This window comes from Leucopleurus acutus (assembly GCF_964270905.1).
Source record: "Leucopleurus acutus genome assembly, chromosome: 20".
In the NCBI taxonomy this organism is placed as follows: domain Eukaryota; kingdom Metazoa; phylum Chordata; class Mammalia; order Artiodactyla; family Delphinidae; genus Leucopleurus; species Leucopleurus acutus.
This window is the reverse complement of record NC_139162.1, coordinates 13,280,229-13,403,401: the sequence shown is the minus strand read 5'-3', so window position 1 is coordinate 13,403,401 and position 123,173 is coordinate 13,280,229. Positions and strand designations below refer to the sequence as shown.

The 123,173-nt window shown below is 46.2% G+C and overlaps 5 protein-coding genes across 10 annotated transcripts; 3 read left to right on the top strand and 2 right to left on the bottom strand.

Annotated features, from left to right (window-relative positions):
• Nucleotides 1-8,575: 8,575 nt before the first annotated feature.
• ST3GAL2 (ST3 beta-galactoside alpha-2,3-sialyltransferase 2) lies at nucleotides 8,576-18,450 on the top strand. The gene is made up of 6 exons (XM_082862155.1): nucleotides 8,576-8,920; nucleotides 11,267-11,460; nucleotides 15,050-15,229; nucleotides 16,818-16,863; nucleotides 17,154-17,273; nucleotides 18,127-18,450. Exons 1-6 carry the CDS (start codon nucleotides 8,582-8,584, stop codon nucleotides 18,298-18,300), a joined length of 1,053 nt encoding a protein of 350 aa, XP_082718281.1. The 5' UTR covers nucleotides 8,576-8,581; the 3' UTR covers nucleotides 18,301-18,450.
• Nucleotides 18,451-32,007: 13,557 nt separating this feature from the next.
• DDX19A (DEAD-box helicase 19A) lies at nucleotides 32,008-56,439 on the bottom strand. Of its 2 annotated transcripts, XM_082863229.1 has the most exons (12): nucleotides 56,301-56,439; nucleotides 53,199-53,247; nucleotides 47,391-47,441; nucleotides 46,239-46,374; nucleotides 43,832-43,924; nucleotides 41,494-41,596; nucleotides 40,984-41,098; nucleotides 37,613-37,790; nucleotides 37,004-37,241; nucleotides 34,272-34,434; nucleotides 33,617-33,808; nucleotides 32,008-33,147 (listed from the first exon to the last, which is right to left on the bottom strand). In XM_082863229.1, exons 1-12 carry the CDS (start codon nucleotides 56,355-56,357, stop codon nucleotides 33,086-33,088), a joined length of 1,437 nt encoding a protein of 478 aa, XP_082719355.1. In that variant the 5' UTR covers nucleotides 56,358-56,439; the 3' UTR covers nucleotides 32,008-33,085. The 2 variants fall into 2 exon arrangements, with proteins under 2 accessions (XP_082719355.1, XP_082719356.1); XM_082863230.1 differs by lacking the exons at nucleotides 46,239-46,374; nucleotides 47,391-47,441; nucleotides 53,199-53,247; nucleotides 56,301-56,439 and adding an exon at nucleotides 45,883-45,937.
• A 9,875-nt stretch (nucleotides 56,440-66,314) lies between these two features.
• On the bottom strand, nucleotides 66,315-87,271 carry DDX19B (DEAD-box helicase 19B; the record flags this gene model as incomplete). Of its 2 annotated transcripts, none has more annotated exons than XM_082863367.1 (12): nucleotides 66,315-67,766; nucleotides 68,200-68,391; nucleotides 68,855-69,017; nucleotides 69,562-69,799; nucleotides 70,171-70,348; nucleotides 72,579-72,693; nucleotides 73,260-73,362; nucleotides 75,533-75,625; nucleotides 75,907-76,042; nucleotides 77,111-77,164; nucleotides 78,051-78,099; nucleotides 87,200-87,271. In XM_082863367.1, the coding sequence occupies 12 exons, from the start codon at nucleotides 87,269-87,271 to the stop codon at nucleotides 67,705-67,707; spliced, it is 1,455 nt and encodes a 484-aa protein (XP_082719493.1). In that variant the 3' UTR covers nucleotides 66,315-67,704. The 2 variants fall into 2 exon arrangements, with proteins under 2 accessions (XP_082719493.1, XP_082719494.1); XM_082863368.1 differs by lacking the exon at nucleotides 87,200-87,271 and adding an exon at nucleotides 84,890-85,022.
• Nucleotides 87,272-92,405: 5,134 nt separating this feature from the next.
• Nucleotides 92,406-114,037, top strand: AARS1 (alanyl-tRNA synthetase 1). Of its 4 annotated transcripts, none has more exons than XM_082863217.1 (21): nucleotides 92,406-92,463; nucleotides 96,144-96,308; nucleotides 99,157-99,345; nucleotides 99,668-99,813; nucleotides 101,986-102,177; nucleotides 102,687-102,831; nucleotides 103,179-103,324; nucleotides 103,972-104,080; nucleotides 104,235-104,385; nucleotides 105,099-105,223; nucleotides 105,659-105,803; nucleotides 106,640-106,818; nucleotides 107,509-107,622; nucleotides 108,709-108,915; nucleotides 109,422-109,606; nucleotides 110,837-110,945; nucleotides 111,616-111,729; nucleotides 112,279-112,398; nucleotides 112,522-112,608; nucleotides 113,015-113,128; nucleotides 113,536-114,037. In XM_082863217.1, the coding sequence occupies exons 2-21, from the start codon at nucleotides 96,165-96,167 to the stop codon at nucleotides 113,719-113,721; spliced, it is 2,907 nt and encodes a 968-aa protein (XP_082719343.1). In that variant the 5' UTR covers nucleotides 92,406-92,463; nucleotides 96,144-96,164; the 3' UTR covers nucleotides 113,722-114,037. The 4 variants fall into 4 exon arrangements, with proteins under 4 accessions (XP_082719343.1, XP_082719346.1, XP_082719345.1 ...); XM_082863220.1 differs by lacking the exon at nucleotides 92,406-92,463 and adding an exon at nucleotides 92,472-92,603; XM_082863219.1 differs by lacking the exon at nucleotides 92,406-92,463 and adding an exon at nucleotides 92,775-92,792.
• A 1,226-nt stretch (nucleotides 114,038-115,263) lies between these two features.
• Nucleotides 115,264-116,533, top strand: EXOSC6 (exosome component 6). The gene has a single exon (XM_082862590.1). It carries the CDS (start codon nucleotides 115,297-115,299, stop codon nucleotides 116,113-116,115), a length of 819 nt encoding a protein of 272 aa, XP_082718716.1. The 5' UTR covers nucleotides 115,264-115,296; the 3' UTR covers nucleotides 116,116-116,533.
• Nucleotides 116,534-123,173: the final 6,640 nt, after the last annotated feature.

The window sequence follows — 123,173 nt, the reverse complement described above, 5'->3', positions numbered from 1 at the left end:
TCTCTGCCTGCCAAGAAGATTGTGTTCAGCTGCGCTGCCTGAGGCTGTGCTATATCCTGTGCTTCATTAGGTTAATTTGATGGGTTGTCTCCTGGGAACTGACCAGAGACTGGTTCTAAAACCATGCTAGCCTCCAAAACCCAGTTCCATCCATTCTCCTTTGGGGCAAGCTTTGCTGCTCAATCCCATACGCCTGCTTTTCCTTTCTTCTACCTGCAGGCTGGCCAGGGCCTCCTTCGGTTTCCCTTGTTTCCTTGTATTAGCATAGTTGTTCAAGCATGCATCCCCTGATTGGTAGAAGGCTCTAGGGAAGACCATCCGTTCTCCAAGGCTGCCCCTGACCTTCTGGATTCTGCTCTCCAGTTCCTCTGTTCAGCCTCAGCATTTTGAGCTCGGCCAGCCATTCAGGGGGTATTTATTGTTAAGTGGTCTCACCAAATTTGCTAAATTTGTAACCACAAACCTCTCAGAAGACACTAGTATTGCCTTGCCTCCCACTAAATTTACCTCGTTACTCTCCTTCTCTCTTAGAGGACTGTTTCACATCTGATCTCTGTAAATCTCCAACCCCAGCAATAAAGATGCATCCCTCCCTGTGCCTGTGCCCATTCTCTGCTTCACCTTCTGCTAGGCAGGTCAACCCTTTCCGTGCGGGCACTGGCTCCCCCCACCCTCTGCCCCGTTCTTGCTGCTCAGGAACTCTGCTGCTGTTTCTTTTTTATTTATCTATTTATTTATTTTGGCTGCGTTGGGTCTTTGTTGCTGTGCTTTCTCTAGTTGTGGCTTTCTATAGTTGCGTCGAGCGGGGGCTGCTGTTCCTTGCGATGCACAGGCTTCTCATTGTGGTGGCTTCTCTTGTTGCAGAGCACGGGCTCTAGGCTCGTGGGCTTCAGTAGTTGCGGCACACGGGCTCAGTAGTTGTGGCTCGCGGGCTCTAGAGCGCAGGCTCAGTAGTTGAGGCGCACAGGCTTAGCTACTCCACGGCATGTGGGATCCTCCCGGACCAGGGCTCGAACCCGTGTCCCCTGCATTGGCAGGCGGATTCTTAACCACTGCGCCACCAGGGAAGTCCCAAGGACTCTGCTTCTTAATTATCCTTTTACCTGCAGCGTTAACTTCTCCCTCTACTGAACCATCCCCACCAGTATACAAACATTCTGTAATATATCTCCCATTCTATTTTATCTCATTCCCTTTATTTAGTAACACTTTTATTGAGATATAACTCACATACCATACGGTTCAGCCATTTCAAGTGTACAAGTGAGTTGGTTTTAGTCTAGTCACATGGTTATGCAATGAGACCACAAACAATTTTAGAACATTTCATCATCCCAGAAGGAAGCGCCATACCCATTCTCAGTCGCTCCCCATCTCCTCCAACCCCTAGCCCTAGGCAATCACTAACCTACTTTATGGATTTGCCTATTCTGGATATTTCATATAAATGGAATAACATCATATGTAGTCTTTTGTGTCTGGCTTCTTTCACTTAGCACCATGTTTTCAAGGTTCATCCATGTAGCACGTATCAGTGCTTCCTTTTTATGGCTGAATAAGATTCCATTTTATGGATATTTGACATTTTGTTTATTCATCAGTTGATGGAACTTTGAGTTCTTTCCACTTTGGAGCTGATATGAATAATGCTCCTATAATCGTTTGTGTACGTGTTTTTATGTGGATATATATTTTCCTTTCTCTTGGGTAGACCTAGGATTAGAATTGCTGAGTCATACGGTAACTCTTTGTTTAACCTTTTAACTGCCAGACTGTTTTCCAAAGTAGCTGCACCATTTCACATTCTCACCCGCAATGTATGAGAGTTACAGTTTCTCCATATCTTCACTAATAGTTGTTATTATCTGTCTTTTTGATTATAGCCATCCTAGTGAGCGGGATGTGGTGTCTGATTGTGGTTTTGATATGTATTTACCTGATAACTCATGGTGCTGAGCACCTTTTCACCTGCCTGTTGGCCACTTCTCATCCAGTCAGGTGTTCACCCCCTCCAAACCTCTGGATCAGCCATTGTGAAGGTTACTGCTGACAGCCTTCTCTTATCTATGCCAGGCCTTCCGTCAATAATTTCTTCTGGTCCTGTAGTTTTAAGAATGAACTGTGCTCTGATGACTCTCGGATGTATCCCTCCAGCTCTGACCTCATCCATGAGCTTCAGACATCTGTGTCCTGCTGCCTATTGCCATTTCCACCTGGACATTTAAAGGGCATCTCAAATTTAACCTGTTGTAAACAGAACTCTTGTTTTTTTTTTTCTTACCCAAACCCATTTCTTTCCTGACTTTTCTGTATGAAAGAATGGCACCCCACACACACACACCAGGTTGCTCGGGCCACAAGGCCCTGTGCCCCGGGTTCAGTCTTCCTCTCCTACCCACCACCCTCCATCTCACCCATCAGTTAAACCCTTCAGAATACATGCAGCTGCTTCTCACCACCTCCACTGCCTGGGATATTGAAGTAGCTTCTCTGTGGTCCCCTGCTAGTGTTACACAGCAGCCAGAGTAGTCCCTTAGCAAAAAATGTTTTAACCTAAAAAAAAAAAAATTAGAATTTATAATGAAATGCATCACACATTCAGAATAGTATATATCATATAAATTCCTTAAAGACTGGGCTTCCCTGGTGGCACAGTGGTTGAGAGTCCACCTGCCGATGCAGGGGACACGGGTTCGTGCCCCGGTCCGGGAAGATCCCACATGCCCCGGAGCGGCTGGGCCCGTGAGCTGTGGCCACTGAGCCTGCGCGTCCGGAGCCCGTGCTCCGCAACGGGAGAGGCCACAACAGTGACAGGCCCGCGTACCGCAAAAAAAAAAAAAAAAAAATCCTTAAAGAATAAAAATTTTAAATACTCTGTTTCTACTATCTGGATTAAGGAGTAATACATTCCCCAGTACTTCTGAAGCTCCTATAGACCCTTCCTCTTGTCTCATCTACCTTCTTCCCGTCCAGGGGAATTTCCTGGATTTTACAGTGTTTCCTTGATTTTATCTGTTGTTTTATCATCTATGTGTATAGAGGCCTTAAAACAATTTCTTGCTTAGCTTTGCATACTTTTGAACTTTTCATGAACTCATACTGTAAGTATTCATCCCTGACTTATCCTTTTTGTTCAACATAATAGTTTTTTGGTCATATTCATTCCTGTTTATGTCTGAAACTGGAGTTCATTCATTTTTACTGTATTACATGAATGGACCACAATTTATCCATCCTATTCTGATGGACATTTGAGTTTGCAGTTTTCAGCTATTACGCAGTGCTGCCTTGAGCATTCTCATATGTCTCTTGGTACACATGTTCACGTGTATCTGCTTGTAGAAATACTAGAGTTTACTACATACCCACCAGGATGCCTAAAATTAAAAAGATAGCAGATATCCAGGACATGGAACAAATGGCACTCTCCTATGTTACTGGTGGAAACATAAAATGCTACAGCCACTTTGGTCAACTATTTGATAATTTCTGGTAAAGTTAAGCATACTGGTGTATGTACCCTATGGTCCTGTAATTCCACTCCTAGGTATTTACCCCAGAGAAATGAGAGTATGTGCCCACAAGGTGAGTTGTACAGAAAGGTCAGGGCAGTTTTACTCATAACAACCAAAAACTAAAAACAACTCAACTGTCCAAACGTGGAAAAGAATAAACTACTGATACACACAACATGGACGAATCTCCAAAACATTGTGCTGAGCAAAAGAAGCCAGCCAGGCAGGAGTGTTTATATGAAGTTCAAGAACAAGTAAACCTAATCTATGGTGACCAGACTCAGCAAAGTAGTATAGCAGTGAACGATGACCGGGAAGGAGCACAAGGGAACTTCCGGGGTTGTGGGGTAGTGGTGGAAATGCTCTGTATTTTATACTGGGTGCTCACACACATGGGTAAACATGCATCACGCTCTACATTGAAAGACTTCTGCATCCTATTATATGTGAATTAAACCTCAATGAGAAAAACAGATTGTCCCAAGTAGCAGCACAATTTTGGGGGAAAATGAAACAGTGTATCCAACTAGTTGTCAGGGTTCAACTTAAGCTTTAAATCTGCTTAATAGGACAAGCAGGCTGAACTCACCAGCTTTATAATTCATTGATTCTAAATATTCAACCTTTGGCTGAGAAACCATTCATTCCCACCCAAACTAGGAGGACTACATTTTCTGAGGATGTCTTCTCACATGGGACATCACAAAATAAATTAGCTCAGGACAAATGGGGGAACTTTCTAATCTCTCATTGTGTCCCCAGTGTTCCATCTTCTTCTGTGAGAAAGGTGTTTTTTAATTTTTCTTTAAAAAGAAATACTGCTGGGATACACTTATGTCCATATTTTTTAAGTAAGCCAAATTAGCCTCCCAAGCATTGTACCAATTTATTTTCTCACCAATGGTGAGTGAGTGTTCTTGATACTCTGCATCCTCTCTAAACTCTTAGTACTGTTAGTTTTAAAAAATTTGCTCCAAGGGTCCATTTTAAAATCAGGTCATGACACATCCCTCCCCAAAACCCTCCCATCAGATTAATAATAAATCCTAATCCCTTCAAAGGCCTCTGTGTCCGGGCCCCTCGTGCCTACCTCTCCAACACCCTCCCCAGTTTTGCTGGCCTTCTTGCCATGCTTTGTTTTGTTTTTTTTTTTAATTAATTTATTTATTTTGGCTGCGTTGGGTCTTCATTGCTGCGTGCGGGCTTTCTCTAGTTGCAGCGAGCGGGAGCTACTCTTTGTTGTGGTGCGCAGGCTTTTCATTGCGGTGGCTTCTCTTGTTGCGGAGCATGGGCTCTAAGCGCGCAGGCTTCAGTAGTTGTGGCTCCCGGGCTCTAGAACACAGGCTCAGTAGTTGAGGCGCACGGGCTTAGTTGCTTCGCGGCATGTGTGATCTTCCCGGACCAGGGCTCGAACCCGTGTCCCCTGCATGGGCAGGCAGATTCTTAACCACTGCGCCACCAGGGAAGCCCCTCTTGCCATGTTTTTCACAGGTCAGGCTGTTTCCTCCTTGTGTACTCTGTTCCCTCTCACAGCACCTTGTAACTTCCCTGTCATGGCACTTTGTAATCCCCTGTGCCTTGCCTTTGTATTTGCCGCTAGACCAGAAACTCCATTAGGACAGGACGCATGTTTACTGTCCCACACTAGCGCCCCCAGCCCTGCGACGGCCCATTAAGTATCTGTCAAATGAATAAATAAGCCAGCACCAGCCAGGTGGCCCTGGAAGACTGGCCTGCTTCCCTCTGTGGGCACCAGAGATGGGAACTGATGCCCAAATGTGTGCCCTTCCCCCGACTCTTTTACATTGGGGTTTGCATGGGCTTAAAGTGAAAGATAGAGCAGCTGTGAAAGGGAGAAATGAGAATTAGGCATTGGCAACTGGAGGGCACAGGGAGTACCCCAGAGCAAATGACATGCATAAAAGCTCTTAACTAGGTGACTTCTGGGATTCGGGGTGCATGTCTGGGGCCTCTGACCGTTCTTGCTGCGTTCTGCCCTGTGCCCTCAGTTGCCTTCAGCACACGTTCCCAGAAGCAGCCCAGCCTTGGGATTTCCAGAGCAAAGGCTTTTGCCGGTGACCCTTGTTTGGGAAGACCCTCTCTGCTCTTCCCAAACACAGTGACGAAACTGGGGCTTTTCCTCCCCTGACAAGGCAGCCGGTTATGTCAGATGCCCCCTTTGTTGAGACTGCAAGGAGTTACCGTCTTCCCCAACGTGAGAGATGTTTCCTTCAGAGCCTCCTATGCTGGTTTCTGCCCAAGTCCGCCTTCGGGGGCCACAGTGGGCCACGCACCAGAAACCAGGTCTCCCCAGCCAGGCCCCTCGCAGCATCCCTTGCTCAGCCTGGAAAGTCACCACCTCCTGGGCTGCTTGCCTTATGGCTGGCTCTTCTCAGGTCACAGGATGCTGGGAGCAAGACCCTGCAAAACGGAGTTCTTTTCCTTAGATGTTGGTCATGGATATGAGCAAAGGGAGCCCTAGAAGAGACAGTGACCTGGCTTCTATTTACAGACAGCGCCACCAAAGGCTGTGCATGGAGTCCGGCATGCCAAAGGGTGCAGTAGAACCTTTGGAAGGAGCACACTGGACCAGTGCCACTGGGTCTGTGGGTTAGAGCTGGGAGCCCCGGTGAGGCCCGCGGACGAAGCTTCACTCTTGACCCTGGGAAGCCGGCTTCTGTGTCTCTTTGCCTCTTACCCTGGAGCCTCTGGGTAGTTGAAGGAACCCATGGGCTTCTTTCTACGCCCCGGCCAGTCACAGGCTTTGGAACTGGATAGACCTGGACTCAAATCTCAGCTACACTCAGGAGGTTGTGACTAGGCAAGTTCCTTCACGTCTGTGAGCATTGTTTCCCCACCCAGAATAATGTCTCCTTATTGGAACGTGTTAGTTCTGTTCCCTGATGGCTTTGTGGTTTGGCTTGGCCCCAGAAATTGGAGCTGCCATAAAGGGAGGGGGCGGCAGAGGTTCTTGAACATAGAGCCTGAGATGCCTACTGTGCAGCTGGTGGCAGCAGCCAGAGTTGCCGGAGGAGCTGGCTGGAGCTGGAGCTTTCCGAGCGCAGCTGTGAGGCCCAGGGGCCGGGTCAGAGCCAGGGCTGGCTGGACTTGGAGAGGAGCTGGTGGGGACACGCAGGCCTCTAGGATTAAGTGCTCCCCATGACATGGAGCCAGGGCCCGGGGGCTCCACTCTCAGCTTTGTCCCTGACTCTCACCCTGGCTCCCTAGCACATGGCATGGATTCAGGCTCCTTTCCTTAGGGTGGATCTCCAAAGCACCCTGCTGCCTCTTCTCCCTGCTCTTGCCCAGGGCAGCACAGGGTCTCAGGCTGTCAGTAGCCCATGGCATTTATTTGGTAACCTGCAGAGGAAGGCAACTGTCCAGAGGGCTGAGTGGTGGTGGTGCTGAGCGTCCTGACACGGTCAGGTTCTCTCCCTGACACCAGAGCTGGAAGGATTGTTAATGAATCAGCCAGCTAACCCAGGAATGCTTCATCTGTAGCCCACACTACAGAGGGGAGAGGGCAAATCCCAGGGCTCAGGTCAACCGCCCCCCTCACTTTGGCGGGGACTTCTCTACCTCTTCTCAGGGGTAGAGAACGCCCGGGCAGGGGCTCATATCTGCAGTCCCCTACGATCTTTTCTCTGGGCCATTTTCTCTTAAGTTTGCTGAAATTAACCTCATGTCACTGGAATAGGAACTTCCTAAACCTGGCTTTTCCAACGACTTGCCCTGTGGCTCTAGGGAAATCACTTTCTGTCCTTGTTTACCTTCTGACTGATGAGTGAGGGTGGCGGGCTAATCTTGTCTTTAGAGGCCCCAGTTAAGGAGAGCAGAGTGATGCTATCTGCAGTTAGAGGGAAGAGCCCTTTCTCTTGTCCACCCTTCAGTTAAGTGGGCATCTCCTCTACTGCCAGCTCTGTCCCCTCTGGGACTTGGGGGCAGGGCTGGGGGAGAGCACGTGTGCATGTGCGATCTGTCTGCACATTATTTTTCCTTTCTGCAATTTCAGAGTCATGCTGCGGCAGCCTGGCGCCTGACGAGTGAGGAGAACCTGCCAGGGGATTACTGCTAGCTCAAGGCAGGACAGAGGCCTCAGGGGAGCAGAGATGGGCAGAGCAGCCTCCAAGCCTGGGCCAGCAGCACCAAGACGGAGGCCTGGGCCCTGGCCTGGAGCTCGGCTCACACTCGCTCGGCTGACCCTGATGGCGTTCGAAGCAACACCCTGTTGAGAAGCGGCTGTTCCCAGGCCCCAGAGGACCTCAGAGCAGGAGCTGGAGTTTGACCACCCCAACACAACTGCAGTTGGGGCTGCGACCGTCGGGGGAAGGGGCTGGCGCCTCGGATGGGAAGTAGAAGGGCAGAACCTAACGCCAGGAGGATCTTGGTCTCTGAAGAGTTTTCTGGAACCCACGGAGCTTCCTGGGTTTCTTCTCTCTGGATTGGGGCTTGGTTCCCTCTCCTCCCCTGGCAGAGGGGTTGGACCCTGAGGGCCAACTGAGAGAGGGAAGACTCTTAAATGAAATTCAGGCTGCCTGAAGCCCACGTGCTCTCTGCTATGATTGGGGTTCAAGGGCTTCCCTGCTGCAGGGGACGAGGGGCCGCCTCGGCATCTGCTCATGAGCCACAAGGACCCCGAATGCTCCAGACTGGATCGTTTCAAGCCGCCAAAGAGGGGGACCCCCACAGCTGGCAGCCAGCAACCCCAAGGGACTAGAGAGCTGGGATGGACTGACCTCCCCCTTGCCAGGGCTCTGGGAGAAGCAGAGCCTCTGTGGCCCAGCTAGTGACGGAGAGACCCAATGAAGCCATAAGCAGGGCCAGGTGGCTCAGGGACAGGGGAGCCACTGCTGCCGACGTGCTTTCTCCTGACGCTGAGGGAGGGCGTAGTGTGGGACCTCTGCCCCTGTCCCCTCCCTGGCACTTGCCCATATGCCCTTTGCGTGTGGTGCCAGAACAAGCAGGCTACGCTGTGGCTGGCCCATCAGCGGGCTGGGAAAGGAGTGGCCACGGTGACACCTGCCTGACTGCCGGGCTGAGGCCCCAGCTCCCCAGGGCGCCGAACCATGAAGTGCTCCCTGCGGGTGTGGTTCCTCTCCGTGGCCTTCCTGCTGGTGTTCATCATGTCACTGCTGTTCACCTACTCCCACCACAGCATGGCCACCCTGCCCTACCTGGACTCGGGCGCCCTGGACGGGACCCACCGGGTGAAGCTGGTGCCCGGCTACACCGGCCTTCAGCGCCTCAGCAAGGAGGGGCCCGCCGGCAAGAGCTGTGCCTGTCGCCGCTGCATGGGCGATGCCGGCGCCTCTGAGTGGTTTGATAGCCACTTCAACAGCAACATTTCCCCGGTCTGGACCCGGGAGAACATGGACCTGCCCCCAGAGGTCCAGAGGTGGTGGATGGTGAGAAAGCTGTGGCCCTTCCTGCCTCCCCTTTGCTGCCGCCTCTCCGGTGGTCTGTCCTGCCATTTGGGAGTCACCCTTAGAGCCCCCTCTTGGATTGGGGCTGTCTATTTTCTGGCCCCCAGAGCCTTGACAAAGTGTGAGGTTCACTGGACCAGAGCCAGCTCCTAGGATCACAGATTGTGAAGGGGGAGCGAGCTTTGACCTGGAAGGAAAGAGAACTAATATTTTCTAGTGCCTGTAGAGGCCAAACATAGACCAGAGATGCCTTGCTGGGCCAGGGAGGTGAAATAGACAGGAGAAGCAGGTTCCCCAGGGAGAAGATGGGAGAAGTGAGCATGGCAACAGGAAGAAGGCCTGCCCTTTATAAAGGAGGCAGCGGCTCAGCTCCAGTGATTGTTGCTATGCAGGCAGTATCCTAATTTGTAAATGTTTGCTCAAAATAATTTGAAACACCATGCCACTCACTTGGTTCCTTCCAATTGCTGGAAAAGCCTTTCTTCTGGGTTGGGATAGGAAAGCATTAGCAACTCCTCTGGGGGCTAAGGGAGGTGAAGGGGAGGGGATGGGGGGACAGGTGTACCCAAGCCTCCCCATTCTTCCGGATCCTGTCACCTTGCTGCCGCTTTAGCTCCCTTCACCTTGTCCCTGTCATCTCTGGAGCGTCACTCCCTAGGCTTTGCCAGGGCCATCTGGTTGCCACACATGTCAGAGGTGGAGCAGCATCAGTACTTGACCCGGGGGGGCCTGCAGACTGCAGGCATTTCCTGCTGGGGGACTTGGGAGGCAGCTCATGGTCCCTGGTTTCCCCAGCTGGCACATGGGGAGGGTGATGACTCTCCCTTTTTCTCACAGTTAGGAGAGCTGTGAGGATGAGCTCCTGCAATCAGGCTTATCAGAGCAGCTCAGAGATCCTGCTTCCCAGCCCGGACTCTCAGAGTCCCTACGGATGGGGAGTCTACAGAGCAGGAGTCACCAGGAGCCACACACGCCCTTCGCATGTCAGACTGGAGCCCTTGAAGGGTCCTGCCCGTTGCTCATAGTCACACCCTTCATTTTACAGGGAAGATCGAGGTTCAGAGAGTGCCCTGAGCTTGCCTTGGTCATAGGTCTCAGTGGTGGCCACGAAGAGCCAGAACAGGCCTCTGGGCAGGGGTGGACCGAGAGGCAGGCCAGGCCCCCTGCTCACGGGGGTGGAACTCAGGGCTGTTTAAGCCCTGGAAGCCACCTCTCTGCTGCTTCCCACAGCCACCCTCTTTCGCTGTGAACTTAGAAATTCTTGTCTCAGGGCTAAGCTGCTTCTCCACACTGAGTTCATGTTCTTGTGCTCAGGGGCCCTTCCTGTGCTCAGAGAAGAGGCAGAGAAGCAGGCCCACCCATCCCCTCCATGCATTCTGTCCCCTGAGCAGCTCCTGCTTAGCCGCAAACCCACAGCGTTGCTGCTAGGACCACAGAACATTTTAAAGCCCTTACAGATGGTGGCCCAGGGGCCGAATCCAGCTCACCCAGTGTTCTTAAACTATTTGCATGAGTTACCATCATTTAGGACCTCTGTTTTTTCAGCTTCTCTTGAGAAGCCAGAAAATCTGGTCCTTCTGGGCTGACAATCCCACAAGGCGACAGCTGGTTGGAGCCACCCCTTTTCGATGGGAGCTCCTGTTGGCTGTAGGCCCCACCTGCCTCTTCACTCCTGCACGTTACCTGCCTGGCACTATAGGCGTTTAAGTGCTGCCCTGGCCTCATTTCATGGTCTTTTGCATCACTGGTGGTGGGAGGTGCAGGGGACCGGTTTCATTCCAGCTGTTCTGACTTTGAAAGAATATCTGTGCCTCTTTGCCTTTTCCCCAGGGCTCAGGGCTCCGGGTATCCTGTGGATCTTGCCTGGAGTTTCAGGCTGAGTCCCAGGGGCGCCACCTGCAGGCTGCTTGGGAATAAGCCCCTGAAGCTCCCCGGGGCTTTCCACATTAACTGCACCTCAAAATGACTATGAGACTAAGAGCTGCCCCGAGAGGACAGCAGAGCAGGGGCCTCTCTGCTTCGTGTCACAGGCCTGCAGACCCCTGGAGAAGGTGTTGAATAGCACCTTGACCCCCCGAGCCCAACCAGTACCTTAGAGCTACTCCCGAAAGCAGGGCCCTCCCTGGTCTGGTCTCAGTAGGGAAACTTCGCTATTGTTGAACAAGGTCCTTACTGCTCAGGGAGGATTTCCGCCCCGTGACAGCCCGGGGAGGAGGCCTGCGCCGGTTGGACACTGGAGGGTGAGGGCAGGGAGGGAGCAGGCGGGAGTCCCCTCCCCATCACACCCCTCCTGCTTTCTTCTCCCCTCCGCTCCCCTCCGCTCCCCAGATGTTGCAGCCTCAGTTCAAGTCACACAACACCAACGAGGTGCTGGAGAAGCTGTTCCAGATAGTACCAGGCGAGAACCCCTACCGTTTCCGGGACCCCCGCCGGTGCCGGCGCTGTGCTGTGGTGGGGAACTCGGGCAACCTGCGGGGCTCTGGCTACGGGCCGGATGTGGACGGGCACAACTTTATCATGAGGTAAGTCCCAGGGAGCTCAAGGCAGGACCCAGGACCGGCCTCCAGGAGGGGGCCCTGGCCTCCTTGGCCTTGTGCGGTCGCGCAGGAGCGGCCAGCTGCCAGGGGTGCTGTGACGGAGGCTCAAGTCTCTCGCTTGTGTTTGTCGGGGTGGATGAGGAGGCAGAACTGTCATTCTGAACTTTGCTTGAGGCCCGCGCTCAGCTTCCAGCTCTGAATGCCTCTGCGAAGAGCTGAAACTAGGCTCCTGGCTGATGTCTTGTGAAAACTCCCCCCAGAGGCCCTTTCACCTGCCTGGTCCCTTTTAGCAGTTGGGCCAGGAGTGTGGGCCCCAAAATAGTGTCTTGCTTAATAGCCACAGGTGATGCCTCTGGCAGACTCGCAGAGGAGGGGCGTCCTGGGCAGAAAAAGGAGCTGTCGGTGCCTGCTTTGGGCTCCCATCCCTTAACCTTTACCTCATAGCATTTCAATTGTGCAGGGGCTCATTCATTCTACAGACGTCTGTGCCCAGCGTTGAGGAACAGAGAAGGGCTGGGAGGGCACTCATTCCAGACGAAGACAGGAGCAGGGAGCCCGAGCGTGAGCAGGGACTAGAGGTAGATTTGTGACCCGGACATGGGCTGCTCATTCTGCTTCTGAACTTCCGTGTTTTCAGACTTATCTCCCTAGACTTGCGGCAGGAAATGCCACAGTGGGGATCCTTCCATCCCACTCCTTGGTGGAGGAAGAGCTCTAAGAGTAAAAATACTGAAAATGCCCAGTTTTCACTAAGCATCTCTTAGGATGAGCACTGCAGAAAGACCAGGTTTCCCAGGAGGCAGGGGGAAGGGCTTTGTCTTAGAAACTGTTGCTGTCTCCATAGCAACACCAAGGCAGCAATATGTCTCTGAGGCTTTTAACATTCCTTGCAGAACCTTTCTCATGTTGAGAATGGTTGGTGGGTGGGGGGAGAGGGGGATGCTAGGCCAAATCCAGGCATCCACAGCCACCAGCTGAGAAACACCATCCCCATTAAGGCTTCCTCTCCAACTGCTCTGTTCCTGCTCTGTTCCTCACAGACCCCAGGGCTGTCATGGCAGAGGCAGATCCAGACTGTGGCTTTGGTGACAATAGGACCAATACTGTGTGTGAAGCTGTAGCAGTCCCAGCAAACTGTTATTAATGAACGGGAAAAATACTTCTCATCCCCTCTAGGAGACAGTATTTCTGAACCCTAAAGACCAAGACATCAGAGGGGTACCCAGATGGTAGGCAGACTGGCAGTTCTAAAGAAATGGATTTGGGAGAAGAGAGGCAGGATCTTAATCCCTGTTCGGGGGCCAGAGCACAGTTGGTGCTGTAGGAAAGATTCTAGGCTTCTGCTTGAAGCAGACTGGAACTGAAATGGCTGAGAACACAGACTCACTCTCTAGTTCCAAATCAGGCCACTCCTGGTTTCCCAGCCCAAAGTACCCTCCAGTCCCTCAAGGGAAGGGAACCAGAGAGGCATGAGGTACAGCACAGCGACCAGTGGGGGGGGAGGGGGGAGGGGCAGGCATCCTGGACACACTGTCACCACATCATGCCATCAATGGGAGATGGGCAGGAGGGAGCCAGTAGGGGAACCCCTGTGACACAGGGCCCAGCTAGGGGGTGCTGGCCACTCTATGGACAGGGAACGTTCGAACGAGCGTAAAAAAGCTGGGAGAGCGTGTGGAGGAGACTTTGCTGCCTCTCTCCCAGATCCCTGTGTCCCCAGTGGAAGCCCAGGTTACAGTCACACGCCTAGATGGTATGATTCTGAATTGTGATCCACACAAGATAGGAATGTTCTCACAATGCGTCACAATAGAAAAGGCCAACAGGTTTTTGTTTAAAGCTGGATCACTTGTTTTTAAGATGCTCACCAAAAAAAGGGAGCTTTGATCCTGTGTTTCGCACCACTTGAAAGGAGTTAGAAGTTGTGTGTCACAGCCTGGGGGATGGGCAGGGGGGAGATTGCTCTGGGGTTCCAGGTTCTTCTAAGACAGCAGAGGAGAGACAGCCCCACATTGCACGTCAGCCCGGGACAGCTGAGGGTGGGCCTGTCAGAACGCGGGCATCCCTCTTGGCCTTGGAGTGGAAAGGGAGACAAGAACTTAAAGTGCAGGGACAGGGTGGCTGGGATGGGCAGAATTGAGCCATCTGCCCAGGGGCCGAAGGGGTGCTTCAGCTTCTTGTCTTGGTTCCATGTCTTCTAGGGAAGAGGACAGAACAGCCAGGTGAGCTGTAAGCTGTGAAAGGCTGTCTTTTCTTTTAAAAAAAAAAAAAATTATAAAAGTAATATGTGGGGCTTCCCTGGTGGTGCAGTGGTTGAGAGTCCACCTGCCGATGCAGGGGACACAGGTTCGTGCCCCGGTCCGGGAAGATCCCACATGCCGCAGAGTGGCTGGGCCGTGAGCCATGGCCACTGAGCCTGCATGTCCGGAGCCTGTGGCCTGCAACGGGAGAGGCCACAACAGTGAGAGACCCGCGTACCGCAAAAAAAAAAAAAGTAATATGTGCTTGTTATTGGGAAAAAAAAACCCAGAAATGTACGCACTAAAAAGTGAATTATCCAGGACTTCCCTGGTGGCACAGTGGTTAAGAATCCGCCTGCCCATGCAGAGGATACGGGTTCGAGCCCTAGTCTGGGAAGATCCCACATGCCACGGAGCAACTAAGCCCGTGAGCCACAACTACTGAGCCTGTGCTCTAGAGCCCACGAGCCACAACTACTGAGCCCACGTGCCACAACTACTGAAGCCCACGCACCTAGAGCCCGTGCTCCACAACAAGAGAAGCCACCGCAGTGAGAAGCCAGCGCACCGCAGCAAAGAGTAGCACCCGCTCACCGCAACTAGAGAAAGCCTGCACGTAGCAACAAAGACCCAATGCAGCTAAAAATAAAACATATATATTTTTTTAAAAGTGAATTATCCCATTCCCTAAGAGTAACCATTGTTAAAACTTTAATACTCTTCCAGATTTTTTTCTATTCTTATACAAAAGTTAGTTTTTATTCTTCCTCCCTTCCCTCCTTACTTCATTGCTTCCTTTCTTCCTTCCCTTCTCTCTCTCTCTCTGCCCCCTCCTTCTATCCTTTCTTTTTTTTTTCTTTCACAAAAAATAGAATCACACTATCTAATTTTCAGTTTTCCTTTTCTGTGTTGTAATTTCCTCTGACTGCACAGGTATTCAAAAGATATGTGTTAAAAGGAAAGAAGTGAGATTCCTCACGCCACTTGGTTTTTTTCACTCAATAGCTCTTGGACGTATTTCTTACCAGCACAGGTAAATCTACTTTTTTCATTCTGGTGACTACATGCTATCCTGTTACATGAATGTACCAAAATGTATTAACCAGTTCTCTATTGTTGAATTGGTTTTCCTTTTCACTATTGTAAATAATACTGCAGTGGATATCCTTTGCACACTTATGCAACCATTTTTATAGGATAAATTTTAAGAATGGAATTGCTGGATAAGTGCATACCTATTTACATGTTTGATGGCCAGCAACAAACTGTCCTCTAAAACTCTTGTACCAGTTTCCACAGTGGTGTCTTCTCACACCACCCTCTTGTCCCTGCAGGATGAATCAGGCGCCAACCGTGGGCTTTGAGCAGGATGTCGGCAGCCGAACCACCCACCATTTCATGTACCCTGAGAGTGCCAAGAACCTGCCCGCCAACGTCAGCTTCGTGCTGGTGCCCTTCAAAGCCCTGGACCTACTGTGGATCGCCAGCGCCCTGTCCACGGGGCAGATCCGATTGTGAGCTCCTCTGCTGGCTGGAAGTGGGATATGAGTGACAGGCCCACCTTGGGAGGAGTTGTCCAGGGAACGGATCTTAGAATTCCTTTAATTGAATATTTTGGCCAAGAGGGGCAGGTGAGGAGAGAAACAGTGGTAGGGAGGGCCCAAAACAGTGGTTAGCTGAGGCCATAGCTTGTTTTGGGTCACTCCCTGCATGGTGGCAGCCAGCACACTGGTGGTAGTAAGGTGGAGAAGGACACTTTTCCAGGTCTCCTTTCTAGGAGGTAGCTCCTACTGTGGGAGCTCTGCCTTCTGAGAACTTTCTTTGGAGGCAGTTGCCCAATCACAGCTGGGAACCTCAGGAAATTCAATTCACCAAGTAGTTTTTTTTTAACAGCTTTATTGAGATATAATTCACATACCATACAATTCACACATTGAAAATGTACAGTTCAGGGGCTTTTAGTATGTCTACAGAGTTGTGTAACCATCACCACAAGTAATTTTAGAATACATGCATGTTCTAAAGATGAAGATAACCTGAAGATACTCCTGTACCCCTTGGCCATCTCCCCCACTCCCTCCACCCCTCCTCCCTCCCAGCCCTAGGCAACCACTAATCTACTCTCTGTCTCACCAAGGTTTGTGTGTGTGTGTAAAAATGTATGCGTGTAACAAAATATACTATTTTAACCACACAGTTCATTAACATTAAGTATATTCACATGGCTGCGCAAACCTTACCACAGCCCATCTCCAGAACTTTTTCATCATCTCAAATGAAAACTCTGTACCCACTAAACAGTAACTCCTCATTCCCCCCTCCCCCAGCCTCTGATAACCACTATTCTTTCTGTTTCTGATTTGACTATTCTAGGTACTTCATACAAGTGGAATCGTATAGTGTTTGTCCTTTTGCGTCTGGCTTATTTCAGTAGCATAATGTTTTCAGGGTTCATTCACGTTGTAGCCTGTGTCAGGATTTCATCCCTTTTAAAGGCTGCATAGTATTCTAGTGTATGGATATACCAGATTGTTTATCCATTCATCTGTCAACGGACAACTGGATTGTTGCCACCTTTTGCCTGTTGTCACCACGTATTTTTTAAACACGGAAGTATAAGTTACAGTTTTCTGACTTTATCTTACGTTTGGGAGTCACAAGGGCTAAAATAAGTGCTGTAGAGTTTAAGTCCCATGAATACTCAGAAATGGGAGTGTAGGTTACAGGCACCATGGCTGACTAATAGGGAAGGAGGGATTTGTGCCAAATATGAGGAGAGTAGCAAGAGGGCTATTGTGGGCAGAGGTAAGAGTACAAACATGGTGGGTGTGAGATGATCACAGCAGAGCCTTGTGGGAAGAAAAGTTGGGGCTGGGTTATGGAAGGCCCCAGTGCTTGTCTAAAACATCCTTATTTCATCTTGAAGGACATAGGGAGCCACTGAAGGCTTCTGAGCAAGGAACTGCAGTGATGTGCTATGGGACAGCAGTCTGGAAGCAAGGGAGCCTGTCGTGAGGCTGTCATCACTTGGGCCTCAGTGGGAGAAAAGGCATCCCTGGGTCCATGGAGCCACCTCAGTTTTATTTTTCTTTCTGCTTTCAGCACCTATGCCCCAGTGAAGTCCTTCCTTCGAGTGGACAAAGAAAAGGTAAGTTTCCTCCTCCCCCTTCTTCATCCCCACCCCAGAGGAAACAGTGCAGACCTGACTTGTGCTGTGCCTGGTCTTGTGGTTCAGATACCCCCCAAACCCTTCTAGAACCTTCAGAGTGCCCATCTGCTGGTATGCCTGACCCCACACAGAGGCTGCAGGAACCAGAGAACCCTGATGAACAGGTCCACTGGCAAGCATGGAGGAACTGGCAGAAGCTGCTTAGAGCCTGGCCTGAGCCTCCAGGTCCCCAGAAGCCCTCACGTGCTCATTACACCTTCTCCTCTCAGGTCCAGATCTACAACCCAGCCTTCTTCAAGTACATCCACGACAGGTGGACAGAGCATCACGGGCGGTACCCTTCCACGGGGATGCTGGTACTCTTCTTTGCTCTGCATGTGTGTGATGAGGTGGGTAGTTGATAAAATAGCGGGACCCATAGATGAGAGGGAGTCCGCCCTTGTTGGGGCTTAGCAGTGCCTCAAGAGGAATGTGTTTTTGCAGGAAGAAACAAAGTGGCTTTCAGTCCCCCAATTTCTAGGTTGTAAGGTATAGATCTGCATTTCCCAGACTTAACTACTTTCATGATTTTACCAAATCTGAAATCATTTCATTGAAACGTTAAATTTATTTAAAAAGGAAATTGAATACTACTACCATAATTGATATTACTTGCCATAAACAATAAGCATAAACGTAAATGGAATGGAAATGACGTAGTTAAGTAGTTAAGTTTCAGCAGGATGGTGTCTCCCACAGCTGTGGGCCCCAGGCCTACTCTGTGTTAAAAATGGAGGTTAGTCATTAAAGGAGCCCATCTCTCTAGCAGGGGGAGCTACTGTGCCATACACGGTAGTGCTCATGCCCAGCACACCCACTTTTGCCAGTAAACTCTTCAGTGTATGGTACTGGGTACTTGACCAGCTTTCAATAAAAGTACTCCATTAAAAAAAAAAAAAGGTTAGCAAGGGTTGGAGAGCTGTCACAGACTAGCCCCAAACTGAGGTGTTCTTGATGTAATCAGAGGGTGGTTGGAAGGAGAACCGGAAGGGATCAGAAGTCTCCCTCTGGGACTGTGTCCTTAGCGTCAGGGCTGGGTGTCCCCGGTCTAACTGCGCGCTGTAAATTGATGAGCTGCCGGCCTCTGGCTGGGGTCGGCTCGTCGCGGCTCCCCTCTCCTTCCGCACCACGACCCGAGGCTCTTCCGCGCCCTCTGCTCCCTGGTCCCCGACTTGGGGTGACCCGCGCCGCCCTCCCCCGCAGGTGAACGTGTACGGGTTCGGGGCCGACAGCCGGGGCAACTGGCACCACTACTGGGAGAATAACCGGTACGCGGGCGAGTTCCGGAAGACAGGCGTGCATGACGCCGACTTCGAGGCCCACATCATCGACATGCTGGCCAAGGCCAGCAAGATCGAGGTCTACCGAGGGAACTGAGCCCGACCCAGCCGTGACTCTTTCGGCCCTACCGCGAAGCGCCGGCAAGCGCTCCAGCCGGGACTCAGAGTCAGCCCGGGGGTGGTGGCCTAAGCGCGGGCGCGGCGCTCTATTGGGCGTCAGCAGGCAATCGGGAGCGACGCCGCCGCAGTCTGGACCAATCATGCTTCAGTCTAGCGAGCGCCGGCTATCCTCCGTCAATCACGAGACTCTGGGCGCTGGCCGGGCCTAGCATCAATCAGCGCTGGCGACGGCCGGAGCCTCTGTTTCTCACAGCCAATCATGCGACTCAAGGAGAACTTCCGGCGCTGGGGCCCGTCTCCTCCAATCAATGGCCTTCGGAGGCGGGCCGGCGGCCGATCAATCCCCACTCCCGTATGCTTTTGGGTAGGATTTTATCGATATTTCACGCTTTCAAAGGAGCAGAAGTTTGTTCCGGCCCCGAGAAGTACTTTCCTCAGGCTCGGGCGGAGGCGGCTCAGTCGCCGGCCGGCCTGACCCCGCAGGGGGCGCGGAGGAGGAAACGGTGGGGAAGGTGAGGGACAGTAGCGGCCCGGCCTCCCCTTCCCGGTGGTCCCTCGTGGCGGAGGGGCGTTCGCGGAGGCTTTCGGGAGGTCGGCGGGTGGTCAGGTGGTTTCCGAGGAGCGCGTTTTTCCCCAGGGGAAAAGTTAGAGCCCTCCCAAACCGCTCTGGACCTCCGAGAGAACTAGACCTCACATTTCCTTTATCGGTCAGGCGCAGATGGGTGAGTGCAAACCCACCAAAGAAATGCGGTGAGAATCCAGAGGGTACGGGGGTCCCCTCCTCCTGCCTCCTCCCCTCCCGCCTTTGGCCACCCTATGGAATGGCCTTTCTGACCATGGCATTTAGTGTCTCACCAGAAAACTAGAATTGTTTTCACGTCTTGCTGGGGGCGGAATTCGCCTAGGGCTAAACTCTGGAACACAGGTGAAAGAATAGGGCAGGAAACAAGGAAGCCCCGTCACATCAGATGTAAGGTACACTTACGTGTACTCTTTGCCCCTGTTGTTCGCCCACAACCTTTTTTAAGTGTCTCTCCCTAGGTCCTGGGCCTCCTCCCCAGCCTACTTGTTGCTCTGGGAAAAAAAAAAAAATCAAAACTTGCCCTGTGATTGGGGCACTGCTGCTCCCCGCCCTTCCCCCTTTGTCTGGCTCTAGGGAAAGGGAGCAACACGTAGGAAAGAAGGCTGGAGATGCTTTGGGCTCATGATTTAGCTAACCTGAAGTTACTAGGGGTGGCTGACCAACAGATTCTTTGCGAATAGTAAGCTGGCCATGCAAATAGCTGGGGAGGAGTAGACTTGCCCCCTGCATGCCTCCTCCCCTGCCCACACATCCCTTCCCCCTTGCTCACCTGCTGCCTTTTCCCTCTAACCCACTATCCATTTCCAGCTCTAGAAGGGCTGCGAAGCTAACAACCAGAGGTTACAGCTGGACGCTACTTGCATGACTGAACCCAGCTTAAGTCCCTAGAGGAAGCTGCTGAGGGTGTTCTCACCTTTCAAGGTTGGGGAAGTGTAGGAGGCGTGAAAGGGCTTCTGTGAAGCTTCCAAACCACTAAAAGGATCCCCCTTCCCAACAGTGAGGAACACAAAAACCACCCTTTTTTCTTGGTGAGTTGATACCACCTGGTAGCCTCCTGGCCATTGGTGTAGTTCCTGCAGCTGGCTGGGGGAACAGTAGCCAGCAGGGGAGTGGGCACCCCTAAAAGTTAATATATTGAGAACTTAGATTGAGTCTGTCCTTTCCCAGTTCCAGAAGTAGGAGGAGTAAAGAATGTTTGTGGGTTAGGGGAGCCTTTAGTGGAACGCCTCTCTCACCACCTCCTGTTGTCATTTTAGAGAGTCAAGGTACCAGTTATTCTTGCCAGTCTCATCTCAGTGCTTCCTGAAGAGGCTCTTTTGAGTGTTTAAAAGATGAAAAAACAATGCAATATGCCAAACAGTATTGAGCAGAATAATTTATTTCTTTTCTGTTCGTTTTTCTTCTTTTGTTTGGATTTTGTTTTGTTTAAAACATTAATAAATCCCCATTCTGGAAGAGGTAGGTCCCAGCATCCGGCCCAGATCTTTTCTACAACAATTATTTAAACAAATGTTGTTTTATTTTCTTCCCTTTTTCTCTGAATTAAAAAGAGCAAAGAAACTATATAGTCGTTTGTTTGTTCTGAAATGTGTTTGCTGGTGAAAAGAAGGTGTATCTGTCAGTGGGAAGTTGTGACCACGTAATGGCTAAGACTGTTGTGGGTGGATGTGAAGAGGGGAGGGCACGACTCCCACCCTTTCCTTATACGTGAGGCTTCCCAACCCCCAACTGCCAGCTATGCCTTCTGGGAGGGTGGCCTTCACCACTGTCCTTCAGGGCCCCTGAGTCGATCAGCAGGGCAGACACTGTCCGCTGCAAGGCGCCAGCACAACATGCAGATCCAGCAGGCACCAGGATGGGGCTTTTCTCCCCTCCTTTTCCAGGTTCTGTGGAACTTCCCATGATGCCATAGGTGTGGGTTGGCAGGGAATTGGCAGAATGGTAGGAGCTGGTGCCACAGGGGTCTGCGGTAACTGCCTGTGCTGTTAACTGGGCTGTCTGGACCCACTCAAGCCTACCTCCATCATGCAACGGAATGCCACTGAATGTACAATTTTATAGTCTGGTGGATCAGATAATGTGGGCCTCAACGATGGATCTCTCTTAGAGTCTGTAGTCACTTGGTGTCCTGCAATCCAGTTTCTGTCAATGCTCAAGAGCAAGCCCAGAGTTGCTTTTCAAATGGAGAATACTTTTTGGTGGAGGAGGGCATAGGTCTTTTTCTAAAACCCTAGGACTCTGAGCTGTAATTCTCTTATTTGGAGTTGCCATAGGCTCCATATGACATCTCTCTTTGCCACAGACACTCTCCAATAGCATTTGGTTGGCTGAGTGATAAGGTCCAGCGTCCGGATGACGTACACATAGCCTGGGCTTCCGAGAATTGTTTCTTATCTGGGCCCCAGTCTTATGGGTTGTGGGTCACCACACTTTGTGGGACCAACACTTCAGATGTTGTACCTGTTACCTCCAGAATCAGGAGTCTCACCAAATCATGTGTCTTTTATTTTTTAATGTTGGCCAAGGACTGTGTTGTTTTGATTCAGCAAAGATATCACATCTGGAACCACAGGTTAGCATTGCCACTTGTTTACCTTTGCAATAAACTACTATCATTCTCCATGATTCAGATGGTGAGTGAATGAAATGAGGAAGAAGTCACCCACCCTTCCATAACTCAATTTGGATGGCAGCACCAATCTCTGCAAATCCTGCTGGAATGTGGTATTGAGTTTGACTTACCATGTTGGAGATAGTTCCAGGGACTTATATTAGGCCTATCCCATCATAATCACCTTCCCTCCACGGGTCTGGTTGCCAATATGGTGATTTTGCCAGGTAGTAAATATCTCTCTTTCCTTTTGGAACTAAGGAAATTACCTTAAAATGGGTCTGTGGTCTCATTGGACCCACCATTAAATGGACTTGGACCAGAGCTCCATCTATCATTAGCCATAGTAAGCTCCAACTCTCATAATAAGGTGGACTGCATTGGCATTTGGGTCTCAGAGCCAGTGTCTGATAACTCCTGATGGTCTGGGTATTTCCCTTTCCCCAGTGCACTGTCACTCCAGGAAATAGGTTCCTCGGGAAAAGCTTGGGGGAAGAGCCACACTACATACCTGCTACATCAGAGAATAGTTCCTCAAAGGACCCTGAGATCGCCTTGAAAAAGGCTCCAGGTGTGTGACCTGATTAGGTCTGGGAACTGGGTAAGAAGCCAAAAATTCCCGTCATTGTGACTCAGGTTTCTTCTCGGCACTCCTAGAATGTTCCTTCCCATACACATCAAGCAGTACCTTAGAGGGCTGCCCAGCATCTGTTTTACTTCTGGGGACCTTAATGGTCGATTAACTGTTGTCCCAAATGCTTATAGGTCAGAACTCTAATTGACAAACTGGGTTGTTGTGGTAAATGTGCCTCCCTGTGTCACGTAGGGAGGCACGGCTTTCTCGTCGTTGTCAGGCTGAGATCCATTCTTTTCTGACCCTCACATAACAGCCACCAGAATTCTTTAAAGATGGTGCCCCAATCACTACTACATTAAAAAAAATTTATTGAAGTATAGTTGATTTACAATATTGTGTTAATTTCTGCTATACAGCAAAGTGATTCAGTTATACATATATATTCTTTTTTTTTAATTAATTTTTTTTTTTTTTGGCTGCTTTTGGGTCTTTGTTGCTGTGCGTGGGCTTTCTGTAGTTGCAGTGAGCGAGGGCTACTCTTCATTGCAGTGCGCGGGCTTCTTGTTGCGGAGCGTGGGCTCTAGGCATGTGGGCTCAGTAGTTGTGGCACACAGGCTTAGTTGCTCCGCGGCATGTGGGATCTTCCCAGACCAGGGCTCGAACCTGTGTCCCCTGCATTGGCAGGTGGATTCTCAACCACTACGCCACCAGGGAAGCCCTACATATATATTCTTGTTCGTATTCTTTTCCATTACAATTTATCACAGGATATTGAATATAGTTCCCTGTAGTATACAGTAGGACCTTGTTGTTTATCCATTCTATACATATAATAGTTTGTATCTGCTAATCCCAAACTCCCAATCCTTCCTTTCTCCCACCCCACCTCCTCCTTGGCAACCACAAGTCTGTTCTCTACGTCTATGAGTCTGTTTCTGTTTCGTAGATATGTTCATTTGTGTCACATTGTAGATTCCACATATAAGTGATATCATACAGTATATGTCTTGCTCTTTCTGATTTACTTAACTTACTATGATAATCTCTAGTTGCATCCATGTTGCTGCAAATGGCATTATTTCATTCTTTTGCATGGCTAAGTAATATTCCACTGTATATATGTACCACATCTTCTTTATCCATTCATCTGTCGATGGACATTTAGGTTGTTTCCAGGTCTTGGCTATTGTAAATAGTGCTGCTCTGAAGCATAGGGGTACATGACTAATACATTTTTTTTAAAAAGACATTGTTTTGAAATGATGGGTTTTTTTAATTTTTGTTTTTTGGCTGCATTGGATCTTCGTTGCTGCGCGCGGGCTTTCTCTAGTTGTGGCAAGTGGGCGCTACTCTTCGTTGCAGTGCACAGCCTTCTCATTGCAGTGGCTTCTTGTTGCAGAGCATGGGCTCTAGAGCGTGCGGGCTTCAGTAGTTGCGACATGTGGGCTCAGCAGTTGCAGCATGCGGGCTCTAGAGTGCAGGCTCAGTAGTTGTGGCTCACGGGCTCTAGAGCACAGGCTTAGTAGTTGTGACGCACGGGCTTAGTTGGTCCACCACATGTGGGGTCCTCCCGGACCAGGGATTAAACCCGTGTACCCTGCAATGGCAGGTGGATTCTTAACCACTGAGCCACCAGGGAAGTCCCGACTAATACATTTTTTTAATATAAATTTATTTATCTTTGGCTGTGTTGGGTCTTTGCTGCTGCGCACGGTTTCTCTCCAGTTGCTGTGAGTGGGGGCAACTCTTCGTTGCAGTGCGTGGGCTTCTCATTGTGGTGGCTTCTCATTGCGGAGCATGGGCTCTTGGCGTGCGGGCTTCAGTAGTTGCGGCACGTGGGCTCAGTAGTTGTGGCTCACGGGCTCTAGAGCACAGGCTCAGTAGTTGTAGCACACGGGCTTAGTTGCTCCGCGGCATGTGGGATCTTCCCGGACCAGGTATTGAACCCGTGTCCCCTGCACTGGCAGGTGGATTCTCAACCACTGCGCCACCAGGGAAGCCCCTGACTAATACATTTTTAAATTAATTTTTAAAAACTATTTTTGGGGGCTTCCCTGGTGGCGCAGTGGTTGAGAGTCCGCCTGCCGATGCAGGGGACACGGGTTCGTGCCCCGGTCCAGGAAGATCCCGCATGCCGCGGAGCAGCTGGGCCCGTGAGCCATGGCCGCTGGGCCTGCGCGTCCGGAGCCTGTGCTGCGCAACGGGAGAAGCCACGGAAGTGAGAGGCCCGCGTACCGCAAAAAAAAAAAACAAAAAAACCCACAAAACTATTTTTGTTGTGGGATATAATGCATAAACAGAAAAGAGCATAAGAATAAATGTACAAAAATATATAGCTTCATGAATTATTATTTTTTAAAAGCTCCATAATGGACATTTATTTCATAAAGCAAAGATGGAATACTATATAATACATATAGATTATAGATTATAAATAGATAGAATTATATAATTCCTGTGGTAAAGGAAAAGCAATTTCCACTGCCATTTGGATATCAAAATGGACTGAAGAAAAAAGAGGTAATTGAACATGTTATATGGAAGAACTGGAAAAGCTAGAATTTTATTTTTCCAGCTTTATTGAGATACAATTGACATAGAAAGTTATATATGTATGTAAGGTATACTCATAGTGATTTTATGTGTGTGTATATTGCAAAATGATTACCACAATAAGATTAGTTAACACATCACATCATATAGTTAAAATATTTGTGTGTGATGAGAACTTTCAAAATCTACTTTCTTAGCAACTTTCAAACATACAGTAAAATATTGTTAACTATAATTACCATGCTGTACATTACATCCCCAGAGCTTATTTATCTTGTAACTAGAAGTTTATACCTTTGGACCACCTTAACCCGTTCCCCCACGCTGGCAAGCACCAATCTGCTCTGTTTCTGTGAATTTAGTTGTTTTAGGTTCCATGTAAAAGTGAGACTATACAGTATTTGTCTTTCTCCATCTGACTTATTTCAGTTAGCATAATGCCCTCAATGTCCATCCATGTTGTTGCAAAAGACAGGATTTCCTTTTTTATGGCTGAATAATATTCCACTGTGTATATATGCATGACATTTTCTTTATTCATTCATCTGTTGATGGACATTTAGATTAGATTAGATTAGATTAGATTCCATGTCTTGGCTATTGTAAATAATGCTGCAGTGAACATGGGGGTGCAGATGTCTCTTCAAGACAGTGATTTTATTCTTTTGGATGTGTACCCAGAAGTGGAATTGTTGGATCATATGGTAGTTCTGTATGCACATGCAAAAGAATGAAACGGGACCCCTATCTCACACCACTCAAAAAAATTAACTCCAAATGGATTAGACTTAAATGTAAAACCTGAAACCAAAATATATAAAGAACTCACATAACTCAATAGCAAAAAACCCAATCTGATTAAAAAATGGGCAGATATGAATAGACATTTCTCCAATGAAGACATACAGATGGTCAGCAGGTACATGAAAAGATATGCAACATCATTAATCATCAGGGAAATGCAAATCAAAGCCATAATGAGATATCACCACACTCCTGTTAGAGCAGCTGTTATCAGAAAGACAAGAGATAACAAGCGCTGGTGAAGATGTGGAACAAAGGGAACCCTTGTGCCCTGTTGGGGGAAATTGAAATTGATGCAGCCACTATGAAAAACAGTATGGCGGTTCCTTAATGAATTATTTTAAGATGAACACTCATGTAGCCACCACTCGGGTTGTGCAAGCACCCCAGAGGCCTCCCTGTTCCATCTTCCTTGCCAAGCGCAGCCCCCTTCCTTCCCCTGAAGGTGACCACCGCCCTGACATTCCATATTCACTTGAGTATTTCTGGATACTCAATTCTCTTTCATTAGTCTGATTACCTAGACCCAAGTCCGCATGGAAATTTGGTTTATAATAGAGATGGCCTCTCAAATCACTTAGGAAAAGATGGATATTTAAATAAATTTTATTGGAATAACTAGATAACCATCTGGAAAAAGATAAAATTAGATCCATAGCCTAAACCATTCACCAAAATGCCAAGTGAATCAGAGCTAAATGTTAAAAATAAAACCCTAAAAGTAGTAGTTCTTTGATATATTCAAACAGAATATTATCAGCTTTGTAGCTGGTTTTTGGATTGGAATTTTTTTCATGCTCTATATAGTTCCCTGTATTACTAAAAATTGGAGCTTTTTCATTCATTTTTCTGTGTGTTCCAAACATTTTGTTAAATTCCCTCTTCCAATGTAACTGCTTCCATTTTATTTGTCCATGTGAGTTTATACCTTTTTCTTTCCTTCCCGATAAATTCAGTGAGCTCTTGGAAAGGAAAATTAGGTAAGTGTGGTGTTTAATCACATACTAGCAGACACCTCTTTCTTCGTCTGTTTTCCTCTGTCTCCACAGAGCTGATTTCTTGTGGTTGTTTATTTAACCCCTCTCTGTCATGATGGAGGCTTTTTAAATAATTGGGAATTGGAAATTTTTCTCTCCTCTGTATTAAGTGGATCAAGAAGCTGCTTGGGAATTTTGTGTACCTAGATGGAGCATATCTATGATCTGGATTGACCTTAGGGTGACTGGACAGGGAACCAGCCGTTCCAAGGCAGGGAGGGTGGTCAGGATAAGCTAGGTTGTGCTACAGTAACAAACACCCTTCAAACTCGCAGTGGCTTAAAACAACAAAGTTTGTTTCTCACTCAAGCCACTTTTCCATCACGGGCTGTGCTCATCATGGTCACTCAGGGACCCAGACAGAAAGGAGTGCCGTCTGTGGTGGATCTGTTGTTTCAGGGCCAGGAAAAGAGTGTCTGGTGAGCCACAGGCTGACTCTGAATGCTTCTGTCAAGAAGTTCACATTTCCTTGATGTCAAAGAAGTCCCATGTCCATGCCTCAGCCTAGCAGGGATGTGTGTTCCTCTGGGAGAGGCACCATGTTTGAGCGAGCAGTAATACAGTCTGAACACAGAGGGCTCTTTGGAGAGAAACATTACGATTTATGGCCTGACCAGGGGTGGTGGATACACACTTGGCTGGCACTCTGGCTGGATGCTAGAGGAAGGGCAGGAAGCGATTAAATATTTTACCCATCAGAGGAGTGAACGGCTGAGGGCTGCCATTCAGCAGGCGAGGAACTGCTGCCTGTTACATATCTGGCAAAGTAGGAAAACATTCCTGGCTTGGTGAGGGGAAGGGTGAAATCCTGAAACCCTTTAAAAAATCAAATTATTCCTTTCTGAGTGAATTAGGAATCAATGCTCCTTCTCACTACCCTTCCAGAAAAATCACAGCTTCTGCGGTGAGTTTGTCTGTGTGACAACTAACGCACAAAAATGCAAGATGGCCCCTCCCCTTACACTTGCCGAACTGTGGGTATCAGGACCAGCCTGCTCCCCGAGAATATAGAAACAACACCTTTCATCTAACAACTGTTTCTGCTGAGAATAATACAGGCTCTTTCTGGCAACATGGCTTCTCTCCAGGGAGAAGGCTTGGTGAAGTAGAAAGAACATATGGTGTCTGCATTCAGAAGGATCTGAGTTCAATCCTTCTTTTGCTATGAGGTAACTTTGCCTTTTCTTTCTATACACTTAAAACTGTTCTAAAAAAATCAATTCTATTAAAAAAAAAAACAAAACACTCTTTTCAATGGAAAGAGTCAGGGGAAAGTGTCCAGAAGAGCCAACCAATCAGGAACATCCAGTTTAGAGCTTATGGGAGCAAGAAATAGTTTTATTGTAAATGTAATCATTTCGCTTTCACTTTCTCTACTGAAATTCGGTTGTGTTCTTATTTTTGTCCTTAAAATGAGTATAATTAGGATTTAAAATCTAGGATTCCCATTTATTGAGTTTATTTCAATGACTTTCTCATTTCTAAAATTTCTAATCTACCAGTGATATGCTGGTAAACTGCCTCTGAAAACAAACTAAAACCCCTGATTTATAGTGTTGCTGATTTCTGTGGTATAAATATTCCCAGCACAGCCAGTTTCAATCTGCCAGTGATTTACCAGCCAGCTTGTGTGAGTTTCAGCACACCACTGCTCTTGTCCAAATTTACTTCATAGTTTCTTGCTCTTTTCAGTGAAATGTAATCATTTCACTTTCTCTTTGAGCATCCAAACATACTGTAAGCCTTTTATGAGGCCATTCCATAAAATAAATTTTATCTGAGGTGAATTTGGTACCTTTTTTTGAAGTATAGTTGATTTACAATATTAGTTTCAGGTGTACAACACAGTGATTCAATGTTTTTATAGATCATGCTCCATTTAAAGTTATTAAAAAATAATGGCTGTATTTCCCTGTGCTGTACGATATATCCTGGCTGCTTATTTATGTTATACTTAGTAGTTTGTATCTCTTAATCCCATACCCCTATCTTGCCCCTCCCCACCTTCCCTCTATTGTTTGCGTCTTTCTTTGCATTCAATTTCTTCTCTCCCCACAATCCACAGGTGGGTTTGCTTTTTAAAAATTTTTTATTTATTTATTTTTGGCTGCATTGGGTCTTCGTTGCTGCGTGCGGGCTTATCTCTAGTTGCAGCGAGGGGGGTGCTACTCTTGGTTGCGGTGAGCAGGTTTCTCATTGCGGTGGCTTCTCTTGTTGCAGAACACGGGCTCTAGGCGCGCAGGCTCAGTAGTTGTGGCTCGCGGGCTCTAGACCACAGGCTCGGTCACGGGCTTAGTTGCTCCGCGGTATGTGGGATCCTCCCGGACCAGGGCTCGAACCCGTGTACCCTGCATTGGCAGGCGGATTCTTAACCACCGCGCCACCGGGGAAGCCCCACAGGTGGATTTAAAAATTGGCTCCATCCAGCTCCCCGCCCCTCTCGCCCTTATTCTAGAGCCAGGTGCGCTGATTCAGTGAGATCAGAGGATATCAGACCAGGCAGGCAGTTGACAGGATGGTGTGGCTTAACGGTTGCAGCGGGGATCCGCATCCTCCTGTCTCCTTTCTGGGCCTGCGTCTTGATGAAAGTCTCTGTCCAGCTGGCGTGCAGGCGAAGCTCCAATCCAGCGCCCTCCAAGCGGCGAGGCTGCCTTGAGTTCTGGTCTTGTGTGCAGCGCTTCGCTTCCCGGCCCCTCTGCTGAGCGGGACCTAACAGCCTGCAGCTGCTCGGTCCCCGGACGGGAGCCCAGCAAGCTTTGGCTTCAGCCCTGCTCGCAGCTTTGCATGTTTCCCCATTACTGGTCCACAGAAGTATTCATCTCGTTTTTCGGGTCAGGCGGTGTTTTGTTTTCTAGTTTTACCTTTTCTGTATCACTGTTGTGTTTTGGGGTCAAAGCGGGTGTCACTTATCTGGAATGCTGGCACTGCACACGACCTCCTCTCCCTCTTTGCCTGTCTCCCTTCCGAGCACCCTGAGCACTGCTTCCTCTCTACCCCACCTCGCCTTGTCCCCGGCCTTTCTGGAAACTTGCTCCACTTCTCGCTCCCACTTTTCTTCTCAGAACCCCTTCCCGCATCAGTGGCTTGCATGCGCCCCTGACACACCTGCAGTCACCGTAGCTGCTGCATCCCCAGGACACTCAGTCTCACTTTCTCTCACACGTGATCCCAGCTGGACCCTGTCGCTCAGTCTCGGCTCCAGCCCAAACACCCACTCACCCGGAGGTAACCGCCCGTAATCGCTCACAGCAAATCAGGCAGGCAAAACGACACTTCAAAACCTACAAAAACATGAGTAAATAATTTATAATACTGGGCTTCCCTGGTGGCGCAGTGGTTGAGAGTCCGCCTGCCGATCCAGGGGACACGGGTTCGTGCCCCGGTCTAGGAAGATCCCACATGCCGCGGAGCGGCTGGGCCCATGAGTCATGGCCGCTGGGCCTGCGCGTCCGGAGCCTGTGCTCCGCGGCGGGAGAGGCCACAGTAGTGAGAGGCCCGCGTACCGCAAAAAAATATATAAATAAATAAAAATAAAAAGTAATAATAATAATAATTTATAATACTGAGATGAGGAAAGGTTTTCTAGCCATGACATGAAATCCAGATTTCTTAATAATGAAGTCTGAGCAATATTAAATTTTTTGTTTTTGTTTAACATTTTTATTGGAGTATAATTGCTTTACAATGGTTAGTTTCAGCTTCACAACAAAATGAATCAGTTATATATATACATATGTTCCCATATCTCTTCCCGCTTGCGTCTCCCTCCCTCCCACCCTCCCTATCCCACCCCTCCAGGTGGTCACAAAGCACCCAGCTGATCTCCCTGTGCTATGCGGCTGCTTCCCACTAGCTGTTTTACATTTGGTAATGTATGTATGTCCATGCCACTCTCTCATTTCGTCCCAGCTTACCCTTCTCCCTCCCCGTGTCCTCAAGTCCATTCTCTACGTCTGCGTCTTTATTCCTGTCCTGCCCCTAGGTTCTTCAGAATCAATTTTTTTTTTGTTTAGATTCCATATATGTTAGCATACGGTATTTGTTTTTCTCTTTCTGACTTCACTCAGTATGACAGACTCTAGGTCCATCCACCTCACTGCAAATAACTCAATTTCGTTTCTTTTTATGGCAGAGTAATATTCCATTGTATATATGTGCCACATCTTCTTTATCCATTCATCTGTCGATGGACACTTAGGTTGCTTTCGTGTCCTGCCTATTGTAAATAGTGCTGCAGTGAACATTGTGGTACATGACTCTTTGAATTATGGTTTTCTCCGGGCATATGCCCAATAATGCGATTGCTGGGTCGTATGGTAGTTCTTTTTTTTAGTTTTTTTAAGGAACCTCCATACTGTTCTCCATAGTGGCTGTATCAGTTTACATTCCCACCAACAGTGCAAGAAGGTTCCCTTTTCTCCACACCCTCTCCAGCATTTATTGTTTTTTGGGGTTTTTTTTGGTACGCGGGCCTCTCACTGTTGTGGCCTCTCTTGTTGTGGACCACAGGCTCCGGACGCACAGGCTCAGCAGCCATAGCTCACGGGCCCAGCCGCTCCACGGCATGTGGGATCTTCCTAGACAGGGGCACGAACCCGTGTCCCCTGCATCGGCAGGCGGACTCTCAACCACTGTGTCAGCAGGGAAGCCCTAACGTTTATTGTTTATAGACTTTTTAATGATGGCCATTCTAATATTAAACTTTTGTGCAGTATTAAGAAAAAATGATTTTGTAAAGACAAACAAAAAGGAAAACGTCCACCACTCAAGACAGTCTAATTTCCCTAAAATAGAAAGGTGGCTAAAATTCAATGACGACTAACAAGCCAGTAGCAAAATGGTGAGATAGGAATGGGCAACACACCAAAACAGAAAAGTCAAATACCAATAAACTGAAAATTTGCCAAACATCACTAAATTTAAAAAAATGAAGCAGTTATGTAATCTATTTTTACTACTCAGACTGGCAGTTTCAAAAATTGATAATAGAGGGAGTTGGTAAGCACATAATAGGTATCTTTGTTATCACTGCAATAACATAAATTGGTAAAAACTTTTCGGCAGGCTATATTAACAATGTGTTAAAATGTTAAGGGTCCCCACTCTGACCCAACAACTCTACTTCCAGGTATACATCCTGAGTGAGTCTCAGCTGGGCTCAGAGAGGAGCGGGACTGGTATTTTCACCGTGGGCAGCAACACAGTGGAAGCCCCCATGTGCCTATCACTAGGAGCCATGATGTAATGCTGGGGCAGCTACACGCAGGAATGATGCTTGTTGAGAGTGAGGCACATCCCTGTCACATGTCCAAGATACACGGGTAAGTGAAAAGGCAGGTCGCACAACAGCGTGAGTAGAATGTTCACATTTTTGTAAGAGAACAGTGGGTTGATATATGCAAACAGAAGGCAATATACTGAATGTTCACCAAGCTGCTAGCAATGGAGATCCCAGAGAGGTGGTGATGAGCACTTATACTTTATATATATATATATATATACACACACACACATTTTTTAATGAGCATATATTAGTCTAATAAGCAGAAAAATACAAGTAAAAACAAATCATGATTAGTAAAGCATTTCATAATTATTTTTAAATTTCTTAACATAATGAATGATGGGTATAGCTCTAATTTATCCATCCTTATTCATACAGACAATGTATGAATTAAAGTTCATCTACGTTACGGATGAACAGCATAATCAGAGTTTTCACTTGGTCATAACTTCCTTTCCAAACTCTGCTGCTCGACTCCAGGCACAGTGTGACATCCATGGGTGAGAATCAACTCACTTGGCCAGGTGTGTGTCAGAAAACCACCCGGTGTCCCCTGGCTGCTCTGACACCAGGTACCTGAGCAGACAGAACAACTGCGGGAGGAGAAGGCAGCCCTAGATCATCCACTCTTGCCAGAGCATTCCCTCTGAAGATACACTGACTTCCGTGGTTCTCCCCAAATCTGAGGTTTACAAAGTAGCCAAGATGCTCACACAGGGAGAGAGGAGGATATACTCTGCACAGAGAACAGAGGTAAAAGGGATCAGCTGGGACATCTCTGGATTTGAGGAGAAGGAAGGTGGCTAAGGGCAAGAGACATTCGTGACAAGTCCCAGTCAGGGATGGGGGTGCTGCTCTCAGGCCTCTCTGCTGCCGCCCGCACGCTCCACCCACGCACAGGAGCTCACACGGCTGAGTTGCCCAGGCCTTTCCTGTCCTCTGCCTATACCTCTATCGTTTCTTCAGCGGCTAGAGGCTGGTTTCAACACCCCTAGCCAGAAAACAGGCAGGGGATCCTGGGGCCAGCGATTACCAATAGTGAGCACGTTATTATAAAGACGGAGGAAACCGTGGCTTTGAAAAGGGATGGGAGGAAAAGGACTAAATTTTCCAAAATGCAAATTTTTTCTTCTACCTTCCCCCATCATTTGCGCAATTTTTGTCAAGTCCAAACGTAATTTAAAATGAGGTAGGTAGTTTCTCTCTACTCGTGCCTTCATCTTTGTGTTGACTGTTGAGGCCTGTGCCGTGAAAGCACTAGTGTGCCGTGCAGGGGGAGCACCAAGGGTGGCACCAGTGACTGCAGGAGCTTCTCAGTTGGCTATTTTCTCAATCTCGTCCAAGTCATCTGTGTCCAGTCTTTCTATTTTCTTATCTGGGGGAAAGAAAAGAGAATTCAAAGAGAGACCAACATGGGGTTACAGAGACACACACTCAGGGAAGGGACACAGGTCTCTGCTGCCTAGGAAACACAGGGAGGGAGGGAGGAGGGAAGGGAGGAAACACAGGTCTCTGCTGCCTAGGAACGTGCTGTGCCTCTGGCCACAGAGATCCTTCACTGAACCCCAAAGGCTTCCAGTGACTGAGCAAGGGACATGGACAGCAACAGCCAGAGCCCCAGGCCCCTCAGCCTGGCCGGGGGGGGACTGTCATTCAAGTCCCTGAGCCCTGAGCTCTCCAGGTGTGCTCTTTGAGAACTTCCACATTGTAAGGAAGAAGGGGAATGGGACAGAGACAAAGGCCTCTCTCGGGGCCACAGGAAAACCTACCCTTCACCCTCCCCTCCTGCCCAGACTTGCCCCTGTAAGGTAAGGGCCCAGCAGGGGACACTCCCAGGGACTCACTGAAATGCTCCTGGATTCTGTTCAGGATGTTCATGCTGTGCTTGCTGTCCACCATGTTCACGGCCAGGCCCCTCTTGCCAAAGCGGCCGGTGCGCCCGATCCGGTGCAGGTAGGTCTCGTTGTCCGGGTTCCCATCCTTGTCCACGGGAAGGTCAAAGTTGATGACGACAGACACCTGTTCCACATCGATACCTGCATGAAGGAGAGTTGGACAGGAGTAAGGATGGGAGACAGAAATCACTGTCATCCACAGTCGGGCCTACACACGCCAACCTCAGGTGGAAGGAACAGTCTGGGGTGGGCCAGCTCTGGGATTCAGACAAAGGGGCAGGTAGCAGAAGCCAGAGGGAGAAAACAGAACTGTGGCAGGTGCTGACCAAATTATGAAATCAGCCATCAGGCTCCAGAGAGCCTCTGCTGGATACCAGTATCTGGAGAAGCAGCTAAAGCCTCACTGGGGGCCCCAAGAAGAGCAGGTGCCGTTCTAAGCCACCAAGTCAGGACTCCTGGCTTCTGTGAAAGTTCTCCTCTGCTGAGGGAATACAAACAGGCTCTTCTAGAAAACAGGATCTCCCGCAAACCACCGGAGTGTCCCGCAGACGAGGATCTCTCCCGCTACCCCGAGCCTGCAGACCAGGACACAATCTCTGCTCACCGCGGGCACACACGTTGGTGGTGACCAGAACCTTCTCTTTGCCCTCTCGGAAGCGCTCAATCACTGCAGCCCTCTGCTCCACCACCATTTCACCACTCAGCAGAGCCACCTGGTGGCCTTCTTTGGAGAGCTCTGCTGCCAGCCAACTAGCTGTTTTGCGGGTCTGGAAGGAAGAAAACATTTCAGAAATATAAGTACCTTAAGAGAATATTTTTGATCTGGAAGACTACTAAAACTTAGCAGTTAAGCATTATGTGTCTTAAAATTGTTAACGTGATGTGGTATAAAGAAGTAACGATGTCACCTGGGTGCTAATCTTAGAAAAATATTTAACCTTAATATAATCACAAGGAGGGGGGAAATCAGAGACATTCTAAAGACTACTTACTAGTCTGAACTCTTTTTTTTTTATTTTTTTATTTTTAAGATTTTTTGATGTGGACCATTTCCAAAGTCTTGATTGAACCCGTTACAACATTGCTTCTGTTCCATGCCCTGGCCCCTTGGACCCAAGGCATGTCGGATCCCAGCTCCCTGACCAGGGATTGAACTGGCACCCCCTACACTGGAAGGCGAAGTCTCAACCACTGGACTGCCAGGGAAGTCCCTAGCCTGGACTCTTCAAGATGTCCATGTCATGAAAGGTGGAGAAACTGTTATAGATTAAGGGAGTCTCAAGAGAGACTAAATGCAACAGACATTCTCTGATTGGCTCTTAGGTTTAACAGCAGCAGCCAAAAGCAATAAAGGCCATTTTGGTTCACATGGGGAAAGTGGCATATGATGGACTACAGAGAGGACACTCGCTGCATCACTGTGAAAGGTGTGACAATGGTCCTGTGCTCGTGCAGGAGCACGTCTCATCCTTAGGAAGCATTTAGGTGGGAAATGTCCTGATATCTACAACTGACTTTAAAATGATTCAGCAAGGGACTTCCCTGGTGGCGCAGTGGTTAAAAATCCACCTGCCAGAAACTAACACACCATTGTAAAGCAATTACACTCCAATAAAGATGTTGAAAAAATAATAATAATAAAATGAGCAAAAACCCTTACCCTAGAAAGGGACACAACAAATTTAAAATAAATACATTAGGCAAGATTTGTTTATATTGAATTTCTAATTCTTACTGTTTAAAACTGTCAGGTGCTTTATTAATTGATACTTTCACAAAATGAGAAATGCGTAATTTCTCTGATGGAAAATCATTAGTGCTATATGGTGCAAATCACCTGATAATTTAATAATATAAGGTGGCATGGCTTCTATGAAGTTACATTTCAGTAGAGGAATAACATGCTTACAAAAGGGTTTTTTTATAATAAGTATTTATATATACACATACTTTCTAAATATACTGAGTTACATTATGTCTGGAATAAAACAGTGAATCAAAAGGATCTATACTGCAGTTTTCTACCATATATGGCATTAGATATATATCCCAAAGCAAAATGACTGAAAGTATTTTATTAAATAAAAAAAAAGAATCTGCCTGCCAATGCAGGGGACATGGGTTCGAGCCCTGGTCCACGAAGATCCCACATGCTGCAGAGCAACTAAGCCCGTGTGCCACAACTACTGAGCCTGCGCTCTAGAGCTCACGTGCCACAACTACTGAGCCCACGTGCCACAACTACTGAGCCCATGCACCGAGAGCCTGTGCTCCGCAACAAGAGAAGCCACTGCAATAAGAAGCCCGTGCACCAAAATGAAGAGTACCCCCACTTGCCACAACTAGAGAAAGCCAGCGCGCAGCAACGAAGACTGAACGCAGCCCAAAAAAAAAAAAAAAAAAGATTTAGGAAAAAGTACAGATATCCCCCACACAAAAGCTTATGGATAAAGCAAATGTCGACAATAGGTGAAGGGCACGAAAGTGCTCATTTTGTATTTTTTTTCATCTTTTCTGTAGGTTTGAAAGTTTCAATTTGAGTTTGGGAAAACAATGCCACTGTAAAAAAAAATTTTTTTTAATCTACAAGTATTCCAATAATAGAGTAAGAGTTCTCTTATTCTTACATCACTTAACAGAATTTTGATGTTTTCTTCAGCAATCTTAACTATTCCTGAAAAATTATTTTGGCTATTATAAATGGGGTCTGGGCTTCCCTGGTGGCGCAGTGGTTGAGAGTCCGCCTGCCGATGCAGGGGACACAGGTTCGTCCCCCGGTCCAGGAAGATCCCACATGCCGTGGAGCAGCTGGGCCCGTGAGCCATGGCCGCTGAGCCTGCGCGTCCGGAGCCTGTGCTCCGCAATGGGAGAGGCCACAACAGTGAGAGGCCCGTGTACCGCAAAAAAATATATATATAAATAAATAAAAAATAAATGGGGTCTATCCTTCCATTTTCTGGGGTCTATCCTTCCATTTTCTAAGTGTTTGTGTTTGACACTGGAAAACTACTTATTTTCTCGTAATTTTCTAACCAACCGTCCTGTTTAGTTTCTTATTTTTCCTCCAAATATCAGTTGATTTACTTGGGTTTTCTAATGTATCACCTACAAATGATATAAAGTTCAGGAGACTCCATGCTTAGACTATATATATGCCTCAGGATACTAAGAAGAAATTGTTTCTTACATCTTCACAAACCACTTCCTTTCCAGCCACAGGGAAGGAACCTGGTCCCCCAGCACGAAGTGGAGCTGGCTGAGAGGGAGGGCGCAGGGCCACACCCTCCAGTGGAGCTCCTCCCCCGCAGGCGGCCTCCTGCTGCCGCTGCTACTCACATGGCAGAAGATCATGGCTTGAGCAATGGTGATGGCCCCGTAGATATTACACAAGGCCTGGAACTTCTCATCTCTGCTATTGCATAGGACGTAATACTGCTTGATGGTGTCCAGTGTCTCCTCCTCGCGCTTCAGTTTGATGATGTTTGGGTCTGGAACCACTTTCTGGGCAAATTTCCAGACAGAGTCTTCGAAGGTGGCAGAGAAAAGCAGCATCTGGCAGTTCCTGGGAAGCATCCTGCAAGGGAAGGCCCAGGTGTTCGACATGACCCCGACCCAGTGTTTCACTGCAAGGAACAGAAGCACAGCCTCCCCAGGCTTGGATGACCTGCGTCCCCAGGAAGGTGGCAAAGCAGGGAGGAGCACTGCAGGGAGGAGGGAGGAGCAGACGTGGGGCAGGCACGGGTGGTGGTAAAGTCCCTGAGTCTCCTTCCTCAACCCAGGCTGGGGGTATGGTCAGTGCGACATGGAAATGGCCCACCAAACAAATGCCTCTGAAAGCTGCAGAGTAAAGAACATGGCAGGGCCAAGAAGAGGAGGGTGAAGTAAAAGGAGACGATGCTGCAGATCAGGAGGCCGAGAAGTTCCTCCTGGCTCATGAGTTCCTACCTCTGGATGCGAATGCTCTGATCTTGGTGGCCCTGAGTAGCTATCATCACGTCAGCCTCATCCAGAACAAACACCTTGATCTTCTTGGGGTCAATGAACTTGAGCTTGGAGCACCAGTCCAGAACGGTCCCAGGGGTGCCAATGACAATGTGCTCACTGATCTTCTGACCTCTTTCCACTGTGGAGACAAGATGTGTTCTGTGGGTACTTCCATGGCTAAACCTGCTTTCAAAATGAAAGCCTCCTTGCCCATCCTTCCAGAGCTACAACAAGTTAATTCCAGATTTAAAACCACAGGGGTGTTACCCAAAAGTTTTGTGTTCTTCTACTATAAAATGGGCATAATGACACCATCTCACTGCACTGTGGTCAGGATTAAATCCTACACAGTCAACCCTTCATGAGTGTTAGTTTCCCTTTTTCTACTTTCTCCTGTAATTCCCCATCACCCAATTCTTTCTCTTTAGCATAACACTTATTCTTTTTATACCATCCCTTCACTCATGGTTCATTGATTTCCTTATAAATTGGTAGTTTTTAGTCCTAGCATCCTGGCCCAGTGATTTTTTGCTTTGTTAGATATTCTAATTGTGTAGACAGTTTTCCTAAGTACAAATTCTCTTTGATTGAAAAAAACACATTACTCTCAAACTATAGCTGGTGGGAGTTGAAACTGATATAACCATCTATCAAAATTACTAATGCATGTAGCCTTTGACCAGTGCTTCCACTATTACGAATCAATCCTGTATGTACATGAATATGTGTGAAATAACATATATGCAAGGATATGCATTCATTAAAACATAACTAAGCAAAATATGACGCACCGAATGGATGACACCAACAAAAGTATAAAACTGTTTAGGAACTGATGTGGAACAATCTCCAAAATACATTATTAAATGTGAAAAAGAGGTTGCAGAGCAATTTGTATACCAATAGGGGCAAAAAAGAATACATGTAATATATGTACATGCGTGTGTGAGTGTTCTATCTATCTATTTCGTCTATCTCTACTGCCGTGCCATGAGGGATGCAGGATCTTAGTTCCCCGACCAGGGATCGAACCCGTGCCCCCTGCAATGGAAGCGCTGAGTCTTAACCACTGGACTGTCAGGGAAGTCCCTACACGTTATCACATTATCACTTGCCTGTAGCCACACAGACTTATCTCTGGTAGGACATGTGAGGAACGGGTTAGTACTGGGTGCCTTTAGGCTGGCAGAACCAGGTGGTTGAAGGGTATGGGAAAAGAAAAGTTTCTACCATATATCCTTTTCAATTTTGAAACATGTGAATGTCACCTATTTTCAAAACAAAATTTAAAGTGCGAGGAGAAAGGGACTTCGGTCAGGAATTCATTAACTCCACTGGAAAAGTTTTAAATGAACTCTTCAATACCTTGTGGTTCTCACTGTCCACTGCCCATCAGTCTAAACTGAACTTTAAAAAAAAATGATACCTTAAATAGTTAATATAGTAATCCCTCACACAGTGAAGTCCCCTGTAAAACAATCTAGAGAAGATCCATGTTGTCTCAAGATTCTGGTACACTACACTTAGCTGCACCTATCAGTGTAAGACATCAAACACACACAAAAATACTAATAATTTCTGGTTAAAGTACTCTTTCTGCATGCTGAAACATGATGGTTTCCTCCAGGAAAAGCCCTTGTGTGATTATTTGTGTGGTAACTGTACTAGCTATTTTTGTTTGTTGAACGACAAACTACAGAAAATCAAACGGGTAATTCCCTGGCGGTCCACTGGTTAGGACTCCACGCTCTCACTGCCGAGGGCCCAAATTCGACCCCTGGTCGGGGAACTAAAGTCCCACAAGCCGCACAGTGCGCCCAAAAAAAAAAAAAAGAAGAAAGAAAATCAAGTAGGGAATTTGATATACACTTTCTTGAAAATGAACAGAGACCCTATCACTTAAATGAAAACAACTGACTGTTATTTGTTGTCATGATAATGTTTCAGCTTAAGGGAAAATTAGAATTTTGGAACACTTCTATGTGCTGCTGTAGGTTTGAGAGTTTCTCCATGTATAAACTCCTCTGAGTTGGTTGGTGGTGATATTAATGCATTTTAAATGCTATTTAAAATTTTGTATTATGAAATATGTCAACATTTGGAAGATCAGCATAACTCAATAAGACAGTATTTTCCAAATGACCAAGATATGATGTTAGAAAACCACAGCTGGGCAAAAGATGCATTCAAAGTGCAAGGGAGACCAAGGAATTTTAATGTAACAGTACGAAGAATTCATTAATATGATTTCAGATATCACATGGCAACTAACTTTTAAGTAGTTACCATTTGTTAATAAGTTTTGGCATGGCATCCAAAAAAACAATATCTAAAATTATAAGAAAGGCTAGATTTTCTTCATATTCTTCCAAAGTAAGTACTTGGGGTCCTCAATAATGTTTAAGAGTGTAAGAGAGCAAAAAGTTTAAGAACCGCTGCTCTAGGCGATTATAAACTGCTGGGTTGAAGGGATATCTCTCTTCCATTTTTCTAGGTAATGCCAACTGCTTCTGGAAGTCAGTGTGCCAATGTATACTCCCCACTGGAGCACGTGAGCCTTCCAGTTCTTCTCCATCTTGGTCAACACTTGGTTTGCCAGACTTCCTAATTTCTACCATCTGAGAGGCATACAGTGGTTTCACTTGATGTTTCCCTGATGACTAATGAAGCTTATCATCTTTTCACGTTTACTAGCCATCTGAATTCCTTCTTTTGTGAAGCGTCTGTTCAACTGGGCCTCTCTTGTCCATTCTCCTATTGGAATGCTTACTTTTTTCTAATTGATTTGTAGTTTTTTATAGTCTGATAACTTCTCCATTACCCATTTTCTACCTGCCCCTCCTCCCATCTTAACCCATATTTTCTACATTCTACAGAACACATGAAAAAAGAATTGGTGGAAGGATTTCTGATTTGGTAAGAGCAAGTGAACTGTACGTGCTCTTAGATTACTCTTACTAAAGCTGTGCTTTACTTTTAAAGAAAGGGAACTGACCCAACCTACCATCTTCAGTGCTCATCCCTCCCTCGTAAGCAGCTTCCGGAACTCTGGGTGCTGAATTCAAACCCTGGCTCCTAAGTGAAATACTCCACACTGGAAGAACCCCATGACTCATGCAGGGATTTTTTTTTTAACAACTAAAAATCTTATTTTAGGAGTGGAGAGAATTTTTAACAAATCAGCAAGTATTTAAGTAGATTTGCTAAAGGCAACACTGGGCTCCAAGGTCAGACTGAACTAGAAAGTTGAATCTCATCACCTCATCTTCAAAATTCATATACCCAACCACCCGCCCCAACTCACGGCCTAGGTCTTGCCCCTTTATACTCACATTTATTGCCTCGAACAGCATAAGCAAGCTTTAGTTCTGGATGAAATCTGCCCATCTGCTCAATCACTTTTCCTGTCTGAAGCGCCAGCTCATACGTTGGGGAGAGGCACAGACACTAACGGGCAGATCATAGGTCAGTTTAGGAGAGCCTTGTAGTAACAGACAACAGGCTCTAAAGCAACAAGTACACCGATGTCATTACCACTTGAACAGTGCAGGAAACCACATCCTCGTCAGCCAGGCCCACACTTCAGCTGTAGACAGAAGCCTTCAATAGGGAGCCCTGGCTTGGCAGATGCCTTCAGAAGCCACTGTTTAAGGCTGCTGCTTCCAAATCAATGCTACCCAGGTAAGGGCCTGGCGCACCACTGGGCTTTGCCTGAGCAACAGTCTGAGGCATCAGACGCATTCAGACTGTACCAGGGGCACCCTCGTTAGACAGCCCCCCCCAGATGGCACAGCCATTCCCAGGACGGGCAAGCCAGGGCCCCCAGGATTCCACCCCCTCACCTGGGGGTATCTCTCTGCTGGTTCCACTCGGCTGAGCATGGCCAGGACGAAGGCAGCTGTTTTACCAGTACCAGACTGAGACTGGGCAATCAGGTTCTGTGGGCTGGATGAAGGAAGAACAGAGATGAAAATAATATTGGTTAATAACAATCAAGTGTCGGGACTTCCCTGGTGGCGTAGTAGTTAAGAATCCGCCGGCCAATGCAGGGGACACAGGTTCGAGCCCTGGTCTGGGAAGATCCCACATGCCGCGGAGCAATTAAGCCAGTGTGCCACAACTACTGAGCCTGCGTTCTAGAGTCCATGCTCCACAACAAGAGAAGCCACGGCAATGAGAAGCCTGTGCACCACAACAAAGAGTAGCCCCCGCTCGCTGCAACTAGAGAAAGCCTGTGCACAGCAACGAAGACCCAATACAGCTAAAAATAAATAAACAAATTTATTAAAAACAAAACAAAAAACAATCAAGTGTCCAAACGTTCTTTCTGGGTGGTAGGAATAGGGATTTTCCCCCTTCATGCTTCTATTATCCAGGTTTTCTGCACTGAGTACAATGATAAACTTTTTATATGATGTTAAAAAAACTGCTTAAATATTAAGTGAAATGATTATTTTATATGGGCTCACACTAAGAAATCCTCATTCTAGACTCTAGCACAGCTAGAGTGCCCTAGTTTTATACCCCAAGGGGCCTATGGAAATTAAGACTGCAGAGTAACATCTGTGCCCAGACAAATCCCTGAGCCATAATGTGTCTTCAGGACTCAGCTCCTACTATGTGCTCCCTTTTCTCATCTTTATGGAAAATTTAAGAGAACAAGTCAGATGCTTTAGAGGGAACTTTCACGTTTCACTTCAGGTAACCCAATGTCATGAGAATAGGTGGCACTTTTTTTTTTAAATTTATTTATTTTTGGTTGCGTTGGGTCTTTGTTGCTGCGTGTGGGCTTTCTCTAGTTGCGGTGAGCAGGGGCTACTCTTTGTTGTGGTGTGTGGGCTTCTCATTGCGGTGGCGTCTCTTGTTGTGCAGCACGGGATCTAGGTGTGTGGGCTTCAGTAGTCGTGGCACGCGGACTCAGTAGTTGTGGCTCATGGGTTCTAGAGCGCAGGCTCAGTAGTTGTGGCGCACGGGCTTAGTTGCTCCACGGCATGTGGGATCTTCCCAGACCAGGGCTCGAACCCGTGTCCCCTGCATTGGCAGGCGGATTCTTAACCACTAAGCCACCAGGGAAGTCCTAGGTGGCATTTTTATCATTAAAAAAGAGGGACTTCTCTGGTGGTCCAGTAGTTAAGACTCCGAGCTTCCACTGCAGGGGGCACAGGTTTGATCCCTGGTCGGGGAACTAAAATCCCACATGCTGTGTAGTGCAGCCAAAATATAAACAAACAAATAATACAGTTGAATGAAAAAAGTTGCTACCTAAGTATGATACCATTTATGTAAGGTTTAAAAATATGCAAACTTGGAATTCCCTGGCAGTCCAGTGGTTAGGACTCGGCGCTTTCACTACCGAGGGCCGGGGCCCGGTTTCAATTCTTGGTCAGGGAACTAAGATCCCACAAGCCACGCAGCGTGGCCAAAAAAAAAACAAACAATGAAAGCAAACTACGTAGTAAAAGGATAAAAATACATGAGAGAAGGCTTCCCTGGTGGCACAGTGGTTGAGAGTCCGCCCGCCTATGCAGGGGACGTGGGTTCATGCCCCGGTCCGGGAAGATCCCACATGCTGCAGAGCGGTTAGGCCCGTGAGCCATGGCCGCTGAGCCTGCGCGTCCCGAGCCTGTGCTCCGCAACAGGAGAGGCCACGACAGTGAGAGGCCCACGTACCGCAAAAAAAAAAAAAAAAAAAAAGAAACGAGAGAATAATGACCCACATCAGTGATGCTCACTTGGGAGGGGGAGGGGGAGGGGAGGGGAGGGGGAGGGGGAGGGGAGGGGAGGGGGAGGGGAGGGGGCTGTGAATGGAGGGAGTTACATGGGGGCTACAACTGCCGACTACATTAATGGCAGCTTTATTTCTTGGCAGGATGGGGTTACGGAGATGTTCCTGGTATTGCTCCTGATATTTTTTGCAGGTCTCAAAAATTTTAAAATTATTAAAAAACAATAGCAACAACAAAACAGTTTTTAAAACTGCATAGAATAACAGCACTAACTTTTTCTATCAGTTTTTATTAAGTGGAAAAGGCAGAAACTGTATTGAATTGCATCTGACTCTCTCTGCACCTGTCTAAGCTGTTCCCCTGAAGAAGCATGTTGTGCTCAGGAACACTACAGCTCTTGGTGGAAGACGTTTAACCCAGTTCTGAAGAGGTGTGCCAGGGTCCATATACTTACGGCTCAGCAAGCATCATGGGTAACGCATTCTCTTGTATCTTGGATGGTCGATTGAACCCCATGGCATAGACTCCCTGCAGAAGCTGTGGTTTCCTAGGAGGCCAGGGAGAAAGATGGATTCCTAGTTGTTGAAATTGTTTAAAAGCCTAGAATTTTATTTTTCCCTATATCTAGCAAAGAATACTTCCTGTCAGACATATTTTCCTATGCCTTAAAAAATACTAACTAAAACAAAACAAAACCAAAATCTTTCCCTACTAAATCTTAATCTGAAACTACTATGCAATTTATAAAATCTGGGCTAGTTTCCTTTCTTGGAGAAATTCATCTTTCAGGAGACCCACAAATTTGGTTGGCCTTGGATGACAAACATTCCCAGGATACTGGAAGAATGGTACTTATTAATTCATAGTATAAAATAAATTATAAAAGACATATCTAAAAATAAACACTGCTTACTATGCTGCTAAGATACAGAAGTCCCTTTAGGGAATGACATTTCAGTTTTCATTTCTCAGTGCAGATGCTCCACTGAACCACAGTCATTTTGTGTTCCATGGGCCTTCCAAAGCCAGCTGTGCAAGAACTCGGGACAATTGAGAGGTAAGAAAATTGATTCAGCCAGTTTCTAGTAAATAGGTAAAGGGAGTTCAGTTATCTTACTGAACTTTACGAGTGATTAGATTTACTTATTATGTCTAGTCAAAATCAAAACTAGAAAAGCACCAACTTCTTACATAAGTAGCCACACAACAAATATCAAATAAAGCTGCTTTTGTAGTACATTTATAATAAGCTCTCTGCTACCTCTAAATTGACAGGGTGTTTAACAAAAATCCCACCACACTGTTTTTAAAGTAAAGTCAAACCAAGTCAAGAGTGTTCTCTAAGCCTTCCTTAGAATTTAACAGGCTCTCTAAAAGGCAATTCTTCTGGCATATGGTGGTTCTCAGACACAAAGAACTTTGAACAGTAACATCCATTTGGAAGAAAAGGTTGTGAAGCTTAGCAGATTCTGATTTGGTTGCCAAGGAAACAAAGTCTCAGACTACTGAAAGAGGACTCAAGTGATCCAAGAACTTTCAGTGGCTAATTATTTTTCTTTTATTTTGCAGATCTTTTCAGTAAAAAATAGACCAAGCATATTAGGTGACCTAGGTTTTATTCTTTGTTTCCTTTGGCTACTAACAATTAAATCAGAAAGAACTTGCCTTTTCAAAGAGGACAGTTCATCACTGGTTGACCTGAGAACTCCAGTCCTTTAAATGAAAGGAACTTAAAAAGACCACTGATACTTGGAAAAGCAAGCTGTCAGAGCACATATAGCTGCTCGGACAGAATTTATGAATGGAAGCAGAGATGACAGATTTGCTGAAAAAAGCCTTTGACAGAGAAAATACACATAGAAAAGTATAATGTCCTGAAAATATTAAAAAAAAAAAGGCCACACTTTAAAAACCTTGCTCTTAGCTATTGCTGCATTAACAACTTGATTTGGTTCTAGTTAGCTCTCTTATTTTAAGTGTCTCTTACTCTCAAGTGGTGGCAATAGTTGGCAGAAATGTGGCCCCTATTTGCCTACAGTGGGCATGATAGATTTTGCTGAACAAAGGCAAAGAATCCATTCATTCCACCACTTTCTTATTCACTAGCTATTTTCTGTCTATGATTTGAGTCCTGGCAGGCAGCAAGAAGGGTAGCTATGTCTTGTGTTACTCATAACACCCAGCACAGTGTCATGTACATAAACCAACAACCCTAAATACCTCTTTACTAACTTACTGAAGGAAACGAAAAACTTGGCATAACATTACATAATTCTCTGCCTTTAAAACAAGGACATGTTAGAAGTCATTCTCACCACAGTGCATAAATGTGCACACGTAAGGCTTAATTCTGGGTTCTGGATTTTTTAAAAAATTCTGCAACAATGAAGGCTGATTTCCACTGCAGTTACTGGGAATCCTGCACAGGCTTCTTGGACAGATTTTAAAAAAGCAGATAAACTCTTCTTAACACTGTAAACCCTATAGTCTAACAAAAGGGCTTACCTAATAAGAAATGTTCCTGACATCCAGAAATCACCTGTCAGCCAATATTTTATTGAAAGTTCTAAGAGCATAAAAGAAAAAAGACTTTCAGCTATGATGAATAAATTTGTGGCATTTAAAAATCCCTAAGGAGAAGAACTGGGTAGCCAAGAGACAAGGGTGGAGGGAGACCATCACTTTTTCATACTTTTAAACTTTTGAATCATGTGAATTATTAACTAGTCAAAGAAAGTAAATATACTAAGATTTTTTAAAAATAAAAGTAGAAAGTAAAATTCCCACAAGATCTCTGATATGCTAAGTCTTATAAAGGAGGGACTAGCAAGGAACAGTTGTTCAAAGGAACGGATACTCACAGCCGAAGCTCCTCGAAGGACTTCACTGAGTAGAGAGGGGAGTTTGGATCCCGCTGCAGGACTTCCACTTGGTTGGTGTTATCAACAAGGTTGCTTCTGATCAGCTTGTTGAGTAAGGACTGGGCGGCTCTGTCCTCTGTAGGAAACAACCAGTAGATCTTCCTCATACTCACTGGGCAAACCCCACCCTTGTGAAACCTCTCTCCCCATGTCTGCACCCACACCTGAATGGCCCAGCAAGGTGGGAGAAAAACATAATCACACCAAAAGGTCTCACTTTAAACTCCTGACTGCTAGACTCAAGTGGTCTGAGCTGCCCAGCAAGACTTTATGTTTCCATACGCCACTTATTCACTCTTCTTCTCTCTTCAACTTCTAACCTCTCCACATTCTCACTCATCTAATGACCCTGCTACTCCCTTCCCTGAGAAGTGAACGTAATCAGAAGCACCTCCAAGTGCTGCCGTGACAACCCACACACCTACTTGCGTTTGTGAGCGTCCTTTCCACCTTCCCTGCTGTAACTGTGGATGGACCGCCATCCTCCTGAGGCTAGCCCCTCTACTTATACAATGGGTCCCATTCCGTCTTTCAGACAAGGATATTTCTCCCAGCAGTGACCTTCTCTCTTGCATGATCAGTTTCTCCCTCAATGGATCATTCCCACCAGCATGTACACACGTTGTAACACCTCTCATCATAAATGTGCTTCCTCCTTTATCCCACATCACCATCCAGTTACAGTCCCAGTTCTCTGCTCCCTTTTATGGAACATTCCCTGACAGGGCTGTCTATACTCATGTCTTCACTTTCTCTTCACTGAAGAGGTTTTTTTAAACTAACCTCCCCATCTGACCTCAACAGCCCTTGTCAAGCTCACCAATGACTCTACACTCTAAATCAACTGAACAATTTTTAGTTCTCTTAACCAACTTATTACCTATATATGACTCCCTACTTTTGAAACACTTCCTTCTTTTGGTTTCCGGGATACCACTCTCTTTTGGTTCTCCGTCTATCTCACTGTTTTCAATTTCCTTGGCTGATTCCCCTCATCTCCTTGATCTTATAACTCAGAATGCCTCTGGCTCCAGAGAAGCACGTCCTAGGTGATACTATGTCTCTTGCTACAGGGTTTCAAAGATTAGTTACCTTTCTCTTCTTCATCTGTTTTCTCTGGAGTGGCATTAGTTTTGATAACACCTACACAAGAAAAGAGTTATCATAATCAGAAAGGCAAGTATCAAATCCACTCAAAAGGGAACCTCCCTGGTGGTGCAGTGGTTAAAAATCTGCCTGCCAATGCAGGGGACACGGGTTCAAGCCCTGGTCCAGGAAGATCGCACATGTGGCAAAGCAATTAAAGCGGTGCGCCACAACTACTGAGCCTGTGCTCTACAGCCTACAAGCCACAACTATTGAAGCCCGCGTGCCTAGAGCCTGTGCTGCACAACAAGATGAGCCACCACAATGAGAAGCACGCACAATGCAACGAAGAGTAGCCCCCACTCGCCGCAACTAGAGAAAGGCCGTGCACAGCAACCAAGACCCAACACAGCCAAAAAATATATAAATAAATAAATTTATTAAAAAAAATCCACTCAAAAGGTGGGACAATATAAATATCAAACCTTATTTAAGTGATCAAAATTTAAATAGTTGGCATTTCTATACGTTTAATGGATTTTTATTCCTAGGAAGTTTAGTGCATAAGAAATGTTCAAATTTCTAGAAATGCTGGCTGACTTCAGAGTGATCAGATATGTCACCTCTGACTTATTTAAAATATAGCATTATTATAACTATATTTAAAATATAGCATTATGTTAGCAGACACAATTAGACATGAGAAAGAAAATAAAGGTATTAAAAATTAAAAGGAAGAGGTAAAACGATCATTTTTTTTAGAATACAAAAGATTGTAGGGGCTTCCCTAGTGGCGCAGTGGTTGAGAGTCCGCCTGCCTATGCAGGGGACACAGGTTCGTGCCCCAGTCCGGGAAGATCCCACATGCCGCGGAGCGGCTGGGCCCGTGAGCCACGGCCGCTAAGCCTGCGCGTCCGGAGCCTGTGGTCCGCAACGGGAGAGGCCACAACAGTGAGAGGCCCGCGTACCGCAAAAAAGAAAAAAAAAAAAGATTGTAAACTTGCAGGACTAAGAATATCAACTTGGGCTTCCCTGGTGGCGCAGTGGTTAAGAGTCCGCCTGCCGATGCAGGAGACACGGGTTCGTGCCCCAGTCCGGGAAGATCCCACATGCCGCGGAGCGGCTGGGCCCGTGAGCCATGGCCGCTGAGCCTGCGCATCCGGAGCCTGTGCTCCGCAATGGGAGAGGCCACAATAGTGAGAGGCCCGCGTACCGCAAAAAAAAAAAAAAAAAAAAAGAGTATCAACTTAAAAATGACTACAAAATAAGATATCTCAGTAAAAGATAAAAGAGCTAGGTACAAAATAAATAAATAGAAATCAGTAGCTTTTATAAATAGAGATATTATTGAAAAAATCCTCTTTATAATAGCAACTAAAAAGATAAAATATTGCACCTAGAAATAAAATTAACAAAAAATATGTGAGACTTATATGAAGAAAACTTTAAAACACTCATAAACTAATGCAAAGAGATAAAGCTAAAAAGCTCATAAATAAATTAAAATGGAACTCTAAGATATTCAATTAACCCAAAAGAAAGCAGGAAAAGAGCCAGAGAAACAAAATATAAAGCGACAAACAAACAGTAAAATTGCTAACCTAAACCCATCCACATCAATAATTACATTAAATGCAAACAGATAAAATACTCCAGTTAAAAGACAGAGATTATTAGAATGGCTAAAAAAGCAAGATCCAACTGTCAGCTGTCTACAAGAGGCACACTTTATTTTTATTTATTTATTTATTTTTTTGCGGTACGCGGGCCTCTCACTGTTGTGGCCTCTCCTGTTGCGGAGCACAGGCTCCGGACATGCAGGCTCAGCGGCCATGGCTCACGGGCCTAGCCACTCCACAGCATGTGGGATCTTCCCGGACCGGGGCACGAACCCGTGTCCCCTGCATCGGCAGGCAGACTCTCAACCACTGCGCCACCAGGGAAGCCCCACACTTTATTTTTTTAAAATTGAGGTATAGTTAATTTACCATATTGTATTAGTTTCAGGTGTACAACATAGTGATTCAAAATTTTTATAGATTATACTCCTACAAGAGACACACTTTAAATATAAAGACACAAATAAGTTGAAAGTCAGTGGATGGAAAGAGATACATCACGCAACCAGTAAGCATACGAAGGCTGGAGTGGCTCAGGTAATGCAGATTTTTAGACCAAAATCACCACCAGAGATAAAGGAGGATATTTCTAATAAGAGGTCCATTCATCAGGAAGACATAAATGTGAATGTACCTGGCAACAGATCTGCAAAACACAGGAGGCCAAAACTGACAAAATTAAAGGGAGAAATAAGACTATTCCACAACTGTCGTTGGAAATTTTAACACTCCTCTTTCAACAACTGGAAGAACTAGACCAAAAAGCAAACAACAAAAAACAGTTAAGACATAGAAGATCTGAGTTAACACTATCAACAACGGTGGCCTAATTGACATTTAGAGGACACTATACCCAATAACTGCAGAATCATATTTAATGGTTTCTGATCAAAATGGAGTTAAATTAGAAATTAATAAGATATCTAGAAACCCCCCCAAATATCTGGAAATCAAACAACACACTTCTAAATTATCCATGGGCCAATGAAGAAATCAAAAGGGAAACTGAAACTATTTGAAGTATATGATAAAAAAAAAGAGGAAAGTAAACCCAAAGTAAGTAGAAGGAAAAAAATACAGAGTAGAAATCGATGAAATAAAAGACAAATATTCAGGAAATTAACATTGCCAAAGCCTAGCTCTTTGAAAAGATAAAAAAAACTGATAAGTCTCTAGGCAGACTCATCAAAAAAGAACAAACACATACCGCCAGTAATAGAAATGAAAGAGGGGACATCACATATGCTACAGTCATTAAAACATTCCTAAAGGACACAAAAAGGGATGTGAAAAAAATGGAAAGACTTAATCATAGGTTTTATAAAAAGACTCAATAGCATATAGATGTTAAGTTATAAATGTAACATGGTCCTAGGGGAAATACTAAAAGATTCTTTGTCTTCTTAGAACTAGTCAAGTTGACTATAACAGAATACGTATGGAAAATAAGAATAGCCAGGAACACTCTAAAAAAAGATCAATGGGGACTTCCCTGGCGGTCCAGTGGTTAAGACTCTGCACTTCCACTGCAGGGGGCATGGGTTTGATCCCTGGTCGGTGACCTAAAATCCCACATGCTGTGTGGCACAACCAAAAAAAAAAAAAAAAAAATCAGTTAATGGGGACCAGCAGTCACAGACATTAAAGCATGTCATAATGCTCCAGCAATCAGGAATATGATCCTGGTACATGAATATGCAAAATAAGCTTGACAGGATAGATGAGAAAATGCAGAATTTGGTATATAATACAGGTGGATCTCAAACTAGAGAGGAAGAATGGACTATTACAAAAGCGGCACTGAAACAAATCTGTAGCCATCTTGACATTAAAAAGGTGAAACACACTAGAGAAAACACTTTGGATCCATACCTCACAATCCACACCAGGAAAAATTCCAAAAGGATTAAAGACTGGGCTATGAAAACTGACTCAAATTCCAGAAATAATAATGTGAAAGACTGATACGTTTGACTATATAAAAATGTTTGCAGAGGGACTTCCCTGGTGGTCCAGTGGTTAAGATTCCATGCTCCCAATGCAGGGGGCCCAGGTTCCATCCCTGGTCAGGGAACTAGATCCCGAATGCAGCAACTAAAGATCCCACGTGCTGCAACGAAGATCCTGCGTGCCGAAACTAAGACCCGGCGCAGCCAAATAAATAATTTTAAAAAAAAAAAGCTTGCAGAGCAAAAATACACAAGAAAAAAGTCAAGAGACAAAACTGGCTGAAGTATTAGCAACTTCTATCACAATCTTAAAATATGAAGTTCTTCATATTTAGAAAAAAGACAAAAAGCTCAGTAGAAAAGGAAACAAATTCCTTTATACTTAAGAAAATATTCAGCCTTATTAATGAAATAGAAAATGTATTACACTGATCCACCATGTTTTACCTATCAGATTAGCAAAATTTCAAGTTTTTGACTAAAAATTCTGTGGTGGGGCTATAGCGAAAAACTTTCATGCTTTACTGATAGAAATATAAATTGGTATAATACTTATGGAAGGTACCTTGAAAAATACTGATAAAAAGTGCAAGTGCATATGCTTTTGACCATGGATATCCATTTTGGGGGAATTTATCCTACAAACGTATTTGCATACATGTAAAAAGAATCAAGTTCATGGTTATTCCATGAAACATTTTATAACACCAAAAGAATGTGGCCAACCCAAATATCTATCAAAAGATGATTGGTTAATTAAATTATGGTCTATCAACACAATGTAATACTATGCAGTTACAAAACTGAGTGAGGAAACTCCATTTACTGGTGAGGAAAGCTTGCCAAGGTATATTGTTTAATGAAAAAAAGTAAGTACACTGTGTATACTCTGCCATCTTTTGGTGAGAGAGAGAGAGAGGGAGAGAGGGAGAAAAATCTGTATTTGTTTTGCGTAAAGAAACATTGGAAGTGCAACTGAGATTATCATACTAAGTGAAGTAAGTCAGAAAGAGAAAGACAAATACCATATGAGATCACTTATATGTGGAATCTAAAATATGACACAAATGAACCTATCTATGAAACAGAAACAGAGTCACAGACATAGAGAACAGACTGGTGGTTGCCAAGGGGGAGGGGGTTGGGGGAAGGATGGAGGGGGAGGTTGAGGTTAGCAGATGTAAGCTATTATACATAGAATGGATAAACAACAAGGTCCTACTGTATAGCACAGAGAACTATATTCAATATCCTATGATAAACCATAATGGAAAAGAATATATAAAAAAAGAATATGTATGTATAACTGAGTCACTTTGCTGTCCAGCAGAAATGAACACAACATTGTAAATCAACTATACTTCAATTAAAAAAAAAGAAACTTTGGAAGAATATTAAAAATCCAATAACAGTGGTTACTTATGGCATAGGGTGGTATATGGGTTGAACTGTGTCCCCCCCAAAATTCACATGATCAAGTCCTAACCCCCCAGTATCTCAGAATGTGATCTCCTTTTGAGATAGGTTCACTGCAGATGTAATTAGTTAAGATGAGGTTGTTAGGATGGGCCCTAATCCAGTATGACCAATGTTCTTATTAAAAAGGGAAATTCTGGATGTAGACATGCACAATACCATGAAGGCAGGGACTGGGGTGATGATGGCAGAAATGCCTATAAGCCAAGGAATGCCAAAGATAGCCAGCAAACCATCAGAAGCTAGGAAGAGACATGGAATAGATTCTTGCTCACAGCCTTCAGGAGGAACTAAACCAGCTGACACCTTGATCTCACATTTCTGGCCCCCAGATCTGAGACAATAAATTTCTGTTGTTAAACCACCTAGTTTGTGATACTTTGTTGTGGGAGCCCTAGCAAAGTAATATAGGTGGGGAGTGGGATCTGGGTAAATGGTGGTCCAGGATGGGAAGGAGGCCTTTCACTTACTTATACTTTCTGAATTTTGAACCCAGATTAACCTTCCAAAAAATTAAATTAAAAAAATTTAAGGAAACATTATCAAGTGAACAGTGACTCTATAATCCAATAGTGATTCTTGATTTTAAGGAGTCAGAAGCTAAAATGTGGAAAACTAATCTACCTCCATCATTAATGAAACCAAATTTACTGGTTCTCAAATCCAGTGCTGACATTTGCCAAACGTGCTAAATGAAAGCTCCTTTCCACATCGCACCTATGAGTGCAAAGCAGAAGTGCACATGTAGCTTGTAGTTACTAGTGACTCACCATTGGTATCTGGTTTGACTTTCTCTTCCTTGATCTGCAAATTACTCATCTGAATGGGAATAAAAGGAAACATTTAAGAGTAGAGACACCTGATAACCAAATACCATGAATTACACAATTGACCGTTAAACACAGGTTTGAACTTCAAGGGTTCACTTATTCAAGGATAAATGCTACAGTACTACTCAACCCATGGTTGGTTGAATCCAGAGATGTGGAACCACATATACGGATGGACAATGTTAGTTATTTGGGGATTTTCAACTGCAGGGAGGGTTGGGTGCTCATAACCCCCAAGTTGTTCAATGGTTAACTACATTTATTAAGCTCATGTACACAAGTCTAAATGGTAAAACAAAAAAGGGGGGAGGGTCTTACCCAACTGTTAGAAAGCAATGTTTATTTACTTATTTTTAATTTTTATTTTATTTTTTTGGCCGCGCTGCACAGCATGTGGGATCTTAGTTCCCCAACCAGGGATCAAACCTGTGCCCCCTGCAGTTGAAGTGCGGAGTCCCAACCACTGGACCGCCAGGGAATTCCCAGGAAGCAACATTTTAAAACATTTACTTATATCAGCCACCCAATAAGCAGAGTGGTTGAAACCAGATACCAAGTATCTTTAGGTCTATATTTGTGTTATTCATAAGAACACAGCTAGATTAGGGTTGTAGGTTAAAAAAGATTTGAAACCAATTCTCAGTAACTGTCTTTTAGGGAATATCTGATGCTAAATACTAGATTTAAATTCTAGAGTACAGAATCATATCCTTTATAATACTTTTTGATTTATTTGTGGCTGTCAATTTTATACTTCTGACCTGATTCCTCCTGAACTCCAGTGCCGCATTTCCAAATGCTTGATGGGCACTGTATAGAAAAGAGTTAACACAGCAGGTCTAACTGCTATCCTTAGGAAAGCCAGCTTGCAAAGTTGGCCCCTGGCTGACACCTGGAAACTTGGATTTGGAGAGAGTTCCCACCATTCCCAGAACCGCTGAGGGGTTCACTATCTTTCTAAAAACATGTGGTTTATGATAACACCTGGTTTCCTTGCAGGGGTCTGGAATTTTGGTACCTGCTAGGCAAAGAATGACGATGTGATAGACCCCTAATAAAAACCCTGAGCACTGAGTCTCCAACGAGCTTCTCTGACAACACTTCATATGTGTTGTTACAATCTGTGGCTAGAGGAATTAAGCAGGAATTAAGTGGAGCTTGTGACTCCTCTGGGAGAAGGTTCTTAGAAGCTTGTGCCTGGTTTCCTCTGGACTTTGCAACTTGGGCCTTTTCCTTTTGCTAATTTTGCTTTCCATTGTAATAACTCACAGCTGTGAGTACAATCATATGCTGAGTCCTGTGAGTTCTCCCAGGAAATCATTGAACCTGGACACCTCTTGGTGATTCCCAACACAGGTACTTACCAAGTTGTCCTCCTTACCTCAAACTCAGAACAGCCAAACATGAACTCATCACCCTACATATCAAATCTGCTGTTCCTCCCACTCCCCTAATCCTGTTATTAGCACTATATTAATATCACCTTGTGGGATCCAGGTTGAAAACAGTAATCTTTGTCTTTATCTCCCTTCTCTTTTTTGTAAATCTTCACACCTCCACAATTATCTCTTGAATCCATCCCCTCATCTTTACTTTCATCATTCAACATAGGCCCCCTATCTCTGGGCTATGAGAGTAACTTCCACATTGATCTCCTTTCCTTTAGACATCACTCCTAATATATTCTGTTCTCTGCAGTCCAATAAATCTTGCTAGCTCTCAGATCGAATCTTGTCAGTATCCTTCTTAAAAACCCCCAAACAAGCCAAATAAAGCCTTTCATTTTCAAATTCTTTGTTAAGGGCCAAAGTACACTCCTACGATATTTTCAGTACTGCTCCTACTACAACCCGATAACCTTAAGCTGCAGCAAAAATGAGTTCTGATTCCTGTTCTCTAGGCAAGTCCAGCACTTCTGTGCATTCTATTCTAAAATGCCGTTCACCTTCATCTCTATCTTAAATGATTATTTTCTAATATCCAGCACAAATATAAACTTCTTCACGAGGAATTTCCCTGACTTTCCTACTCATAAACATCCTCTCCCCATTCAAAGTTCATTTCTCACATTATTCTTACCATTTTCACAGCACCTCCCACATTCTAGGCTTCCTAACTAGATTGTAAAGCTTCTTCCTAAACTTCCCTGGATTTAGCCCATTTCAACAATCTGCTGAGAAACTGACAATCCTCCCAAGGCAATAAAGGGTGACCGGAGAAGAAATGTAATTTAGGCATTAAAAGGTTACATAAGACGTCAGACTACATGGGACTTCCCTCGCGGTCCAGTGGTTAAGACTCCACGCTTCCACTGCAGGGGGCACAGGTTCGATCCCTGGTAGGGGAACTAAGATTCCTCATGCCGCACTGAAGGGGGGGTGGGGGGAAAGACTTCTGACTACAAAAAAACCCTATATTCTTAAAATCAATGGTCCATTACCACCAAACAAAGGTAACTTAGAGATAAGAACGGGGAGTCACAGTTTACACTATAGTTAACTTCCCACTGAATGGACCTTCATTAATCAAAGAACCAGTATATGAAATTAAATGTCTCTTTAAACACATATGAAACAATTTGTAGTGCCTCCCTCCGTTTGCAGTAGATTGAAACACTAAATATAAACCTGAATCTGTTATTCTGCTAATTGCTACAAACCGCCAACCATGTTAAGCACGCATCTAAAAGTGGTAAAATAAGAGTAGCAGACAATCACTCAGAAACCAGATGAAAAAGAGAATCAGCATCGCGCCTTTTCTTACAATGCCCACTGAGGAGGTGCAGTGCAGAAAAGAGAGCATACATAGCAGGGACAGATTTGCCACAGGATAAAAGTCTTTAACTGGCCCAGATCAAAGGAAAAGGCTCCATACTGGTCTCTTCTGCCTTAGCCGCAAATCAAGGCTAAGAGATTCCTCCCAGCAAACCTTTAGGGGTGTGTGGGCCACGGCCTGCCCAACCCAGGGAGCTCCCTGGACTCCAAGCAGGGTCGGCTTGGGCCCTACAGTACGCTCGCCCCGCCTGGAGCTGAAGCCACTGACCGACTTGACAGCCGCTTCCTGCTTGTCCACTGCCAGGGCCCACGAATCGGTGGCCATGGTCCCGGAGGAGGAAGGCCGACTGGCGAAGAACACAACCGCACGAACAGCAGCACCAGCCCTAAACTCTGCAGGCGCAGGAACCACACTCACTCGGACCGGAAGCGGCGATGCGTGAAGGTGACGTCAGTTTCCGTCCGGAGCGAGACGTCACCGTCCGCGCGGCGCCACGCAGGGCCTAACATCGGGCTTCGCTTCCACTCGTCGTGCCCCGCTTCCTCTCGTCGTGCCCCGCTTCCTCTCGTCGTGCCCATACCCGCTTCTTCTGCGGACTTCCCCGGGAGCCACCTCATCGTGCCTGGAAATCCGTAAGTTCTATGGGGTGAAACTCGTAGACCTCACTTCTTTGCCTTACGTCACTCTGAAGTAACCTAAATTTTATTTTTACGTCTGCCACGTCTCATAATATATGTGTTAAGTCTCTGAGCTGTAAAGCCTTGCGCAAAGTCCTAGGAGAAAACTATATGATGCCAGTTTCTGCTGTTAACGAACGAGATAACGTGTAAGACAGCAAAAAAGAAAGCGAAACCAAACGCCCTAAACCCCCATAATTCCACCACAAAAAACAAAAACAAAAAAGCCCCCAGCGTTTTCTTTACCTTCTGGGTCCTTCTAATTTCTGTACATATGCATCGTAGCACAGGTGTTTTACATAGTCCTAAACAAAGTACACATACAATTTTAAATTTGACTTTTTATACGGCTAAGTATTTTTTAAAGTCATTTGTCGATTTAATGTCATTGTAGTCCGTCAGTCTCATATCACGTAAATTACCTAAGTCCCCTTTCTCCCCGCCCGTTAGGGATATAGGTTTTTTCCATGTTTTATTATTAATTGATAACACTTAAGTGAGCATTCCCACCCTGTCAAAAATCATCTTACTTGTTTGCTTCCAGTTTACTTTTTGTCTCTCCCCACTAAAATATTAACTCTTCAAACAAGAGCAAAGATCTTATCTGTCTTAATCACAGTTGATTGAAGAACCTAGAAAAGTGCATGACACATGGTAGACACTCAATAAATATTTTTTAATGCATGGCTGAATAGACTAATGAAGATTTTAGTTCAAAATGTGTTACTCTAGGACACATTTCTAATCATTGCAACATTTATGTCAAAATGTATGAATGAGGGACTTCCCTGCTGGTCCAGTGGCTAAGACTCCGAGCTCCTAATGCAGGGGGCCAGGGTTTGATCCCTGGTCGGGGAACTAGATCCCACACGCATGCCGCAAAAAAAAAAAAAAAAAAAAAGATCCCACATGCCGCAACAAAGATCCCACGTGCCACAACTAAAACCTGGCGCAGCTAAAATAAATAAGTAAATAAATATTTTTTAAAAAAGGATAAATTGTCAGTAAGCACAATAAAAAGAGCTCATTAAAAATCATTAGTTATTAAGGAAATGCAAATCAAGGTCACAGTGAGATACCACTACACACTGGATAGAATGGCTGAAATTAAAGATTGACCCACCACGTGTTGGTAAGGTTGTGGAATGTTAAAAAAAAAAATCAGAGGCACTTGTTAAAGATGATAATGCAAACTTTACTTAGGACCATCGCCATAAGTATAAGGATGACTGCAATGGGATTTTGCACCAGAGGAGAAAAATTTGGCTCAATTCTAAATACAGTATGTGCAAGTGGGAATTTATAGCCAAGGAACAGGGGAGTGGATGGAAAATTACTAAGAGGAAACATCAGGGGTAAGGAGAGTTTTTGTTAAACTGATGTAACAGGATTCTTGCTGAAGACAGGCCAGGATGATCAGATGACACCTGGGAGATGGTGGAGGATGAAGAACCGGACCAGATATTGAGGGCGATCAGATATCAAGGGTGGGCGGTTCTTGTTAAAACTAGATTTTACAAGTGCACAGATGGTCCTAGGAGAAGTTTCAGGAGCCTGACTAAATGTTGGTCAAGCAAGGAAACTGTCAGGAGCAACTGGAACTCTCTTAAGCCTCTGGAGAGAAGGTAAAATGGTACAATGGTTTTGTATAACTGTACTGCAGTTTCTCAAGAAGTTAAACGTATACTTACCCTGTGATCCAGCAGTTCTACTCCTAGTTACTATCCAAGAGAAATGAAACATAAAGACGTACACAAATGTTCACAGCAGATTTACTCATAATAGTCCTAAACTGGAAAGAATCCAAATGTTCATCAACAGGAGAATGGATAGGGGCTTCCCTGGTGGCGCAGTGGTTAAGAATCCACCTGCCAACGCAGGGGACACGGGTTCGAGCCCTGCTCTGTGAGATCCCACATGCTGCGGAGCAGCTAAACGCGTGCACCACAACTACCAATCCTGTGCTCTAGAGCCCACGAGCCACAACTGCTGAAGCCCGTGCACCTAGAGCCCGTGCTCCGCAACAAGAGAAGCCACTGCAATGAGAAGCCCGTGCACCGCAATGAAGAGTAGCCCTCGCTCGCCGCAGCTAGAGAAAGCCTGTGCGCAGCAACAAAGACCCAACACAGCCAAAAATAAATAAATAACAGGAGAATGGATGAATAAATTTTGGTATATTTATTAAATGGAATACTTCTCAGCAATAAAAAGGAACAAACTACTGATACACATGATGAAATAGATGAATCTTACAGACATTATGTTGAAGGAAAGATGCCAGACACAAAAGATGCATACTGTATAATCCATTTGTATGAGAGTCAGTGTAAGCAGCTCTTTGCAGGAGACCGCCCTCAGCAGGAAGCCCCTTTTCTTGTCACTTTAGTAAAGCTGTATAGTAACTAACTTTTAAGCCCAGCACCCCCATGCTCTACTCATCAACGGCCCAAGCACACCTTTCAAATCTTTTAGTCACGCAAAACCTTGCCTAACTTGTTGGTCCTTTCCACAGATCAAAGAAGTAGAAAAGAAGAATAAGTGATTAACAGATGACCAGATCTCTTCCCTAGCTTCCCCTTCAGTAATCTCCCAAATAAACTCTGTGACCAAACTGTGTGAACACGATCACATCTCGAGGAAGATCACAAGAAGCTGAGGAGCCTGCACACAGTGGGGGATGGCGACGACCCATCTCAATGATTAACTGAGATTACTTCCCTCCTTCCCTTTAAAAGTTTCATGAGCAGAATCTTTGGAGGTGGTTTTCGGGGTACGTTGAGTCCACCATCTCCCCAGATTGCTGGCATTCTGATTAAAGGCACTTTTCCTTTTTACCATTTGTTAGTATTGATTTTGTAAGCAGCAAGCAGCAGGACCCCCATTCGATAACAGTGAAAATGTTCTGTTTTTTTTGTATAATGTTGTGTATCTTAATTGGAGTGATGGTTACACATGTGTGTACAATTGTCAAAACTCAGATTTATACACCTAATATTTGTGCATTGTACATCTATGTATAATGTCAGTTAAAAATAAAACAAAGCAATGTAATGAGAAAAAGTGTAAAAAATAGAGGTAGTAATAAATTTATTTTTACTTAAAGAAGTGGGGGGAGGGTAAGAATGTTTTCTCAGTTCTTAACTACTGATCAAAACAGAGGGCATGCACACATTATGCTTACAGAAGTAAGAATGCCAAACGCCATATTGTCTTCCCAAGTGACTAGTCTAATTTCCAGCACATCACCAATGGAGTTACTGCTTAGAGACTACATTGTTTATTAGGAGACAGCGCCACAGTCTAACTCCACGTAAGGCAGCAACACTGAGGGAGACTGCTAGTTGGTTATCTAAGGGGAAAATGCTCCTTCTGTCTTACTATTATAACAATCGCTTAAAAAAAAAATATCTAGATCTTGAGGCAACTATCCCTCTTACTCTTTTTTATCTCAAACACAGCAAAACTTTTCATGACAGTCAAAAGCAGCAATATCAAGACTCAATTTAAAGTTATTATGGAGGCAGAGGATCTTGCTTAGAACAAATATTGAAGTCTGGGTGCCCACTACCCTCTTTCCACTGCTGTTTCATTACGAAGTGCAGCTGCTCTAGCACTGAGAGGGTGATTCCTACATTGCTTCCACTGAAACAATTCCTAGAGATAAACGTGGTCTCTGGGGGAACTGAGGATAGGATTTTTGCTTGCATTTGATTTTAGGGTGCTTACTAAACAAATTTTTTAATTTATTTCACTGCCTGCACCTCTACTGGAAGGGTGATTGGCATTTGTTTAATCCAGGTGAGTGTTCTCAGGGAGGTGCAGGCTGAGGCTCCAGCCAGCCTGAAACCAGCCAGCCTGTTTGGAGCAGCTCTGGGCAACAGGGAACCCTCTGCCAAGGCTGCCAATACCCTGGTCAGCTGAGGTTTTTATCCCTAAAGGACAGCATCCCGCTGGTAGCCACTGAGAATCCCATTCCTCTTCAGATCCGAGACCAACAAGAAGGGCACATTCTCATGAAGCTGCGAACTAGACAGCCTACCCTGAGTCGTATTCAGTTAAACTGGGCAGATGACATCAAGAGCTAACATTTTAAAAATGCATCCTACATGATCTACTTGAATTCTCACAACAATCCTGTTTTCTCCATTTTACAAATAAGGAAATTGACGTTCAGTGAAGTTTACTTTCCAAGACCATACGGCTTAATAAGTGGCAAATCTGGGCAACCCAATTCCAGAAAACTCTCGGCGACAAAACCCAAAACCAAGGGCGGAGTGAGGGGCAGGCTTTCTTGGGACCTCTTTACTCAAGTTTCGAGCCGTGACGGTATGCGATTGGCCGAGGCCGGGCGCTCCAGCCAATCAGAGGTGGGCAATAGCCCTGCCCCGGGCACTTTCTAACTGGGCCTTTGGGCCCGAACCCCGGCTTAGATGCTGACTGGGTGAGCTCGCACTGCGCCTAGTTTGGAACTGCTGGGTCACATGATGATTTCGTCTTTATCAGTGAATTGTATGTCCCGTTGGCAGGGACCTTACCTCTTGATCCCGAGCATTTCGCACATAGCAAAGACACAATAAACAACTGTTGTATTAGGGAGTGAACGTATCAGTAAGTCAATTAAGGGTCGGCAAAGAACATCTCACGATCGTGCCTGATTCTGTGGCGCCATCATGTGTTCTCAGCCGAGCCGTGCGGGCACTCGCATTGCTTACGCTTGCGGTGGGGGTGGGCACGATAGGATGGCGGCTCTGCTCTGGAATGACTGCTCTTTCTCGCTCGTGATGCCTGTGTACCGGAAGTGACGGGAAGGGGAAGAGGAATGCCGTAAGATTCAGAAAATAATTTAGCAATAGTGGCAGGAGCCAGACCAAGTTTGTATTTGGCCCGCAAAATTCTAATGACTAATTTATAAAGATCAATTTATAAAAACTGTATGAAAAAGTGATTGGGGATAATTTTTACAGAAAATTTGTAAAACATACTCCACTGTTAACACACATTAACAAAGCAGCAACACGCCTGCTGACAGCTAGGAATTCAGTGATGACTGATTACACACCTTCTACCCTTACTGGACTTCACCTCAGGGAAGACAGACGCTAAACAAGCAGTCCCAAACATACACATATTTGTATATGAGGCAAATACAGCCTAGCGGTTAAGAAGGTGGATCCTGGAGCCAGACTGCCCAGGCGTGTAGCCTGCCTTGCTACTTCTGACCTGTATGTAGTGGGACACATGACTTACCCTCTCTGTGCCTCTGTCCTCATCTGTAGAATGGGAATCATAACACATTTGTTGTCAGGAGTAAATAAGCTACCTATGTAGACCCTTTGAAAGTCACCTGATGCAGTAATGTCAATAAGGGAAGTGGGGACTCCCCTTGTGGTCCAGTGGTTAAGACCCCCGTGCTTCCAGTGCAGGGGGCACGGGTTTGATCCCTGATCGGGGAATTAAGATCCCACGTGCTGTGCAGTGTGGCCAAAAAGATAATAAGGGAAGTACAGGCACCTGTACAGGGCACCCTGGAGCTGATGACAGGGGACTGAGGCACACGTTCCTGAAGAAGTGGTTTTTACCATTGAAAAAGGAAGGACTAGGAGGAGTGAGACAGGAGGAAGAACTGGGAGAAGAGTTCCAAGTAGAGGTGTGACTGCAGCAGTTGATGCACCCGGTCACTGGTTGTTTGGGGCCCACTTGGCAGAGGGGAGAGGTTCCCCCTCCAGGCTCCTCTCCCCACACGGAGTACCGAAATCTCTGGTGCTCTGCTGAGAGGGGGGACTTGAAAGAGACAAGGACTGTTGAACAGGAGGTTGGCCACAGGTGATGCCCTGGGGTGGCGTGAAGAAAGTATCCTCTGAACTTCTGCTCTGCTCCCTGACCACCTGCAGCCTCTGAGGACTCCCGTTTTGAGTTACCTTCTCTCTTTCCTCATGCCCATCTTAGCTAGAATCCTGGAGGTGAAACATTCTTAACCTCATCCATACGTCCTGGCAGTTTCTTTGAATTTTTGTTCCTGCTTCAAAGTGGGCTGGCTGGGGGAGGAAATAACGATCTCAAAATGAGAAACTGGAGAGGGAAATGCACAGGATCACCAACCTCTCCGCAGCGTGGCCTAGCACAAAAGCAAATTTTGGCGAGGGTGGAATTGGAGCAGAGTACAAGGGGGGAAGTAAAGCAAGTGAGGCTAGAGACTTGAGGTGCCTTATCTGGAATGCCTACTACATAGATGTGTCAGATGTATATACACATGTTACACGGTTTGCACTTAAGGAAAATGGAAAGTAATGGGGGGTTAAGCAGGAGAGTGGGAAAATCAGACTCAAATGTTACAAAGATCACACTGGCTGCTGTGTGACAAATGAACTAGAGGAAAACCCAAGCAGAGGCAGGAGCACCTGTTAGGAAGCCAGTGTAGTAGAACAGATGACAGTGGTGATCTAGACCAGGGTCTAAGCTAACTTAAGACTATTTGGCATTTCTCCAATTGCAGAATTCCAAGGATGCTGGAAGCATATGGATGAGAATATAACAGTTGTAAAGACTCAAAAAATGTGTACTAGTACTTCCAGGAGAGTTCCATTTAAACAGCCCCCCTCCCCAACCCTGCTTCCTCTGGAAGTAGCTAGCTGTAGTCCTGCATAAAAGAAATACCTGAAAAGAAAAAAAAAGGAAGATCTGCCACCCAAGCACCTCTGCCTATGAGGTATGGAGAAAGCAGAGACGATAAGTGTCTCACCTGAGCAGCTGACATCCGGACAGCGACCACTCTCAGGCTTCATCTAGTATTTTTTCTCCACCTACTCCTATTCCCCATTTTACAATTAGGACTACTAAGGAGAAGCCCCTTGCTCTGCTGAATACTAATGCCAGAACAGTTTCTAAGCCAAAGCAGAAGCATCCAACAACAGGGGCTCGAGAAAGAGAGGACAGAAGGTAGGAGTGTGACAAATATCCTCCAAGCAGATCCCCACCTGCCCTCTTAACTTCCCACTAGGTGTTTGAAGCTCTTCCGGGAAAGCCCTGTTCCAGACTCAGGATTAGGAAAGCAGAAAAGCAGGGTACTGGAGCCTCCTAGCATCAGCCCTACAGGTTCCCTCACCTCCACTGTGTCATTTTTGGAAGATGCTGCAACCTGAGTCAGACAACAGAATAAAGAACATTTATTCTTAAGCAGAAAAGCAAAGTCAGATAAAACTGCAGGGGGTTCCTAAGAACCTGTTTTCTATGTTCAGGATCAAGAGAGACCTGAAGAGGGCCTCTGAAATTTACAATAGCTTAGGGGTGTTGGTGAAGAAGGGCCAGTCCCTTCTTGCAAAGGTGACAGGCCTGGCATCATTCATGAGTCATTCATTCATGACTCAACCCTGATGTCATTTGTTCTTTCCAAACCTTCCCTTTGGATTTCTCCCCAGAATTATTTGTGTATAGTGTGTCTAAATTTTAAGAGCCACAGATTCTTTTTGGAATAACAACAGTAAGCAGGTATAAAAGTCTACCATTCCTCCTCTGCAGCACCCCTCCAGTCCATTTCTTCTTCTTTTTATTTTTTTCTTTTTTTGGCCATGCCGCCTGGCATGTGGGATCTTAGTTCCCTGACCAGGGATTGAACCCACGCCCGCTGCAGCAGGAGCGTCAAGTCTTAACCACTGGACTGCCAGGGAATTCCCCATTTCTTCTTTTGTGTTCTCAATACGACCAGTGACATCCTGGCACTTACTGTGTGATGGGACCAATGTAATAATCTTCTAACTGGTTTCTCAGATGCCAGCCTTTTCCAGCTCCAGTATATCCTGTGTATCTCTGCTAGACCATTTTTCCCAAAACCCCATTTCATCACTTCCTGTGATCCAAGAATCTATGACAATTCACTGCTAAATCCAAACACTGTTCAAATAATCAAATCTCATTTTCTACCTAACAAGACTTTTCTCTGCCCATGTGGCAAGGCTGCTCCCTTCACTACCCTTCCAGTGTACTGCATTAATCCTAGTGAAGTTGCTTTGGTCTTAACAGGGCCTCATCTGCCTAGGCCACTCTTCTTGTCACTTGGAATCCCACCACTTTTCTCTCATAAGCAAACTCAACCCCTTCATGAAATCTTCTCTAGCCTCAGAAATCCTTACCTTCTGAATACCAGACACTGTGAATGAAACAGCCTTCACGTTAAATAATAAACAAGATGGGAACAAAAAAGGGAGAAGACCTGTTTCCAAGCCCTATTTGTATTCCTTTCCTAGGACTAGAAAATCGAATGTAAGGCCTTTGTAATGCAGACATCTACCTTCTTTCTGATTAGTTAGCCAGCATACTCTGGTTTGCCAGCAGGAAAAACAGGAAGGTAAGGAGCCCTCTGGCAACTGAGTAGGACCCTTGGCCTATGGTGACATCCCAACTGCTTATGTTGAAGCAATGTCAACTCTGAAATGGAACAGCAGTATCAGGTGATGACTAGTCTATGGAATAATAATACATAAATCTTCACTAATACCAGCAACCAAAACGTGCTGTTTTCTTCTTATACTCAGAAATGATGTCTTAGTAACATGAACATGTCATAATTCAGTTAAACATCAATAAAGAATACATTAATGACTGATTAGTTCTTATGCATACAGCCAATGAACACTCCAAAAAATCAATAAAATCCATTGTTTATGGATAATGAACATATCCAGAATTTTCCACTGGGCCCAAATCTCCTTTTCTCAAGCAAGTTTCTTTTTGTAGGGCACAGTTTATCATTCCATACATAGGAACTTACTAAAATCAGCAGAAGAAACTCTGGGGACTGAAGCTCAAGGGCTCCATACATTTTTACATCACTGATGTCTCAAAATGGCACAAGGTCACAGAAGCAGCTATGGACCATTACGCCCTAGAGGCTAAGCGCTGGCAGGAACGAACATGGGCTGCAGTGACACTGGGGGGACTTTCCAGAGCCATCCATACAGTGAGTCTTTCTTACCTTTTAAAAAGACACATACTCGTTTGGGAGTTTCTCCCCAGGAAAATACATTTAAACTCAAAACACTGCATAAACTTCATAAACTCCATAAAACCCATCCAGTGAGTTCTTAGAGGTCTAGCCCCAGATAAGGAACTGTTAATCTAGATTTCTACCAGATACCCATTTATTCCTACTATTGAAGAGTCTGAAGCACATCGCTTCCCATTTTCCTGCTCAGATTTAGGGCTACTCAGTAGATAGGTTATACATGTTGTGAGAAGGTGGGATGTACTCCTCCTGCAGCCTCAGGAGTCCACACTCCTTTAATTATTGCCTTTGTTTTAAGTTATTCCAGGGTTGGTCCACAGGACTTTGCGGGGGTTGGAGGGGGCATAAAATTTCTTCCCTTCTTACAAGACTCCCTAGGTGGGTCAGAGTTGGCCAAAAGTACAAACAAGACTCAACACAGTCAAGTGCCCCCAGGGGAATGTGGCAGGACTGACAGTCTGCGGCCCTCTCTGTAGCATCTGTAACGTCAGATTAGGGAAACCACCTGGGAGGCTGACTTGGCCCCTTCCCTTCCCAGGAGACAAATCTGGCCCTAAAACACAGAAATGCCTACAAGGAAGGTCTGGGATTGGAATAGTTCTCATCACAGAAAATCCCTCTTTAAGGCCTGGTCCTAGATAAAGTGGCCCTTCCGTATCGAAGTCAAAGAGCTGAAGAGGACTCTCAGCTGGGGTTTCATATTGCTCTTGTAACTCAGTTTCATCTCATCTTTGCTCTGTCACTCTGTGGGTACCAACAGCTTTGGCCAGGTATGAGGAAGTGTCCATTACTATTATTTGCTCTGACTGCTCTGCACAAAGATGCCAAGTAAGGGTGGAGCAAAGGCCTTGGCAGTTACTCTTGCCTTGGACAGATGAATGGCTGTAGTCCACCTTGTCCCTTAGTTGCACCTGTTTGTATTCCAAGCACTGTGAACGCAGATATTCAGAATCCCTTTATAATCAAGATGCCTAAATTCTGAAATCATTCCCCAGCTCTGTTAAAAAACTTGCCTTCTGTGATCTGGAGGCAAAGCAAGGATTTCTGACTACTGTTGATCGCTTCTGGAGCCCTGAGACTGGCCATTAGCAACTTGAAACCACAATTTTCACTGAGGATCCAAACCTCAGAGCACCTTTTATTTGCTAACGGCTACTAAACGGTCAAGGTGATGTTAGGGATGTAAAAAAGATGCTGCAAGTGCCCACAAGGTCAGGTTTTGTGGCAAGCCAGGACCACCACTAATTCTCCACGATGACTTCTCCACAGGACTTGCTCAAGCACAAGCACAGTTATCAGATGTGCATTCTGCACAGATTGCACCCACTGAGAAGAACAAGTCATGGTCTGCAACACAGACTTGTATACACCAGAGATCCCAGGTTGGCATTGTGGTCCATGCTTAGCAGATCTTCCTGCTCTGGCCATAAGGACAGCGGGGACCGACAAGACTCAGACGAGCTGTCCCAACCCAAATCCAAAGCAGCAGCTCGCAGGTCTCCTCTGCTGTTTCATGCCACACTCCAAACACGATGACTGGCTTACACACCTAAGCTACTCGGTCTCTCTCTCTCTGTGTTCCCTCTTCACCTCTACTCTATCACTTTTACAAGGGCTGGAGGCTGGCCTGAACAATTCTAAGCAGAGAACAGGCCGGGGCTGCCACAAAGGCTCCTGAGCAAGTGATCAGCCACAACATCTAGGTTAGCGTAATGATGTGGGAAAACGCTGGCCAAAAAAAAGACAGAATTTCCAAAAGGTAAATTTCTATGTATTCATGCGTAATCTTCAAAAGTTGTGTAAACAATTTTTTTCTACCTTCCCCCATCACTTGTACAATTTTTGTCAAGTCCAAACGTAATTTAAAATGAGGTAGGTAGTTTCTCTCTACTCGTGCCTTCATCTTTGTGTTGACTGTTGAGGCCTGTGCCGTGAAAGCACTAGTGTCCCGTGCAGGGGGAGCACCAAGGGTGGCACCAGTGACTGCAGGAGCTTCTCAGTTGGCTATTTTCTCAATCTCGTCCAAGTCATCTGTGTCCAGTCTTTCTATTTTCTTATCTGGAGGAAAGAAAAGAGAATTCAAAGAGAGACCAACATGGGGTTACAGAGACACACACTCAGGGAAGGGACAGCACAGCAGGGAGGGAGGAAACACAGGTCTCTGCTGCCTAGGAACGTGCTGTGCCTCTGGCCACAGAGATCCTTCACTGAAACCCAAAGGCTTCCAGTGACTGAGCAAGGGACACGGACAGCAACAGCCAGAGCCCCAGGCCCCTCAGCCTGGCCGGGGGGGACTGTCATTCAAGTCCCTGAGCCCTGAGCTCTCCAGGTGTGCTCTTTGAGAACTTCCACATTGTAGGGAAGGAGGGGAATGGGACAGAGACAAAGGCCTCTCTCGGGGCCACAGGAAAACCTACCCTTCACCCTCCCCTCCCGCCCAGACTTGCCCTGTAAGGTAAGGGCCCAGCAGGGGACACTCCCAGGGACTCACTGAAATGCTCCTGGATTCTGTTCAGGATGTTCATGCTGTGCTTGCTGTCCACCATGTTCACGGCCAGGCCCCTCTTGCCAAAGCGGCCGGTGCGCCCGATCCGGTGCAGGTAGGTCTCGTTGTCCGGGTTCCCATCCTTGTCCACGGGAAGGTCAAAGTTGATGACGACAGACACCTGTTCCACATCGATACCTGCATGAAGGAGAGTTGGACAGGAGTAAGGATGGGAGACAGAAATCACTGTCGTCCACAGTCAGGCCTACACACGCCAACCTCAGGTGGAAGGAATAGTCTGGGATGGGCCAGCTCTGGGATTCAGACAAAGGGGCAGGTAGCAGAAGCCAGAGGGAGAAAACAGAACTGTGGCAGGTGCTGACCAAATTATGAAATCAGCCATCAGGTTCCAGAGAGCCTCTGCTGGATACCAGTATCTGGAGAAGCAGCTAAAGCCTCACTGGGGGCCCCAAGAAGAGCAGGTGCCGTTCTAAGCCACCAAGTCAGGACTCCTGGCTTCTGTGAAAGTTCTCCTCTGCTGAGGGAATACACACAGGCTCTTCTAGAAAACAGGATCTCCCACAAACCACCGGAGTGTCCCGCAGACGAGGATCTCTCCCGCTACCCCGAGCCTGCAGACCAGGACACAATCTCTGCTCACCGCGGGCACACACGTTGGTGGTGACCAGAACCTTCTCTTTGCCCTCTCGGAAGCGCTCAATCACTGCAGCCCTCTGCTCCACCACCATTTCACCACTCAGCAGAGCCACCTGGTGGCCTTCTTTGGAGAGCTCTGCTGCCAGCCAACTAGCTGTTTTGCGGGTCTGGAGTAAAAAGAATTGTTTTAAGCGAAGATACCTGTAAAAAAACAAATGAAGACACCTGCAGAAAAGTGGCTTGTTGCCATTAATATATATGAAGGCTCTACTGAGTTCAGTCAGCAGGTTAGGCTTAAAGTTTCTGAATATTTTTTAGCCATGTGATTTTTTTTGGACAAATTCCTTCAATGATCTTAGTGTTTATCTATAAAGACTGGTTTGAGCCAAAGGTCTTCATTCCTAAATACCCTATATTATTAAAACTTTAAAATTATTTTCCTGGATGTTATTTGGAGGTTTTTTTCCCAAGTTATCTCTAAGAAGTGGGACCAAAGAAGGTTTAGATCTTTAGTCTTCCCCTTACAACTCATTACAACCTGTGAGAATATGTCCTGAGGCAGATGGAGGTGATTCATTTCCTTTCCAGCCACAGGGAAGGAACCTGGTCCCCCAGCACGAAGTGGAGCTGGCTGAGAGGGAGGGCGCAGGGCCACACCCTCCAGCGGAGCTCCTCCCCCGCAGGCGGCCTCCTGCTGCCGCTGCTACTCACATGGCAGAAGATCATGGCTTGAGCAATGGTGATGGCCCCGTAGATATTACACAAGGCCTGGAACTTCTCATCTCTGCTATTGCATAGGACGTAATACTGCTTGATGGTGTCCAGTGTCTCCTCCTCGCGCTTCAGTTTGATGATGTTTGGGTCTGGAACCACTTTCTGGGCAAATTTCCAGACAGAGTCTTCGAAGGTGGCAGAGAAAAGCAGCATCTGGCAGTTCCTGGGAAGCATCCTGCAAGGGAAGGCCCAGGTGTTCGACATGACCCCGACCCAGTGTTTCACTGCAAGGAACAGAAGCACAGCCTCCCCAGGCTTGGATGACCTGCGTCCCCAGGAAGGTGGCAAAGCAGGGAGGAGCACTGCAGGGAGGAGGGAGGAGCAGACGTGGGGCAGGCACGGGTGGTGGTAGAGTCCCTGAGTCTCCTTCCTCAACCCAGGCTGGGGGTATGGTCAGTGTGACATGGAAATGGCCCACCAAACAAACGCCTCTGAAAGCTGCAGAGTAAAGAACCTGGCAGGGGCAAGAAGAGGAGGGTGAAGTAAAAGGAGATGATGCTGCAGATCAGGAGGCCGAGAAGTTCCTCCTGGCTCATGAGTTCCTACCTCTGGATGCGGATGCTCTGATCTTGGTGGCCCTGAGTAGCTATCATCACGTCAGCCTCATCCAGAACAAACACCTTGATCTTCTTGGGGTCAATGAACTTGAGCTTGGAGCACCAGTCCAGAACGGTCCCAGGGGTGCCAATGACAATGTGCTCACTGATCTTCTGACCTCTTTCCACTGTGGAGACAAGATGTGTTCTGTGGGTACTTCCATGGCAAAGCCAGCTCTACTCTCTGAGCAGTTCTAAAGCTATGATGTATTTTAAAGCAATTGTTTTGATGTTTGCATTAATATTTTAAGGAAAGGTTAGGATAGCACTACAGTATTTAATGGACATACACACACAAAACAGTAATGCTGAAAAGATTTGGTAAGAGTATAAACAATGAGATGGAAATGGTATTCTTTTACATTCTCTATAATCATCAATCCTCTTTTAAGGATTTCTTATCTTTATTTCTTCTGTCAACATCATTCTCCCTTGCCTGGGTTTGCATTTCCTCACAAGTAGACTTTTTCAAAGTTCTCACTCCAGTATACTCTGCCTCTCAGTTCTCCCAGCATCTATGTCAAATGAGTCAGTTGCCTTTACGTGCCCCTTTCCCAGGTCAGTAAATAAGATTCATTATGAAAGGTTTTGTCTTTTCCAAGAAACAAACTGCCTCTCTTAGAGTGCTTCCCCAGACTAGGCCTGGCACAGCATGGCACATTCTTGGCCCTGTGCAGCCTGAGATTGAGAATTTGGCTCATTTTGGGTTAGATGGTACTTACTGATTCAATTTTTAGTCCTTTAATTACAGTATAACCTTAACCAAATACATACAAGCTCCCATAGAAGTCACAGCCAAGGGACTTCCCTGATGGTGCAGTGGTTAAGACTCCACGCACCCAATGCAGGGGACCCAGGTTCAATCCCTGGTCAGGAAACTATATCCCACATGCATGCCGCAACTAAGAGTTCACATGCCGCAACTAAGGATCCCATGTGCCGCAACTAAGGAGGCTGTGAGCCGTAAGTAAGATCCAGTGCAACCAAATATTTTAAAAAAGTCACAGAGAAAATTTTGCCTTAACACGAACGTTGAGTCAATTTAAAGCTAACAAATGCTCCTTTTTACTTCAGTTAACAAACCAATTACTGCCCTCCACAAACAAATACTCAGAATCCTCTGTCATTCTAACTCAGATACAAACTGCAATATTTTAGATGTCTTAAGACATCTAATCTAGACTTAGATTTTCCACTAAGTTTTATTGTCATATTTACTTTTCTCTTCAGAACTGACATAAGAGGACTTCCCTGGTGGCACAGTGGTTAAGAGTCTTCCTGCAAATGCAGGGGACATGGGTTTGAGCCCTGGTCTGGGAAGATCCCACATGTCGTGGAGCAACTAAGCCCGTGTGCCACAACTAATGAGCCTGTGCTCTAGAGCCCACGAGCCACAACTACTGAAGCCCCCGTGCCTATAGCCTGTGCTCCGCAACAACAGAAGCCACTGCAATGAGAAGCCCACACACTGCAACAAAGAGTAGCCGCCGCTCGCTGCAACTAGAGAAAGTCTGTGCGCAGCAACAAAGACCCAATGCAGCCAAAAACAAATAAATAAACAAATTAAAAAAAAAAAGAACTGACTTAAGTTGGCATTAGGACATGTACACCAAGTGGACTTCTGCCAGTCATCAAGTCACAGGTTTGTGTTAAAGATCCATAGGACTCAACCAAGATTCCAACAAATTTATAATTACTTAAATATTGTAGTTTGTTGTAAAACAAGCAAAAGTAGACAGAATGGATAAAGAAAAAATAATAATAAAAGTATCTCCCAGGGTTAATTGCCATGAACATTCTAGAACACTTTTGCTCTTCCAATGACATTAAAAAAAAATCAGGCTATTTTTTAAGTAATTGGTCTGCTCAAAAAGTCAAATGTAACGTAGTGGAGGGGATGTGAGGAGACTATTCTAGACTGAAAGAAAGAGATATAACAACCAAATGCAATGCATATACACTGACTCAGTCTTGGTTCACAAAAAAGACATAAATACTTCTGGGACAATTAGGGGGAAATGAAATGGACTAGATGTTAGTTATTAAAAATGTGTTATTTTCTTGGTTGTGATAAGGGTATTGTGGATATGCTGCAGAATGTTCTTACTATGAAGTGCACACTAAAGTACTTAGGAATAAAGAGCCACAGTGTCTACAATTTAATTTCAAATGATTCACCACAAAAAAAAAAAATACGGACACATACACAGGTAAAGCAAATATGGCAAAATGTTTACTTTTCGAATCTAGGTGGAAGGCACATGTGTTCATTGTATTATTTCAACTGCATACATTTTGAAATTTTTCAAAATAAAAAGTAATTAGCTTAATTAACAAGGATCACATATTCATACTCACATTTATTGCCACGAACAGCATAAGCTAGCTTCAGTTCAGGGTAAAATTTGCCCATCTGCTCAATCACTTTTCCCGTTTGAAGAGCGAGCTCGTAAGTTGGGGAGAGGCACAGACACTGGTAGGGAAAGAATACAGAGAGAGAATTCAAGACACTATTATGCAACAGGGTATTACCATTAGAACTTAATGATTCCTCCAGCTGAGGCTGAAGCAAAGAATATATAAAGGGCACACCATTTGACTCTTTAAGCTGCAGAGTCATAAGCTGTAATTCTCGGGGGTCAGAACTCTGGCTGGGTAAAGACAGTTGAGAACAGCTATTGGCCACTGGAGTACCAAAAGCCCCATGTGAGTAGGGATCTGAAATTCCATTTGGAGATAAGCTTCCTTTTCTCTTACTCAGAAGGTTCTCAGAAGATCCTAATGGATGATAGTTGTAGATTAAGGAGGTTTTTCTTGCAACTAAGGAAGCCAAGCCTATCAGCAGTATCCCAGGACTGGCAAATCATCGAAAGGGGAACAGGATTTTTGTTATTACTGGAAGATCAACCATGCTGTTTGTGCTCAACTTACGGGGTTCTAGTTTATGTGAAAAGTAATACAAAGCTCAGCTTTTAATCCATCAAATGGCATTTCCCTTCCAGCTCTGAGTTAGAAAACCCCAATTCACCAAGCCCTTACCTGGGGGTATCTGTTTGCAGGTTCTACTTGGCTGAGCATGGCCAACACAAAGGCAGCTGTTTTACCAGTACCAGACTGAGACTGGGCTATTAAGTTCTGTGGGCTGCACAAGAAAACAAACTGTTTAGGTGTATAAATCTCATGCATTCTTTCAGTGAATAAAAATGAAGCATAAAGCTTAATTAAAGAATGAATATTCCAACTTAATTTACAGAAGGAGGCCTTGGATTCTGTAGTAAAGTTACATACGCTAGCTTCACAAATAGAAGATTTTATGGTTTTGATTTGAAGTACTCCTTCCTTATCTTTTATCTATTCTTGACATAGCAGTGAGTGATTCTTTTAAAATGTGAGTCAGCTCATGTAACTTTTCTACTCAAAAACCTTCCAATCACTCCAGATTTCATTCACAGCAAAAGTTAAAATTCTTCTAATGCCGTACAGGGTCGCACCTGATGTGGCTCCCCACTAGCTCTCTGTTCTACCACCTCACCACTGCCCTCCCCCTTCCTCACTCCACTCCACCACAACGGCCCCCCGGGGCTGCTCTGGAAACATGCCAGCCATGCTCTTGTCTGAGGGCTTCTGCACCGGCTATACAGTGCCTGGTACCACTGTCCCCAGATGATAACATGCCAACTCTCTCCTCTCCTTCAAGTCTTTGCTCAGATATCACCTATTTAATGAGATTCTACCCTAACTACTTGATTTAAAATTGCAACCTACTTTGAAAAGCCTTAAAAAAGATGTACTGGTAGATGGATACATGATAAAGCACAGTAAATAGTCACAGTAAAATGTCACTGAAAGAATCTAGGAGGTGGGTATATATAGGTATTCACTATAAAATCCTTTCAACTTTTCCATAATAAAACATTGAGAGTAAAACTGCAGTCAGGTCCTTGGTATTCCCAATCCCCCCATCATGCTCTATTTTTCTCCTTAGCACTTATCACCTTTTTAAAAAAGACCTTTATTGAGATATAATTCATATACCATACAATTCATCCATTTAAAGTATACAAGTCAATGATTTTGGTATATTACATTAATGATTATTTTAAACTGTGGTAAAATAGATAATGTAAAATTTGCCATTTTTAAGTGTACAATTCAGGGGCATTAATTATATTTACAATCTATCATCTTTTAACAGACTATATATTTGATTTATTTTTAATAAAAATATATCATCTATACTCCAAACTAGAATGTAAGCTCCTTGTGAGCAAGGATTTTGGTCTGCTTTGTTCACTAACGTATCCAAGTGCCTAGAATAGTATCTGTTACAAACCAAGCCCTCAATAAATATGTTAATGAAGAAAAAGTACTAGAAAATTCTCTCAGATCTCTTCTAACATTGACAATCTAACACTGAGCATCTATGAAAGCATCAAGATCCATAAATACAAGTGGCAAATGTGAAACAATCTAATAAACATTCAATTTATTCATTTTTAAGTATGCTCAAAAGACATTATCCATCTTGAAAAATACATTATGACACAGAACAAAAAAAAACTTTGAGAAAATACAGACCTAAAGTATCTATTTTCAGACAAATAGGGAAAGGGGGATTTAGGATTATATGCAGTACAAATTTAGATAATCGTATGTGATGTAGGGATCAGTTTTTATAAAAAGTTCCTCATGCTCTAGAACCTTGTTCCTCAAAATGTGGTCTGACACCAGCAGCACCAGCAACACCGGGAAGCTTATTAGAAATGGTGAACCTCAGTCCCCACCTCAGACTTACTGAAATCAGAGTCTGCATTTTAATAAATTCCTATGAGATTCAAACACCTGTGAAAGAGTAAGAAGCACTGCACCAGAAAATGACCTTAGCAATTGTACTATTCTGGTCTCCTAGAACCCTGTTTGGTTTTTGTCTTCTACATTTGACACATATATTTTACTTATCCATATAATGAAATCATGGTGTATATAAATGATATAAATGTATTTACCAACATAGAAATATTATTATGTAATTATCGTATCAAAAAAACATTTAAACATTTTATATGGTTCCTTTAAGAAAAAAGTATACATATGCAAGTTTACATAGAAAAACATCTAGAAGTCTCTACTCCAAATATTAATAGTGTAGGGGAGAGGGAGATTACAAATTATTTCTTTTTTCTTATTTTTCACTGTTTTCTAACTTTTCTAAAATGAGCATGTAATTACTAGTATAGTTTTTTAAAATAATAAAAGTTAAAAAAAAAACATGGGAGGTTAAAAATGGGATAGAGTTGCATTAGGACACGTACGGCTCAGCAAGCATTAAAGGCAATGCATTCTCCTGTATCTTCGACGGACGGTTGAAGCCCATGGCGTAGACTCCCTGGAGAAGCTGTGGTTTCCTAGAAAAACAGTTAAAGATGAAAGTCACAGTCTCTTTGGTTAAGGAAAGAAGCCACATATCTAGCTAACAGTACTAGAATTGTGAACTGGACACAATGTATGAGTGCGGCTAAAGCTTTTACAAATTACCTAGAAATTTTACTTACTAGCCCAAAGCAGCTAAATTCTTTTATTAAACTTGTGTTAAGTAAAAATGTTCTGTAGTGATGAAAAAACACTTGTAACAGGCCTAGGATTTCTATCTAAACACAAAGGGGAGAGACAGAAAGTAGATACTCACAGCCGAAGCTCCTCGAAGGACTTCACTGAGTAGAGCGGGGAGTTTGGATCCCGCTGCAGGACTTCTACTTGGTTGGTGTTATCAACAAGGTTGCTTCTGATCAGCTTGTTGAGTAAGGACTGGGCGGCTCTGTCCTCTGTCAGGAAAAAAAGAGTGTGAAGATTTTAAAAAGTCCATGAAATCCAGCGTGATGATCTCATCTGAATTCAGCTGCCATTGGTATTTTAAGCAATAACATGCATTTGTACTGGGGCTCCTAATTCAAGGTATAGCTTAGTTTTGATTTATAAATGCATTTAAAATAGTTTTATTAAAGGGAAAAATTATGATACTCGTATCATCTGTTGGGGCCTCATATTCTTCTTCAGAACTCTATTCCTAACAACTATCCTTTCTTGAGGTTACTGATTTCTCCTATCCAAACCCAAATATTTACTCCCCAATTTACACTCAATATAAATTTAAAATTATGAGCTTAAGGGACTTCCCTGGTGGCGCAGTGGTTAAGCATCCGCCTGCCAATGCAGAGGACACAGGTTCGATCCCTGGTCAGGGAAGGTCCCACATGCTGTGGAGCAACTAAGCCCGTGCGCCACAACTACTGAGCCCACGTGCCACAACTACTGAAGCTTGCGTGCCTAGAGCCCATGCTCTGTGACAAGAAAAGCCACCACAATGAGAAGCCCGCACACCACAGCGAAGAGTAGCCCCCACTCGCTGCAACTAGAGAAAGCCCACGCACAGCAACAAAGACCTGATGTAGCCAAAAATAAATAAATAAAATAATAAAATAAAATTATGAGCTTAAAAAACACATCACAACAATGGAAAAAAAACCAAATTAACAAAGTCTGTATCTTGATGTTGGATAAGCTGTTCATTAAATGTGTCAAAATACCAACAAATATATATAATTTTATTAGGAAATGGTGACGCAAGTTAAAATTTCTTTTATAAAGACCAATACAAGATAATCATTCAGGGAATATTTCCTGCTGCTGCTGAAGTTTATCAGTTGTTCAAAGTAAAATTTCTCTAAAATGTAAAGAATTAGAATCCCTTTACCAATGACTATGTTGAACTTTTATTAGCACTGTGACTCCCATTAAAGTCCAGCCAAGTAAGGTGTAAAAATGAAACCTCATAACATTCCATTCTCTTAGACTGTAGAACTTCATGTATATGTAACTCTAGGCTAAGTTACCTTTCTCTTCTTCATCTGACTTCTCTGCATTAGCATTGGTCTTGACCACAGCACCTTTATCAGACACAAAGCGGCCGTCATTCAAAATCACATCCCATACCCAACAGCTGAGACAATTCAAATTCTACGAGACACTAGAAATGTAAAGGCCTGGGGAGCAAAAAAATAAATGAGGAAACCAAGCCACAGATAAAAACATTTTATTGTTCCTATACAAACAAAGGTATGAAAACTGTCGCTTATATTTCAGTTCTTTCCAAGTCCTCTCACTTTACCTCAAAAACTAATATTAATCCCTCACACCATCAATATTTCTCTCATGTTACAGAAAGATGGTTTTAGCAATGACCAAAACCACCTTGATGCTCAACAGAGGAATATCTATATCTATGCAAATCATATTTCATCAATATACAAACACCATAGTGCCATTAAGACTCTTTGTATATAAATTGTTGATTAATAGAAACATATATTCAATGTTGTAGTTCTGTAAAAACATACAGAAAAATAATTCAGAGTGAGGTGTTACAATTTCTCCCCTATAATGTTAAATACATCAACAAAAATTCAATGGACATCTTAGGTTTTTGGTAGCTACGATTTCAGAATAATTACAATAGGTTAACCCTCAGGTTGTTCATACTTTGTCTATCTCATCTCAAATTGAGGAATATTTTAAAAAACAAATAATCATTGGCAGTATATTTTCATGGTTAGTAATACACTTTATAATTTATAAGCCAATTAGGCATCCTCATGCTTATATGAAGCAGACCACCAAACAATCCCGTTTGTTGATTCCCAAGTCAAATGACTGCCAATATCTGCTGGCGCCCTGTCTGGTACACATATATTTTTTTTCCAGACAGTTGTTATGTTAAAACATTAATACTAAAGGAAATTATTTTTGTTTTCAAACTAGCATTTAGTTACTCACCATTGGCATCTGGTTTGATTTTCTCTTCCTTAAGATGCAAGTTGCTGAACTAAATGGAGAACATGGGGGGTAAAGTGTCAGGAAAATCACTTAAAAGATTTTGCATCAATAGTGCCTCCCCCAGTGAAGCTGGGAAGAAATGAACCACTCTCATGACCTATTCGTTAGGACATAGTCATTAGGTTGTTCTGCTGGGCTCCTTTTGTTAACTAAATGTTAGAGTGAGAATAAACAAAATATCCCACAAAACCAGTGGAAAAAAACTGGTTACACAACAGCTCAAAATCCACACTTCCTAACTACAATCCTTAGAAAGAATTATAATAATTTGTGAGTTTGCTTAATGCCCAGATTACACAGATTCTCTCAATCTCTCAACAGAATACCATTTAAGTTGTCACTCTCATTTTTCAAACAAGAGGAAATTTAGAGACATACTGGAAAATGCAGTCATTCTTCAGAGAACACTGAGGCGAGAAGACTGCAATGAAAAGCATCTGTGGGTGGGAATCAGTCACGCTGCAGGCTATGTTGGAGTGACAGGGCCACAGCACGCCAGTATGCATCCTCACATTCGGGTTGCCTCGTGCTAGATGTCTGGTATTTTAAATTGGGAACAGCCTAGAGCATCATGGCACACTATGTAATCAAAATACCCAGCAGGATGAAGTGGGACTAGAAAGGAAGGGATAAAGGAAAGACATTTCAAAGAAAGATTTATTAGGACTTTGATCAAACACTGTAAGTTAGGGATATCCTGGAAGGACTTATCTCCCCTATTAGTATGAAAATTTGTCAATTATACCTCAATAAAGCCAAAAAAAAAAAAAAGAAAGAAAAGAACAGAACTTAAAGACAGGGGATATTTTTATTTTTAGTTGACCTTTGGATCTAGCCAAAGCAGGTGCTCTAATCATAAAATATTAAGTGGGGCTTAAGATATCATGTAGAGAAGGGAAAAAGAATGAAAATCACCACCACAATCAAATGGCTATTGCTTAAAGCACCACTTGCACAGGTTTTCTATGTCTTGAGGTTCATTTCTGCTCTTCCTCTAAGTCCAATAAAGGGGAAAGTGGAGGGAGGAATGAAAAAACTGTTTTAATGGGTAGTTAGCTGGGAATGGAGGAACCTCACTTCTATTGATGGAAACTGAAAAGGAAGTTTCTGGTGTCTGTCTACTTCGCTGTTGGGGTGGATGGAGGAGGAAGCAGGGGGCGGGGGAACACACTGGAGAGACTGGCAAGACAGGGAATTGGCAAAAAAAAAAAAAAGGAAATCACTATGAAGCAGTAAAAATCCTTCATTAATTCTGAACGACAGAGAGCACACTAACAGATAATGAATGAGGCAACCTGCACCATGTTATGATATATAGTAGGCGTTCAATATATTCTAGTCTTCATTAAAGCACTCCTTCTTCCACATCCTGCCAATGAACATGGTTTAAGCCTAATATTCAAGGCTGTTAAAAACAGAGACAGACAGACTGACTTACTGGCAATATTTACAAGAACAGGGTTAATAGTACTCACTCCTAGGGTGATAACTGCTACCTAAAATAAATGATAGGGTTGAGGTATAAGTGAGTTAGAAATATCCTTTACTGTAATAATCAGTGATAAATGGACAACCTATTCTTTTGTTGGTATATTGTTAAAATTGAAGCTAACAGAGTAAATAAACAGTTAAAATAAATAAAATGCAACGTACAGAAAAAGTTGATAGCAACAATGTAAATGAAACTAAGAAATGTTGTTTTGATTACAATGTATCAGAATTCTGGAGAGGTTCCAGCAGATTCTGAAAACATACTCAGCCCTCACTTTGCTGTAAGGATCTCAAAGCCTAAACAGCAAAAGCACCAGGACAGTGAAGTTCACATCACCTACTGCAGTGTCAGTGAACTAAACGCTGAAACTTACGTTGAAAGTCCAGTTAGTTCCGATTCCTTCCTTTGCTCCATTTACTTGGACCAAAAAGGAGAAACCAATTTCTCTTGCAACTTCATTCAAAACTATTTTGCAATCCAAAAAATTAACCAAAAGGCAAAAAAGCCAAAACATCCACCTTATAATATCTACATTTTTTCAAGGCCTTTAGTTAATATTTTCGCTTTTAAGATGTGTTAAAATAATTGGAATCTATACAGTTACACACTGCATTTTATTCAAAAGCTACTTGAGAAAGGATTCTTGAGACAGAAGAAGGAAGATTAAATGGTTATTCAGTTATACTGAATAAGGAATGCCTTAGGCACAATGGTGAAGTAGGAGACTTAAGAGTCTTACTCATTAGAGTTTCCTACCCCCTTTGCCCTTCTCTAAATTGAAATTTCCTAAGGAACAAGGGGAACAAAGAGGAACCACAGGGGAATGAGGAAATAAACATAAATAGGATTTAATATTTTCTTTTCTAAAATGAATAAGAAATGGAGCTTGATGAATATTTAAAACACAGTAACCTTGCACTGCACATGTCAGAGTCACCTACATCACACAATTCCTGTGGAGATCCTCAGTGGGAGTTCCACAAGGCAGAAGGAAAGAGCTGTCTTTACTCATTTGTTCAGTTTTAGAATATTGGGATCTATTATAATTTACCTGTGCAAGATTAAGTAAATTCACAAAACTTATCCAGGTTCAACTAATCTGTACAATATGGATAAGTAATTCAAGATTCCTGCAAAGAAAATGAATTATAGATAACAATAACTATAATAATAACAATCACTTATATAGCACTTATTTCAGGCATGTCCATAAATCAGTGAGGTAGGTACTATGATTATCCCCATTTAATAGATGTGGAAATTGAGGAACAGAGAAGTTAAGCAATTTGCCCAAGGTTATAAGTGTTGGGCCCAGAATACAAATCCAAGTCTGTCTGGCTACAAAGTCTTAGGTCTTAACTTCTACACAATAGTGCCTCTCATAGATGATACTAATCTCAAAAAAATAATAATAAACTTAAAGATGATACAATGATGCAGTCACTTTGGAAAACAGTATGGCAGTTCCTCAAAAGTTAAACACAGAGTTACTATATAATCCAGTGATACCACTTTTAGATAGATACCCAAGAGAACTGAAAATGTCCACACAAAAACTTGTACATGATCAAGTACATATGAATGATCACAGCAACATTATTCATAATAGTCAAAAAGTAGAAACAATTCAAATGCCCAACAATGGACATCAATGAATAGATAAATAAAATGTGGTATCTATACCATGGAATATCATTTGGCAATAAAAGTGAATGAAATACTGATACGTGTCACCACATGGATGAACCATGAAAACATGCTAAGTGAAAGAAGCCAGCCACCAAAGAGCACATATTATATGACTCCATTTATAGGGAATGTCCTGAATAGGCATATCTAAGGGGACAGAAAAAAGATTAGTGGTTACAAGGGGCTGGGCTGGGAGGTTGAGGAGAAATAGGGGTGACTGCTGACAGGTACAGGTTTCTCTCTGAGGTGATGAAAATGTTTTAAAATTGACTGTGGTAATGTTGATCTAATCTTCCTATTACATAAAAAAATTAACTCAAAATGGATCACAGACATAAATGTGACATTTAAAGCCATAAATCTTCTAGATGAAAATACAGGTGAAAAGCTTTGAGGCCTTGGGTAAGGTATATTTCTTAGAGAGAACACAAAAAGAACTAATCATGAAAAAATTGACAAATTAGAATTAGCCAAAATTGAAAATGTCTCCTCTTCAAAAAAGTACTGTTAAGAAAATTAAAAGGCAAGCTCCAGTCAGGGAGAATATTTATGCAAATGACATATTTGATAAAGGACTTGTATCCAGAATACATAAAGAATTCTCCCAACTCAATAATAAGAAAACAATCAAAATTTTTAAGTGGGCAAGAGATTTGAAAAGCCACTTCAAATAAGTTATACAGGTGGCAAATAAGCACATGAAAAGACTCTCAACATCATTAGTCATTAGGGAAATGTAAATTAAAACCTCAGTGACGGGCTTCCCTGGTGGCGCAGTGGTTGAGAGTCTGCCCGCCAATGCAGGGGACACGGGTTCGTGCCCCGGTCTGGGAAGATCCCACATGCCGCAGAGCGGCTGGGCCCCTGAGCCATGGCCGCTGGGCCTGTGCGTCCGGAGCCTGTGCTCCGCAACGGGAGAGGCCACAACAGTGAGAGGCCCGCGTACCGCAAAAAAAAAAAAACAAAAATAACAAAAACAAAACCTCAGTGACATACTATACACCTATTAGAATGGAGGGAAAAAACTGGCCATGCTGTGCTGGTGAGGATGTGGAGCAACTAGAGCTCTTAGCCATTGCTGGTGGTATTACAAAATGGTACAGCCACTTTAGAAAACAGTTTGGTTTGTAACTTATAAAGTTAAACATACACTTAACATATAACCCAGCAAATCTCACTATTAGGTATTTACCCAAGAAAAATGCAAACATAAGTCCATACAAAAACCTGTATCCTAATGTATATAATAGCTTTATTCATAAATGCCAAAAACTAGAAAATACACAAATGTTCATCAACAGAAGACTAAGTAAGCTGTGGTACACCCATGCATGGAATACTACCCAGCAATAAAAAAGAACAAACTACTGATCCATGCAACAACATGGCTGAATCGCAAACGCATTATGTTAAGTGAAAGCCAGATTTTTCAAAAGGCTACATATTATATAATTCCATTTATACCACATTTTGGAAAAGGTGGAACTAAAATGACACAAAACAAATCAGCAGCTGTCAGAGATGGGTGGGGAGAAGGAAGTGAATGCAAAAAGTTTGAGGGAACTTTTTGGAGTTGTAGAAACGTTCTATATATTGATTGTGATGGTGGCTACACAACTGTATGTCTCTGTCAAAATTCACAGAACTGTAGCACTAACAAGGGTGAATTTTACTTTATATAAACTATATCACAACAAACTTGACTTAAAAAAATTAAAAGGCAGTCCAAGAGATCCAACATTCAACTGATAAGAGTCTGGAAAGAGGAAATGAAGAAAAACCAAAGGGAAGAAATCAACAATGAAATTTTTCAAGAAAATTTCCCATAACACAAGGACAAGAGTTTTCCAGATTGAAGTTCCCACCCAGTGCCTAGTAAAATGAATGAAAATAGACCCATATCAAGAAACATCATCATGAATTTTCTGAATACTGGAGACAAACAGAAGATTCTTCAAGCTTAGAAAGGGAAAAAGAGGTCACATCAGGAATCAGAATGGTCTCAGACATCTCAACAACAAATACAGAAATCTAGAAGGCAATACAACAATGTCTTTAAAATTTGGCAGGAAAATAATTTCCAACTAACAATTCTACACCCAGCAATACTATTGTTCAAATGATAGGGCAAAATAAGCTAATTTTGGAAAGGCAGTATCTTAAAAAATTTACTTCCTATACACCTTCAGAAAGCTGATAAATGGCTCCACCAAATCGTGAAAGATGAAGAGAGGGGATACAGAAAGGGAGGGATCCAATACAAGAGAAGAGGAGGAAGTCCCCAGATTGAGGGCAAAGGGAAATTTGCCCTGTTCCCCTCCAGCCCCCAAAATGAACTGGGGCAACTAGTACAGTTATTTTGTTTGTTTGTTTTTTGCGGTACGCGGGCCTCTCACCGTTGTGACCTCTCCCGTCGCGGAGCACAGGCTCCGGACGCGCAGGCTCAGCGGCCATGGCTCACGGGCCCAGCCGCTCCGCGGCATATGGGATCTTCCCGGATCGGGGCACGAACCCATGTCCCCTGCATCGCAGGGGGACTCAGAAATGGAATTGACAGATCACTTGATGTGTGGGAACATCCTGAGATAAACTTAGACAATTAGCAAAGAGGCTGGGGTTGAATTGGTGATAAACACAAAGAAAAAAAACGGCAGTTACAAATTCCAAGGGAAAAGTTGTATAGGAAATAAAGGTATTCCTGAGTTACTAATAATATAAGCACAGAATACTGATCTAACTAAAATCACAATATAATGGAAAGATGGGGAATGGGAAGGTGTGCTTTTGTGATGGGGAAAGGAGGATGGAGTAAAGTGTCAAAATCAATAAACACCTAAACCGGAAAATTCAACAAGTAGCAAAGCAAGCATGTTATTCAGGGAACAAGGAGGTCAGTATCGTAAATCAATGTCAAGAGAAATAACAGTTTTCTTTGGAGAGGAAGAAACTGGCGGGAACCACTTTCTGAAACTATTTGACCCTTTATCTATGTGCATATGAAACATTTTTATCAGTTATAAAAAATAAGACCAAGTCCTTGTTCTCGAGAAATTAACAGAAGTAAGTACCAACAAAGCGGGTTCAAAGCACTATGAGAACTCGAGTGTTTAGGCGGGAAAAATGAATTCCACATAGTAACGTTTAACCCATATCTTGCTTACTGTGTGTCAGGCCCAGAACAAAGTTAAGCGGATCAGGAGAGGATTTACTGCCAAGCCTACAGAGTCAGTCATTCATCATCACTGAGCAAGCTGAGGAAGCACACAAATATGAATGAATAAGCCATGGTTCCTGAGCCCAAGCAGCTCAGAATCGGAAGGTGGAAAATGACACCTACATAGGTGATTATTACAATTCAGGGTCCTGACTCCAGGAAGACAGGCGGGCGCCTGGGCTCTTTAGCTATGGGAGCGCTCACCTGCGCTTACGTAATCTGTCGGGGGTTGGCGGGTGGGTAAACAAAGCCAGCTCAGGGTCCAGGCTCCATCCCTACGCGCACCCCATCCCGGCCCAGACCAACCTAGGGAGTGTCTTTTCCCAGGCATCTGATCCCGGCCAAAACGGCCCCCTGACCCTTTTACGGCTGAAGCCAACTCACCGACTCGGCTGCCGCTTCCTGCTCGTCCACCGCCAGGGCCCACGAGTCGGTGGCCATGGTCGCAGGCACGGCTGGGACGCAGGTGCCGGCAAACTAGCCGGCTGGCGCGGCGCGATCCGCGATCTGGATAGACTCCCGCCCCAAACAGGGGGGAATTCTTTCGCTCAGGCGCTGGGGATCGGAAGCGGCGCGCCGCAGTGACGTCAGAATCCGCGCCGGACCGGCCGCCCCTCACCCGCTTTGCACTGGCACTTTTGTCGCCTTCAGGCCCCCACCCCTTCATTGCTCTTGGTTTCTTATCGAACGTCCAGAACCACAGACTAAGGTAGTATCTTAAAGTGCCTAAGGTCAACCGGCTCTCCAACCAAAGAGCAAAACCACGTTTTGCTCTCTATTGCCACCGTGCTGGGAGAGATGCCACATTCTCTCCCAGCACGGTGGCATAGAAGATGCTCATATAGATTGAATATACCAATACACAAAACCGTTACGGATAGTAAGCAAGATGAATTTGAAAGAGATTTTTAACTTCGCTTTTCAGGTTGGTAATTTTAAATGTCCAGGTGTTGGATAGAGTGTTGGGAATCAGCCCTCTCAAACACCGTTTGGTTAAAAATTTGTCCCACAGACTATGTGCCAACATCACTTACAGGAATTTGACCTTGAAAAATACTCAGAGTGGGTGCTAGGGAAATGTGTTCCAGGTAGAAAATCAGACAAAAAGCAAGCAGGTTTGTGGAACCAAACACAGTTTTTGGGATGATGACAAGAACCAGGGATGAAGTTGATAGGAGGTCCATGAAAAGGGCCGTGCAGAGCAGCTTATGAGCAAATGAGTTCACTCGAGGGATCGCCCCACTCTGGTGTAACATTTAGAGTTAGCCTTGCCTGGCTAGAATCCCAGCTCTCTTATGTAAGGGTTCTGTGACTGGGAGAATTAAAAATATGTGTGTGTGTGTGTATACATGGCTTTTAGAAGAGGTAAAATAAGGATTGTGACACTTTCCCTTAACTGGGATCAAACAAGCTTCTCTCTCCTTGCTACTTCACTAGAAAGAAGCTGGGCACTTCCCTGCAACCTGAGTGAGAAATGAATCCCCACTTCTTTCACTTTGCCCGTAATCCACTACAACAAATTAATTTCAAGTTAACAGTGGGGTCTACGGGGAATTTTACTTGTAGACTATAAGTAAAAATGTTTGGGAAAGGGTAAAGCAGTTCCTACAATCCTCTTCTTGCCATGATTCTTTTTCTCCCACACTCTTTACAGGGTTAATTTGGGGGAGATTTTTTTGGACCCTACAGGTGGGGATATGCAAGAAGAAAAAGGTAAATATGCATTATGGCAGGCCATGACCTACATCTCCTCATGTGAGAAGCAACCCTGGGAATGTCTTGCCAAATTATATTGATCACAGGGCTAAAAGAGGTTAAGGAACTTTTATGTTTAATGAGGTTAAAAATAAGCCATTAAAGGTGCAGAACTGTATACAATAGGATCCACTTGTGCAAACAAAACAAACTCATATATGCTTGTACATACTACAGAAAATGTATAAGATACCCACAAAACTGGTATCAGTGGCTGCTTCTAGTGAGGGGCTCTAGAAGTCTGGGGTGGGAGGAGACTTCCTTTTCATTGTGTACAGCTAATCCTTTGAAAATTTTTCCATGTGCGTGTTTTCCTTTTAAAATTGTATTTCAGACAAACAGGAAAGGGAATACTAAACAGACACCTAGATTCCCACCTCACGGCTTAAGAAATAAAACAATTAAGATTCAAATGAAGCCCCTGCATTGCCATCCCAAGAGACAGAAGCTCTCCTGAATTTTAGTGCTTATCTTTCCCATAAATGCTTTTAGTATGTATAGCTTTTCCTATTTAAAAAGAAAAAAAAAACTTAAAAATAAGCCCCAGGATTCTAGACTTTTCTGTGTCCACCCCCAACACCTGCACAATGTGAGACTCCTGGTAAGAAGGAAACTGGTTCCCAAAGTGGGGCTGTGGAGAGGAATCAAGGGAATAAGAGCACCTGGATTTGAATTCAGCCTCCTGCATTTACTCCCACGTGACCTTAGGCAGCCCGTCTCCTCTGAAATCCTGGTAAGCACTCATCTCACGGTTCGAGGATTCAACATCACAAGGTTAAGGGCCATCGGCCCAGTGCCTGGCCCTTGGCGAAGGCTTGATTAAATATACGCTGTTATTATTATTCCTGTCCCTCCCTCCCGTCCCAGCCCGGGGTGGGGGCGGGGAAGAACCCTGAACGTGGAGAAAAAGGTCTTGTTTCTACCCTCAGAGATACTCACGTCGCCCACAGGCAGGGCGAGCGGAAAGTGCCCTACGGCGCGACCTCGGAACGGGCTAGCAGCCCCAGCCATCGCCCCTCAGCATTGCGGTTACCACCGCCAACGGCCGCTCACAGCCCGAGCCTCATTGGCTGAGGCCTAGAAGCCAGTCCCGCCAGCCAATCAGAGAAGGGGAACGGCAAGCCTGGCGCATGCGCACCAAAGTACCTGGGTGCAAAAGGCTAGGTCTAAGTTTCAACAGGGGTAGCCTTTGGGTATTGAGCTTTTTTCCCCCCCTCCCCCCGCCTTGAGTGTTTTAAACCGAGTTGTTTTTTGCTGAATGTCAGGCTCCCGCCTTAGGTTGGAAACTCCGTAAGGACAGGGCAGTGCTCTCCTTAATCTTGATCTCTAGGGTCTAGCGCATAATAGACACTCACTTGGTGAATAAATAGATGAGGAATGCACACCCCCCCCCTGACCCCCAGATCAAACATTTTTATTTTTAATTTATTTTTTAATCAATATTTTATTTTATTTTATTTATTTTATTTTATTTTTTGGCTGCACTGCACTGCAAGTGGGATCCCAGTTCGACCAGGGGTCGAACCCCTACCCCCCTGCATTGGAAGCGCGGAGTCTTAACCATTGGATCACCAGGCAAGTTCCTATTTTAAATTTATTTTTAATCTTTTATTTTTTGGCCAGGCTCTGCAACATATGGGATCTTAGTTCCCTGAACCCGTTCTCCCTGCAGTGGATGTGGAGTCTTAACCACTGTTCTGCCAAGGGAGTCCCTGTCGATCAAACTTTTTTTTTTTTTTGTGGTACTTGGGCCTCTCACTGTGTGGCCTCTCCCGTTGCGGAGCGCAGGCTCCGGACGCGCAGGCTCCGGACGCGCAGGCTAAGCGGCCATGGCTCATGGGCCCAGCCGCTCCGCGGCATGTGGGATCTTCCCGGGGCACGAACCCGTGTCCCCTGCATCGGCAGGCGGACTCTCAACCACTGTGCCACCAGGGAACCCCAGATCAAACTTTTTACTCTTTGCCTCTGAACAAATAGGTGAAGAAGCTCATTCTCTAGTTTAGTCCACTGCTACTCCAAGTGTGATCCCCCAGTAATAGCACAGATAACACGTGGGAGCTTATTAGAAATTCAGAATCTCAGGCTTCGCTCCAGACCTACTAAATTGGGATCTGCATTTTAAGATCCTAGTGAGGCAGGAGATAGATGGGCCCCAGGTTAGACATTTACAACTGGCCTCCCGTTTACCTTTCATGAGACAGAAAAAAGTGGGTCAGGCTGGATACTTACAACTAGCCTCCTGTTTGCATTTCCTGAGACAGGAGATAGGTGGGCTGCAGGTTAGGCATTTACAATCAGTCTCCTGCTTGCTCTGAAATAGAAGCAATGACAGGGACAGGGTAAATAGCCAAGCTTTGTCTCTTGTGGATGCCTTAAGATAACAGTCATGGCAAGAGCAAAGAGGGGCAAAACCTTGTTTGAGTAAAGGACCAAGGGATCTCCGCTTCCCCTCACCTTGGGGCAAGGGAGACACTACACATGGGCACAAAGGCTCCTTGGGGGTCAAAAGTCAGGGGACAGCTCCAGGCCATGGTGACTCTTGCTTCTCCCAGACAGCTTCACGTCGGGATCCATCTTGACTGAGAGGTGCATGCGCACCTAAGGGGAGGGTCCTGAGACAAATTAGCCAGGGGAGAACAAAACAAGATGATTGGCCAGAAGGAAGACAAAGACCCGGAAAACTGCCCCTTTATAAAGAATTTAAGAATTTCCCAAAGGCGCAACTCTTTCTCTGAGTTCGCCCATGTGTGTTTCTGCATGTACTTTGCTTTTCCAATAAACTTTTTCCTTTTCTCTTTACCTTCTGCCTCCTCGCCTGAATTCATTCTTGACAAGGCAGGCAAGAACTAGGGATCCAAGCCCTAGCCGCTGGCCCCTGTGGTCTAGTGGTTAGGACTCCCGGTCCGGGAACTAAGATCTTGCTTCCAGCTACCACTCGCTGTTAATTGCTGCAAGCTACTGCTTACTGCTGCATGCATCCGAAATCACTAGGTGACTCCTATGGTACTTCATGGTCTGAAAACTCTTCAGTCACCCCCATTTGACCTAATAGCAAATAAATGAACATTCAAAGTTCATTTTATAGATGATAAAAGTAGCTTAGGTGCCATGGAAGAATTAGACTACATCCTTCCAAAACTAAGTATTTTAGCTGTACTATCTTGAGCCCCTGCTATCTTCCTCATGCCCCCAGGTAAGGTTCAACCAGTATTCTACTGCAGAGCAAGCCATGTGTATAGCACTCACTGTTACCTACAGTCCTAAGCAATTAGCCCAGAATAAGTTAGTAGTTTCCTAAAATAGACAATTTGCATGTTGCATTAAGATAGTTTTCCTTCTATTATATAGTTGACACTATCTGCCAGGGAAAAATATTGTAACAGGGAAGAGCCAAATCTGACTACATGTTGGATCTATTTCTTTTACTTTAACCTTTGCTTTCCGCTGCTTTGTTCACTAAAAGGATACTGTCTATACATAGTGGCCTGCCTCAGGGAACCCTGCCCCTGAATGTTAAACCAAAGCGCCTTTGTTCAGGGAAATATCCCGACCTTGTCCACCTGTGGATGGCTGCAAGAAATAAGAAATTAACACAGCCCTGAGGTTGGCCATTGCAGGGGATATTTGCAAAATTTATGGTCTTTTTACTTTACTTCCTCATCTCCTCCCCCTCTCTACTATAAAAGAAACTGGCATCCACACCCCAATAAGTGGTTATTTTGAGACTTTAGTCTGCCATCTTCTCGGTCTTCTGGCTTCCTGGATAAACTTGTATTCCTTGCCTCAACACCTTGTCTCTGATTTACTGGCCTGTTGTGTGGTGAGCAGAGCGAGCTTGGACTCGGTAACAGTATCATAGAGAACTGGGTAATTATCTGAATAATTCATGTAGAAAATTCATTTTTAGAAGAATGTGACTTTTGGGCTTCAACAATTTCTCTTCATGTGTGCTGAACCAATCACTGGGGAATAAAAAACATTTTTTAATCTATCTTCAATTCTTTTGTTAGTGAAAGTGCTATATTAACAGCAACAACTATGGCAACATAGCTAAGTTATTAAGGCTACAACCAATATTCCTTTATTTTGAAAGTACAGTTTGTACAATTTTGGCTCCATTTTAAATGTGCGGGAACAAAAGTCTGACCCATTTCTCAGGTTGTTGCGACTAAATATGCTATTTGGGGCCATTTTGTTAAATATCTTTTTTTCTTTTAATTAATTTATTTTTGGCTGCATTGGGTCTTTGTTGCTGCGCGGCTTTCTCTAGTGGCAGAGATCGAGGGCTACTTTTCATTGCGGTGCATAGGCTTCTCATTGCGGTGGCTTCTTTTATTGCGGAGCACGGGCGCTAGGCGCGTGGGCTTCAGTAGTTGTGGCTCACGGGCTCTAGAGCACAGGCTCAGTAGTTGTGGCGCGTGGGCTTAGTTGCTCCGCGGCATGTGGGATCTTCCCACACCAGGACTCAAACCCATGTCCCCTGCGTTGGCAGGCGGATTCTTAACCACTGCGCCACCAGGGAAGATCTATTTTGGGCCATTTTGGATCAGAACAGTTGTCTCTCTTGGTTTTGACCTTAGCTGTCTTAACCTCTGGGTGCCTAAGTTTCCTCAGCTGTTAATAGCAGGTAATAAAAGTAACTTGTAAGGTTGTTGTGAGGATCAGTGTCTGCTGCATACTAAGTGCTCAGCAAACATTAGGTGTGATGATGATTATTAATGCTTTGCTGTGAATTGGGAAATTAAGTGACTTCTTGCTAGCTTTTGAGCTTGACCTTCTATTTGTGTAGCATGCTCTTTTACATGAAAAGAGTAAAATTTTTCTGAAGTATTGAAACAAAGCAGGACCCTGTAGGGCCGTCCTGGGCACAAAAGCTTTTCTAGGAAATAGGTTTTATTCAGCCTCCTTGACCTTCCCAGAGTTCCAAAGGGCAGATTCAGACAGTTGCTAATCAGGGAAGAGAGGGAATGCAGAAACAAGGGAAAAGCAGTCAAGAAACAATAGTGCAGCCTTGGGGTAGGGTCCTGGTTCCTCCTCAAGGAATATACATATAATATCTTTTAAGTTCTTCTGCAGGAACTAAGGCCACCCACTCAGGTGGAGGATGGTAACTTCAGGCTGAGCGCAAGATTCCTGGAGCACCACCCTGTTACCTCACCACCAACCAATCAGAAGAAAGTCACACACCCTGCAGCTCTCACCCTAAATTTTACCATAACCTCCCCACCCAAATCATCAGGGAGTTTGGGGTTTTTGAGTACCAGCCACCCGTTCTCCTTGCTTATCCCTGCAATAAACCTTTCTCTGCTCCAAATTCCCACTTTTTGGGTTGTTTGGCCTCACTGTACATCGGGCATATGAACTTGTGTTCCGTAACAATATCTTTAACCCAGTTATGACCAGCAGCACAATTTTATACCCTTGTATTTAGATATACAAGATGATGTAGGTTAATAGTGGAGAGGTTTAGGTTATGGGCTTTGGAGTTGAACAGAAACGGGTTTGAATCTTGGTTCTTTAACTTACTTTTCAGTGTGTACTTAGGCAAGGCAGTTACCTCATCTGTAAAAGGTATGCCAATTGGCCTGCCTCATACACAGTTTAAAAACTAAACGAAATAATGTAGGAAATGTTTAATGCCGCACATATAAACATTAACTATTACTTTTCAAAGGCAAATCGAGGACCAAATGCCAAATTGTCTCTCATAGAGTATGTTATTTTTTCCACACCAAATCCAACAAGGTCTAAAGGACAAGTGTATCCATGAGCACAACGTATCAGAATCTGAGGCCTGCATACCATTCTGCAACTAAAACGAACATAACTAGATACTAAGAGCTGTGACCTCTACCAAACACACGTCACCATTTCCCCCTTATTAATCATGTCAACAACTAGGATTTAGAGTATGGATACTAAAATGTCGGTCCCCAGAAGTCCACATCCTTACTTGTCACGTGACGTGCCCCAATCCCTTCTTTCCCTGCCATTGCATCAGCCGATTTAGAGCCGCCTTCCCAGAAACCAACTAATAAGCTGATTCGTGCTCCAGTTGACTGGCATGTCGGAAGACCAATAATTTCTCGGAAAGGTAAGGCGCGGCGGGGCACTTTCCATCCGCGCGCTCTGGTTGGACGGGGTGGTGCGTGCTGCCAAGGGCAGTGGTTTGGCGCTGGTACCTCTGCGTGTCTGCGGGACAGGTAACCGTGGCTCCGGGCGCTGGGCTTTGAGGGAGGAGTTAGGAACTGCGACCCTCGGGAGAAGCAGATTGACCTCTGAGAGAGTTCTACGGCGCCGCGATAGCGGCTGTGCTTGGCGTTTGGCCACTGGGCCAGGCCCTGTGAGTCCTCTGGAACGGGGCGCGGGCTGGAGCCGGGGTTGAGGCAGCCGCTTGGCGACACGGCAGCTGGAGAGTGGCCTTTTGTCAGACCCTTGGAGCGCTGGGGGTGGAGTGGCCTCGGGTGGCCTTGCTGAGGACCGAGACCTTGGAAGGATCACTGTTGTCGCTGACTATCCGCCCAAAGCTGAGGTTTTGTCTCCCCTGGTTTTAATCCCCTAGGGGCGGGCGGGGTTGCGGGCGGGTAGAGTGGTCAAGACGGGTGGAATCAGGCTGTGAGCCGTTCCCTAAATTCTTAAAATTAGCTAATAACTGATACTAGTCCGGGCCTACCTAGAAGCAATTTCCGTGCTCCGTCACGTTTAGCTATTACTTTTTCAGGGTCTGCGTTTCCAGTGTGGTTTAAGTTCATTCGCAGTTCGCTACTAAAGGGTTATTAATTATACCATGAAATACTTAGCAACCACTGTGCTGGATGCTGAGGACATACCCGTAATGGTGAGCAAAAACCACCAGTCATGATTCTCACTGGGCTGGAACTTACAGCCTGTTGGGGAGATGGACCTCCAGCTGTCAAATGCATGTGCAAATTATGACGGGAGACACCTGGGGCTATGAGACTAAACTAGGAAGAATCTGATTAAGAAGGAGAAGGCTTCCTTAAATAAGTCTCTTTGAAATTGAGATGCCAGCAATGAGAAATTAACTAGGAAAAGGCAAAAAGGGAGAATAGGGTAGTCAGCTTACCTGGCAAGTGAAGAGCATGTTGAAAGGTCCAGTGGCTGGAGCCTTAAACCCAAAGGCCAGTGAGATTTAAGGTACTTAAGACCTTTACAGTTCCTGCTGGGAAATGGAATCTGACCTCCTTTGTGCTACCTCTGTATCCCATATAGCTTTCCTGTGTATTTATATTGAATAAATGAATGAGTGGTGATGGTGACACAGCCTTTAATAGTCGCAGCGTCCATAGGGCCTAACAGCAATATATTGGATCCTTTTACATCATACTGCAGTTATTTCTGTGACTATCTCCCTATTAAGGGCATGGACTCTCTTTCATCTTGGTTCCCAGCATACAGTATGTATTCAGTACGTTGAATGAATAAACAAAGGTGGAAATTTCATGTGTCTTTTGGAATGGAACTGCTTATTTTCCTCGGGTAACACATTTAGAGGAGGAGCAATGAACATTCTGAAACAGCTGTGATGTCGCTGCTCAGTCAGAATTAGCACCGTACGTTCATTGTTGCCACCATGATTAATATTCATTGAGAGCCATGATGAGAAGGGTCGAGGAAGAATGTGGTGTGACAAACTTTCTAGAAACCGTAGCCTTGACTCCTTAGCGTGAACAGAAAATCCTCAGCTGTGGGGATTTTAGTCAGCTCCTTGGCTCTGTCTGCCAGTGTTTCACCATCTTTTTGTCCAAAGGGCTTTTTGTTTGAGTAATGAGTTGATTGAGTTGTGAATAAATCAATTGAAATTGTGATTAAACATAAATCTAAGAGTCACAGTCTCATCATGTTCGTTGTGTACATCTTTCTTTGTATCTTCCTCCTAGGAAGGAAGAAAACTTTGAGCTAAGTGATGTAAAGTAATAGTATCCAATTTGTTCCAGGTTACAAGTTGCTTCCAGATACAGGATGGCTTTTGGCCTTGCACCCAAGGTGGCGTAGGCAGAGTAGATCTTACTTTTTTACAAAAAAGGAAACAAATTTAGGACAAAGTGCCTTTTTATTTAATTGTTTAAAAATTTTTTTGGCCATGCTGTGAGGCATGTGGGATCTCGGTTCCCCAACCAGGGATCGAACCCACGACCCCCGCATTGGAAGCGCAGAGTCTTAACCACTGGACCACCAGGGAAGTCCCAAAGTGACTGTTTTTTTAAAATAAATTTATTTATTTGTTTATTTTTATTTTTGGCTGCGTTGGGTCTTCATTGCCGTGTGCCAGCTCTCTCTAGTTGAGGTGAGCGGGCGCTACTCTCCGTTGCGGTGCGCGGACCTCTCATCGCAGTGGCCCCTCCCGCTGCGGAGCACGGGCTCTAGGCTCACAGGCTTCAGTAGTTGTGGCTCGTGGGCTCTAGAGTGCAGGCTCAGCAGTTGTGGTGCATGGGCTTAGTTGCTCGGCAGCATGTGGCATCCTTCCGGACCAGGGCTTGAACCCGTGTCCCCTGCATTGGCAGGCGGATTCTTAACCACTGTGCCACCACAGAAGTCCTCAAAGTGACTTTAAAGGTTAGAGCTAGGTCTAGAATTCTAGAGACTTTTAGATAATGTTGTGAATGAGATGGTTCCTATTTTTCTAGACACCCAGTACTACATGGCACTACAACTCCATGCCAGTGATTGGTACCCTCTACCAAGGCCTGTCACTTCTCTCTAACCTGCTTATCAGAGAAGCCGTGTAATATATGTGAAAGAGCTTTGAAACTGTAAAGCTGTTTTATTCCTAATTTCCCTCTCTTCTGATTCCCTCTCTCTTTCACTGGCTCTTGAGCTCTACTTCCTCAGTGTGACTACAACGTCCTCACTCCCTAGCAAATAGCTGGGAAGGCAGCAGTTTAGCAATTGGGTTCTGGAGGAGCTAAGTGGAGGCAGGTACATTCCTGCTACTTGCAGGGCAGTTCCTTGTACAGATGGGCCCATGCCCAGGCCCACTGTTGCCTCCCCTAGATGGTCACGCCAAACCTAGAGGCCCTGGCTTTGGGGATAGTGGAACTTTGCACTGTTCTAGGCATGTGGGTTAAGACAGAGCTGGAAGGGCCCTTAGAGTTCATTTATTATGGCCCCCTTTTTTTTTTTTTTTTTTATTATGGCCCCCTTTTGTTGGTGAAGTAATTCCCTTAAGGACTTGGAGCTAGGACTGGAACCTGGGTCTCCTGAGCCTCCCTCGTCTCCAGGGGGCTCCTCTGCTAGACTGAACTGTGAGGTTTTATTCCCATTTCTTTTGTTTTTTTTTTAAATTTATTTATTTATTTTTGGCTGTGTTGTGTCTTCGTTGCGGTGTGCTGGCTTCTTACTGCGGTGGCTTCTCTTTGCAGAGCTCGGGCTCTAGGCGCGTGGACTTGAGTAGTTGTAGCACAAGGGCTCAGCTGCTCTGCGGCATGTGGGATCCTCCCGGACCAGGGCTCGAACCCGTATTCCCTGCATTGGCAGGCGGACTCTCAACCACTGCGCCACCAGGGAAGCCCTATTCCCATTTCTTAATTCCTGACCTAGGGCTTGGAACAGCGGACGCCCCATACATTTTTGCAGTGAATGAATGCATGAAGAAACCACCTCCTCTGCTTAATGTGTTGGTGTATTGAACAGATTGAGGTTGGCCCGGGAAGGAAGAGCATGTGGGGTTGCTGTCTGCTACTGCAGCAAGTTTTGCTTCGATGATGATTTTAGCCTTGGACATTACAACATAGAGGTTTTAGGATCACACGGCTTACCCGTGTCCTGCTTTGACATGGCCTGAGAAGCTAGGAGTCTTGTGTAATGTTTACTTATCTTAGTTTCAATTCCCCTAATTTTCTTTCATTTTTCCTTTGGTTAGTTCCGTAGGGTTATTTTCGAGATGGACTCAACCCTAACAGCAAGTGAAATCCGGCAGCGTTTTATAGATTTCTTCAAGAGAAATGAACACACCTATGTTCACTCATCTGCCACCATCCCTTTGGATGATCCCACTTTGCTCTTTGCCAATGCAGGCATGAACCAGGTAAGGGTGTTTTCCCTTCCCCTTGGCTTTTTTGTCCACAGAGGCAGCAAAGGAGCCCTGGAGTCAGTCAAAATCCCAGTTCTGTCCTTCCTGTGTGATCTTGCAGAATCTACTTTATGTCGTTGAACCTCTGTTTCTTTGTCTGTGAAATGAGGAATAATGATAGTGCCTGCCTTTAGATTGTAGTGAGGAGTAAATAGAATAATGCATTTAAAATGTTTAGCACAGTATTTGAAGTAGGTACTTGAATATTAACTATCATTATTTTTAATTATGATGAGAGACCCCGATACTCATGGATTAAACTTGTATGCCTCTCAAGAAAAATACAGCCTACATCTAGTCTGTAAAGTTTTGCCTTTTTTTTTTTTTCTCCTAAGGAAATAGCTGTGCTTTATTAAAATCAGAGGCTGGGTTAATCTTGCTGAGCCCTGAAGAGACTTGTTAGCTCAGCTGTTGTGGTTGTCCTTCATCTTTTCATTGTCCTTGTTTTTTTCTTTATAAAATGTCAGTTCTTCAGGATTTTTTTTTTAAAAGGAGCTTTTATTTTATTATTTTTTAATTAATTAATTTATTTTTGGCTGTGTTGGGTCTTCGTTTCTGTGCAAGGGCTTTCTCTAGTTGTGGCAAGCGGGGACCACTCTTCATCGTGGTGCGTGGGCCTCTCAGTATCGCGGCCTCTCTTGTTGCGGAGCACAGGCTCCAGATGCGCAGGCTCAGTAGTTGTGGCTCACGGGCTTAGTTGCTCCGCGGCATGTGGGATCTTCCTAGACCAGGGCTTGAACCTGTGTCCCCTGCATTGGCAGGCAGATTCTTAACCACGGCGCCACCAGGGAAGCCCCTCTTCAGGATTCTTTTTTGTTTTTTTAATCAGGATTCTTTTAAGGCTTTGCTTTCATTCCCATTCTAGGCCATGCACAGTCTTATTATTTTCTTTAATTAATTAATTAATGTATTTATTTATTTATTTTTGGCTGCGTGGGGTCTTCATTGCTGCACACGGGCTTTCTCTAGTTGTGGCGAGCACGGGCTTCTCATTGTGGTGGCTTCTCTTGTTGCAGAGCACGGGCTCTAGGCATGCGACTTCAGTAGTTGTGGCACGTGGGCTTCAATAGTTGTGGCTCATGGGCTCTAGAGCGCAGGCTCAGTAGTTGTGGCGCATGGGCTTAGTTGCTCCACAGCATGTGGGATCTTCCCGCACCAGGGCTCGAACCTGTGTCCCCTGCATTGGTAGGCGGATTCTCAACCACTGTGCCACCAGGGAAGTCCCATGCACAGTCTTACTGATTTTTCTTCTTTTTTTAAACTTCTTTCTTGAAGCTACTGCCACGAATGCCAATTCGGATCTACTGCTGACGAAACTTTATTAGTAGGATTTGTGTTTGGGGCAATTGAACTATAAAAGATATTTAAAAGTTTTATTTTTGGAGACAAGCATTTTCTTGTGAAGTAATGAGAGCATCACAAGTTTATAAGGTGTTTAAAAGGAGTTTTTCACTATACCTGTGACAGTGAAAACTATTTAATTGGCTGGAAGTGGATTCAGGTTAGATGGGGCCCTCAGGACTTCCCTTTGGAGGTTCTCTGGGTGACTGCTTAGCCCGGTGGACCCACCAGCCCTTAGGATGCCCCTCACTGTGGGATAAGTTGACATTTTCTGTTCTCTCAGGTCTCTTCTCTGGCATGGAAAACTAGAGGCACTGGGAACATTTTCCACCTGTATTACATGAACCATGAAATTATAAAAGTGTTTTCAGTTGTGTGAGTCCCATGCATACACCTGGAATTGAGGGCACTAATTTTAGGTGGACTTTTTCAAGGTGGTGAGTTTTCTGGAATACTGGAACAGTTTTGTTCTACTCAGCCATACCTGGGCTTTGTCTTCTCCCACATGAACTGAACGTACTTGGCAGAAGGACCATGGAATCCAAGGTTTATAAACATTCTTTGAATAACAGTAACTAGTAGCCTGCATGTAGCACCTCCTATACGCCAGGCATTGCTCTGTGTCTTATGTATATTAACTTATTTAATCCTCACTCTGTGCCATCCTACTGAGGCACTGAAGGCTCAAGTAAACTGCCCAAGCTCACGAAGCTGGTAAATGCTGGAGCATGGATTTGAACCCAGGCAGTCATTTGCTTATGTGCTGTATGCCTCTTAATCAGAAATACCTTGTGTTTTTTGTTTTGTTTTGCTTTGTTTGTTTTTACATTTTGAATTAGTATTTATTGAGCATCTATTCTTTTCAGGTACTTTTCTAGGTGCTAAGTAAGATAGTTTCTGCTTTTAAGGAGTTTACGGTCTAGCGCAGGACTGTACAATGTACTTTCTGCAATGATGGTAATTCTATAATCACACACCAGCCATGTGTGATTATGGAGCTAGTGTGACTTAGTGTGACCAAGTGGTGCTAATTTTACTCCCTGAACAGGTCTCAAATTTTTTTCTTCCTTATCACCTTTACTACCAAGCCAGCACATTGGTTTTAGAATATATTCTTCCAGAAAGATGGTATAAGCCCTGACTGCAGAGACTTGAGAGGAAACACAGGTTTCACTGCATCAACCTTGACTGTTATCCCAGATCTGGCAGGGCTTTCCTTTGTGCAGTTGGTGTTACTGGCAGTGGTGGAGACCGTTGGAGAACTAGGACCAGGGAGGAGCTGCTCCAAGACAGGCTGCCTCTGCTGCAGCCCACAGGGCCACCTGCCTCTGATAAGTTTCTGTATTGCAGGCTAATCAAATCCGGAAATGAATAGTCTATGTGTGTTCTCTTCCTGCCAGCCTGTAACCACCTGATATATCTGCAGCTCTTTAAAAGTTGAAATGTTCCCTTTCTTTTTTAGTTCAAACCCATCTTTCTGAATACTGTTGACCCATCTCACCCTATGGCAAAGCTGAGCAGAGCTGCCAATACCCAGAAATGCATCCGGGCTGGGGGCAAACACAATGACCTGGACGATGTGGGCAAGGATGTCTATCATCACACCTTCTTTGAGATGTTGGGCTCCTGGTCTTTTGGAGATTACTTCAAGGTAAGTTCAAAGAGGAGATCTCTGAGCAAAGATCAAAGGAATTTTGAGCAAAACAGTCATTTCTACTGAGGGAAATGGGTTCTAACTTTGATGGTTTCATGATACAAAATATCATCCTGGAGATTCAGAAGTGAAGGACATTTATCAATTCTAAGACTTCTTGGAAGCAATACCTGTAATTTTATTTACGATTTCAGTTTACATGTGGATTTCTTGTATAAATTTGACTGTTTATGGTGAAGATACTGTATTGGACCTCTCCTACTCATATTAAATAGATTCTGGTTTGGTCATATTCCACATCTTTTTGATCGTTTTGTAGGAATTGGCATGTAAGATGGCTCTAGAACTTCTCACCCAAGAGTTTGGCATTCCAGTTGAAAGACTCTACGTTACTTACTTTGGGGGGGATGAAGCAGCCAGCTTAGAACCAGACCTGGAGTGCAAACAGATCTGGCACAACTTGGGGTAAGAATGTAGCTCGCATGTGGAGAGTATGAGTATGGAGGAATAAAATGGTTCCTACACTCAGTGCCAGAGTGGGGTCTTAGGACTTGGGGTGCATTGCCATTTCCTATTTTGGGGTGTGTATGTGGAGGTGGAGGTGACTGGGAGTAATTATCCTTTGGTGCATCCTTTGCTTCTTAGTAGGTTTACTTGATCATTCTGTCGTTGAAAGCCAACATAAAGAGTCTCGTGGTTTTTTTTTTTTTTGTTTGTTTGTTTGTTTTGCGGTACGTGGGCCTCTCACCGTTGTGGCCTCTCCCGTTGCGGAGCACAGGCTCTGTATGCGCAGGTTCAGCGGCCATGGCTCACGGGCCCAGCCGCTCTGCGGCATGTGGGATCTTCCTGGACCGGGGCACAAACATGTGTCCCCTGCATCGGCAGGCAGACTCTCAACCACTGTGCCACCAGGGAAGCCCTCTCATTTTTTTTTTGCTTTTTATATATTTTTAGAAATTGTACATAGAGTGCATATGTTGTGAAATTTCAAACTATATGGAAATGTAAAAAATAGGAAATGGAAGATCCCTAACATTAGTCCTTGTTAATAGTTTGATACCCCATATAGAGTCTTTCAGGCCTTTTTTCATATTTCTGTAGCCCTGTGTGTATGTGTGTGTCTTTTTCAACAGAGTGTATTGATATGAAACAGTTTCTTTCTTATAGAAATGTAATGGCGTCAAACACGTCTAGGACAAAGGAAGTTGTGGGGGGTTTTTTTGTTTTCTTTTTTTTTTTGCGGTACGCGGACCTCCCACTGTTGTGGCCTCTCCAGTTGTGGAGCACAGGCTCCGGACGCGCAGGCTCAGCAGCCATGGCTCACGGGCCCAGCCACTCCGCGGCATGTGGGATCTTCCCGGACCGGGGCACGAACCCGCGTCCCCTGCATAGGCAGGCGGACTCTCAACCACTGCGCCACCAGGGAAGCCCCGTGGGTTGTTTTTTTTTAATGTAATATAATTCTAATATAAAATCACATAGCATAAAAGGTAACATGATAGATGAGCAATATGTGTTCTGGGCTTAGAACATAATAGAATTTATGAAGCTCTGTATCAAGAGGAATCTGATTGTGGAGTGATGTTCCCCTGTAGATAACAAGAATGCCCATGATGTCCTTGTCTCATTTTCTTGTTCTTTTTACTTAAACTCTCTTGTCATTTAGTGTGTAGCTTTTTATATACTTAAGCACTGCTACTTCTCCTTTATTTTTAATTTTTTTTTAAATTACTTTTACTCAGGGTATATTGTTTCAATCCAGCTTCCCCTTGTACTTGGTCTGAAATCCCTCTTTGGTTAGACTCTATAGGCTAAATGTACTTGGATGTTTTGAGTAGTAACACATGTGAAACTTAAAATACTAATCTTGACTTTTTGAATCCTGTTTTACTTGGCTTGTATATATCTGTACTTTGATTTCAAACACGCATAATCTTTTTTGAGTGCTCTGTTATCTAGCAACTCTCAGCAGAGTCAATATTTTGGAAATGTTTTAACCTTAAATTCTTTTTGGTATCATTTTAAGGTAAAAGACAGATGACTAAATTGGGGCATAGAGAGGTGACTTTAAATGATCAGCTGCTTTTTTTCAACACTTATACTGTCATAATATAATTGTTTTCATTTATAACAATGAAGGAACATTTGCAAAGAAACGTGCAAAGAAATTTGTTTAAATTCTGGTCGGGAATTCCCTGGCGGTCCAGTGGTTAGGACTACGCACTTCCACTGCAGGGTACACGGGTTCCATCCCTGATCAGGGAACTAAGATCCCACAAGCCGGGCAGCCAATAGATAGATAGATAGACAGACAGACAGATAGGTAAATTCTGGTCATATTCAGCATAAACATTTTCATTTTTATGTGTTCCTGTCTAGACTTTATCTATATCTTTGCATGTTTTTATTTATTTATGATCACAGCATATGTGCATTTTGTATTCTGTTGTAGTCACTCTTGAAAAGAATCATGTTCTGCTTCTTTATCAGGATTTGAATGCAGACTCAGCACTAGTAATTGCCAAAGAGTGAGCCTTCTTTCTAGAAATGCATAAGGATCTCCTTTTTTGGTGGATGCAAGTCTGTGCAGAATCCTGTCACTAGCTATAAATGGGCTTATCTTCCCGCTCTCTGCAGGCTGGATGACAGCAAAATCCTCCCAGGCAACATGAAGGATAATTTCTGGGAGATGGGTGACACGGGCCCTTGTGGTCCCTGCAGTGAGATCCACTATGACCGGATTGGTGGTCGGGATGCGGCGCACCTCGTCAACCAGGATGACCCCAATGTGCTAGAGATCTGGAACCTCGTGTTCATCCAGTATAACAGGTGGTCTTGGGGTCCTGATCTGTTCCTGCTAAGAGCAGCACCTTTCCTCAAGCTGCGTAGAGCGAGAGGAACTCAGCGCATGGCTGTCTTCTCATCCTCGTCTTTGGGGACAGTGGAGCAGTGCTAAAGGCATCATGGGATCTTGTGGACATTTGTTCAATTTTATTTCTCAGGTTTTCCCTCTGATCTCTGGGACAGGGCTGGGCCTATTCTTTTATAAACTAGTTTTATTCCACCTACTACCTGCTTAAGGGCTATTCCTATAATGTCATTTTTGCTGTAATTTGAACTGCTGTTTTAAAGCTCATTTCCTTGAAGCTTGCCTCACTCTTTAATGAACCCCAGAGTATTTCTTCCTGTTCTCCCTTCATGCCCCACCTCCCACCAAAACAGGCAGAGGCAAATGGCAAATAGTCACAGCCTGCAAACTGCAAAGTGAGTTCTGCCCAGCAGGGAGAGGTGGCAGCCTGAGTGCGTGTTTCATCCTCCTCTTTCTCTGGATCTTGCAGGGAAACTGATGGCATTCTGAAACCTCTTCCCAAGAAAAGCATTGACACAGGGATGGGCCTGGAGCGACTAGTGTCTGTGCTGCAGAATAAAATGTCCAACTATGACACTGACCTTTTTGTCCCTTACTTTGAAGCCATTCAGAAGGTATTGGTCCTATTGCAGACTTCTGTGGAGGTTTCCAGGCTGGACCCTTAGTACTGTCAAAGATAAAACAATCATATGCTTTGCCGGGTAAGGGTACCTGTGACCATCTACCAACTTCACTGTTAATAACACAGGGGTCTAAGCACAAGGCACTGTATTTTATTGTGTGCAGGGGCCTAGCTGGAGGCTCTTCACTCTTGCTCCTGTTACATTTTTTGGGGTTATAGGATCTGGCAAGAGGTCATCCTTTCGATTTATGCCCCGTCAGTCCTCTCTGAACCTCCTGGGGTGAGGCAACACTAGAAGGGCTGCTTCCTGATGAGCTGCCTCCTGGTTTTCATCTGTAGGGCACAGGTGCTCGGCCATACACTGGAAAGGTTGGTGCTGAGGATGCTGATGGGATCGACATGGCCTACCGGGTGCTGGCCGACCACGCTCGGACCATCACCGTGGCCCTGGCTGATGGTGGCCGACCTGACAACACAGGGCGGGGGTAAGTGTGTTACACGTGGGGCAGGGTGAGGACTGACGCTGTTGAGTTTTATGGCTCTCTGTGGAACTTAACACCGTACTTCATTATTGTTTGTCTTCTAGGTAGTTGGAGGGATCCTTTTATTTTTTTTAGGGATAAAGGGAGTTTCAGCTCACTTTGAAGAGTTCACTATATTAAATTTCTGCTGCCAAGTACAAGATGATAAGGATTGTATTTAGGGTTGTCTGATAATATATTGGCAGGGGCAGGGGAGATACTGATGAACCCCAGGCAACTTCATTACTGACAGCCGGGACCTGGAATTGGATTGTGGGCATCAAGTTGGCCGTCTGGTCTGTACTTCTTGCCTTCATCTCTGGTTCAGCAGAACAAGCTTGGAAAATAAACCAAGGTTACCCCAGGTTATCCTTGATGCATCTTTCTGGATATATTACTGAGTTTTATGCTGGAATTATTGTTAATGACTTTGGGGAAATGCAAAAAAAAAAAAAAAAGAAAAGAAAAAGCAGGCTTAGGATAAAAGAAAGAATCTGAAAGAGAAAGACAAAAAATTGGTCATGTTGCTTGGGTAGAATTCCAAAGGACCCACTACCAAACGCTCGGCTGGGAATGTTGTCTAGCAGGAAACTGGGTTCTGCCTCTTATAGGTATGTGTTGAGACGGATTCTCCGCCGGGCTGTTCGATACTCCCATGAGAAACTCAACGCCAGCAGGGGTTTCTTTGCTACATTAGCAGATGTTGTTGTGCAGTCCCTGGTAGGTGTATTTCCTGTTCACCTCTTCTGTACTGAAGCACATACCTTAAAAGTCGTAGAGTGGGAGATATCACACTGTTAATGAGAATTTTTAGAGGAGTCATAGTATAGTCCTTGCCTTCATTGGACTCATATCTGTGTCTCCCGTTTACCAGGGAGATGCATTTCCTGAGCTAAAGAAGGACCCAGATATGGTGAAGGACATCATTAATGAAGAAGAAGTGCAATTTCTCAAGACGCTCAGTAGAGGGCGTCGCATCCTGGACAGGAAAATTCAGAGCCTGGGAGACAGCAAAACCATTCCCGGTAAGGACCGGTTTGTTCCTTTCTTCAATAGCCTGGTTCATCTTTCTGGAAGAGGCAAGCCCTTTCTCACAAACTGACAGTGGACTCCTGTGTCTCCAAAGGCTGAGCATAGCTTGGTTAGACCGCTTTTGGTGTAAAATGGGGTTTATAGTAAGATTATAAAAGTAACATATTATTATGGCAAAGTATTCAAACAGTACAGAAGTAACAAGTGAAAATCCTCTTTCCCAAACTCATTTCTCAGAAGTCACAACTCTTTGGAGTTTGTTGTATAACTATTAAGGACTTTTCTGTATTTGCATACAAACATATATAGGGGTGTGTGTGCGTGTGCAAGCAAAAAATGGGAACGAGTAGTATATAGTGTTTTACAACTTTAATTTTTTACCAGACAGGAAAATTAATTCCAGAAGTTTTTACTTTTTATGGAAGTATAATATAATGTGCAAGGTGAAAGCCTGATGAATTTCCACAAACTGAACACACTTGTGTTCAGATTAAGAAACAGAACTTTTCCAGGGACCTCTTGTGCTTCCCCCAGGTTGACTGCAAAAGATTTGATGGATTTTCTGACAAATACACAGAACCATTACTAACTTGCCTGGCTCTTTAATCCCTCCTGTCACTGCCAGTGTCCTCCTGGGAAGGGGTTGGGATGGAAAGGGAGGGGGGCCATCCCTGTCATTCTTATGTGATTCCTTTGTGCTGTGTAGGGGACACTGCTTGGCTCCTCTATGACACCTATGGGTTTCCAGTGGATCTTACTGGACTGATTGCTGAGGAGAAGGGCCTGGTGGTAGATATGGATGGCTTTGAAGAGGAGAGGAAGCTGGCTCAGGTAAAGCATTTGGGGAGTGAGCAAGAAACTCAGCCCCAATCAAGGCAGCACTTGGCTGCAAGGCAAGAAAGAATCTCCTTCCATTAAAGTCTTTGAAATTCTGTTTTTCCCAAGACCAGTGAGTCTCAAGGGGCGGCAGTTTGCCCCTCTTTCCCCAGGGGATATTTGGCAGTAGCGTATAAAGGTAGTTTTTGGTTTTCACAGCTGGGGATGGATGCTACTGGCCTGTGGTGGGTAGAGGTCAGGAATGCTGCTCAAGCTCCTTCAGGGGACAGCCTCCCAGAACAAGTTACCTGGCCCCAAATGTCAGTAGTGCTGAGGTCAAAAAACTCTGTTCTAGAGCTTTACATTGGGCATAGTTTAGCAATTTCAAGTCCTTCAGAGTGCTTTTTCTTTGATATTAAGGTAACTTATGCTTATTTCTCTTACTGGCAGCTAAAATCACAGGGCAAGGGAGCTGGTGGGGAAGACCTCATTATGCTGGACATTTATGCTATTGAAGAGCTCCGGGAAAAGGGTCTGGAGGCAACAGATGATTCCCCAAAGTATAATTACCATTCGGACTCCAGTGGGAGCTACGGTATGTTAGTGTGCTCATCTGGGGTGGTTTTCACAATGAGTCTCAAGATTAGGAACCCGGGATATCCATGGTAGCCTTGCCTGCAGTTCTGTGTAGTCATGCTGTGTAATTTTGTACTCAGAGAGACCCTTGGTGATTGACTTTCTATTTATTTTGGAATAATTATAGATTCACAGGAAGTTGTAAAAGAAATTTACCAGGAGATTCCTTGTACCTTATACCCAGTTTTCCCTAATTGCAACATCTTGCAGGAAATAAGGAAAATGACATTGATTTATAAAATGCCCTGTGGCTGTTGAATTTTGCATCGGGATAGTAGCATTCTAAAGTTAAGACAACTCAAAAGAAATATACTGGTGCTACATGTTTTTGCTTTTTTTGCTCCAGCAGAGATACCTAAATCTATGTAAGGAAGCCCACAAAAGGAATACATTCCTTATGAATTGACCTTGGAGTAGGGAATTTATTACTACTCTTAAATACCTACTAATCAAATTCATCAGGTTTCTGTTCAGTAGCTCACAGTTAGGGTGACCATCTGTCCCATTTTCCCAGAATTGTCCCAGTGTTGACACTGAAATTGTCCCAGTGTTTTCCTCACACCTTGGGAAATCCCCTGGTCCCAAGCAAACCGGGACAGTTGGTCACCCCTACTGAGTATTATATTCTCCAGTAGAAAACCAGCATGTTAAGCCCTTTTGTGGAGTCTAATAGGCTTCTTCCAACATGAAATTAGACAATTAGGACCTAAGGAGAGTTTGAGAAATAGAATCCGATAAAAGCCAGCTAAGAATGTGTGAATGAAGTCATCAACCGTGTTTTCCCCTTGTATGCAGTGTTTGAGAGTGCAGTGGCTACAGTGATGGCTCTGCGCAGGGACAAGATGTTTGTGGAGGAAGTGTCCACGGGCCAGGAGTGTGGAGTGGTGCTGGACAAGACCTGTTTCTATGCCGAGCAAGGAGGGCAGATCTACGACGAAGGCTACCTGGTGAAGGTCGATGACAGCAGCGAAGACGTGAGCCAACAGTTCTTCTTCATCAGTGGGGAGCAGGGGCCCAGCAAAGGGCCGTGCCTGGGCGCCGGGCAGCTGCTCTGGCTTCTTGGTGCTCCCAGCCCTGAGGGGCAGACACCACCGATCTTTGGGTCGTGTTCTGTGGTCAATGTTTCTGAAGCCGAGGGAGCTGCTTCTTGTACTGTGTTGCTTTCATCACCTTTAGGTCCCCTTGTAGCAGGATCCTTGCAGCCAGGCTGCTTAGGTTGATCCCTGGTTCCTCCAGGCTTTCCTTGTAAATAAGGAGAGATAGCTCTCTGGAGGGCAGACATCCTTGTAGAAGACGTGGCCTGTAGCTCAGCCACTGCTGTCTCTGTGGTCTTGGATGAGTTACCTAGTCTTGGGCTTGAGCTTCCTTACAATGGCTTTAATTCTCTAAGATGCTCCTTAATGGAGAGAGTGTGTGTGTGTCTGTGTCTATGTATATATACACATGTATTACATATTTAAAGTGTTGTGTGTTTGTAATGATAAATATTTATATAGTGGTCCATATATATATGTATGTGTGTATATATAATGGTATTAATGGTATGTGTGTATAGTACATAAAGGGAGAATTCATATTTATGTCCATTTATATATATACATATATACACACACATATGTATTTGGATTTATTTATGTATTGGTCTCCTCCTTGACTCCTCTTAGAAAACTGAGTTTACGGTGAAGAACGCTCAGGTCCGAGGAGGGTATGTCCTGCACGTAGGAACAATCTATGGCAGCCTGAAAGTGGGGGATCAGGTCCGGCTGTTTATTGATGAGGTGAGTTTGAGTTGCTTTAGGCTGGTTAGTAATCATCTTTCCTTCCCCTTTTAAAAAAAATGTCAGCTTTATCGAGGCATACCTGGCATGTAGAATTACAAGAGTTGTTTTAAAGTGTACGTCATAGTGATTTGATGCAGGTTGTGAAAGGAATTCATCTCCTCCTCTGGCTTTCAATTGGTCCATCATTACTGTCCCTCCTAAGTGAAATTATAAGTAGATGATTGTGTGTAAGGTGCAGAAGTAAATTTTGAGGGATGTCACTGAGAGTTAAATCTGTTCCCAAGTTAGACCACAGTGATTTCAGTTGAGATCCTATAGCTTCATTTTCACGGATGGCTTTTCTCCAGCTTAACCTCAAATACTTCTTCAGGAGCCAAGGATCCTGTGTTAAGAAATAGGTTCTGCTGCACGTGCCAGAGCTCCAAAATAATAGTAGCATAAAACAAGACGGAAGTGTGTTTGTCACCTGAAAGCCTGAGCCGATGCAGAGGCCCTCCCCACAAAGTCACAGGGCCTTGCTCTTCCTTGCTTTTGTTCCACCATCATTCCTGGGGTGTTGCCCTTGCTTTCATGGTCCAAGAACGTAGCTATGAGATCCATTTTCTAGGCCAGGCATTGGTGGACTTTTTTTTGTGAAGTGCCAGATAGTAAATATTTTTGGTTTTCTGAACCATACTGTCTCCATCACAGCTACTCGACTCTGCGGTTGTGGCACAAAAGCACCGTAGGCAATACGTAAACACACGGGTGTGGCTATGTTCCAATAAACCTAGATATAAAAATGGATTGCAGGACGGGTTCGGCCCACAGACCATAACTTGCCAACTCCTGTTCTAGACAGTGGGAAAGAGGAAGGGGAGGGTGTGTTCCTTTAAGGGTACACATCACTTCTGCTCACAGCCCACTGACCAGAATTTAGTTACATGGCCACAGTTAGCGGCATGGGAAGCTGTAGGCTTTATTCTGGGCAGCCATGGGTCCAGCTAAAAACTCTAGTACTTGGGAAGAAGAGGAGAGCAGGTGCTGGGGGCCGAGCAGCAGTCCGCCGCAGACCTCTCCACCAGCCTGCTCTGCCCTTTATAGCCCCGACGGAGGCCTGTCATGAGCAACCACACAGCCACCCACATCCTGAACTTCGCCCTGCGTTCCGTGCTTGGGGAGGCTGACCAGAGAGGCTCCCTGGTTGCTCCTGACCGCCTTCGGTTTGACTTCACCGCCAAGGGAGCCATGTCCACCCAACAGATCAAGAAGGCCGAGGAGGTTGCAAACGAGATGATTGAAGCAGCCAAGGTAGGTTGCGTTACATGTGAGCTCTTGGGTCATGAACTCCACTCCTTCCTGCACCATCGCTTTCTATGTACGGAGCCGCCCCCGCCCAGATGCTCTCAGTCTGTCGAGCCACAGTCTGTCCGGTGAACACATGTGTTCAAAGCAGTGATTCTTAACTGTGCTGGGTAGGGGGCAGTGCTGGTGTTCAGTGGGGGACCTCAGGGAGGTCTTTGGTCCGCCCCTTCTTTAGGACAACCAGAGCTCTTTTAGTTAAATCCGTTTGCCATATAGCACGTCCATTTAAGGTTTGGTTCACAGTGTAACAAAGTAGTTGGAAATTCCTATTTTGAGCCCCTTGACTTTACACATGGGGCTTTATTTTGGGAGGCTCAGGGCACGTGATGGGCAGAACCGAGATCAGAAACCCAGAGCCCTGCCTGCAAGACTGCACTCTCCCTGCTGCTTCTTACTGCACCTTCAGAGAAGATCTTTTCCCAGCTGTTTTTCCTATCTTCTTTCCGTGGCAGCCCGTCTACACCCAGGATTGTCCTCTGGCAGCAGCTAAAGCCATCCAGGGCCTGCGGGCTGTGTTTGATGAGACCTATCCTGACCCTGTGCGAGTCGTCTCTATTGGGGTCCCGGTGTCTGAGCTGTTGGATGACCCCTCCGGTCCTGCTGGCTCTCTCACTTCTGTTGAGTTCTGTGGGGGAACGTGAGTACCTCAGGGGGAGCAGTGGGTGGACCTGCCTTTTGTTAATTTGCGTTACCCTCAGAAGGTGTGGGTAATAGGCTAGACCAGCTCTCACTTGTCTAAGGATGAAACAGAGTCCTCAGAAATGCAGGTGCCAAACAGCATTCCCAGGAATCAGCATCTGCATGCTCCCATCAGACCCCTCCGTGTCTGACACTGACATTTACTGGGTGTGTGATGAAACGTTCTTCCCAGGAGGGAAGGTGAAAAATGTCATCCTAACACTTACAGCTGCTTGCTCTCGTTCCCTGGACGGATGATGACAGAAGGCCTGGGAATTCACGATTCCGCAAGGCCCTGGAGCTTCTGATCTGGTCCTAGCCCCTTTTCGTTCCCAGGGCCTCACATAGTTCCCTTTGCAGGCTCGAGCAGCATCTGTGGAATTAACCTCATCGTCTCAGAGCCCCTGAGTCAGGCCCCACGGTAGACCCGGCTCAGTTTGGCTGTGGGCAGCCACACGTTTCTGCCAACTTGGAGTCCTCCATAGCCCTTGGGGTCTTTCTGGGACTGTCTGGTGGCCTGGGAAGTTCCTGCCTGCCAAGAAATCAGGGGGAAAAAGACATTCTTAAGGCCATGATAGAGCCCATCCAGGGCCTCCTGTGAGCCTCAGGCAGGCAGAGAGCAGGTGGGTGCATGGAGGATGGGGTAGGGGTCTGGGAGATCACATTCCAGGCCTCCCTCTGTCCAGTAGAATTGGGCCTTTAAATGAGTCCCACCTCTGCCTTGATACCTCTCTCCATGACACTCTAGAGCACTGGAAACAGCTTTCAGAGACTTTACATAATCCTTGCGGAGTGGCTGAGAGTAAATGAGCGTTTGAGGTTCTCTGAGCCCCTGGGGTTGTCTGAGGTGCTGTGGTAAGACTTGAGAGGGAATCCACAGATACTCTCCGGCTGTTGAGCAGGGACAGACGGCAGCAGTGTGGTGAGGGAGAACTACCCACATTTCATGCATGAGAAAACTGAGGCACAGGAACGTGGTGCCTCGCTCAGTGTCGGCCCCAGCCAGGCCTTCCCTGACTGCCTGCCCCTTCCAGGCCACAGCTGCGTTCTGAAATAAACACGAAGGGCCTTTGCTCATCATCCCTTTGAGGGAGCTTCCCTGGGAGCGACTACCACTTAGGGCTCCTGCCTGCCAGCCAAGGGCTCCTGGGTGCTGTGAGGACCATGAACTTTGCCTTCTGCCATTCAGGCATCTGCAGAATTCGAGTCACGCGGGAGCTTTTGTGATTGTGAGCGAAGAAGCTATTGCCAAGGGCATCCGGAGGATTGTTGCTGTCACAGGTGCCGAAGCCCAGAAGGTGAGCAGGTCAGGCTGGTTTGTGGCTTACTTGAACAAGGCAAGCGGGGCCCAATCTGTGGTTCCACAGTGCCGATGGTCACGTGGCCGCTGCGGTCAGAATCGGAGGTACAGCACTCCCTCCAGGGTGTCCTCCCGTTACCCCGCCTGGCGGAAGAAAGCCAGCACCGCACGAAACGTTCTAACTATCTTACATTTAATCTTCTAAAATGTAGGTGGATTCTGCCATAAGATGTCTGTGTTTAGGAGGGTAGGCCATAGTTTTGCTGTGGCTTCTGTGCCCCCAGCACTTAGCCACATCTCCCTTGGGGTATGTACCCAGTTTGAGACGCATGGAGTACGGGGACAGTTGCTCTGGGGGTGGGGACTGTGGCTCACGCCTGACGTGTGCCGAGGCTTGAGGAGTGATGATTTCATAGGTGGGAAGGGCTCCTGGCTCATGAGTTCTCTGTCACCCCCTGAACCTGAGTTCCGCTGGCCAGGTGTGTGAGGAGGGTGCTGCTTTCTGGGGCATGAGGCTGCAAACACTTGCCCCTGAAGGAAGAGAAAGTTCTGGTGTTCTGGGGGTGTGTTGTTCCATAGCCTGCCATCGGTGTCTGCCACCGTTCACAGAGTCGTGAAGCTGAAAGTTGCCTGACCCACAGTTTACAACTCTGATTGTCTCCTCCCAGGCGCTCAGGAAAGCAGAGAGCTTGAAGAAATCTCTCTCTGTCGCGGAGGCCAAAGTGAAGGCCCAGACTGCACCAAATAAGGACGTGCAGAGGGAGATCGCGGACCTCGGTGAGGTAGGGGCGGCCTCCCTCCTCAGGTCCTGGTTCTCGGTGCAGTGGGCCTTTGGACTGACTTCGGATGTCCGGCAACCTTGCCAAGGGAGCTTCCCGGATCCTGGCCTCCGGACCCCTGGAACCAGCTGCTGCCCCCGTTGCCGATGGCAGGGCAGCCCCTTCTGAGCACTAGTGGGCACCGGTGTTGAGGGGGGTGGGAGAGGCACTGTGGGAGCCCACTGTCTCCAGGTCTCCTGGTGTTTGTTAACATTCGGGGGCTTCCCATTAGCCCATCACGGGCTCTGTTCACTGCCGTGGGGGGACCAGGTCTAACGGGGTCCCAGCTCTCTTTATTCTGCCCCTTTCTCTCCAGCCCTGCTCCTTACAACTCATGCAGTTGCTCATAAAGTGACTCGTCTCAAGGCCAGTGGATTCCTTTTTGTTCTTGTGTTCTCTCTCCTTCTGGACACTGGTTGGGGGACTCTGGTGTCAGAAGCCAGAAGGGTGGGGTGGGCTCACATCCTCGCTCCTCGTGGCCCAGCTTCCAGTGGAGTTCTGTTCTGGTTCCAGGCTCTGGCCACCGCCGTCATCCCTCAGTGGCAGAAGGATGAATTCCGGGAGAATCTCAAATCCCTGAAGAAAATCATGGATGACCTAGACCGGGCTAACAAAGCCGATGTCCAGAAGCGGGTGAGTCCTGGCAGTGCAGGAGCCGGGAGGATTTACCCAGCAAAGGCTGTGCAGACTGCTCTCTGGGTTTCGGAGTCTGAGCCTTTGACCTGAGGCCTCTCCTCTGGACTCCCTTCCTTGCAGGTGCTGGAGAAGACAAAGCAGCTCATTGACAGCAGCCCCAACCAGCCCCTTGTCATCCTGGAGATGGAGAGCGGCGCCTCGGCCAAGGCAAGCCGGGGTTGGGGCTCCATGGCACCACCCTGTGCCTGTCTGCTGCTTATCTCCTCCTCTCGGGGTCTCAGCCTTCTGGTGGCTGAAGTGGGAGCCTTGTGGCTCTGAGCAGAGTAGTTGCCTGACGGCCCACTCTCTGGGACTGAGGTTGGGCTGAGCCATGGAGAGAGCTGGTGGCTGGAGAGCTGTGGCTCCTCGAGGTGGAAGGCGAGGCTCCGAGCCAGAGCGTGGGCGAGGCCCTGTGCTTAGTCCTCCATCCAGGCTCCCGGGACCAGCACCTGCTCTTAGAAGAGGGTAGGGGGTGGGAGCTCTCTGAGAACTGAGCTCTGCAGACCCGCTGCACTTGTGGAGAGTGTGGCCCCCTTCCCCAGGGCCATGGCCTGATGCCAGGTTCTCCCCACAGGCCCTGAACGAAGCCTTGAAGCTCTTCAAGACGCATTCCCCTGAGACGTCTGCCATGCTCTTCACAGTGGATAATGAGGCTGGCAAGATCACATGCTTGTGTCAAGTCCCCCAGGTCAGAGTGCCCTGCAGTCTTGCTCACAGCAGCTCTGTGCCAGTGGCCATAGCTTTTCTCAGGGAGCTTGGTTCTTCTTACACCTGTTTGCCAAGACCCATGTGTGTTTGTGCAACCCCTGTTAGAAGTGGCCGTTTTCCTGCTCACCTGTTTGTCACCTCCCCAGCACGCCTTCCCCTCAGGCTCTCCCCTCCCTGGTGGATATATTTCACCGTGCTGGCTTTGCTGCTTGGTATGCCTCGCCCTGGCTGTCATACCCACAGTAGGATCTCTCTTAGCTCTGGCAGCATCACCCAGGGCAGGATTGGGTGTCAGCCTCCCCCATCCTTTTTCCATCCCACCCCTCTCCTTGTCTCCCTCAATCCCATCCTCTGTCCTGACCCCCACTTCTCCTTCCTGTCTTCTAGAATGCAGCCAACCGGGGCCTGAAAGCCAGTGAGTGGGTGCAACAGGTGTCAGGTCTGATGGATGGCAAAGGTGGTGGCAAAGATGTGTCCGCTCAGGCCACAGGCAAGAACGTGGGCTGCCTGCAGGAGGCGCTGCAGCTGGCCGCCACCTTTGCCCAGCTCCACCTGGGAGATGTGAAGAACTGAGGGGGAAGGGCGGCTACCACGAGGAGGCATCTCCCCTGCACCCAGATGGATCCGTCCAGCCAGGAGCGCTCCATCCCCCACAAGGACATTCTAATCTTGGGACTTTTAAACAGCCCCATCTGTCCTCCTAACCCAGCAGTAACTGGAACTTAGCCTGGGAGCCAGCCTGTGACTCAATTCCCATGTTACGCTTCTGCCCCGAGCACATCAGCGCCATCTGTCTAGAACCACTACCCCAGGATTGTGTCTGTAGAGTTCTCTGCAGACCCAAGGCTCTGGGCCTGCAGGGAGGAATCGTTTTTGCTGCAGAGAATAAAAGGACCATGTGCAATACTCGATAATGCCGTGTGATTTCTTATCTTCTCCTCCCCTCTCTTCCCCACCCCCCACCCCACGGGTGCCCCCAATGTGACAGCCCGTGGCTCCCTAGGTGTCTGTAGAATAAATGCTGTGGCTCCAGCTGGCTTCTGGTCGCAGTCCTTGCTGAGTCTCGCCCCAGACCCCTGAAATTCGGGAATAATGGCCGCTGGATTTTCCTCAACATCTGTGGAGGTGGCCCACAGAATAGAGCCCCTTGTAGGAGAATACCTTCATTTCTTAGGCCCATATCCCTTTTCCTCACTTGATGTGCAGGTTGGGTGTGAGGTCAGAGGCATTCTTTGGTATAGGAGGTGTTTAGGGTACATCAGTTGCCTCCCCCCACTCCTTTGACTGCCGTGTCATTCCTGGTTCCAGGACCTCACTTGGACGGTGAGGGTGGAGACTCTGACCTGGTTCTGTGTCCATTCACCCAAGTCTGAAGACAGTTGGGTTTGGTAGTAGTGTACAGTACTTGGTTGTGCCCGCTCTGGCTGATTTCATGTCCCCTGAGTACAGCAGGCTGGCTCTGGGGCCCTGGGTCATTCTCAGGCCTGCGGACTTAGAGGGAGGAGGAAAAGCAGGTCTATGCTGAGAGAAGAAGCAGAGGCCAGCAGTCCCAAGGCCTGGGGGTGAGGAGTATGAAAAGCAGACGGAGGGTGCTGAGGCCCTTGGCTGCAATATGTGCATGCCAGGTGAGGAGTGTTAGGGATACAAAGAGCTCACACAATCCAGGGCAGGAGAGACATAGTTCCATTCATTCACTCGACAAGCGTTTATGCCAGCCAGGGCACTGACAGTACAGGAGTGACCAAGACAGAAGGTCACTGCCCTCTTGGGCAAGGCGGTGGGGAACATGGATAAAACAGTCACACACATAAGTGCAAAATTAAAATAATTACAGCTTCACAAGTGAAAGGAAGAAGCCCTACGCCCTGAGCGCAAAGGCTAGAGGTCAGCCGAGCCGGCCTAGGTGCCACTTCTGCAGGCCTGCCCGGTACATCCGTCCATCCATCCACCGAGCTCTGGGCGTCCTTGCGGCGGCCCCAGGACTCTGCAGCGCTCGCCGTTCTACCTCCGGGGCGGCAGGGGGCGGTGCGGGGCGGCCTGCCGCTATCCCGACAGTCCTCGCGCGAGCGCGCGGCTTTGAGCGGGCGGAAGAGCCGGCGCGCGAGGCCTGGCCGACGGGTGAAGGGGACTCGTGCGCCAGATGCCGCCATGCCTGGGGACAACCGCCGCATCCGCGGGCCCGAGGAGTCGCAGCCGCCGCAGTTGTACGCGACCGACGAGGACGAGGTGCCGGCCGCTCGCGACCCGACGCGGCTCCGGCCTGTGTACGCGCGCGCAGGGCTGTTGAGCCAGGCCAAGGGCTCGGCCTACCTGGAGGCGGGAGGCACCAAGGTGCTGTGCGCAGTGTCCGGCCCACGCCAGGTAGAGGGCGGTGAGCGCGGTGGCGGCCCGGCCGGAGCGGGCGGCGAGACCCCGGCCGCGCTGCGGGGCCGCCTGCTCTGCGACTTCCGCCGCGCGCCCTTCTCGGGCCGCCGGCGCCGCGCTCCCCCGGGTGGCAGCGAGGAGCGTGAGCTGGCGCTGGCGCTGCAGGAGGCGCTCGAGCCGGCCGTGCGCCTGGGCCGCTACCCGCGCGCGCAGCTCGAGGTGTCGGCGCTGTTGCTCGAGGACGGCGGCTCGGCGCTGGCCGCCGCGCTCACGGCTGCCGCGATCGCCCTGGCCGACGCGGGCATCGAGATGTACGACCTCGTGGTGGGCTGCGGCTTAAGCCGCGCGCCGGGGCCCGAGCCCACCTGGCTGCTGGACCCCACGCTGCTAGAGGAGGAACGCGCCGCCGCCGGCCTCACCGTGGCGCTTATGCCGGTGCTCAACCAGGTGGCCGGGCTGCTGGGCAGCGGGGAGGGCGGCCCGACCGAGAGCTGGGCGGAGGCCGTGCGCCTGGGTCTCGAGGGCTGCCAGCGCCTCTACCCCGTTTTGCAGCAGTGCTTAGTACGGGCCGCCCGCCGGAGGGGCGCCGCCACGCCGCCCTGAAGCAGAACCCTGAGCAAGGACGGACGCCGAGGACAGCTGCCGCTGTCCCCGAAAGGACCTGCGCCGTCGGCTTGCAGACTGCGTGCGCCAAGCTGAGAACTCGGAGCACGGGAGAGGATCTAGGGAGGCGTGCTCAGAACTGATGCACTGGACAGCTGTGTTGGGATGATATTTTAAAAAACTGTTCCGTTAAAGGAACTTTTCGAATTGAGTTGGCTCCCAGCCACGACTCAGGTGAAGAAACCTGCGAATGCAGCTTGACCCCCCCCCCCCCCCAAGTTGGAAAGGATTTCAGCTGGACTTACCTGGAAAGTGGAACCTGGAGCTAGTGTCTCGTAAGGGATGGACCCTATGCAGGCCAGCCAGTGACCCCCTGCTATATTATTGGGCTGCTTTTGAGAGAATGGACAAGGGGCCTGTGCTTTCCCACTTAATATCTGAGCTAAAACAAAAACTCTTTTATATCTGAAAAATTCTGTTGTTCTTGATACAGGATTTAAGAGAGCAAGGCTCTTCCGATCTGGGTAGTGTGTTCTCGGACTCCTGGTGTCAAGGGCTTGGGACAGCATTATATGTGTCCTGGGTCCCTCATCTAGTCTTGGCTCCTGGGAGAGGGCACTTGAATTGCCAGGAGTGAGAGTTTCTGGATGTTGGAGATGGAGTCTGGCCATTTTGTAGGGCAGAGCTGGCCTGTCTGACCACAAGGGTAAGATCTTCCCTTTGTGGCTCCTGAGCCCTGCAGGTTTGTGCTCAGGTCTGGTTTGGAGAAAAGCAGGGCAGCTTGGTGCCCTTTCTGCCCTGGCTTGGTGTGAGCTTCTGAGCTTGTGTGTCTTGGGCCTGCTCAGCTTCTCTAGGAAGGGTTGGCCTGGGACAGCCAAAGGGCCAGAATAAGGCTTGGAGACCGCACCGAGAACCCCTGATCAAGAGGAAAAAAATATAAATTTTATTTTCCCCCAGTGACATAATACATATTTCCAAAGCAGATCTGAAATACATGGTATCACATCAGCAAGAAACAAGATAGAAATGACACAAAAAGGATACGCCTATTGACACCCAGACAGGACTGGGGGCTTTGAGAGGGAGAAGAGCCGCTGGAACAGCACCTGCAGTCAGAGAGGGCTGATGGTGCTCCCAGGTGGGCCCCGTCCAGCTGCCCCTTCGACGAGTGGGCCTCAGCTTTCTAAGAATGGTGAGCTGGTGCTGGGCAGTTGCAGCCTCTTCCCTTCCCTGCCAGTCCCCAGACTGTCATCTGGAAACATGACCAAAGTTAAAGGCAGCACTTGGGGGGAGGCTTCCTGGCTGGTCTGGCTGAGCCGTGCCTCCATTTCTGTTGCCCTTGCTCCAGAATGGGTTGCATGGGTGCCACTGAGAGGCCTTTGGAAAATCACTCAAGGCAAGGAAAGGAACCACTAGGGAAGGTGCCTGGAGCTGATGAGCCTGGAGGGGTTACAACCTTCTACTGGCTGTCTTCCTGGTCTGCTGCATGATTCTTCACCTGTAGGAGAAGCAGAAGCAGGACTCTAGCCCCAAGGGCTGAGAGGTGTGGAATGGCTGGGAAAGGGAGGGCCATCTGCTAACAACTCCCAGTCTCTCACCCCCACCTCCCTTTCTTGGCAGCTTTGACATCTCAGTGCTACTGTAGATTCTTCCTGAGACTTGGGAACGGACCCAGGACCACCAGACAGAAGAAGGCATTTTCTGCACCTACCCCAGTCTTTTCCTAGATGTGATACAGTCTTGGGCAGCAGTAAGTGTCCCCTGGAGCCCACAGGCCAGAGCTAGGCAAGTGGAGGAGAGGAAGCTCCTCACTACTAACCCCCCAGCAGCCCCAGCCTCGCTGAGATGGCCCTAGCAACAGTAGGGGCTTGGCCCATCTCAGGGACCACCAATAGGAGAGGAGGAAATGGTAGGGCAGGGAACATTTGGGCCCTTTGAAGCTGCACAAAAGGCTGTTATCAGATCCAGGTTTGGATATTCTCAGTCCAGGAAGGTCAGTGTGCTCCAGCTTTCCTGGGGAGTATGGTACAATGCAAGACAGCCCAAAGACTCTGGGGTAGCAGGTGGGCAGGGGCAGGCTTACCAGATGGTTTTTGGGCAAGGGATCTGGGGCTATGGGGCACATCTGTGATATTCCCTGTGCAATGCTCAAAGCCCCCTCCCCACCCACCTTCCAGGAGGAGATGGTATTTCAGCCCAGAACTGGCTCAGCTGCCCAGCTGTAGCCCCTGGTCCATTTGAGCCGACCAAGCCCAAATCAGGAGGGGAGAAAAAACAGGGCAGGGCCCCATCTTCTCCTGGGCATTGGCTGTGATGGAAGTCAGATGCCTCCCCGCAACCACCATTGTGGTCTCCCATGCAAACCCAAGTCCCTCCTTTGCTCACAGAGAGGCCACAAGGAGGGTGAGAATGGGGGGAGGCGCCCTGCCACTCACTGCCTCCTCCAGGTCTGTGTTCTGGAAGCTGTCCGCCTCTGGATGGGCCCTCTGGCCCCTGGGCTTCTGCTGGGGATCAGTGGTTCTGCATGAGGAGCCTTTACTTCCAGAGCCCCTGTTCTGTTCACAGTCCTCTGTCCCTGCACAGGGAGAGTCACTGGTCAGTGGCTAGATTTGAAGGCCCCAGCTAACCCCAAAGATGCCACTTGATGCCCAGCACTGATCTAGGGAATCTAGGGCTCGAGAGGACAAGATGGGGATGGGCTGGGACACTGCTCTGGCTCCAGACAGCTGCTGAGTGGGTGGGGGTCATAGAACAATCTAGAAGCCAAAAAGGTCCTCAAGCCACAGAGACACCCAGAGGGAGTAGGGGGAAGTGAACTCCAGGGAGGGTGAGGAGGAGCCCTGCACCCAGGGAAAGCTGGAGGCAGGACCCCCTGGTACCTTCAGGAGTGGGAAAACCTGGAGCCTGCTAAGGGTGTGGCCTGGGCCCACACCTGGGGGGACCTGACCTGAAAGCTGGTCCCTCTGCTGGTCCATGCGCTCCACACTGTCCAACAGGCGGTCCACCTGGGCTTTGATTTGGCTCAGCTCTCCCCTGATGGAGTGCAGCTCCTCAGTCTGGACTGCTGGGAGAGGGGCCAGAGTTGGTATCAATCAGGTTCAGGAGGCAGAGGGCAGTGCTGCGAGGACTCCTGAACCCACCCTCACTGCTAAGGGCCTCCCAGTTCTCCCCTAGCCCTGCAGCTGAGGGCTGTGTTCCCTCACTCACGCTTTATCTTGGGGGTCAGCTGACTGTTCCTGGGAGCCTTGTGGGGACTGAAGTTGCTCTTGACCCCCATGCCCATATGGGTCCTCCGGATCTTGATAGGCACACGGTTGATTAGTGGAGGGATCCTCTGGTATTCATACACCCTATGGACAGGATGGAGAGGGAGTCAGGCCAACTAGCCCCACCTGCTTGCCCAGAGGACTGAGGGGGCAGGACCCACCTACCTGTAGGGGAAATCTTCCCTGTACAGCTTGTAATCCAGGTCATAGTTGCTGTTGAAATAGAGATAAACGAGGAAAGGGTCATTGTCCAGGGCCAGAATCCTTGCCTCGACTCCAGTTAAATTTGGAAAAACTGATGTATGCAGCTTTTCCTTAGAATCTCAGGATTCTTCACCATAAGAGCCCCTAGGGACTTGACCAAGGTCACTTTGGGAGACCACAGCAAACCAGCTTCCCCATAGCTGGCCTCTGTTAGGGGCACGTTCCGGGTGCCTCCAGGTGGCAGGAGGGGGCGATTGCCCACAGGCTTCTGGCCAGCCAGGTGTGGGCTGTCCACAGGCTCCTCTGCCTGACCCAGGCACTGCTGATCTTATTCTGGTTCTTAGTCTGGCAAAGGATGAAAGGGGAGAATTAAGTCAGGGCTCAAAGCCACGGAGAGAGCCTTTAATCCTTGCGTGGGAATCGCCAGGATGCAGGGCTCAGCACTGGCAGGGCCAGACAGCGGGGGTTAAGGGCCGTGCCCAGGCCACCTTCCCTTCGCTCCAGGCCCTGGGAGAGAGGCTAAGTCTGGAAGGTCCCAGGCTGTCACTGCCTGGCCTCACGCCTGCTCTCATGCACCATGCACCTCCGGGGAACTGGTGCCTAGGAGGGAAGGGAAGATGGGTGCAGAGGGACAGCTGGGTCCGGCTTGGGCAGGAATATCCTGTGGGGATACAGCTGCAGGCAGTTCGGGTGCAGCCTGAGGCTTCAGTTAAGGCAAGTGAGGAGTTGAGGGGGAGGAGAGGGGCTGCAAGCTGGGGGCAGTAAAGTTTCTGAAATAACTTTCTGGGACTGTGCGCCCACACCACCAGCTCAGGCCCAGCTGATGAGGGGCAAGGCCTATGGAAGCCACCGGAGCGGAATAGGGAACATTAGGGGGCCCCTTCCCCTTCATGCCGTGAGGTCCCCAAGCCTGTGGATGAGATTTCCGGCCACCCCCGTCCCCGCTTTCTGGCCTCAGGAAGTCTGGTGGGCGTCCCAGGAGCCGCTGGGATGTTGATTCCGGTGGTGGGAGGCCCATCCTTGGAGAAAGGAAAGCGAGCCAGTGGAGCGCGGGAGGGCAGGTACCCATCCTTTTGGCGCTCTGGGGTTGGGGTCGGGGTCCGGGGCATGGTGCAGGAAACAGGCAGCCCCCTGAGGGTTGGCAACGACCAAGCTGCGGCAGCTGGGGGCCAGGACAGAGCTCAAGGTTACGAGTCTCAGCTGAGTACGAGTCTCAGCTGAGCATGACCACTCCGGGAGAATTCTCGCTTGTCTGGCCCGCCTTGGGTTGGCCATGGGGGCCCCCTCTCCCTGACTGGGTTGAAACCTCAGCAGATATCAGACAGCTGGAGGGGAGGGGAGGGAGTTGGGGAGGGACCAGTAGCCGACCACCTGAGCTACCTCGATGAACCCTATTCTACAACAGCATTGGTGATTCAGTGGTAGAATTCTTGCCTGCCACGTGGGAGGCCAGGGTTCAATTCCCAGCCAATGCAAGAAGCACACTTTTCTTTAAACACCTCTTCCTCACTTTTTTTCCTAAAATGACTTTTTAGAGTACCTAAAAATTAATGGTAAAGGAATGGTAATTCACTGACTGCTGAGCACAGACTCGGGAGCTACCGGAGTTGAGACAAAGGCAGGATGAGTTTGCGGGTTAGAGGTTAGGCGGTATTCACTGCTCCAGCTTGTTGTAGGTAGAGGGTCCCTCCCGGTCTGGGGTCATCCCTGCTCTGCCCCTGCCCCCACTCATCAGCCAGGGCTGAGGCCTGTGCCCTGGGTGTGTGACCTTGATTCTCTCTTCCTAAGGGGCAGTGGCCTGGTCACACAGGGTCTGCAGTCACATCTGTCCCCTGGTCTGGGCTAATGATTACAGTGCAAGCTGGGACTTCCCACAGTAAGAGAAATAAAATGCACCATCAGTATGACTCTGTGGGCAGAGGTCAAGCCACCTCCCTCAGTGTCGTCAGGGGCCAAGTGGGGGGAGGTGGGGGGGGGGACCTGGGGCAATCCTTCCACCACAAACCTTTCCCTCCAGGTTGACAAATGGCATTTTGAGACCCAAAACACAAGGCCTGGACTTGATCAGTTCTCATAGCGAAGTCATCCAACAACTCAGGGGCCACCAGAACCCCATCCCGAACCACCCCTCTTTGGGTGACTATCCAAAGGGGCCAGAGCCACAGCAACAGCCTGCTGCTGCTCCAGACATGCTGCCCTAGTCACCAGAGAAGGGTTTCATTCTCCCCACTGGAGTCCCCTAGGGACACATGGGTCTTAAGGAAGCCACCCCTGCCCCAGGCCTTGAATGCCAGGCACCCCTCCGAATGGAATCTGAGCTCCTGCAGGACAGCTGGCATCACTCCCCATTGCTTCCCCGTTCTCCCACCTGCACCTACAGGACTGGGTCCGAGCCTGCTAGGCAAGGGGGTGGGGTGACATGAAATCTGGAGAAGGCAACTGGAACTGAAGAACTGAGAAAGGGTTAACCCAGCCTCAAAGCGGCCATGTGAAAAAGCACAGCAGAGAACTATGGGAAGAAACCACTTACCTCCCATCAGACGGATATTTACCAAACCATATCAACTCCCAGATGAGAGTCTCGCGCACAAGACTCGAGGCAAACCAACACACCGCATATGCAGTTCAGCATCACTGAGGAAACGCAAGCTTAAAAAACTATGAGTGCACATCTACTCATCAGCCCAAAACAACACAGTGAAAAAGCAGTCCATGCCGGCAAAGATTATGTAGACCTGGCTGCCGCAGGCAGGGAGAGATTTGGCCTAATGACTCTCGAGGGCAGCCTGGAGGTGCAGAGGCTTCTCAGAGTAGCTCCTACCCATTCCTGCCATCGCACTTCTGAGGAGATGAGACCCAAAAGAAACCAGAACCGGACTTCCCTGGTGTTCCAGTGGTTAAGAATCCGCCTGCCAATGCAGTGGACACAGGTTCGAGCCCTGGTCCAGGAAGATCCCACATGCTGTGGAAGCAACTAAGCCCGTGAGCCACAACTACTGAGCTCATGTGCCACAACTACTGAAGCCTGCTCGCCTAGAGCCCATGGTCTGCAACAAGACAAGCCACTGCAGTGAGAAGCACACACACTGCAATGAGGAGCAGCCCCAGCTCACCGCAACAAGAGAAAGCCTGCACGCAGCAACAAAGACACAACAGAGCCAAAAATAAGTAAATAAATAAGAAAAGTAAATTAAGTATAAAAAAAATTACAGAAAACCCCCACAAACAAAAACCCAAAAGAAATCAGAACTTGCGGCAGCAGGCTGTTTACACAGTGCTGCACCTAACAGCAACCACCTGACCCACTGCCTCCCTGCCTCCCCCACTGGCAAGACAGAAACCACTCAAATGCCCACAGACAGGCCAGGAGCTGATCACAGACATCACAGGCTCCCAGCTGAGGGGACTAAGGGGCCACCGGTTCACACACACTCCTGGTTACACCTGTGAAAATGGCACGTTGGCTGGCAGAAGTTGGTGAGCTCCTTTCTAAACATGTTTAAAGGTTTCTTTAAAATTCCTTGAAGCTTTCCAAGTTAGAGGGAAGATTTCATCCAGAAGTGTTCCCATTGTCTACTTCCCAAACAT

What these genes read in the sequence shown, in the direction of transcription:
- ST3GAL2 (XM_082862155.1), top strand. Translation starts at nt 8,582, where the DNA reads ATGAAGTGCTCCCTGCGGGTGTGGTTCCTCTCCGTGGCCTTCCTGCTG. An exon ending in GGGCACAACTTTATCATGAG is followed by an intron (nt 11,461 to 15,049) that starts GTAAGTCCCAGG and finishes TTGTCCCTGCAG; the next exon opens with GATGAATCAGGCGCCAACCG. An exon ending in TTCGAGTGGACAAAGAAAAG is followed by an intron (nt 16,864 to 17,153) that starts GTAAGTTTCCTC and finishes TTCTCCTCTCAG; the next exon opens with GTCCAGATCTACAACCCAGC.
- EXOSC6 (XM_082862590.1), top strand. Translation starts at nt 115,297, where the DNA reads ATGCCTGGGGACAACCGCCGCATCCGCGGGCCCGAGGAGTCGCAGCCG.
- DDX19A (XM_082863229.1), bottom strand. Translation starts at nt 56,357, where the DNA reads ATGGCCACCGATTCGTGGGCCCTGGCAGTGGACAAGCAGGAAGCGGCT. An exon ending in CAGCAGAGAGATACCCCCAG is followed by an intron (nt 41,099 to 41,493) that starts GTGAGGGGGTGG and finishes TCTGCCCGTTAG; the next exon opens with TGTCTGTGCCTCTCCCCAAC. An exon ending in TGCTGTTCGAGGCAATAAAT is followed by an intron (nt 37,791 to 40,983) that starts GTGAGTATAAAG and finishes TTGTCTCCACAG; the next exon opens with TGGAAAGAGGTCAGAAGATC.
- AARS1 (XM_082863217.1), top strand. Translation starts at nt 96,165, where the DNA reads ATGGACTCAACCCTAACAGCAAGTGAAATCCGGCAGCGTTTTATAGAT. An exon ending in ATGTTGTTGTGCAGTCCCTG is followed by an intron (nt 104,081 to 104,234) that starts GTAGGTGTATTT and finishes CCCGTTTACCAG; the next exon opens with GGAGATGCATTTCCTGAGCT. An exon ending in AGAGCGGCGCCTCGGCCAAG is followed by an intron (nt 112,609 to 113,014) that starts GCAAGCCGGGGT and finishes TTCTCCCCACAG; the next exon opens with GCCCTGAACGAAGCCTTGAA.